The sequence below is a fragment of the Motacilla alba genome, chromosome 7 (assembly GCF_015832195.1).
Source record: "Motacilla alba alba isolate MOTALB_02 chromosome 7, Motacilla_alba_V1.0_pri, whole genome shotgun sequence".
NCBI lineage: Eukaryota > Metazoa > Chordata > Aves > Passeriformes > Motacillidae > Motacilla > Motacilla alba.
Genome location: NC_052022.1, coordinates 31797276 through 31941454, shown reverse-complemented (window position 1 = coordinate 31941454; position 144179 = coordinate 31797276). Strand labels below are relative to the sequence as shown.

At 40.7% G+C, this 144179-nt stretch overlaps 3 protein-coding genes across 3 annotated transcripts in view; all 3 read left to right on the top strand.

Annotated features, from left to right (window-relative positions):
- Positions 1 to 45472: 45472 nt before the first annotated feature.
- ZC3H15 (zinc finger CCCH-type containing 15) lies at positions 45473 to 57877 on the top strand. Its single transcript, XM_038143306.1, has 10 exons — positions 45473 to 45648; positions 47556 to 47657; positions 50262 to 50373; positions 51878 to 52030; positions 52954 to 53045; positions 54120 to 54302; positions 54983 to 55129; positions 55330 to 55434; positions 55665 to 55791; positions 56014 to 57877. Exons 1-10 carry the CDS (start codon positions 45571 to 45573, stop codon positions 56205 to 56207), a joined length of 1293 nt encoding a protein of 430 aa, XP_037999234.1. The 5' UTR covers positions 45473 to 45570; the 3' UTR covers positions 56208 to 57877.
- An 11711-nt stretch (positions 57878 to 69588) lies between these two features.
- ITGAV (integrin subunit alpha V) lies at positions 69589 to 115941 on the top strand. The gene is made up of 30 exons (XM_038142412.1): positions 69589 to 69882; positions 73767 to 73894; positions 86025 to 86116; positions 86635 to 86749; positions 87984 to 88045; positions 89584 to 89629; positions 91084 to 91209; positions 91921 to 91965; positions 92136 to 92179; positions 92270 to 92326; positions 92715 to 92767; positions 93160 to 93362; positions 95910 to 96101; positions 96217 to 96262; positions 96812 to 96913; positions 97602 to 97660; positions 98653 to 98807; positions 100204 to 100341; positions 100835 to 100902; positions 102034 to 102181; positions 102507 to 102599; positions 103591 to 103670; positions 105358 to 105438; positions 106304 to 106409; positions 107030 to 107188; positions 108179 to 108292; positions 108608 to 108721; positions 108815 to 108922; positions 109939 to 110061; positions 110444 to 115941. Exons 1-30 carry the CDS (start codon positions 69728 to 69730, stop codon positions 110537 to 110539), a joined length of 3108 nt encoding a protein of 1035 aa, XP_037998340.1. The 5' UTR covers positions 69589 to 69727; the 3' UTR covers positions 110540 to 115941.
- A 25992-nt stretch (positions 115942 to 141933) lies between these two features.
- Positions 141934 to 144179, top strand: part of FAM171B (family with sequence similarity 171 member B) — a 16205-nt gene continuing 13959 nt past the window's right edge. Inside the window, exons 1-3 of the mRNA XM_038142954.1 lie at positions 141934 to 142303; positions 143024 to 143116; positions 143413 to 143568. Coding sequence (XP_037998882.1) covers positions 141949 to 142303; positions 143024 to 143116; positions 143413 to 143568 — 604 coding nt within the window. The 5' untranslated portion in view covers positions 141934 to 141948. The remainder of the gene's footprint in view (positions 142304 to 143023; positions 143117 to 143412; positions 143569 to 144179) is intronic.

Genomic DNA, 144179 nt, shown 5'->3' with positions numbered 1-144179 from the left:
AATCCATCCAGCCAAGATTTCAAACACAGAAAAACAGTACATAACTGCCATGTGTAACAAGCTTTTAGCATAACAAAGGAATTACTCTGCCCTCTTATCTTGCATTATTTCAGAGTTCGAGAAACGAGAGAAAGGAATAAGAAAAGCAAAACACAAGTTGTCAGAGTAGTTGCCACAGCTTGCTTTCTCCTGCAAAGAGTCTGTGTGGTTCAAGGCCCTCCAGACTGTTTCAGAGCTTTAGATCTCTGCCATTTGTTTGAGACTCACTGACTTTTCTCAGCTGTCTGTTCCATTAGCTGTGACACAATTTATCCCAGGAAGGTTTTCACCTCACAAGGATTTTCTTTCTAAAGAAGATCACATAAATCTGCTTAGGAGCTGAAGTGCCTGTAGTTAGTGGCTACACTGATGATCCAGAGGAAAGCTAGTCATGATTAAGACACATTGGCCAGCTTTAATGTGGTATTCTGTTTCCATGCAAAAATTAAGGGGGTTGGCAAAAAAATCAACAAAAATAAAAGTATCCAAGCAAGGACAGCCCAAACAGGAGATTACACTCAAACTCCAGCTTCTAGGCCAGGTAACTTAGGCCCTTCTCCTCTGACATTACATAAAACATGGCAAATTCTAATAATTATGGGGGAAGGAGAGGAAGCAGGGATAACATTATGGACAGGAAATCCCCACAAAGACAGATCACAGAGTCCAGACCCTATATCCCAGAGAAACAAGAGACAACAGAGCCATGACTTGCTGCCTCATGACATTGCACTGAAGCAGCATTTATGAATCAGAGCAAGAAGAACTGCTCTGTTGGTTGAAGATTTATATTTTCCACACCAAGGTGGCAGGCAGGCACATCGCAACCCCCTCCAGTAGAAAAGCTGTGCTAAGTAGGTAACCCTACATGGTTAATCTCATAAGGGCTCTTTTCTTAGCATCATAACAAGCCACGGTTGATAGGCTGCACGTTGGTGACTTGAATAAAGCATCTTTTCACTACCCAGTCCACCAGCTCTGCAGACAGCAATTCTCAGGTTTCTGGTGAAAACATAATCAAGGATAGCTCAGCCATATGACATTTTAAATCAACCCAGCCTGTGCAATGCAGAAGGAATAGAGTCCCAGCCAATTGCTCTCAGTAAACTCTATCTTGCAAGATATTCATAAAAGCTTAGTCAATTACTTGAAGATAATAATTAGTTCAAGGAAAAAGAAAACACAAAGTTATCCTTTGAACAAGTCAAACAGGAAATATAGGATGTATTCATTAGTCTTTCTATAATGACTTGAACACATTTTTACTTTCTTCATCTAGAGAAAACTGCCAGCTTATTCTCTGAGTTCAGCAGAGCTATTACAAATTTCACCACCTGTCTGAGCCTTCATTATTACTATTCAAGCCTTGTTTCATACATCACGTGGTGATTTTTTTGCTTAACATTTGCTGTTAAGAACTACCTACAAAAAAAGCACGGAAGTCTAAAGGTGAGTTTAAAAGTTCAAGCTTTAACTTATTCGCACATCAAACTAAAATCTCCAAGAAAAAAGAAAAGAGCATTTTTCCCTGGGCCTTTCATTCTTGATGACAGCAAGGGAACTATGAAGGACAAAGTAAAAAGAAAGCAAATAGGACTGCTACTGTTGACTGAATGGAAACTGGCATCTTGATTTCAGTGGCAGCAACCCATCTTTTCAGTTTCACTCCTCTCAGTGAAACATGATGAAAGGTTGCTGCAAACAAGGATAGTTGAGCATCTACTCAAGTAGAATCACTTCCAGTGGCTTTTTCCCTCCTCATGTTTCAAATACAATGCCATTTCTGAAGGAATGGCTTACTGTCCAGCCAGCTGATGAAGCACATTAGCTAAGCAAGACCACAGTGTTCAAACAGAAAGGAAAATTAACACTAGCCACTCAAAATCCAACTGATTTTTTTTTCCACTAGACTCCAACAAAAATCCCTTTTCTGCAAAGTTCTCAGCCAAAAATCCCAATTCTACTTTCAAGTGCCTCCTACTGTTACATTAGTCAACAGTATTTCTGTGATTTCCTCAATACACATAGCTGCTCACCCCTGCACATGACTGTTGAGAGTACACAGTAATTATTTCAGGCCAAGGGAAGCTACTTCAGTTCCAATTTACAAGATCTGGAATAATTATATTTCCCTAAATTAGGGATTTATATAAACACACCCATATAGCAAACTGCTTAAAACTGCCTGATATGGTTATTTCTTGAAGTAGTTTTCATTGGATAAACCCCAATTTACACTGAATTATTGCATTTAACCTATGAAAGTGCAATATATTCAATTACTACATAAGGAAACAAAAACGTAAAACTCATTATTCTTCATGTGTTTTGCTCCAAAATGATGCTTATGTTCCAGAGACAAATTCATATACATTCTATAGTTCTGTATCTCCATACACATTCTGTACACACATTTCCATTCAAGACCAAGAACACATTCAGAGTAGTCCAGCCATTAGAGAGCAAATCTTTCCAAACTGATTGATTCCTGTACATAAACCAATTTTTTAAAAAATTTTGAAAGCTGCCCTGAAAGTGAATATGTTTTGCAATTAGCCCTATTCTCTCCTGTTCCTCTAAAAAACCTAAAACAGACTGTTTCCATAGATAATGTAATTAAGGCCAATCAGACAAGTTTACTGACCAAAGTACAAAGTTAACACTGCAGAATTATACTCAGAATAACTGAATAATAATTGACCAAATTAATGACTTCAGTAAACTCCAAACACAATGACGAGATAGAAAAAAAAAAAAATCTCACCATGAGAAATAAATGAGTGAGAAGTCCTTGTTTGAGATTAAAAAAAAAACTTCTTATTGGAGATTTACTTGGACAAAACTCAACTGTAGTTTATGTAGAGCTGTAATAAAGTGCTACACATTTCTGGCAACGGTGGAAAAACCTCAAATTTATAAGCTCTTGCAGATATTTTTTCTTTCTTTTAAATTCTGAACAATGGGCATATTTCATTTTCCTTACCAATAGCAGTAAAGCATGCACTGAAATTGCAAAATACTTTAAAGAACCTGTCTGACATCACTACCCCGTGAGGTCTCAGCTGTGGCTGGACATTGTCATTTAACAGAGAAGCTCAAAGGTCTAACCAATTAAGTCAAGTCTATACATCTTCCTAATACCAACTTAATTCAGGTTTACCCCACCAGAGAACTCAGCCAGTAGTGGACAAAAATACACCACATGGATTGTGATTAAATGAAAGGTCAGCTCATTTCTTACACCACTTTCACTGGAAAACAAGGATTCCACATGAAGCAACAAGAACTTCAGGCCACGCAGCATCCCTACAGCTCTTTATGGGCAGCACTGAGCCACGAGCCTGGCACAGCTGGTGTGCTTTGGAGAAAAAGCACTTGTTGTGCAGAAATACCAACAATCTCCAGAAATGGAATGAAATCTGTGACAGATATTATACAGAAGGATTTAAATATGGTAGGAGTAAAATCTAGAGGCACCATAACATCCCATTTCAACCAGCAGCAGAACTTGAACAGAACCAACACAAGCACTGCTTCGCTTACTTAAAACAACTGTTGTAACAAGGCACTGACTGACCTTGGGTCACACAGACCTACTTCGTTGTCCTTGTGTCATTTGGAATGAAACAAAGGAGCAATACACCAAATTTGAGGGGAAATGCAATCATTGACACAAAGAGCAAAAAGGTAATTATTACAAAATTGGATAGAATGTAAACCTCTCACATGGAGGCAGCAAATAACAGCAACCTCAACCGGATACGGTCATGTTGGGAAGGAAAAGTTATAGCAAAGAGGATAAAAATCAGGAGAGATCGGTTTCCCACCTCTCCAAAGCTCCTCTGCTCTTGGATGAAAGTTTGTGTTGAAAATAAAGTTCTTCAGAAACTTCAGTTGAGATCCCCCCATCCTCAAGTGACATGCCTTGAATGAAAATGTTACAAATACACCGAGAAAGTGCCTGCAGAGTGCCTAAGAGCCACAATCCACTTTGTTAGTGTTTCATTTTTCCCCTCAACGACTCGGCCATGAGGGCACCCAGCACAAATGTTGTTATCCAACCACGTGGTAGAGATGCTCTAAGAAGGGTCTGACAGTACAAGCACAACACTTCTATAATTCAAGCTCAGCCTGGATTTCACAGCTGGCAACTTGAGGCCATTGCCTTGTATTCAACAGAGAATGAGAGAAGTGAGACAAAAAGGAAACAGAATCATTTATGTCTTGTCCTCTTCTACTTAGCGCTTGTTACTTCTAAATCTTAATTCTGGAGCACTTAAAACGAACTGCAAGAGCTTCTAATTTGAGCTGCATCACAGAGAAGCCAAGGAATCTACTTTCTCTCTCTCTCCTTATTGCAGTTCCCTACTTTAAAATGAATATATTAGCAAATCCCAAGTAAGGGTCTCCCATTTTCCTATAGGGAGGTTAGCCTGTATTTTACTTCATTTCTCATTAGGGCACAGACTCTTTTGTGCCCCCGAGAGATTTTTACTCTCTTTGCCCTCTCTCTCCCTTTCTCCTTCAAAGTCATTGAAACATCAGTCAGTCTAGAGTTGGTTACACATGCAACTAAAGAAAATAAATCTAAATTTTCTGTGATTTTGACAAGACAGCTTTAAAAAAAAAAAAAAAGGCACCCAACAGCCCATGAGTTAAGATGCTCAATTTTCCTTAACACACAATTTTCTCCTTCTCCAGAAGCTAATGCTCACCCACAGTCACTCATGTACATCAAGACAGCAATAGAGAGCACAGGATATCCTCAGTCCTAGTGGTTAATATTCCGAAGTGCCTCTTCATACCATAATGCATTTTTGAAGCTAATGATTGCATAGGTCATAAAATACAGAACCTACTCAACTTGGAGGTCAATAGATGCTTTTGTAGCCACATTTTTGCCATATCACATGGTACACATCCATTTTGTTCATCCTGCCATGCAGTGACAGCCATCCCTCTGAATCTGCCATTACCAGAAAATGTGAAGATCAAAGAGATGAACCACACTGCTGTAAAATGACCTTCAATTTACTATTACATGCATAAAGAGCAGGGTGCATAGGCAGGCATATTTTTCAGGAGGAAGAGAGGTTGCTTTATCCCCAGATGAAGGTTATATTAAGGAATCCTACATTCAGTGGATTACCAAATATTAACATTTTCAGACAGAGTATCATAAAATTATGCTACTTGAGTGATCAAACTCTACTAGTTTCAATATCTCTAACTTTTTAGAGATCCCCCTCCTCACACAAGTGCCAGCTGCTTTCTCACTCAACCTGACAGGGACTCCAAACACAATCTTACCCTCCCCTCCAAGAATTTTACTGGAAGCAGCAAATTCAATACTGAAAATCTAAGTTGTTTGCTGCATGTTTCTGTCTTAGCTTTACGAGAAATTATTAACCAGCTGGAAGTGCTGAGGAGGAATAATTTGCTTTCCCTAAATTACCACTATTAAAAAGGTCACTAGTGGCACACACCAAAGAGATTTTATATCAGATTATTAGCCCACTGCTAGGACCAGACAAGGCTGTTTACCTAGGTATCATGCCAGGAAGTTTGTGTCTTCTGTTTCAAGCAGCACAAATAGGCAGCACTGTGAGCAACACTGAGGCCAATGCCTGGAGTCATTTCCAGTGCCTCAAGACAAAGCTTCATCCAAGTGCTGCCTTTCCCAGAGCAGCAGAAGCAGCTCAGTGGGGTTAGCAGAGAGGCAGCAAAGCTGTGGCAGGGCTACTGCCAGTCTCTTGCATACATTCCATTACACACACAAGGCTGACATCTTCTGGCAAAACGCAGCTTGACTTTTTGGATGCTCCTGATTTGGTTTGGAGCTGGAAGAAAGCCACTTCCAAGACAGCAGAGTGTGCCAGTACTCCAAGAGACACTGACTACTGTAGGTGCCTAGCAGAGACCCAGAAGAAACAGCTGCTGGAAGAAGATAAAATTCAAACTGCTGTGAATTCTTTAGTTAAGCCATCAACAGCACTAGGTGAGGTCAACCCCTTTTTGAGTATCTGGCTGTCCACTCCTACTCACTTTAGTTTACAAGACCACAGAAATAGGGGGTCTAGAGATGGATTTCATTAAGCAGAGCTAGGCACTAGCTTACTGGCACAAACCCCAGCTTTATTCTCACAAAAAGGCCTACCAAATATTGGAAGTTTTACCTGACATGCATACCGCAAGTTTGGGATCTCTGAGAAACGCACTCATTTGCTTAATAAACTATGAACAAGAAATCCATATACAAATATAAGCAGAAAGTCTCTGTACATTCACAGAATTACAGAAGTTCTGTAGATCACCCAGTGCAGGTATCTGCTCAGACTTGAGCACTTAAAGCAGACAATAGCTAAACATTTAAGAGCAGACCATTTCCCTAAAAATCAGTTCAATATCCTTATCCCTTTAAGACTAGGCAATATTTCCTAGCTGGTATGTGCAAGTTTCTTCTTTTCAAATAACTATTTTCTGTTTCAAGTTTAGACCTTAGAAGTTTCAATTGATACATTTTCTGCTTCAAGTTCCACACTGCCAGCAGCATCAATGCAAAAGATGACAATGGCTTCACTCCGGCTGCTGACACTCACAGTGCAATGAAATTATTTGACTAGAATGGAGCTTATAGGGGAAAAAAAAGATCTTAGAATAAAATGAGGCAGAAGAGAAATCTTAGTGAAAAGGCTGCTCACCTAGAACAGCCATGTCCACAAAACTAATCAAAATCAGAACCTCCATGGGCCTCTATGGAGGCATGTACATAGAATGAGTGCTGCCACTAGGATTCAAAACATGCTGGAATAAGGGAAAACCAGCCTTTCCACTGTAATGCATATGAGTCCTACTCAACAACCAGCTGGCCTAGAGACCAGGTAAAGCGTGGAGAGAAGAAAGCTTCCCACTGGATCAAGGTACAAGTTGCCTATGCCAAGTCATGCATCAGTACTCTTTCAATATTTATTTTTATCATAAGCATCCCATTCTCCTTTTTTACAATGCTATCAAGATAGACAGTAAATTATACCAGAAAGATGAGAAGTCAGAAGCTTTTCCTTTCTGTGCTCTGAAATCCTCTCTCTCACAGAGCCCAAATTCTTCTGTTATTGTCTCATTGAGCACAGCACAGCATAATATCACAAGGCCCGCTTTAGAAAGTGATAAAAAATTATCTCTCTAAAAATTACGTTATTTAAACTATAGTCTTAATGAAGGATAGTTGTCCATCCACTAGCTTTTTCCATGGTAAAATTCAATTTACATTCAAAATACCACTGTACCCCTTCAGATCTAGAAAAGCAGCAGGACAGACATTTGTTTTTTTAATAAAAAAAGATCAGATTTCCAGCAACACTCGTAACAAATATGAAATTTTGAAACAATAACAGTAGTACAAGTATGCAAAGCATCCCAAAGAATTAGAAATCTGTAAAAATAGTAGTTTTTTAAAAACACCCCCTTAACTTCTCCACATACCAAATTCAAACAGCAAACCAAATCCAGTTATAGCAACAGACACAAGACCCAGAGAAATAAGAATATGAAACAGTTGATGAAAGCAGAGTCATGTCTTCCAAGAACATGAGCAGTATGATAAGCAAAAAGGTAAAAGCACTTGTAAAATCACTGTATTTGAATCCTGCAGTGGTCTTGCCAGGAGCATATTTAAGGCAGCTGCATTAAAGACTGGAACAGACTCAGCACATCAGGCACAAGGTAAACAGAATACAAGTCTCAACAAGCCAAAAAGCAACTTGTTACACCCTCTAATTCAATTCCTGCTAGTGGCAACTGATCCAGTGCTCCAATTTCCTATCCCTTGGAAACTAATACTAAAATACATTCTAGTATTCCCCATGTCCATCACTGCTTGAAATGGAGTTGCCACTATGCTGAAGAAATTACATTACATTTTAATGTCCTCTCGGAAGTCTCCTTAATCAGGAGCACAAGAGAGTAGTTCTTGTCAGTTTAAACCACTCCTTTCCTTAATTTCTGAGTTTTACTTTGATTTAATTACTCTTGGTGTTCTATATCACCACTGCCCAATTCTTCAGAGATCTTTAGCCACAGAACAAGTGAGGACTAATTTTTAATTCATTAAAAAATAAAATCAACCGACACTCTACTGGTGCTGTTTGCTGGTTTTGGTCTGGGGTGGGGTTTTTCCACTGAACTTTAATTACTAAGGAACCCTAGCAGCATTTATTATTGCATACCAACCCTCTCAAAGAGTTCATGAACAAGTCACAGGAGATGCTGTCATTTTTAGGCACTTAGAAAATTGGAAGTGATTATTGATTAGGCAAAAGCCATGTCTTCCAGGGCTCTAAATAGGACTACATGAACCAGGCTACAGAGAAGAAAAATTAATCTTTCCACAGTGGCATTCTCTGCAAGCAGGAGAAGCATTTAACAGCAGTGCTGGTAAAAACAGAGTAACTCAGGACTGCATGGGAAAGGGTTTTCAGGAGATTGGTAATTGGATGCAAAGCATTAGATCATGAGTGATTCAAACATAATCCAGCACAGCACTGACCTTTGGTGGTTACTGTTCCAAAGCCTAAGAAAATACAGCAATGATCTCACTCCAGTCTTGAGAGAGAAGGTATCAATTGCACAAAAGCACAGACACAGCTGGAGTTAATTGTCACTTGTTGTCAGTCTCCAAGGAGATCATGGATTCTGCCAGGCTTCACTCCACTCAGACATTGTCTAGACTTTTTAAAAAGCACATTTTTCTACTTTCAAACTACAACCTGTGAACCCTGCCTCAGACACAAAGACAGCAAGGCAGAGATACTGCAGTATTTCTTCTGAAGTTAAGAAGAGTCTGTTTACCATATGAACACCCTAATTTGACTCCCAGTTTTATAAACTGGATTATGGAATTAATTTCTGTTCACTTGTTTAAGAAGCTCAGGAAAGCTGAAGGAAATTATTTGACAAACATACCAGCCACTTGTGCTTCCAGTCACAGAGAAAGTCAGAAAAACCAGGAAGAACTCCAGCACATAAGCCTTTAGTACACCAAAATTCACATTATCAGTACAACACTAAGCTGTTATTTTGGAATACAGGGAATTGCTATCCACCCCATTCCTAGTCCTATTCAAAACAGAAGAGCAACTATATCATGACTTTCTGTTGCAGGGGACAGATGTGCCCAAGAACATTTTTGTCCTTTGCTTTTCAATTCTCTGACATTTAACATGTTGTGACTTCTTCCTGGACCTAGGATGGAGACGCAGTGTTCTCCTAAAAGAGAGAAAACCAGGGTCGGGAAATCCAAAGATACAAATCTTTAGCAATTAGAAGGGAGAATCGGCTGCCCAAAAGATTTAATACCCATGTAAAACTTCACACTTCTTATGATATGTTGTTTTAAGGTAGATATTGAAGAAACATTGTTCTAAAACTGCTCATTGAGAACTAGGTCTATCACTAAAAACACAAACCTCATTCACCAGGTAAAACGCACTCTGAATAAATGCATCCTTTGTTATCACACCTAAAGAGAAATGCCACACAAACTTGCTGTGGTTTTTTACACATATTTAAAATATTAAACTCACATCAAATACAATTTGTATGGATTTCTTAAGGCTAACATTATCATTGATATATAGTGTGGACAAACTTATAATCAGTTAAGAAGACTTCTCACAGAAATGACTCATAAATGCAAGATTTACAGAGGTCACAAGCAAGGAGAAGCCTAAGTTTTACAAAGCTTCTGGATTATATTTTAAGGCTACCCAATCAAAGACAAAAGAACCAATTCTGTGTTGCCATAAAGAATTAAGCACAATTTATCTACCAGTCAGAATTAGAATTAATTTAGTGATTATAAATTATGAATCAATATTTCTGTAATTAGTTATAGGGGTTTTTTCTTCTTGACCATGGCTCAGTCAAGAGCAGCTGAACACTTACTAATGCTCTGCTTCTTCAGCCCTAACTCTGAAATCACCTGTACTCATTTCTCCTTAAACCAGATACACAGCCAAAGAAAAGTCTGACTGATTACAAGTTTAGGTTAAACCATTAGTACCAGCTGTATAAATAGCTTGTGTATATGCTTTTAATGATAAGAAGAAAATATTGCTCAGCTTCAAAGACACAGCACATAATGATCTGCATTTCTGGATTCTGTCTACAAACTAATTATTTGTTTGGTGCTCTAAGCAATTAGTTCTTGTTGCTGGAAATGCTATTCTACATGGGGGAATTCTTCATCCTAACATTTTCACCCTTTTGATGGGAGATGTTGATTTATAGGGTTTGGGTTTTTTTTGAAGTACATGGAGTTTGCTTGTTTGGACGGGTTTTGTTACTTTTGGGTACTTAAGAGCAATTTTAAAACATTCCCATCCAAAGAGGTACCATACAACAAAATGGGATTTGAAAATTTAAAGATCACCTGTTCTGACTATTCATTTCTGAAACTATTCCAGTAGTGCTTTCAGCTGGAAGAGCTATTCCAACTTGAATATTTCCTTAGTACTAACAGTGTTCTCATGGCTATGAAAACAAAAATTTTCAGGCATCCATACACAACTCTCAGTTGAAATATGAGTTAAAACACTCTACAAGGAATCAAATGAAAATTTCTCACTCAGCCTAGGAGAATTCTCAAGCATATCATGCATAAAACACACTTTCAAGTCCATTTCTATATTCATATGTAATCTATACTTGCACCAAACTCAGTTGGATCTTGCTTTCAAGTATAGAAAGCACAAAAAGCTGTGGAATTGTGTATATTTACACACAGACTTTGAACAAGATACACACTAATTCCAATTACTGTCAGGAACCCAATTCATCCATATCACCTGTATAATACATACGCACATGACAATTTACATTTAGGCATGCACACATAAAAGCAGCCTGGAAAAAAATGAGGAGGAGGGAAGGGCAGAATAAAGAGGCACATAATCTTTGTATCATTTCTGAGAAAGTGATAGGAAATGCTTGGGCTATGTATTTTCTTTGCCAAAATAGATTCAAAATTTCCCATAGTTGCTTCCTAAAGCACATGTCTGTAAAGCACAGAGCACCTTTATGGGATATTCACTACCTGCTCCAGCTTAGTTTTTGTCTCATTGACTGAAGTTGTAGAGCAATGCGATTGAAAAATCATTAACACCATAACAGCCACATGACTGATGGACCCACAGCCAGCTCTGGTCATTTTGTGGAACTGTAAATTGTGAACTACTTGCTACATTTCAGTTTTATTTTCTCTACACTTCACAGTACATAACGCAGCCGATTTGCCCTCGGTTATCAGTGTCATCTTTGCCCTTCTTCCAAAACATAACAGGACCATGACTCCTGCCCCACCTGAACCCGCTTAAAACAATGCTACTCCTCAGCAGCTTGCTTTGAATTGCTTGCAGATTTATCTCTATTTATCCTGCCTTTAGTCTAAATAAAAGCAAATGCATGGAATTATATCTTTCTAATAGTACATTAATAAGCATTGAAAATCACATAAACCTCAAGAGAAGCCATTGACTACGGCAGCAGCTCCCACCTTGTCTATCTCCCTGCTTGGTTCTTAATAATGGTTGCAGAAACACCATTATTAATTGCACCAAACACCCTCCAGGGAAGGCCACATGACCAACAACAGCTGGCCCAAGCTAGAAATTAGAAATAAAAGCTAAGTTTGGGTCCATGTGTCACAGAACCTGGTCTTCTTGCCAGTGACTTACAGTACTCCACAGTTGTTGCATATCCACAACACCCACCCACCATCATCATACAATTGACCTTATTTAACTGGTTTTTGGTGCAGTCTCCTGTTTAACTACTGGCCAGCAGGAGTATTTAAAGGAATTCAGGCACACTTTCTTCAGCAATCATTTGGAAATAGGAAACCTGGTTTATCAATCACAGGCTACAAAGATGGCACAAATGATCTGGGTCAGCACTCTGCCCTGAAGGCTGTTGCAGGCACAGAGCAGTTCAGCAGCAAGATAATCTCCCTTTCTACATTATCTGCAAATATTTCTTTACCTCGACAGGAGACAACCCACAAAAATCCACATCTCATCGCTTATTTTCAGTGTTTGTCTAACAGTTCTTTTGGTGGCTCTTCCCCAGCACAAGGCTTAACTTCCACAAGTACAGGAATAATATTTCAAGCCACACCCCCTTCTCTTCATACCATATTTCCCTATATTCAGGAGGGCAAATGAAGTTCTGATGTATTTGAAACAAGACCACTGCCTGCAGGAACTGTACTAGGGTACTACTGGTGGCTAAGAGAAGCTAAAATCCCTCAGAATAATGTCACTGCCCAAACACATGTAATACTTGGATTCCACTCAAGTATCCCCTAACATGCTACCTGACATGTTCCAAGCACTACAGGATAAGATGCTACTTAGATGTGAACATTCCAGTGTGTTCCTAATTGCTCAAATTGGGACTGAATTTCCATTACAATTGAATCTCGGTGTTTTTAAGCCTCAATTTCCTCGCTTATATTTCCGTAGAGAAATGTAATTTATGCTGGAATCCACTACATTTTTTCCAAAGGCAGATAGAATACTGGTTCCAACCAACTTGAAGCTGCAGTAAAGAAAAACACTGGAAATACTTTAAGTAACTGCAGCTTGCCTTCAGGATTTGTGTGCAAACATTCCTGGATCATTCAAGGAAGTATATTAATTCAAGACCTCTGGAAAAAGGTACCAGTTAAAACGTCTGCCATCTCTCCTTACAGTCACCAGGTTTATGTTTGGTGACTGCTTGCTTGAGTTCAGCACAAGGAAGAGTTGGAATTTTTAATTTACAAGCTGCAGGTAAACTTTGAAGATGTTCTTGCCATTGGCAGTATTGGCTGTTCAATTTGCTCTCTTCATATCTGCTTCTTTCTTCAGCACCTTTCTCCACACAGGAAAAAAACTACCTAAGTACTCTTCAGAGAGGAGAGACTAAATCACAAACACTTCAGGACAGAAAGTTTGAACAACTTAAGCTCTTCTTTGCAAGTTCTCTAAATAGTATTTCATGCAGCTCAGTGTATTCATCACCCCACCTTCTCCACAGGCCACAGGAAAACACTGCATTGATCTCTCCACCTCTGAAATGCACCAGGGAGGTTCTGGTATCTCTGCCATCATCTTTAGGAGCAACAGACTCTGAAACATTATTTTTAAAAAGACTGACAATTATATCCACAGCATACAATGTTTACCAAGATTTAGCAAGTTATAGCCAAGATTACCATTTTTAACAATAAATTCAAAGAGTGCATTACATTTATATAAGAAGAATATATAAACTAAGAGTGACAGCTGCAGCCCTGCAAAGGCACCAAAAGTTTATTTTGTCTCACAAAACAAAGTAAGCACCTTTCAGAGGCATCACCATTTTTTTCTCTCCTGGATACAGATCCCTTCAGGCAGATTTGGCACACACAGTTGCATTAAGAGGACAAGATGGAGCAATTCTGTCAGTGCAGCAGATTAAAAAAGCCTGCTACCAAGAGGCTTTATCCCAAAGGCAATTCTCCTCTGAGTCACAAAAGGTCTGTCTGCCACATAGCCAAGCAGAGGTTCCCAGATGGTGCTGGCAAAGCAATCTCCACTTTCTCCCAGCAGCACAGCAGCATGTTAATCTCTAGTAAAAAAAACTCCCAGCCCTGATCCCTTTGATATCAGTTCTGTAACATGCACTGCCCTGATTAAATAAATAAAAGCCTATCAACCACCAGCAGTTTCAAGACTTACCTGAAGCTCTCCTACTCTTAGGAAAAAAAAAAAAAAATTACTTCAGCACTTAAAACCAAGGTAAAGTGCTCAGAATAGCACAATGCATGTCTTTCTTAATGACAGTCCCACTATTCCCTAAAGTTTGAGGAAGTTCTTCAAAACAACAACAGGTTTTTGGTCAACTGATCAATAGTTTGCTCTAGTACAGGACAGGACTAACATCGAACCAAATACCTTTAAAAATCACGAAACTGCAGATTGCAGTTGGTCTCTCACACAGACATCTCTCAATAATCTTGGCTCCCAATTCCTGGCTCCCATGACAGGTCCCATCTCATGTACCCTGGGATCCACACATGAATGGACAAAGCAGCATTGCTCAAATCCTGCTGCACTTGCTTAACTACAGCAAGATTTCCCAAGAGAGCTTTACTTTGTGTCAGTTCTGCTCTCCTTCAACCCTGCAGCTCCTCTGCAAGTTTCTGCTCAAGACTCAGCACAGACTACTCAAAAATCACAAAACAGGAACTCAGAAGTATTTCAACAATTAAGCTTTCCTCTGGAGTAGAACCAACCATATAAATCATACAATACAGAATACATCCCCAATTTTGATTTTAAACTTAAACAAAAAACAAGCCCACACTAATAAAAGGACGTTAGTACATTTATTCATTGACCTGGTAAATGCTTTATCAAATGGTTGAGGTTTATCATCTCAAAGGAAAAAATCCAAACAAGTCTAGGTGGCAGATAATAGGCACAGCACCCTGTGTCACATTTCATGTCTTGGAAGAATAAGTAATGGGGATGTTTGGACAAGTATTTACCAAAACAAAGACTACAGTGGCCTGTGAGGATAAAGAGCCACATTTTTGAAATGCCAGCTGGTCAGTAATTCATTGTTCAACTCAAGAACACTGGCAAAAGCAAGATTTGAGGACTGTAGCTATACTCTCAAACTTCTAACACGTGAAACCTATTTTGATGGCCATAACCAGCAAGACACATTCCTTAGTGCATACATTTGTAACACTCAGGTTTGTTACACTGGGTGATTTAAAGTGACCCTGCAGAAAAACCGGTTTGCAAAGACAGTAGAGAAGAAAAACCTAGAGACCACAAACAGTAGAAGCGAGAAAAATGAACAAGCACTTGCTAATAATAACAGTTCAGTTTATGCACTTGTGTATACAGACCCAGCCAAGCCAACAGAAACTGAACGAAAAACTTCAAAGTACAATTGAGCAAGACTTCAAAATATCTGTCACTTAAGAGACCAATTCCATATGCACATGAATTTAGTCCACATGCACTAAAAATTTACAACTGAAATACCTGAATATTGAAACAGGAGGATAAAAGCCCATACCACTGACACAAGATCATTTTTTACCTGTTAAAACAATGAAGAAATATCTTCTATTAAAGCAATTGTTTTCCTTAATACTGCTAAATTGCACTAAATATTAACCTTCCTAAAACTGCACAATGACAAACCCTAATAAAAAAAACTGGGACAAGAAAAAACAGTGAGATTATATATATAGAAACACAGTTGAATAGATCTTTATAGAGACTTTGATGTTTCAGAATTGAGTTCATATTGACTATCCATACAGTTTTATTTGAAATCCCAGCTCAAGTCTTTCATACAAGTTCTTCTACTTCTCAGTATTTTTAAGTGAGGATAATAATAGCCATTCATTTCATTGTATCAGAAATTCCTCTGCCTGCTATACATTTTCTCTGCAGCTGTAGGCATGCCTCATGTGTACATATTTATATTTACACTAGGAGTACTTAAACATCCATCTACAGTTATGTATTTATGTACACAACTAAAACCCCATGCCAGTTCTGAATTGATGTATTTTAATGGAGGCTGAACCATCTTCAGTCCATACTGGGGTTCACTGCAACTTCAGAGAAACAGGATGTGAAGTGGTTGACCTTTTTCTCCAGGAGCAAGATAAAATGTCCCAAATGTCCCAAATTCTTGAATGCATTATTTGTATCTCTGGTAATAACAAGTATCCACGTGCATAAGCGAAGATAACCCAGATCAGGGCTCGTTCACAGGGTTCAAACTCACCCGCCTTACATGGATACCTGACAGACTGGCAGCAAATATTGTCATCTTACCAGCCACTATTAAAAGCAGGCTACTGTATGAGGCTGCCAGAGAGGTTTAGGCAGTACTGTTACATGCACATTTCACACTTGGTTTGCTACAGGAAGCAGCAAAAAATATCAGTGTTGGCTCACCAATATAAGTAGGAAAAGACCAAGTAGTTTCCATAAAGAAGCATTCCCACATGACACCAGGCACCCCCTGAAATCTTAGATACAGTCAAGTTCTATGAAATACACTGCTGATGTACCTTGCAGATCAGATAAAACAGAATTTTACACCAATCTCGGTTTTCCATCTTAATATATTCTCTTTGTTGTGACAGGCAATTATACAGAGCAGGACAGCCCTCTAAATTCCTGTCTTGTGAAACAAAGATCACTTTAATTAACATAACCAGTACAACAAAACATTTTCTAAACTTCCACTCAAGGGAAAAGATTCCCTTCACAAAGACAGCAGCTGGAGGGCATTGAGGATTTTTTGGACTTGGGGGACAGGGACAGAGCAACATTGCTTGTTAGTTTTCAATTTTGTGCAACTCCTCATCAGGTTCACCAGCTATTGAGAACTGACAGAAGTGACACCTATCTTATCTGAACAGTTCTTATCTTGCCTTTTTTGGCTTCTCTTGAGACAGGCAGCAGGACTTGTTATGGCTAAACGAAAAAGTACTGCCTGGTATCTCTGAAAACATAGATTGTCAGAAAGAAAAGAACAGTTTAATACATCAAACACTAACACTTGCTTCCTTCAATAATGCTTAAGTATTCTCACCTTTTTAAAGTTTCCAAGTAAAGCTCAGGAATTAGACGCATTAGTGCTACATTCAAATATTTCTCTCTTCCAACTCAAGCCAGAAAATAATAAATACAAACAAGGAACAAACTTTTTTTTACTAAAAACCTCTCAGTGTTCCATATGAGAAGCCACATTCAAGAGACAGATGACAGACGTGTCAACATTATTGAAGAGGGTTAAAGTGAGCTGTCAAATTACCTTCTCTCCTCTGAGGATATGCTCTACACCCCCAGCATGTATCTAGTTCTCACACCCAGAGTATGAGAGCCATCCATCTGCCAGGCCTAACAAGGTCCACATCCCACCTTGTGATAACGCCTTGCTCATGCCTATCACAGGAGGGGACAGAACACATTCCCTTGGTTTAAGTCCCTTGGATTCCTTGGACTAAGCAAGAAATTGGCAGCCTCCCAGGCTCCCTATGGGCCATTCCATGGGGTGGGACCACCAGACAACCCTCCCTGAGCCAGGCTGTGAACAAAAGCACATAGATATCCTAAAGGGAGATGCTGCCACCACCAACCCTCCTTCCCCCCATGGATAAAGGGGATGAAGAGCAGTGCAGCAGGTACAGGAAGCTCTGCCAAGTTTCCACCATGGCCATGCATTTTTTCTCTACCAAGCACCAGTTTAGTAGTAGGAAGGAAGGCTCACCTAATGGAATCTATTATTTTTATTGCAATGAAGAGGGAGATGGGGAAAAGTAGCTTAAAACTACACCAGCTTCAAGCTTTTATTAACTATCAGGCATATACTGACAGCAAGAGAGATGAGGTGGCAAGAGGACTTTCAACAGACCAAGAGCTCTTTCCACATCTGACCAGCTTAATACAGTGCATTAAAATAAGTGTTAAAATACAAACAAAGCATGTATATCTAGTAACTTGACAAGGAGTATCCAGTTGCAGATTACTTTTTGCATGTGACTAAATTTAATGCATCCTTGCCATGCACAAAAAAAGCCTTGAGACGTGAGAGGTGCTAACAATTTCTGACAAATGGGATGACATTACAGAACAGGATCCTTTTTGTTACTCGTGAAAAGAACATGCTCTTGGTGCAATTGATTTCACACATAAAAGGCAACAGTTTCAAAGACCAACACTGCTATTTTTGGCCAGTTAGCAGAAACCCATTTCTAAAGCTGATAGCAGCTCTGACAATTAATTACAAGCTAAAGATCAAGCATGTCAAATCCTTGTGAAATCCCCAGACATGAATCAGAATGACTCCTGAGGGCCTCCATAGAGTTCAGAGCAAGAATTCCCTCTTTTTGCAGATCATCTTTCAGTGCCTCTGAGCCGCACAGATTACCAGCATGAATATTTTATGGAATAAGATCAAGGTAAATAGAGCCAGGAGGTGTACAATTTCCTGAGTTTATGTACAACAGACTTGCCACGGGTAAATAAATGCTCAGTTAGGCACTGTACGTGTTACAGCCAGGTGAGTAGTGGGGAAAGACTCACAAACAAGACTAAATCATATTGCAGGGCAAACTGCAATTCTACCAGTCCACACATGCAAAATTCACTTTCCAAATCCATGCTAGGCATTCCATAAAGGTTCCTAATGAATTCATGCAGCTGCAGTGCAGTTCTACAAATAAAATATTTTTTAAATGTTCTTGGTGTAACTATTATGCCATAATGTTCTTCGTGCTGATCTAGGTCAGGGTGAGAGCTGAAGGACATTTCCATGTGAGCTCACAGGCCCAAAGAAGTAACCCAGTCAAGACTGTCCCCAAGGACAACAGAGGGGACAGATTACACTCTTCCAAGGAGGTTAGCTCAACATATCTGAACATCCCCTGCAGAATGTGCGTGAGAAATCAGTTGAAACAGTTTCTTGTTATGGATTCATTTCCCAAAAAATAACTGAAACAGGTTGGCACAGTAATGACTTTAAGTTTTTCACAATACCATAAAGTGCTGATTCTCCTGGAAAAACAAAGTGGATTCTGATGTACCATTCAGCCTTCCCAGAAAGAGACCGTGCCAACAACATGAGGTAATGTTGAATTTGGCATCTCCAAGCTTCCTAAGACTGGAGAGAAGGTTTGAAATGTATTTGGACTCTGATTAAATTCAGCAATCAGTGCAGTAAAGAAAATATATTAAAAGAGCTTTTAAGCAGACAAACTGCAACAGTATTTACTTATTTTCTTCCATTTCTCCTCCCTGGACTCCAGCACTTAAAAAAAAAAAATACCTTGGCAAACTTCTCACTTCTACAAAGTGAGATTTTTGGCACTATGATAATTAAAGTCAACATGGGAAATACAAGCCAAAATAGAAAGTCTAGATTCTGAAAGGAATATCAACCAAATCAAATGCAACTTAAAAAAAAAAAAAAAACACCTCAAGAAATGAGCCACCCACCCTACAAAAACATACAACAGGAGAGGCAACTTATTCACTTCAGTTTTGCATTCTCCTCTGCCTATTTTACATGCAAACCCTACTCTATTAGTTACTGCTAATGCAGTGGCATTTTCCAGCCAGCCAGATGAACAAAAATGCAGCTAGCAGGCATTCAGTGCAAGCTCTGTTCTCTTTTCTCTGCTTTACCAAACAGCCCACCTTCTGAAAGGACACCATGTTCACAGCCACAAACCAGGCCACAGCTGAATGTTGCATTTTGAGTCACCTTTGTGATCCTTCAGCACTGGTGGGAGGAGTTAGCACACTCACAGCAATTCAACAGCCATGCTGCCACTCAGGAGGAGGAAAGGGAAAAGGCACAAGAGACCTCCCTTATCCCTGACAGCTTTCAGAAGTGGTATGGAAATTTTGCAGATCAGCAAATTCTTACAGGAGATTGTAAGCATAGTTTTTAAGATTTATTAAAATCATTACATTATTTTAAGCAATTAATCTTCAGATATTGCTTTTAAGAATGAATTATCAAATATATGTTCTTATATTTTTAATTCATTTAAGCGCATTTCTTAAATAACTCTGTCTACAAACATGGGGTTCAGAAGACTTGTGGCATTTCTAGGTGTAGGAGGACTTTAATTTGAAACGAAGCTTTTTCCAATGAGACTGTTTAGTTTTATGTAAATTAAGTTTCAAGAAGAGAGTCCTTTTTAAATTTTACAGTAAGAAGCCTTTTTCATGTAAGCTAAAAAGCTCTGAACCATAAGAAGAAAAAAACTTTGGTCATAAATGTGAGCCCACTTAAGTAAATAGAGACTATAATTTTAAGTGAAAAAACAAACAGAGTAAACAAAGCATAAACACAAACATATCATAAACAGAAACTCTCATTACAAGTGAAAATGAGTCCTGGAGCTTTTTTCACCAGTTGCTGTTTTACTTCCCACACTCTCACAAAACACATACAGAATTTCTCAGCCAAACACCTTCCTGACAGTAACCCACAGAAAAAAGGAGCCATTAAGAAACAAATAGAATTGTATCACTTATATCCGCTTTATAACAGATATACAGGCAATATCAAAGGCCTTCTCCCACTTCGAATATCTATGCACAATGCAGAAGTCTAGCACGTGTTTGTTTGCTAATGGTTGAGACCTGAAGCAGGGAAAACCCCCACAAATAATCTCCAACCGACAGTATAAACCAGCATATAAAAGCTCAGCATTTACTGAGTATCATGGCCATAAAACTGCCCAACAAAGAGAGAGCAAGACAAACCTCATACTTGTACAGCAATCTAAACTGAAAAGCATTAAAATATAACACATGGAATCACTACTGCAACAACAAAGACAAAAAAACCTGTATTATCCATCTTCAGTAGCCAGCTCCCACTTTTTTTGCTCTGTTTTATGAGCCACTTCTTCCTACAGAATCATTTGCAGGCCCTTACTTCAAGCTTACTACATTTGACAGATCAGCTACAATATTTTGTTCCATAAAACAGCAAAAGTCAAACCAAATTTTACTCACCCACAGACTCTGGAAAGCTCAGGTACCATGACTTCACACTCACTCCACCAGGTTCTCCTACCACCAAGACTGAAGGTGGCAAAATGAAGGAGTTCTGGAACTTTCTGCTCTTCTGAAGGCAGTTGGTCCAACAGCAGGTGTTTCCCCTCTCTAATCCAACCCCTTGATTGATCACAGCTGTGCCTCATTCTCTTCTTCACCAGGCTTTCCTGAGGAGTAACACCAACTAGCCAAATTTTATTAAAATATACAATATATATTTATGTTATTTATGAACTTAGATATTTATAACTTCAATAATAAAACTATGCAATTTAGACCTCTAGGGGCTAAAATTAGAGGGAGAACAAATAGAAATACAGGGCAAGCACGGTCTGGCCAAGAAATAAAAAGAACTCAAGGCCCATCAGGAGTCTGAAAGTTTCCCTCAAACAGTAAAGATCACACAAGCAAAGTAGAAGTCTCCAAAACATCTAACAGAAACACTTTGTATAGTTACATCTATAGGGTCCCCATTTAATTTAGAAAGTAACAGGTGTTAAAACCCCTTCTTCATCCTGACGAAGGCTAATCATGGACAGAAAAGAAGAACATATGGAAATGAAATATGGAAATGAAATGTAGTCTTGCAAGATCCAGGGATGTGGGAGACAGACCTTTTAGGGATCCCGAAGGCAGCAGCACAACTACCAAATCACCTCATCAAGAGTCAGCTGCCAAAAACTCCTGGGGGAGCACCAGGGCCCAGAGCTGCCCCTCCCAGGGTAATAGGGGACAGCTGCAGCTTGTTTGGAGGAATAACTAAAGGTGATTTACCCAGGAGAAAAGGGATTCTATTTAAGATTAGTCTTTAGTTCTTAAAGGATTGCCAAAAGTGTACATTTACTTGCATATTGTACACATAACCCTTGCTTGAATACCCCTCCAAAAATCTGTCAATCTGTTGCTAGTCTGATAACTAAGAACATGCCATGAAAATATAAAACTATTTTTCTTTCCAAAATAGTTTTTCTTTCAAACAAATATTCCTTGTTTTACAGAAAAGCAGACTCCTCTTCAAATACATGCTGGGGGGTCTTTTTTATGGTAAACTGAAGCAGTACATAATGATAAATGAAAAAGTGAAAGGTTCTTTTACAAGTATTTTTATCTGTAGTATGCAGAGGTCGGTCTGTTGTACTCAAAAATTATTTTCAACTTCCACAATTCTGTTGACCTTTCACCTCTGCCAAATCTCTAACTCACGTGAAACTGTAATAGCTACACACAATATTTCTTGTGAATAAGTTTGCAATAAATCCTTAGAGCAACAAATCCTACAACTTGGCCCTCAGTAGAGGTGGCAAACACCTGAAGGGAATACACAACACACAATACACACTCCTTGAAAGCGGAGGAAGTTAGATTTGTCCTTCCTCCTCAAAAGATGCATGGGGAGGACCTGGAGAATATCAAGGATTTGTGGATAATGGCAATTTACAACAGCTCCTACTTTTTTGCCAAGAAACGGGGAGTCCCCAGGAACCATTTCAGTACTTCAAAGAATGTCTCACATGCCAAGAAAGGCCCCGACACACTGACTGAAAACACCGGGAGGAGGGAGGACAGGCAACACCAGCCAACACAGGTTTTTGGGTGCCTTGGACACATTCCTTCAGAACAGCCATGCTCCACAATTTTTTCCATGGAGATTCTCCCCAGATACAAGTCCAGGCATGATGGTGAAGGGGCTAATTCTTTCACCTAATTAGATTTACTCAGAGAACTTCATTTTGCTCACGACTGATGTGCTCCCTTTGCTTGAAACAGCTCCCACAAGACCTTGACAGAAAACTTGGTTAAACCACCAGGAGGTCAAACTTGATAAAATGTTCAAATATTGTCCTTTCTAGTGTATTTCCTCATCCTCCTACACTTGTTAGACCTGCCTATACTGCAGTACCAGCTATCTGCCCCAACAACATTGTTATTCCCTCTCTCCCATCTCACAGAGCCCATTCTCACCTCTCTCCATGCTCTGTTGCAAAGTGTGTTCAAATCAAAGCTTCTCATTTTTTTTCCTCTTTTCCTCAATTGTCTCTAATTAGACTATTTTTTTTTTCTTTGAAGTCCTGTTAATTTCAATGAATATTTAGCCTGGCCTTTTCCTTCAAGTGTTCTACCTCACTTCATCTTCAAACACATTGTTCCATAGGGACAAGGATGCATCCAAATAAAGATCAATAAAAAGGCAATTACTGTGGTATTATTAATTGAAGAAACTGGATCCCTTTTTCCAGTGCCAATGAAGTTTGAGACACTAATAAAATTAACAAATATCGAAGTGTTTTGGGTCTGAATAGAAACATTTACGCTAAATCTAAGTAACTTTTCTAAATACTGGGCAAATAGTCATATACACTGAAATACAAAAATATCTCCAGCGCTCCAAGATGAGGCTGAGCAAATTTCACTGACTGAAATAAGAGCAGACGTTATTTGCACCTTGGTGTTTAAAATAAGGCCACTGAAAGGAGAATTTCCACTGTCCCACCTGTCAGTACCTGGGTTTGTGACTTGCCTGCTGGGGAATTAATCATTTCCCATTGCAAATCTGAAATTACTATTCACTTGGACAGACCTGCTCCTGATTGCACCCTGCTGATGTGTCCTCAGTCCAGCTCATGGTACTGGCAAGATAAATGAGTAGAAAGAGAATAGGGGCAAAAAACTAATAAATTTAACTTAGATCCAAGAGATGCAATCACACCCTTTCAGTACTACCTGACATCTTCTTGACAATATTAGGAGGGAATTAATGTCTATAGGTATTGGCTGATGGAGGTGAATTATGGTAAGTTCTGGAAGGCAACTGTCTAAAGCAGGGGAAGTTGATTAATTACCCAGCAATAATTCATTATTAAGACATTTAGGTCCACTTGTACACCACAAAGTCAGAGGGAACAGGAAACAATAAAACCTACAAATACTATTCAGGCTAAACTGTTTGCAGCTATAGCCATAGAGGCACATATACACAGAGACAATAACACCATCTTAGAAAAATTAGGTGCTTGGAAGCAAATAATCAGAATTATCAAATTATCATCTGGAGACAGATGGCTGTGTCCATCCCATGCAATGGATGTATCAGCTCACTGTTTCTCAGGTCTGCCTGTTTTCTGTATGAAACAAGGATCATACAGCCAGGGTACAAACAAGGGTGCGAGATCAAGCCTTGGGCTTTGATCTCACACTGATAAACTGAAGCAAATGGACAGGGAAATATCTGAAGCCTGAATACACCTCTGCAGATAAAGATCTCTATATTGATACTGGTGTTAATTAACTACATAGAATTTAAAGCCGATTTCTGCCTGCGTATAACATACATGTCTTTTTTCAGGTGTGTATAAAGAATGTGTCTATTTCACAGCACTTCTTGCTTTCCTTTTTCTCTACCTGGATCATATACATTTCTTGGCCACCACCAATTTGTAAAAATTCATTACAAATCCATTTCTCACATCACCCCTTACGGGAATTGTTCCCTAAAGAGTTTAATTACTAGAACAAAGGACTGCTGCACAGCACCACATTTCAATTGTGGCTTAACTACTCCACAAAGGGAATTTACTGTAGGGACACTTCCCATGAATACACAATATTTTAAATTTCACTGGCATTTCTCACTAACAAAACAGCACTTCTACCTTAGCAGTGATTCTAAGACATAAAATTTCCATAAAGCCTTTTCTTCCCTCTGGGTGTCAGAGTTGTCCTAAAAGTCCTTCTGTGGTAAAATTATTTGTCTGGTTTTGTCTAACAGACCCAATAAATTAGTTAGAGAGTACACCCACAGTAACATTTCAGAAAGATTACGACCCTCTTCCCCAAAATCTTGCAAGGCAAGTTTGGGTAACACTGAACCTCTCTCCAGCTTTTACTTCAGAACTTCTCCTTTAATCTAATTCACTTCATGTATACTGATAGAATAGTTTTTCTCTTTTTGTAACCTGGTGTCTAAACACCAGAATAACCACAGCAGTGAGCACCTGACCATTTCCATAAAATAACCTTCCTCTGCAAAGGTCTTTGGAAAGAATCTTCTTGTTAAAGCAAGTTTTTCCAAGCAGTTTCCACTGCAGAGTCAAAGGGACCTCTGCTCAGAATTATTTTCCTTAAAAGGATGGGGAGACAGATGGATGATTCCTGTGCCTTGTAAAGGTCCAATGCAATTCACCTCTGGATACCAAACAGTTCTTACATCTAAGAGGGGATGCAGTCACAGAAGATGAGAGGATTTCTCTCTAGCAATGATATCTTGCCCCTTGGCAGACATCAGGCAGTTCAAATAAAATTTAAGGTTTAGCTCACGACACTCAGAGGATGCTGGCAGATGATGGAAGCGCTGTCAGGGCAGCTCTAACTTGACTTTCTGTCTACACTGCTGAACATTTTAAATCATTTTGGAACAAGATCACTCAAAATGGGCAGCAAATCTCTAAATCATCCATGAAAATACAATGGCATCCAACAGGTGTTATCTTGAGTTACCCCCCTAAGTAAGGGAAGGCAGTACTTCAGCAGGCTTATAGAGGACAGCAGGAATAGTTCTGTTCCTAAGAGCTGCCTCCTTCCTGTGCCTCCTCATTTCACATGCACATCTAAGAGGTCAAGACACAAGAGTTTTCTTACAGTCTGTTCTTGAACCCTCTGACTTGTTCTCATCTCAGCATGTCTAGATAACTCAATTTAGAGTTATTGGAGATTTGTTAATTACTTTTATTATTTTCCAAGCTACTCCACTTTTCCAAGGTGGGTTATTCTGTCTAATAAAACCTGTATCTACCTGACCAAAACATGATAGAAATTTACTTCAGGAAATACTGTCAAAAAAGTAGACATGGTCTTCTGGGCAGAGTGGAAATCACATAAAGGTATCAGAGCAAAGCTATGAAAACCAAAACAAGGCAAACAATGCTTGGTCCAGAATTGTTTCCCACATAGTAAAGAATTCAGAACAATTAGGAGGAAGTCCAAGATTACTTAGATGATAAACATGCATCCATGATAACACTGCCCTGGGGAACTCTACAGAATTAGATCAGCTGCCAATATTAGACTTAGGTTTGTAAAGTCACTTCTCATTATAACTCTGTACACAAAACTTTGGTGCCTTTCACTACTCTCCCCAGAGGTGTTGGCTTTGGTATTAGTTTGCTTGGTGCCAGTTTGAATGCCACTGGACTCCTCTTATAATTTATCTTCAGAATATTTATTTAGATCAACTTTGTGCCATATTAGCATGCTTGGGTTTAACTTTTTCCCTTGTTTAAAATTATCAAGTAGATAAAGAATAGGGCCTATACTTGTTTACTTCATATTAGGCACAATTTCTGCATTCTGTGAATGCTTCCTCATTAGTTTTTCTCTTCTTGCTAGACTTAATTTATCTACTCTAAAAACATAACAAGACTGAATTCATAGACATGCTGAATGCTAAACTGGCAGTGAATTACTAAAAGCAGAATTTACAGTCTAATAGTAAAACATAGTTGATACCTAAACTCAGTTAAAAAACAAACTGAGAGAAAAACAGTTATCCCCCAACGGTGCCAGAAGATTATTGAATATATGCACTGCATTTTTCTTACACGTTTGGCTTCAGAAACTTTATGTTTTAAATATCAACCTTAGCAGAAAGCAGTCAACAAGTAAAAAGCTCTTCTTACATTCACATACAGAATCACAGTACAATGATACTTGGCAACAAAGAGCAGTAAGTAATCAGCTCCTAAAGCCACAACAATATCTGTATGGCACCACACTGAGTTTCAGAAAACGCACTTCACTGAAAAGGAGAGCGAGACAAGATTTGACTGTTGCTAAGAACCCACCATTCTTGTTCCCAATGCACATCAAATCTAAAATCTTGTATGTATTTTCACAAAAAGGAAATAAAGTAGATTGGCACTTGACAACCCATATTTCTCTTTTTTTTTGAGCAATCTACATTCTGTTTACTCATGAAAAAAAATAACAGGTAAGATAGAACATGGGGTTCTTTTTGTTTCTACTATTATTTCAACAACTCACTACAGTTCTCATTCCAACTATTTTGCTTCCAAGAGTGAATAAATATATAAGGTATATACATATCATTTCTGCATAAATGCACACACACTCAATATCTTTGTTGGACCAACACCCCTTTACACCCCAGCATGATGCCTGTCAGTGCTGTTCCTACTCGTGCAAGGATCCCAGCTCAACATCAGCACAGCAAGTTTTGAAAGTTATACTGATATGGGCAAGGGAAAGGCTTGAGAGACTGCAAGCAGATTAAGAGCTAGGATTCAATTAAAACTTCATACAGTGCCACACCACCCCTTGTGTACAGATTAAATAGCAATCCCTGGTATTTAATAACTTCTATTTAATAAAATGCAGTCTATGTTCTGGAGCCAGTCTAGTAGCATATTTCACAGGAAGGGAGAAACCCATGTGGGTTCAATGAGATCTACCTAGGAAAAGAGATTTGGGCTCAATTACACTGTGTATTTATTCACCAATTTGGCAACTAGCAAGGCTAAACAATCAAGTGGTAGAGGATCCCCACGTAATATATTTGAGTCTACACACTTAATTCTGTCTACTACACCATCTGGATCTGAACCATAATTTCTCTCAGCTCACTAAAAGGACAGTAATACTACCATGCTTTGCACATAAGTTGTAAAATCAATGTTTACCAGTCAAATTCCAGATGTATTCAAGCATCTGAAAAACATTTTTGTGTGCAAGTATTTTGTAATTTCCAGTACACTTGAAGTTGGTAAGCACATCTATTCTTCTGCCCCATTCTATACCACTGACAAGCAGAAATTATGTACAGAAGGCATTCTGAGCTCTGCATCTACTCCATAACCTGGGCAGTGACTTTAACAAGTCATCCATCAAGACTACAAACTGTAGTCTTGTAGTATCAATGAGAATTTTGCCTACTCTAATCCCTCCCAGTGCACACACGCCTCTTAGGGAATCTAAGAGGCTGAGGTGGATGACACTTCACTTTACATAATTATGTGAGCTTCACAAGCAAAAATACAAGATAAGAACTGAAAAAGAGAACAGTGCACATGGTGTTTCAGCAGCTGCAGCAGCTACCTTGCTCTGGGCAGAGCAATAAAACTGGCAGCAAGTGAGATATTACATTTTCACCACTTCCAGGGATATCCAAGGTAGCTAAGTGGTAGCTTCAATAGGACAAATACCCCTCCTGCAGTAGGTCAGGGAGCTTTTAGTGACTGCAAACAGACAAGACCAAAGCTCTACCCCCACCTAAAATCCAGCTCCATCAGAAGCACTCTGCCTTCCAGTTGGAGGTCCTGAGTCACTGCCACCTACTGTCCCCAATGACCTTGCACACAAGTCAAAGCAGGCCTGACTCTTTAATTTACAAGCTTAATTTACCACCAAATAAACTGGTCAATAGTTTATATAGTCCATACCAACTACAAGGAATTATAGCAAATTACACGCCTGAAACCCTTAGTGCTACAACACTTGAAATCAGTCCCAAATTATGCAGACCCTTCTCCCTCCATTTCAAGAAATACGAGAAATTAGTCACTGTTGCTTCTAAATAAAACAGCAAACAACTTTGTATCTACACAAAGTCTATAATACAGACTATAATACAGAATTACTTACATCCAAAAAGCAAATTACAGTGCAGATCAACAAGGCTCTCATCTCCTTACAATGTCAATTTTCTGGAAAAACACTTTACACTCTATGCCATCAGTTGAGCAGGAAAATGAAAAAGAAAATTACCTAAAAGGCAGAGCTTTTTAAATAGATAGATAGATATATCTAAAACTTTCCATTGTGTTTAACCATGACCCATTTATTTATTCCATGAATGCTTATCACTGCCCAGACAAAACTAATTTGCAGGCCTTCTTTTGATATTTTTAACAGTCTAAAAGGGTTGTTATTCTGGGTAACATCAAATGTGAATTACTGGAATTTTGCAGTTAAATCAAAAAATCATTACAACACAGGTAATCTCAGTTTGCATGAGTTTGACCCTATTTTGCATTCAAAAATGCAGCAGTTAAGATCTATTTATAGCAACAGCAGCTACATGACATGGTTGGTAAAACCTTATATGAAACAACTATTACAGTATTTTCATATGCTTTTCCAGGAGGCTTTCAAGGTATCTTCCTTTATATTAAAAATACTTTCAATTGAGCACGCCAAGAAAACAGTCAACAAATCTCACTTCACACATTGAATTTCTGGATCACTTTTTTTTTTTTTTTGCATATACAGAAAAGCTCCTAAAACACACCCTAATAAAACAGACCAGATTTCTTACTAGTGCAAATTTGGAGGAAGCACCTGAGCCACAGGTAAATGTACTCCTCATTTTCCTCACATTCACGTATTCCTCTGCCAGTTTTATGTTAATTACTGCTTTGATATACCAAGTGACTGATTGGTAGTAAAGGTGTTTTCTTTCTTGTGGTGCCTCACAAGCTCCCTGTCAGTTAAATAACTCACTCACCTCTATGAAATTGCCTCCAGGATTTTTGTTGCCTAGAAGGATTATTGCCCGCTAATAAAGCCTGCTATTCTGACAGCCCTATTTCATGATGCCTCCAATAAAATCACATTGCAGAAACCTCCACTACTTGTGTAATTTATCATTATTTTTTTAATTCCTCACTGTAAACATCTACTGTATATTATTGCTGAGTGAACAGCAAAGTCTAAAATATTTCTTAACCATTATATAAGTATCAAGATGCCTGGTATATTTTCGCAGCAATATTTTGCAAAAGTGAAAGGTTACATATTAATAAATGACGTGTTTCAAAATTTACTTGCTGTACCTCAGAGACAAGTAGAGAAAAATCCCTCATCTGCCTCACTGTTTCCACCACCTTATCAGCAAAGATACAAGCCACACCTAAGAGCCAAGAAGCCACAATGTACAGGAGATGCCACCAAGTCTGCAAACAGCTATTAAATGCTTCCCCTCTCCCCCAGATGCTTTACAACTACAATGGAGTTTCCACCAAAACTGTGGTATTCCACTCAAGTATCAAATCTTAAACAAAAAATGCATAATTATTCTATTCACCTAATAGCCAAGGAAAAAGTCATCCAAAGCATGATTCCATGGATAAATTTCTAAGTTATGCAGCATTTAAAGGTTTAGCCCAAAATCATTATCTACAGAAGTTTGTATACACTTTGAATAATAGGGTACAGTTTCATACCATGAGAACTGTAAGGTTTACCCTGAAGGCATCCAGCTGGGGTTCAAAATAATTCATTCTGTATACATATCTTCTAAAAAGTTATAATCACTAATTCATTTTTTCAACATGAGTAATTTATGAAGTATCCACAGTACAAGTCCAAACTGAATGAAAACATTTTGATTACGAAAATCTCATTATTTTTATAATTGCAATAGGCATGAGATTGTACAGAAGCAAAGCCCTCCAATTTCCACTAACTTCTCTAAATACCACACCTTAACTTCATACAAGATAAAGATAGTTAACTAAGTCTATACTGTTTGATAGTTGTAAGGTCACACTTTTGCTTTTGAAAACTGTACAAAACTGTATTCTAACTGCTGTTTTCAACATCACCTCAAGCTACACAAAATCACAATGCAACCTTTTCATTCCCACTGGATACATGAAATACTATCATTAGTTACTAAAATTAATTGTTGGACACTATCATGCTCTTTAGAAAGGTTAAAAAAAAATCCTTTGTTGCCCTTTAACTGAAATTGTTTGAAGTGCAAAAAAGCCAGAATCAAAGTGCAGCATTAAAGGAGAATAAACAGAAACAACCTTATTAATGAATGAAAAATAGATACTTTGCCATAATGAGAATGGTTCCTATGAATGGTGTTTACTTTATAATTAACAAAATAAATATTAATAGAACTTAGAAAAATAGTGCCTCAGATCAAAGCTTCTAGCATCATACCCTTTCAACAGTATGCTTGTTGGTTTTGTCCTTGTTTTTATTCCTGTCATTGATTCTCCTTTTCCCTAGTCCTCCTTCCACCTCTGATCATCATTCACCACACATGGTCTTATACTGCATATCACCTATCCATGAGAGAAACCAGTGTATTCTTCAGCCAGTGATCAAATTCCAAGTACCCAATGAAGTAAGTCTAAAACAAAAAAGCTTTTTTGGTTCATGTTATAACTTGCCTGCTGTCATTACCCCTCTATCACAGAATTAACTTTTTTCATTTCCACTTCTAGATTACTTATTTTCTAATGTCTTCCATTGCTCTCAAGACATGTTTTAAAGCTGGTTATCCCAGAGTTATCCCAATTTTTTTAGCAAGGCATGACATCAAGACTGAGGTTTACCTAAGTCATTTGCTGAAAGTCAGGAGGAAAAAACAAAAGAAAAAAAAAAAAAATCAACACAGCTTTTTTCTGTAATCAACAGCACGGAAAGCAACCATGCTTTCCTCACTCCCATCTTTACAGTATCTCTGCTCTTAGCATCAAAATCAAGTTGTTCCTTTTGCTCTTTGCTTGCTATTTCTTCCCCCACCAAACATAAAAACCTGCTGCCATCTAGATCAACTTTACAATGAAACTCTGCAGTGCCAGAGAGTGGCTACCTGAGCGTAGAAACACAGAGCTCAATGCCTTAAACCTGTGCTTATCCTTCATGAGAACGGGTCCATTCTTTCAGATGCAAAATGGCAACCTGAACGGCATAAAAAACGATTTGATCTCACCTTGAGTGCACAGCACACAATATTTTGCTCTGCACGTACCTGTTTAAGTAGTGCATCATCAAGGCTTTCTAGCCTTTACTAGAAAGTGTCATTAACATGGGGGCTGGGACGTTAAAGATACACTTTTACCATTAACTCATTTTAAAGGCACATTCTCTTTCCTTTTAAATCTATATTGCACCTTCAGTTTGATTTTGGCAAACAAGACAGAGTCATAAGACAAAAAAAAAAAAAAAAAAAAAATCAACCCAAAACTTCCCAAAGTGAATGTGACCTCTGTAGATTGCATCCTGTTTTACCAGCTGCTTCCTCAACATCTGTACACCTAAGAGTAGCCCAAGACACTGTGGAGGACACACCCACTGCTAATTTTGATTCAACAGTTATAGTAAAAACCCATTAAGAGATTTCAGGGAAAAAAGAGCAGGAAATAAACAGTCCATAAAGGTTCCAGTGGTATCATGATACAGCACATTAATAGCTTTAATGTGAAAAAAAATTACATATGGGCTAATCAAAAACCTTCTTTTAATTCCCTCTAACAACTCCCTATGACTCGACCATCTGTACATTAATATATGAGTAAAAATACCTGAATGTGTGGTGCCAAGGGACTTGTAGATTTATAGTAGCTGACTACAATGGCACCATGGTGAGAACACCCCCTGGACAACCTTCAGCTCTGCACAAGCAGCCAAAGTTAGAATTTCCCCCTTCACCTGCTTCAGAGTCATGCTGACTTCACCAGCCAAAGAGTAATTTCATAAAACATCTGTCTGACCTAAGACAATACTTGAAAAGAAACAAGGGTAGTTTGAAGGTAAGACAACTTGGAATGATCTTTCCTCTGTAAAGATGCTATTGCACACCCACTCAGCTCAAAACACATCAACTCTTTAAGCATTTTTGTTTCATTCCCTAGTATTTTACTTGAAAAAGCTACATGTACTCTTACAAAAATGATATAAAGATTATGGTTGTGTACAGGATATGTATAAAACATTGTTTCTAGCAGAAAACTTCCAGCTTCAGATTCTTTTATAAATTCAAATTCATGGGTAAGAAATTTACTTTGTAGGAAAACCATATGACATTCTCCTCTTAGAACTCAAACTTCCATGGGAAATAAAAGGAGAAAGTACTTGAAGAAGTACTTAGGAACATATTAAATTGCTCTAAACCAGGAACTATGGTAATTTTTTGTTTTCGATTCACAGAAAAATGATTTTACTGGGAAAACAGTTTCTCTGCAAACATGAACTGAGGGTTTCAGCAATGCAAGTAATGAGAGATGGTTACTGTAAGTGAATGTTTCACCTCAGGATGTATTTTGCAATCCAGCAAGCCATAAGCTATCAGGAGCATCTCACCCCAGTAAATTCCCTGAAGAGTCCTCCTTGGATTTCTGACTCAGTCAGAATATGGTTAAGGAGTATGGCCAAGCAGGGAAACCTCTTGGTAATGTTTGGTTTTGAAGGAAAAGCAGAGCAGCATTTTTACATCTTTGCACAGCAGTCCTGTTCTTACTGGGCCTGAGTTACCCTACCTTGCAAAGAATTTCTGACTTTAGGGTAGAAATTAGAACTGCAAAATCCTAAATACAAAGGATGTGGTATGTCCTTACAAGAGGAACATCAAAAGCTTTTTTGCCAAATTAAAGGTTTTGAGTACAAAGATCTAACAACAGTAGAGTTCATACATGCTTATACGAAAAAATATAAAGTGCATCTGCAACCTAGGGGTTGGAAATTATTCAATAAAATAAGAAGGCCCTAGCCCTTAGATACTGTTTTGACTTTCTTCTCTTTTGATCTTAATGTGAAACAATTTATAACATCAAAAACTGTTATATTTCAGATTTTTTTTAATTGTAATGCCAACCTTCATGATAATTATAATTTGCTTTTCAAATCATCTTTGAGAAGAAAGGAATAATAAAATTATCCTACTAAATCCACTAGGGGATTATTGTTGCACTGGAATATCAAAGAACTTAGGATGCACTGAAGATTTATTGTCATACAAAACATTGAAGTGCTAATTATCTTAATCTGAAACTGGGTGTTCTTCCTTTGATTAGATGCTGTGCATCAGCATGACAGTCTTAATGCTTTCTGGTCAGACTGATAAATGAAACTGATTTTGTTACATTCCTCAGTATGTCTGCAAGTTAACATAGAAATAAAATTATTTCCTTATAAATTTTAAACTATAGAGATGCAAGCACAGTACAGCTGTTGCTTTGCAGGGCACGCTGCATTACAAAATGAGTTAAGCAACCTCCCACCTCCCAAACATGAGAAAATTATGGGAGTTTTTCCTCTGAGCTGCTGTTCAGCCTGAGAAATACTTCAGTTCAAAGTGATCAAGGCATTTAACATTTGAATGAGTTTACTAATTTAAGCAAAAGTACTATTCATATGCTTAGAGCCAGGAGCATACACACCTCACCTCACTGATTGAGCATGGGGGACCTGCAAGTCCACAATTATTCTGGAATATTCTCTCTGTGGTTTACAAGCAGCTCCATCTCATGTTTTTTAGCAAGACCCAAGCACAGCAAGAAGATTCACATATTTCCTGAGATAATGAGCCCTTGTTAATTCTTCATTTATCCTTACTAAGAAAACCTAGGAAACCAAGCTTTATACTGTAAATGGCTAAGCAAAAGGAAAGCACAAATTTTTCCTAAGAGCTATATGGGAATAAAATAACTTAATCCATTTCAAATTACTTCATGCATACCAAACCTTGCAAAGCAGGCATGAAAGCATCCATGCCTAGGCACAAAGTATTTATGCTGACAAATGCAATCTTTCACTTGCACATCAGTGTAAGTTAATAAAAAATCTTTCAAAAGCTTCCTCAGTATTTTTCAGTTTTCAAATCCAAATTTAAATAACATCCATCAAGAATTTACATACACAGAAAAAGCACAGCAACAACAAATTTAAAACTGACTCTCTGAAGTAGACAATTTAATTCTTAGTATGCAAGACAATGCAAACAAAACTAAAAGCAATGACTAAAAATAGACATAATTTTCTCTTTTCATCAAAAGCTGATTATAAGAAGCTAGCATGACCTCCACAGGCTCCATTGTCCTATATAAGAAAGATACAGTGGCATTTATTTCTTGGCTTCATGGAGTGGGTTGGTGACCTGCCTGGGCAGGGTGAGGAGGGCAAAGCTGAGCAAGCACAGCAGGTGTCCGCAGCACCTGCTCATTCAAACACACTGCAGGACCACGTTCCAAATACATTTTTCTACAGATGATCTCATGCCATGCAATTTGTAACTAAACTAAGGAAATCTAGGATCAGGTGGCTGCAGAGAATGCTCGCTGATTTACAAGGTTAATTTCCCATAGCAGCATCTAGGCGGGTTAGTGAACTATGAAGCATTTTCCTTTCAGTAATGGAATAGAATAACATGCTGACAGAACTGAGTGAAAATACTTAATTTCTCCTTCCTACAGAAGAATATTTAATGTGACTTCCAAATGACCCAACTGCAAGAGGCATTCTTTCCCTAGATAAAATACACCACGGGGAGAAGAAAAAAATATATTTTTAGAAAAAAACAGTCCTTTAACTATATTTGTTATTTGCCAACAGCCTTTGAAATTCTTCTTCAACAGAGAACTAACATCATGAAAGAAGGCAGGAAATTCCATGGCCAGATTCAAGTTCCAAAGGTTCATGAGGTTGAATTCTCCACCTCACAATGACCACAGTGGTATCAGAGAGAGCATGACAGCAACATCAGCATGGCTGATGTTGGCCAAGAGTCCACAGGAGGCAACTCTGACTGCTGCTGAGTGATGAACACCACAAACCTCTGAACAGAATGACCCTGACAGCATTCCTGACTGCACTATCATGCAGCAGGAAGTCAACCAGGAACCAAAGAAAATTCCCAAACAGCCTCACAGAGAAGTCCTCTAAATGAAAGCAATACAGAGCTGCTGGGATGTCAGACCACAGTTTAAATTACATGCTCTTCACAACAGTACTCCATACATGAAATGTCATGTAAATGGCTGCATGAACAACTTAAACATGCTGGAATTACAGGAGAAATTTCCAGCTACAGTAGAAAATTAGACATTTGATGGAACTGAGCAACTGAAAGTGTTTATGTTATATATAATATTTACAGGTATTTTTATAATGGACCAGTACCACTCTACCCTGCATCTAAGCAAACAAATATTTAGCACATAACCAGCTCAACTCTGCAGCATAACGCTAATGACAAGGTTTCTTTTCAAATTAATTTGTATTATTATCACTCTGATAATAACACATTACTATTACTCTGATAATAACGCATTAACTCCAATGCATGGAAATAAAAATACACTGCTTAACATGAATATTGGTTTAAAGAACACAACTCTGAAGAACTTCACTGCCTCTAAATTAATGTTTAGATGACGTCAATAGATCCTTTTTGCCAGTATGCAGGTATACAACCTCCCCTGGATCATTTAGCAGCAACATATTTCCCTAAATGACACATCTCCGAGTATAGACAGGAACTTGTCTATCTAATTGGACTGTCAAGAACCCATGAGACTTGCAGTGACAACAGGCCTTCTGTGGCTGGGCAAAGCCTGACAGCTGGAGGCTACCAAAAAGCCACAAACAGAGAGGTAGCCTCACCCTAACACAGTGGCTTAGCAACTCAAGGTAATATTACATCAACAGCAGCTCCTCAGCTTCTGGCTCAGACTTCACCCCAAGCCAGACATCTGGAAGCACCATGGGCAGGGGGAAGCAGCACACAGAATACAATTTATCTACGAATATTTCCTGAATTGCTCTAAGAAGATCCAAATAATACAAGCAATATCCATTTCTGGGGCTCTGCATAGTTTGGATGCTGGCTGTGGTACTCTGCTCCAAGACAAGCATACAAGGAACAGACTCAGCACAAAAACCCCCTTTGGTTACATTTTTTAGAAATCACCATTTCCCTGGCCTTGGTCAGAATTTCTTCCACATTCCCTAAATGCCACTAAAATCAAGAGACATTTGCTCTACAATTTGCCTATTGAGGAAGGTATGATGGATTTTCCAGGTAAAACATTCAAGTAGTCTTTGCTGAGTACACTAAGATTTATGATGGCAATTAATAGAAACTGAAAAAAAAAAAAAAAAAAGAAGATGAAATGTTTCAGGTATAGATATTATTGCAAATTCTAGATTTGAGGATCAGAGGTTTTCCAAGAATGCTCAGCCATTGTCCTGAAGCAACAGTCTTCTGAAATGTCAGTCTGAATTGCCCATGGTTCATCTTGAAATTAAAGAAAATCCCTGGCAGCAAAACTGAAGACTCACCCAAAACCTATCTATTTCATTCTGCTGCCAACTTGCTCTCAATCTCTTCATTACGCTCTGGAAGCTCCTCTAACAACTCTTCTTTCTTTTTGAGTATTAAGGGACAGAGGGATGCCTCCTCATCCGTTTGGAGCATCTTCAGAGCAAATTTTAATAGAACTACTCATGTTTTATTGTTACCACAATCTCATAGTATATAACACTATCTAGAACAGCCTCTCCTTTGGAATAAATGTGATGTCACCACTGATTGCTCATTGCACTTTACAACTATCTGAATAGGACCCAATGTTAGATGATCTTGTTTTATTGTTCTAATACTGAGAAGAAAGAAAAGTCAGTTAAAAAGCTTAGTGCTGGAAAATTAATTTCTTATGATGCTAAGTGAAGAGAAAGACAGATTGCAGCTTGCTTATGAAGGAGGTTACTGGGGATGTGGCTTCTGTAATTCACATTCTCAAATAAAGCCATTCTGACAAATGCTCTGAAACACATTTTAAATGGGAGCCTAATGCCTTATCCCACTGTTCATATGCATGTGAAAACCTTTTCTTAGCATTAAATGAAATAAAAAATACATTGGGAGAAAGGAAAAGAAAGTGTGCATATTACCCTATACAAAGACTGTACACAGTACTTGAAGAAACACTTCAAGTGCAGTCATATGTCTATGAAAACTGGATTTACACATTCTCCTATCACTGGAATTTTTTTACTGACAGCACAAAGTACCCAGCAAAGCAGGGTCATCTTGCATTAGCATGCAGCTTCCCCCCCACTTACAGCAAAGGTGTTTGTTTGCTGCCATTTCAGGGGGCCTGTTTGCCCTTACCTACAGCACCCTGTTTTTTATGGCAGGTACAAAGCATAGTGAAAGATGGAGGAAATCAAGTGCCCTCTACCAACAAGCAGAATAAAAGCAAACTTAACTCAGCCAGCTTTTTTTTTGTTGATAATTACACCAGGGTGTAGAGTTGCTGTTACAAAAAAAATAAAATCAATCTTCAAAAAATTGCACCAAAGATCTGAAGAAATCTAAAATAAAAAATTAAACAAATGTTTCCAGCTCACTACAGAGACACTCATTTCTAATACAGTAAAAATACAGGACTGACAGGAATACTGCAAGAAACCATGGACTGCAGTATAGTACTTAAGCCAGCCTGAAATCTCATACAGGTAGAATCACCTTTTTTCAGGACAACAAAGCTTGGAACATGCATGCACAACAAAATCCTTCTCTGCACAATTTGGCAGCAGAAATCATCCACAACGTTGGCCAAAAGAAAATTTTGAACACTTTTTTTTACATACACAGTACAAAACATTCTTGTTGTACTACAGAGAAGCAAATCTTTTAAGAGAGTCACTCATACCATGCAAGGATGCAGTGAAAGATGACTTACATTTTTACCAACTCAGTATTTATCCAGAGGGCAGAATGTCCAGGGAAGGGGAGGAAACAATCATTACTGAATTGCAAGGCATTGCTAACACAGGAGTGGGTTAAGGCAGCAAAAAAACCCAGATGCCAGTAACTTCAGGTGAACAATTGCAACCAGAGACAACTGCCTGAACAATTCCACACGGCTGGAACTCAAATTTGTGGCAGCTCAGAGCTAAAGGAGGCACAGCTTTTGACTAGTTTCTTGCTATGATCAGAACTACTGCAAAAACAGAACCAGAGACACAGATCCTTGTAATGAAGACAATGAGCAACTACAGAGATAATGGATCAGAGTTCCTGGCTGCACTTATCAAAGGGGACACCATGTCAGAAGCCTGATAACCTGGACAGCACAGAGTCTGGCTGCCAGGCTCACAAGAGACAATGTGAGCTTTAGGCTAGAAAACAAAAATCCTTTACCATGACCTTTGCACTACAGGTTATTAGAGTCTGTTCCTATCAGGAATCCAAGTATCTTACACATAAGTAACTCACACTTTTATTATAGGATGCACAATTACCTGGAAAACCATAAATGTATCTCTACCATAAACGTTATGTTTCTCAGAGCTGAAAGATAGTTACAAATGCAGGCTCCAATTCAGCATAAAATTTCCAGTCTTTTCAAAGTACAGCTCCATTTATATTCTAGATTTCCATCTTATATCAATACATAGGATGTAAAAGCAAGTATATAATGCATTCCCTTGAATTTTATCCACAAAATTTAGGAAAAACAACAACACCAAAATAAACCAAACCCAGATTCCTCTTCACTGTTGCAGATTGTTCCTCAGTAGAGCATTTTTCCACCAATTCTATACTGTTTCTTCTCTCCACTTGATACTGCTAACTGCAAAAATTCGTGTTCTATGTCAAGAGGAGAGGCATACTGCAGCTTACTGGAAGGGTGGTTACCCTAATTCACACTCACAAGTAAGCTCTGAATGCTCCAAAAATAAAACACATTTAAAATGCCAGCCCGATAGCTTATTCAAATGTTTAAATGCATCTGAAAAATATTTGCTTGCATTAAGAAAGAGAAGTATAAATACACCAAGAGAAAGGGAAATATGCACAATTTCTTTCCCCATCTGGCTCAGTAGAGGTATATAAACATAGACCTGATACACAAATATCACATTTAATATACACAAGACATATGCCTGGACCAACCTGCGCAAAAACATAAATAAATGTCACTTTCATGTTAGACCTCTCATCTTCTATTTAAACCAACCAGACACCCACACTATTCGACAGGATTTAAAAGTACATCACAGTCAAAGTTTTTACTTCCTTTCTTAAGTCAGCTACAAGCCCTCGAGATTCATTCCAGCTCTGTGCAATGCTGAAGGGACTGCAAAGCACTCAATATCTATGGATGTCTATGCTGTGTAACTGGAGACACTGCTCTTTTGCCTCAAGGAGTCTGCAGCATTATTGGAATCATCCTCAAGTCCAAACCATTTCCCCAATCTTTCCATGTATAAGAATCTGACCTTTCTTAACTGATATTCTTCAGATGAGTTCTGGTTTTTCTTCATTTACAGCTAAAATAATCATCTTCATGTCTATGAAGCTAACATCTATTTCATATACCATTTATTCCTAACTTAAATCCAAATAAAAGCCTATAAATATAAGGCTGATTAATAATGTAAATGTCTATTCAAAGTACCTTATTTATTCTTTAATGTTTAGGGAATTTTAACTTCAAACACACTTTTGAATTAGTAATATTCAACTCTATAGAGAGATTATAACTCTTTAGAATTCTTCCGTAGACACAGAGCGAGCTCCAAGAACCCAAATCCAGATTAATACATAGAGAGAACACTTAGAACACCACATCTTTAATTGGGCAGAGGTACCAAATTCCCAGAGAACAAACCCTTTAAAAGCAGCACCACACATCATAGCATTGCTGAGAAAATCCAGGCTACCACAGGAGAGCTCCCAGAAGAATGTTGGTGCTACCCTCGTGCAAATCCAGGGAAAGCCACACTGTTGTCTCCAAATACAGCTCATCTCCACATCTCCTTGGGGGCAGTCCTGTCGAGATACAGGTAAACGCTGGTGCAAGCATATGACACTTGAAAAAGCCCCTCAGGGAATAAAGTGCAGGTTTACATCCTATTGGCTCTTCCTCATTAAACCTCTTCCCGAATACTGCAGTTGACAAAATTACTCTCTTACACTCTACCTTATTTATATAACCAGAAGCTCTCCACTTTCTTTTTTGTCCCTTGTTCCTCAAGTGGAAAGACCTTTTATGAAGCTTAATTTAATTTTGAAGTTGAGATACACATGTATGGCAGCCATACATTTTTCAGCACCTTGACTTACAACTTGTGAACCCCTGTGAGCACTCTGTAAATAACAGCAGAGTTTGAGTGTATGAATTAGTTTTCTGGGACAGGCACTTGGAACGTGGGGCAATTGTGACACCTTATGGCTGTTCCTGTAATGACCTCGAACATTTTAAGGATAAACCGATGGGAAAACAGAGAAAGTTAGGGGTTTTGAGTTCTGGCTGGGTTACAGGGTATGGGTAACTCACCCACCACCACACTCTTGTTTTCAGGAGAACCTCCTCAGGACAGGCAGTCCCCCCAAAACCAGTTTATGCCTCAAGAGCTTCCTCAGGCCTCCATCTGCCACAAAGATGCTCTGCAGAGTGCCCTGAAAGAGCAGTCACCCCAAACATGCCAGTAAGCCACAGTTACTGTAGCAACAGACTATGACCCCAAACATCCCTAGGAGAGCCAGGGACAGGAATACTCCCACAGCAAGGTAAACGTGTTGGTACCTCCTGGACTCATCACAATAGACTCGAGTAAATCCAGTCCAACCTCTCCGCAGGACGCTTTGCCTACAAACAAAAATATTAAAGAAGAATACACAGAAATTGACACACAAAATACCACAATAATACTCACTTTCTACAGCACTTCCAGCATAGATTTAAGACCTCTACCAGTCCCTGAGAATGCTCCAAATACCCTGCCTTACTCTCAAGATATGGACTTATCCATAATGTTCTTCAGCTGGCTCTCACCATTAGCCAAAATGTCTCCAGCTGACTCAACCAATTAAGTTAAGTTTTCTCCTATAAAACCCTCCACTGGAGACTGGGCTAGCTTGAGAAAAATGTAATGATTTGAACAGGTTGCTCTCCTTTACACAGTTAGTGACTTAGCTTAAAAAGCTACATTTTCTCTCTTGAAAGGAGAAGTGACTTCTTATTGTCTTGTGAGATCTTTTTCTAAGATATTTGAAATTTTGTTTAGTTTCACAGAGTCATTTTTGTTGGAAAAGATATACTTTTCATATATTTTCAGGGAAGGTGACTATCCTGGGAATCCTGGTCCAGTGGGGAAATTCTTTCTAATATTCAGTCTAAACTTTCTATGGCACGTTTTGAGTCTGCCTTCTCTTGTCTGATTGCTTTTTTTGGGGGGGAGGGAGGGAGAAGATATGAGCCCCCCCCCCCGACTGCAACCTCTTCTCATGTAGCAGTAGACAATGATAAGGTTCCTTGAGGGTTTTTTTGGTTTTTTTGTTTTTTTTTCCAGGCCAAACATTCCTAATTTCAAGAATCTGTCAGAGGGCTAAAGCCTGAAAGTGTTGTTTCATCACAAATATGAAAACATGGAGCTGGGGAGATGGAGATGAATGTTCTTGCCTGTATTATTCAAATGCGAAATATGCAGGTGAGTAGGGGTTACACCTCTACAGCTGGTTTGACAGAGAAGGAAGGATCTGGAGACTTTGCTTTTTGTTCCCATTTGGATGCAAGCAGCAGCTTTTTGGCTGTGTTTTTGTAGGTTCATACTTGACTTTCTCACTTGGCAGAAATGCATGGCTTAGTTTTTGTTTGGGGGGAAGAACAGGAAAGTGTATTAAACTGGGGTTATTTTAATTGTGGAAGATGCATGCACCGCTTATTTCACCACATGTTTCACCATAGTGAAACATGATGTTAGTAAAGCTCAATGAGCTCTTGGACTGCCCACTTGTCATTTATTCAACTACTCATAAAGCAATCAATGCTCATAAGAACTAGAGTAACAGTCTTAATTTTTGAGGTATAGGAAAAGAGGTGGAAAAAAAGCCAAGAAGCTCGAGTTCTGTTAAGCCTGATATTTCTATGGTTGCTTAGGATTTTTTAAATGAAATATTGTAGAGAGTACTGACTTGTTTAGGCTCATAATTCTAGCCTCAGCTAGTTCTAAATCTAATGCTGGATGCAAATTAGAACCAAGTTGCATAAATTTCTAGAAACCAGAAATAAAATACTGTTCTTCAGGCTTAGGTGGATTAGTCTTTTAATTATGTGTTGTATTTATGATAATCTTCATGTTCTCTGTTTTTTTCAGATCACAATGAAAGGAGGCAACAACATTGGGAATAATTTTTCCTTTCAATTGGAAGACACAGTGGCTTATGCCACAAATGAAATGAATTTCACAGGCGAAGAAAGCATTATGGCCTGGCTCATCTTACAGTGGAATCACAGTGACATTAGCAAGAGTGTGACTGACAAAAGGCAGCAAGTTGTCCTGACAGCTCTAACAAAATGGGCTCATTTTTAGATTGAACTCCTCCTGTGTCAGGCTGCCACCCCTGTGTGCTGCTGTGTCTTTACTGATGGATCAAGAAATCATTAGTTATTGCAAATCTGACTCAATGTAAACCAGTATGCCTGGCAATCAGGGAACCTCCTAGACCTTCCATCATCTCGTGCTTCTTTGTGACTCTGAGCCTAAAAACAAATTCTGGAATTGTCTCCAGTATCATGCAGACCATGTAGACTGCAAACTGAAGAACCAAAGCATTCTGTCCTTTTTGGGCACACAAGCAGCGATGTGTGCCAAATGGCTCGTATGGCTACTCAGCACTGTGAGCCCCGGAATGTTCTGAGTTGGAAGGGCCCTACAAGGATGACAGGATCACAGGGCTGCTAGGGAATTCAGAACATTACCCAGTCCAACACCCCTGCCAAGACAGGGTCACCTGCAGCAGGCGACACAGGGACACATCCAGCTGGGTTTGGGATGCGTCCAGAGCGGCAGACTCCATGTCCTCCCTGGGCAGCTGTTCCAGAGCTCTGCCACCCTCCTGGAAGAGAAGCTCCTCCTCTTCTTGTGGTAAAACTCCTGGTGTTTGACTTTATGCCGTAAGTATGGTTCATCAGGTCCCAACTCTCAGCCTGAGACAGGACACCTTGAACTCTGCCAGGCTGTGAGCCTTTCCTGGGGAGAGATGCCCATGTGAGCAGCTGAACTGGGATTTATTTATCACCTGATGGAGCCTGGGAGATGCTGTTTGTTCCCTGACATTTGTCTTTTTTGTGTGTCCTTCAGGATGCAGTAGATCCTGTTAAAAATAACCAGATAATATTGGCTTTCGCATTTGTGTTAGCTTTTGCTCATTGTTATTGATTATAAGTATTTAAATACAGTACCAATTATAACTCTTTTAATCTGCTTGTTAATATAATATAATCAGCTTAAGTATTGCTTATAAAAATAGTAGTGTGATGAATATAATAGCTATGTATTGATGAGAGAAATAGTGGTGATGAATGTATTGCACTTTAGTAAAACATAAGATGTGAAAAGGCTTTAGTGTGACCAAGAACAGTGTCAGGCCATCCACTGACTGACCCCTCCAAGTGATAACCATGACACAAACCAGAGCACCGGAGGACAATTAGAGAATACTGTTAATTAATTTTAAGGAGGACACTCTAACTCCTTATCAGAGGATGTGAAAGAGCAGGATGGAGACACAAGAAATAAAATATTATGGACCTGATGCACAGGATCTCATGGGAGCCTGAAGAAGCCAAACGAAGACATTCCCAAAACCCCAGAAAGTTCGAAAGAATGTTCGAATAATGTATGAAACACATGAATATGCATGTGATGCAACCTTCTAAAGATAACACTGTCTGTATGTACTGGCGTGTTCTTTGGCCAGGAGCGGCCCAGCGCTGGATTTTTGTCTCTTACTTTATCCCATAATAAACTTTACAAAAATTCTTTATCCTGAACTCTGTTTCTCACAATCCTAAGTGTGTGGAAAATCGTGCTGCAAAAAGCCAGTGTCCCGGAAGAAGACAGCGGAGTCCTGCAAGAATCAATTTTATTGCAATAAAGGCAGACAGCCCACTGCATCATACCTCTCCGGGGTCTCTGCAGAGTTTCTGGAGCACACATATTCTTTTCATCCCAAACTCCCGGCTGTATGTTGCTTTCTGCCCTTTCCCCAGTGGCCGAGCCACTGTACAGCCTGCTGCATATTCCTACCTCAACGTGGATCCTCCCGCACCGTGCATCGAATGACCACTAAAATTAGCTTTAAGCCCCTCCCTGGACGAAGAAGTTAATACTCGTAAATCTATTAAGCCTACACATTTTTCCTACAGTTCAAAAACTCAGACAGTGCTGCGTTCTGCAACTAACACGACCCGCACGCCCATCCTCCCAGAGCCTGCTGGGCCCGCTCAGACCGAGCCGCTGTGAGGACGCTCGCAGCCCCTTCCCCTCACAGGGAAACCCCCGCCTCTGACCAGCAGAGCAATGTCCCTTTCTCCTCACAATGAAACCCTCGCCTCTGACCAGCAGAGCAGCGTCCATTTCCCCTCACAATGAAACCATCGCCTCTGACAAGCAGAGCAGCGTTCCTTTCCCCTCCCTCACACAGAACCCCCGCCTCTGGCCAGCAGAGCAGTGTCCCTTTCCCTCACAATGACACCACAGCCCCGGCCAGCAGAGCAGTGTCCCTTTCCCCTCACAATGAAACCATCGCGTCTAATCAGCAGAGCAGTGTCCCTTTCCCTCACAATGACACCACAGCCCCGGCCAGCAGAGCAGTGTCCCTCTCCCCTCACAATGACACCACAGCCCCGGCCAGCAGAGCAGTGTCCCTTTCCCCTCACAATGACACCACAGCCCCGGCCAGCAGAGCAGTGTCCCTTTCCCCTCACAATGACACCACAGCCCCGGCCAGCAGAGCAGTGTCCCTTTCCCTCACAATGACACCACAGCCCCGGCCAGCAGAGCAGCGCTCGCCCCCTCACGCGCTCCCCGCCGCTATACACCCCGCACCCTCCCGTGACGTCACGCGCCCCGCCCCGCCCCACCCGTGACGCGCCGCGGGCCCCGCTCCCGTGACGTCTCGCGGCGCGCGCCGCCCGCCGGGAGGCGATTGGCCGGCCGGGCGGCGCGTTCCCATCGTGCCCCGCGGGACCCGTTGCGCCTCCCCCCGCGGCGGCGGCGCGGCCCGAGCCCTTCCCGGCGCTGCCCGGCCCTGCCCGGCCCGAGCCCCGCGGGAGCCGCCCCGGCCCGCCCCGCCATGCCCCCCAAGAAGCAGCAGCAGCCGGCGGGGGGCAGCAAGAAGGCGGACCAGAAGAAGAAGGAGAAGATCATCGAGGTGAGGAGGCCCAGGCCGCCGCTCCCCCGCCGCGGCCTCTCGCTGGGCCCTGCCGCTCCCTGCGGCCTCGGCCCCTCGGAGGATCACGGGGCCGGAACCTCTCTGTTCCCGGGGTAGCACTGGCTTCTGTACACTGCTCTGGCCGGGGCATTGCAGGGCCCGAGCCGTGTTGGGCCTGAGCGTGATGTGACAGCCCTGCTGTGCTGGCTTTTCCCTCGGCCTTTCTCGTGTGCAGCCTGCCGTGCTGTGTGTCCGTGTGTGCCCAGAGTCCCGCTGGCTGGGCTGTAGGTTTGTGCTTTTGGGGGTAGGGCCAGATGGTCTCCAGAGATGGCTTCACACCTTAGTGGTTCCTCGGTGCCCCACTCAGATTTGCGGTGGGTTCTGTTACAATTTGACCCGTCTGACCAGATTGGAAAAAAAAAAACAAAAAACCCAAAAAACCTGCTCGACGGGTGACTGTGTATGTTTGTGCTGTGTGTGTGAATTTATGCTGGGAGTAAAACCAGATAATATTAAATATTTGCCTGAATTATTGGCATGAGGGTTGCTGCTCAGGTGAAATACCCGTGTAATGAGTGTGTTCCTTTAAATCTGGGGTTGTGGGTTGTTGTTCCTGTGGTTTTTGGAAAGGTCAGGTTAGAGCAATTGGTCTGTGTTCTCCTGACATTGGCGTTCCTGAGGTTCTTGCTGAATGCAGCTACTCTGGAAAAATTCTGCTTTTTATTGCAAGGAAACGTAGCTGAAAGGGGAAAGGCTGGCGTTAATTGTTACCAATAGGTTCTTATATAAATCAAAAGGACAGGGATTATATTTTCCATGCTGTACTTACAGTGGAAGTCAAGTGTATAAATGATAAATTTTCTTTCCTAAGTAATTGTTTTGACTTCTCCAGTCAGCACCAAGTAACAGAGAAGCTGCTGTTTGTAGGGAGCATGTTGTAAGTGAAACCAGAGTGAGTCTGGAAACTTGGACCTGTTTGTTTTGTAATTAATTTGTAATATGCTTTTGGATTGTTAGACTTCCAAAACCATATTTGCACTGAGCTGTTTTCACTGGATGAACATCTGTTCCTTTTTCCTTCAAGGAGGAAAATGTTGGTATCACATCAAAGGCATGGATAATTTTTTAAGGCAGGTATTTCAGTTACCAAAAATAATTTCTGCCTCAGCTACTCATGTGAAAATAAGCTGGGTTTTGGGGTTTTTTTTGTGAATTTTTTTTCATAGGTTTGGTATAGAAACTTTTCCTTAACAGTAAAGCTGAAGATACAGAGGAAGAATTGATTTAGGCAGTGAACAGAAACTTCCAGCAGTGGATTTTGGGAAGTAGAGACACCTGTCCAGACCTGATGTAGGATAAAGACTTAACTTCAAATAAGTAGAGTTGGAAAAGAAAAAGCTTCCAGTACTTGAAAATAAAAAGTGTCACATGTGGTAATAGAGAAGTGATGTGTGTTATGTAGATCTGAACAGTGGAAGGTAGCAGTAATGAGTGATTTCAGGCAGATAGAACAGAAACCAGCAGTAGTTATGGCTAATCAGTTGTCCTGTTGTCCTCAGCTGTTCCTTGGGCAGTCTCCAGTGACATCTTGTCCTGCTGCCTTGAGAGGCCTGAGAGTTCTGTGTGTCCTCTCTCACACTGACACCAGGCACGAGGAGCTCTGCTGATAAAAACCAGAGCTCACACAAGGGCCACCTTCAGGAGGTCCTGTTGAAAAGCCACTTCTGAAGATGATACACGAGGAGTCTAATTTTTGTCCTTACTGGTTGCAGTGCTTTTGTTGCTTGAGGAAATCATCTGTGTTTTACTGAAAGCCTGAGAGGAGTGGCAGGGGTGGTGTTTCTGTTGTTTCGGTGGTTTGGGTTTTTTATTTTAATTAGTATGGCTGTGTTTATCTCTTGATTTAGGACAAAACATTTGGCCTAAAGAATAAAAAAGGTGCAAAGCAGCAGAAGTTTATCAAGGCCGTGACTCACCAGGTGAAGTTTGGCCAGCAGAATCCACGTCAGGTAAGCATTTATTGTGGAATGTTTTCCCACTGCATAGTCAAATCCTCTTTCACTCTGTGCACAGATGGTCAGGAACTGAGGGAGAAGACAGTTGAGCTGTTCCTTGCCTCCTGTGACTGGCACAGATCTTGCTAACAGTTGTCATGCTGTAAATGATGTAGCTGTGTGAAGGTAGTACAGAGTTTGGGGGTTTGTTGGTTTTTAGTTTGTTGTTTGGTTGGCTTTTGTTGTGAAAAAAGACCTGCATCCCATCTAAACTCAGCTAGTCAGGGCGAGCATTTGTCCCCACAGTATTCTGATAGTAGCATAATTCAGTTTAAGGTGTAACTGAAATGAAGTTGTAGATACTGGCTGTCAGCAAAGTACAGTTGCACCTTCTTTCTCTTTTTTTTCTTCAATTCCCGCCTTATTTGAGAAATAGTGAGCTATAAAAATTAACAAGAGTTGTTACTAGAACTGGAGTTGAAAGAAGATAGAAGTATAAACCTATATGTTCTCATTCTTCTACTTACAGAAGTATTTATTACACTTTTAAGTGGACACAAGTCTGTCAAGTCTCCACCTATTTGGTGAACTCTTTGGTCAAAAAACCTGAAATTTTCAGCTGCTGTGTGCAACTTGGCTCTTCTGTAGGATGAAATAGAATGAGATTCAATATTTACATTATACTCAGTCAGAAAGCGTGGATTTAATGGAAATGATCCAGTGTTAGGCAAGCTAACTGTTACATATTTACACAGCTTTCTGTCCTATAAATAAGCCTGTAAAATAACAGCATTTGCATTAGCTCAGTTCATGATGCCATGGTACATTTCTTGCATAACAAGGATGAGCTAGCATGAAGAGCCCAACTTGTAAAGTAAAGTTGGTATTTGGGTCATTAAAACTAATAATCTTTTTTTTTTGCTGTGGATAAGATTCCTTGATGTCACTTCAAAAACATTGGTGTTATTCAAACAGTTCTGAAACCTGTGTATGAAATCCCCTGATCTGTGGCATGTATACAAATACCAATATGGAAAATAGCCAGCATAAAATAATGGGATTTCTCAAATGCTGTTTGGATGTTGCATGTCAGGACCAAATTTTAAACCTGATTATATCTCTCTTACCTTATAGAATAGCTTTCAGTTAGGATTGTCCCTGAGAAAGAACTTTTTAAAGCAATTTTCCTCACGTCATGAGATTAAAATGGAAATGCTGTCAGAGTTTTAGCTTTGGTGGTGGGTCCTTTTGGGTTTTGGTGGGGGTTTTTTTGCTCCTTTTTTGATTTCTTGTTGTTTCTTTGGTTTTTTAGCTTCTTTGATTTGGGGGATTTTGTTTTTTCTTGGTTTGTTGGGGTTTTTTAAGACAAGCTTCATCTCCAAGCTTTTAGAGCTCTGAAGATAAACAAAAGCATTCTTAAAGTACAGATTTCTGTAGTTGACATGTGTGGGTCCGTGTGTTATTTAAAATAGCATTTGTGAGCTTTTAGTAGGAAAACTAGCCAAGCTGCTAAGTCCTTTCTAAAACAATTAGGTGTATTTTTGCCAAATTCACCATAAGAACAAAGCTCCTTTTTTAATATTACACTGTATTTTAGAAAGTAGTACCCACATCCTTGTTTGTGGTGTTAGTCTCACTGGCTTCCCATGAGGACCAGAGTCAAATAAACACAGAATCCTTAAGGGTAGAGAAGACCTCTAAGATCATTGAGTCCAGCCATTAACCCAGCACTGCCTGTTCACCACTGAAACATGTTCCCAAGTGCCACATCTGCACACTTTGTACACTTACAGGGATGGCGAGTCCACCAGTCCTTGACCCACCCTTTCAGTGATGAAGCGTTTCCTAAAATCTCATGTAAACATTGTCTGGGGTAACTTGAGACCATTGCCTCTTATCCTGTCACTTGTTACCTTGAAAAAGAGATGGAGCCCCACCTTGCTAAATCTAACTCCTCCTTTTGTATCTGATCTAAGAATGTTTCTCCCATGTCCTCTTCCATGTGTTTTTATCCCACTTTAGTATAGCTACACACCTGCTCTGGGTCATCCAAAGAAGGATGAGGCAGAGTAAGGTAGTTTTTTTGTTATACATGCAGTTTTCCTTCCCTGGATGAGCTTGTTTTCTTCTCTTTGGTCCTTAGTTAAGCAATGAAACATTCATATGTTGAGTCGATCCAAGTTGAAATAATGTTCTAAAAGCACTTCCAACTTCTATGGACAGATTTCCTGGAATTTCTACCTGTTGTATGGATCAGAAGAAAGAGCAAAGCAGCATGTAGGGGACTCAGGAGAGGCTTTTTTTTGTGCAGATCTGGAAGTGTTTGCACTGCAAAAGAAGGAGAAGTTTCAGTGCCTCTCATTGGCTTTCCTACCTGTGAAGGTGCAGTAGGGGTCACTGTGACACCAAAGGTACCTGCCAGCACCTCTCCTCTCTGGGAGATTTGCTGTCCCTCCTCTGGGACAGGTCAGTGCCAGTAAAGGGCACCAGCTGAGAATTAGCAATTCTGAGCCTTGCAGGCATCAAAGGTTGCTTCATTCCTGCCCTTGTAAATTGATTTTGAATGATTGGCTGTTTTCATGTGAAGTGAGTCCTGGCATCCCGGTCTTATGTTTATAGGTTGCTCAATCAGAAAGCGAGAAGAAATTAAAGAAAGAAGATAAGAAAAAGGAGTTACAAGAATTAAATGAGCTCTTCAAGCCTGTGGTTGCTGCACAGAAAATCAGCAAAGGTATGACTAACAGATTTCTCCTAATTTATGTTTTCTTATTCTTGTCGGTACTTAAGGTATAATAACCCTTCCATAACCAGTTGCTGTTTTAGTGAAATAGATGTGACTGTTCCCTCCTCTGTCTAGTGTGCCAAGTATTTTGTCAGTCATGACTTGACATTGTTTTGAGAAGTCCTCTGAGGTCAGTAGATCATCAGAACATCAAAAGCTACATTGATGTTGTCAGCACAGCTGGAGATACTTGGCTGTGTTCTGATTCATCAGTTAGATGCTTCTGGATGTGTGGCATGATTTTTGTGTGTTTGTGATGGTATTTGTTTAAAACAGCCTGTCTCCCCAGGAAAGTGGGAACGTTCAAAGAAAAAATGTAGATCATAACTTTTGTCTTAACAGAAGACTTGTACTCAAATCAGAACAGGAAATGCTTTCCAGGTACTTGTGTCTGACCTCAAAATTAGCAGTAGCATTTGGTTTGGGTTTCTCTTGAGGTTGGTTATTGAACAAACAAATTTTGTGATGTTACCAAGTTTCTACTGACCTATCTTCTGGAGTTTATGTGCGATAATTTTTGACAAAAGTGTGATTTTCATATACTTAAGGCAAGCCTGATATTTACTCATTTTGGCACTGATCAGCAACAAAGGACACTGTTCCGTTTGTGACCCACAGCTTTCTATATCAGTTTTCTCTCAATCAAGCAGTTTTTGACTTTGAATTATTTTAGAAAACTAATATTACCCAGATTTTTAGATTACATTTTAAACAGATGTTGCTGTGCATACTGAAATCACTTTCAGTCAAACCAGAAGTGAAGCACCATGTGAAAAACTCAACCCTAAAATCTTCCATGAGAACTTAATACTACAAGTAAAGTATTTCTGATTTAGTCATGTCTCATATATACACTTAGACTTGCTTCTTTCATTGCTAATGACCTCCTGATGGTCAAATGATTCTTTAGTAGGATGATTTTTGCTTTAACTGTGATGAGGATGATTGGATAGTTCATACTAGAACAACAGTTGCTTGTTTTGGGGTCTCTAGTCAGCTGTTTTCTTTCCATTATTAAAGAGGAAAGTGGTTTGAGTGAGTGTGGGTTAAATTACTATAATTTATTGTAGTGTGGTGTTGATCTGTTGGGAAAAGGCTGACATCCAGGAGATGCTTTACTGTGTATTGGGGGCAAGAATAGCTTCATGTGTAGGGAAGAAGTTGCACAGAATGATCTCTCTGATGTATTGTAATACACAAATGAATAATTTGCTCAGGCACACCATATTTCTTTAAACAGTTTAGTGGCAGCTCTGATACTTGATGTAAATACCATGCAGTAACAGTAAATTTGGCATGTTCAGGACATGAATTATGTACTTACCATAAGCACTTTAAATTTTATTTTTAAATCATATTTTCATTCTCTACTTATCCTTGATATTCTCAGAATTTCTAATATGTAACTTTTGCTTAAAACCAGTATTAAAATATAAAAACTTCCTTCACTCAGGTGCTGACCCAAAATCTGTAGTTTGTGCTTTCTTCAAGCAAGGCCAGTGCACTAAAGGGGACAAGTGCAAGTTTTCTCATGATTTGTCCTTGGAAAGGAAGTGTGAAAAACGAAGTGTCTACATTGATGCAAGAGATGAAGACCTTGAGAAAGGTATAATAATTGTAGAAAGTTACTGCTAAGCTATTCTCATTCTGAAACTGGAATTTTAAGATTGTCTTCTGTACTGTGGCTGTGATCCTGCAGAACAGTGACTATGGCAGTGTTGTGTATTCTGTCATACAAGTTGCAAGTTAAGCAGTATTTGACTTTTCTTGCAGTTGTTGTTTCCCTCTTAAGCTCTGTAGAAGGGAAAGGGGGAAGTGCAATGAGCAACCAGAGTTGCCTTCCAGAGCTGCTACTAGTGTTTGGCCAAATGTGCACAGTTCTACATTTAGGGGTACTTGGGAATTTTTTTCTGTGACTTTCTCTCCCCAAATGACTTGTTGGCAAAGTACTCTGGAGTTTACTTTTATTTAGTAGGGATTAGAGAATTTACAGAACTTAGTTTTTTCACATTGCCTCAGTCTTTATTTGAATTTTAGCCTCTGTCATTCTAAATGTGTCTGATGGGAGCCCACAGATTCACTGCTGATGTTGTCATTGGTGATTTGCTTGTTTTGGTGGAAGTTTCTTTTAACTTTAAGACAGATATTTTGGTATTATCTCTTTCAAGCCTCCAGTTAGATTAGCTGTATTTCTGGATATTACCATCTTTTGTTCAGTTGTCTTGTTTTTCTTCTTTTCCCTTGTACACACTCAATCCTGTACAGATGAGATGACACATTGAGTGTTTAACTGAAACACACTTTGGCATTTCAAAATTAAAATTTCTAGGGCTTTTGAGGTAATTGTTTTTTGAGTGGCATAAGAGAGTTTAAAAACAGTATTTTAAGAACCTAAATTTATTTTCCCTGGTATAAGCTACTTAAAATGTAAGAATTGCATATTAAAACTGTTGCTGGGCAGAAAAGCAGCTTGCTGGCAATGTTCAGTATTTGGATTTTTCTGTGAAACCATCTGTTGTCTTTTTCTAGATACAATGGACAACTGGGATGAGAAGAAACTGGAAGAAGTGGTGAACAAGAAGCATGGTGAGGCGGAAAAGAAAAAACCCAAAACCCAAATAGTATGTCTTCTTTTCTTTTTTTTTTTTTATTACTTTGGGTTTTTTTCTAATTGAGCTATACTAGAAGGAATTAAGTGCAGTGCAGTCTGGCATTAGATGTGTTTTATCATGATGTAAAAATTTAGAATGGAATATTATAATGATAATGTTCTGAGTAGACAGCTGGCCTGATAGTATTTTTGTAATATCTTTAAAAATTAAAAAACAGAAACCACAAAAAACCACAACCCAACAGCATTTTTCAGTCCATGAAAAGTTTTGTCGTGTACATTACAGATGGATAGTAGGTGAAGTGCTTTATAGAGATGCTCAGGGTTTCAGCAGTATATCCAATACATCCTAATTGCTTAGAAAATCCAAGAATGGTGCTTAGTGAAATCTGTTACTGCAGTGACTGTGATATGTATTGATTTATCTATGTACTGCGTGACACACAAGCATTATAAGCTTTTAAATTTTCACCTAATTTATAAATTGAGAGTGATTTGTAATTCCTGGTCTCTAAGTTCAATAATATTTTTTAGTTCTGCACTAAATGGCATAATGAATTAATCCATTTTTTCATTCTTTGGGACTATTTTACCTCATTTTCAATACCAAGTAATTAAATAATCTGTTGGTACAGCCTAACTTTGCAAAAGTTAAACATTGCTCTGGCTAAATATAATCTATGAATTGCTTGTTAAAGGTCCTAGAATGGCATCTTTACCTCAGGATCCAGAGCTGGAAGGTTTAACAACATGTGAGGCAGATGCAATTGATGTTTAAAACTGCACCAATGTTGGTGAGCAGAAAGAGATGTGCTGCTGGTTTTACAGGAGCGCAGAGTTGCCAGTCTTCTGTCATCTTGTCTCTTTTAATTGGGCTCATATTGAGGGACAAAAAGCTGTAGACCACATGAGTTTTAGATACTCAGTTGCACTACTTTGTCTACTGTTTTTAGTAGCAATGCATTTCACATGTTCCTTCTGTTCTGAGCACGGCTGAATTGGACTGACTGAACTTGTGACACGGAGTGCAAAATGCTGGGGATGGCAAGAGGACACAGTGCTAACAGCCCCTGTTTTTATACAGGTCTGCAAATACTTCCTTGATGCTATCGAAAACAACAAATACGGATGGTTTTGGGTCTGTCCAGGTGGAGGAGACAACTGTATGTATCGCCATGCCCTCCCTCCAGGCTTTGTATTAAAAAAAGACAAAAAGAAGGAAGAAAAGCAAGATGAAATCTCGTTAGAAGATCTAATAGAAAAAGAGGTAAAGTTGTTAGGTATCTTTTGGTGGTGGTTGTTTTCATCACTCTAAAGAGACATGTAAAAAATTTGCTGATTTATAGTAAAAATCTATTTGATGTTTTTAGAGCTGTATGAGCTGGGGCAAAGGATGCACAGCATTGATTCATGGTTTTGTGTAGAAACTATTACTTGGTGAATAGAATTAACTATAGCTGCATACTTAGTACAGCTGTTGCTTACCCTTTTTTAGGAGGCTTCTATTTCTTAACTGCTGTTTCTCATTTATCCATTGCAGCTGCTTCTGTGGCTTCTCTCATGCCCAGTTCAGTGTCTTCTTAGTTCTCCTTTAACTCTCTAATGAGGCAGCAGCACCAAGAGCACAAGGCCTTCTGAAGGTGTTGCTGCTCTGCCTCTTTCTGTCACCATTGCTTAGCAGTATAACTTGAGCAGGGCTGAGCTCCTGTCTTTATTTTCTCCTCCACTTTTCCTATTGATTTTCATTCCAACTCATCTCACTAACTGGAAAATCCCACGTTGAGTCAAATGTTAAGAAGGTGATGCATGTTTAAGAGTGTAAGAATCTCAAGAGGGACTTGGAAAGAAATGTTTTCAATTAGTTTCTAGAAAAGAGTAATTAAATATCCAATTTGTTATAGCCTTTAGAAAGAGTTTCTAGCATTAATCAGTCTCTTTTCTGGACAGCGTGCTGCCTTAGGACCAAATGTTACCAAAATTACTCTAGAGTGTTTTATTGCATGGAAGAGAAGAAAAAGACAAGAAAAAATTGATAAGGCTGAGCAAGATATGGAGAGGAGGAAAGCAGATTTTAAAGCTGGCAAAGCATTGGTGGTAAGTTTTACAGTCCAAGTCTTCATGTAAGAAAAGTAAGTAAATAAAGTTTTGTGAAGAGGTAGCTGGCCTGAAATTGTTTTGCTTATTATTATTGTTTGTCATTTTTGTTTCCTTTTCTGTGGTTTGTGTGTGGTTTTTTTTGTAAGCAGCATATATTGCGTGAAGTGATAACTGAAGGTTTCTTTTGCTGTGAATAGATTAGTGGACGTGAGGTATTTGAGTTCCGGCCAGAGTTGGTTGATGCAGATGATGAAGAAGCGGATGACACCCGTTATGTTCAAGGAGCAGGAGATGATGATGAGGTAAAGGAAACAGGATTAAATCAAGGAATATTATAATTGCATTCAAGTTTGAAAAATGTCAGTTTGAAAGCCCTTACAGTGAAATTAATAGGCTTGGTTTTTAATACTGCCACAGAGGATATTTTATCAAGAGGTTCCTGTTGAAGGTGACAAATGTTGTAGAAATCTTGCAGAAGTGAGGGTTTTTGTGGAAAAGTAGTTCATGGAGAGCATCTCGGTTTATTTTCCAGACAGAAGACCCTGTGTGCATAAATGATGTAGATTTGAACCTGTATGTCCCCAAGGCAGTAGAGGAGACTGGTATTACAGTGGCTAGTCCAGAGCGATTCAGCACATACACTTCAGTAGAAAAAGATGGTAAGTTGTTATTTTTTCCAACCTGTTTCCATAGTTGGTTATCCAGATTTGCCTATTAACCAGGTTCATGCAATTTGACCAGTGCAAATCTGTGTGAATTTCAAATGAAGTAGCTTCTTCATAGTTTCAAAATTTGAAAGCATGTTTAGCAGGATTGTGAATTCAGTTGGTGATTAAGAAACTTGTGATACTGAAATGCCTAAGAATTATGTTTATTTTCAGATAATAAATTAAATGAAGCTTCTGGTGGTGATATAAACAACAGCGAGCAAAATGATTTAGACGAAGATAATGATGGAGATGGAGAATTGGAAAATGGAGTCATTGATGCAGTTCCAGTTGATGAAAATCTCTTTACTGGAGAGGACTTGGATGAACTAGAAGAAGAACTAAACACTCTTGATTTAGAAGAATGAACTAAAAAGCTCCAGTGAGGAATTAAACCTATGTGAAAACTGACTACATTTTTTTCTCCTTTTTGAATAGAATTCTTAAACAAGATGTTTATGGTTATGCAGCTGAATATGATGGGCACGTGATATACCGAGAATGTTTTCCTTGAATCTCATCTACTCCAGTCTTGGCTATGCTCACAGTAAAACGTTCAGAGTAGTTCAGAATTACCCGACAGCTGAATTTGCAGACAGCGAGATTAAAACTTCCAGCTAAGAGTAGAGAGTGTAACTGCTTTGCCAGTATGCAAGTGGGCAGTTTGACATCAGGTGCAAGTACAAAAATCCAAGTACGCATTCTTCACAAAAACCGCATTTTTATTAGTGATTGTGTTGATTTAGAAACTGCCTGAAGTGGTTTTTAGGCAGGGTACTCTAATGGAGCTGATGCAGATTATGCTTCTTTAAGTGGTGGTTAGCTTTATTTGATCAGCTGGATACTGAAGATTGTGAACTGATATTTCATACAATACCAGTATGGTGCCCTCTCTTTAAAATGTTTTAAACTTTCCCACCACCTTTTGCCAATAAATCTGTAAATAAAAATCATCAACTTTAAAATACCTGTGTTGATTTTTCTCTGCTAAGTAAGGATATCATACCAAACTGTTAAGAGCTGGATTTTCCAATAGAGTGGTAGATGTTTTTCTCTGCAGTCTTGATACAGAAGTGATGATGTTGGCTTCAGTTGCATTTGGGCTACCTGCCATTACAATTTTTTTGTCTACTCTTGATGCAGTGTAAAATTCAGCAGCCAGCTTTTCTCCCTTGCTGTTCTTACTCCCTGCCCACCCATTAACTGATGTAATACCTGCTGTACATCACTGACTGCTATTCCAGTCTCATTCTCTCCCCACTGTCTTTTGTAGAGTAGTGAAGACCTCAGGCTCTGCAGAGCAGGGATGTTACAGTCCCAAACATGCCTGTCATCCCTTTGGTGTCCTCTAGATAACAGGAGGTTGTACAGGGGTAAGTTGCCTCAGGTGCTGCACCCTGCAGACTGCACTTCATTCAAGTCAGTGTGTCCTTTTCCAGTGGATTGAGTGTCTGCCAGCAAGATTTCTCAGCAGTGGTGCTTTTCCAGGGGGCTGCTCCTCCTTGCCATACTCCTGCTGTACTGATGATACCCTTTGTACTGATTTTTCTAAAGCTCTTCAATCACTACTTCCAGACCAGTAAGAGTAATGGCATTGTTAGTGAGCTTTCCCAAACTACTTTTGGGTGGTAATATTAGCTTTACTGGTTATTTCTGGCACTGCTGAATTCACTCTTGTATCTTGAATGCTGTTTCTGAAATAGCAGACTTAAAATTGTTGGCCTTTTTTGGGATCTTTGTGGAATTGTTTTTTTCCTGTAGGAACAAGAAGCAGTGCTTGGGAGAAAGAGGCCTACTGAAACTGACTTCTAAATGTAAGTGTCTAAGGAAAAGGTGCACTATCAGATAGAAATATTTATTTATGCAGATTTTTCTCCTGTGGCCATAAATAAACAGTTGATGGATTATTGTATTATAGTGGCCAGCAATAGAATACCTGGCTATCAGGACACTTAAGAATGCAATTCATTTGAATGTATGTTGCATAATTTTTCAAAGTTGTATATTTTAAATGGGAATAAAAGTAATTTAATCATTATCAAGGAAGAAAATGGCTATGTTTTGTGTCTTAGGGGTTGGTTTATTGTATACAATACTCATTTGATAACACTTATCTGTTTCACTGATGTAAATAGCTTAAATCTTTGCCAACATTTTGTTTATGTTACTTGAGTTTTACAGTGGAGGAATGTCAGGGTGACTCATTAATTTCAGCTAATAAAACCCTGATGGATAGGCAGAGAGCGCCTGTCTGCCCTTTTGGGTCTAAAAGAATGGTTGTGGTGCACAGCTCCTTTGTACAGATATTTAAACATTCAGACAGTCACCTGGCATAACACTGAAACCCACTGAACATCTGTAGGCTAGCTGAAGAAAACCTGATTTTCCTGGGCAGTAGCTGTTGACAGTTGACTTCAGGAGGGCAGGGAGCAATAGCTGGCTGTCCCTGTTCGGATTTCACTGTTTTTTCCTCTCCACTTACTCTGGCACAGCTCCTGGCTGGGCTTCCTCTGCCCGGATTGCCACCATGAAAGCAGGGTGACTGCTCTTCAGGAGCCCTTTGTCAGGGGAGCACTCAGACTTCTGAGGATGGGAGCCCTGTGCTGCTGCACGTTCCTTCTGCTTTCACAGGGGCTGCTAGAAGTTCTTCTTCATTTAAAGAACCTTGGATTTGTAGCTAATGGGGTTTCAGTCAATAAATGCTCAGTCGAAAATGAGTGCCAAGCATTGCTTGGGGTAGATGAATTATAGATGTTCAGGAAATGAGCAGTGTGATGGAAGGGAGTTCACTTGGGTGTGACGTCACTAAGTTGTTCTTACTGATGCACATTTCCTGAAATTACTCTGATAAAAGTCAGTGAGTCACTTCTGGAAGAATGAGATATATTCTCAATGCAAAAGTAATGGTGTCTTCATTTCAGTGGCTGCCCAGTCTGGGTCAAAAATGCAGTACCTCAGTGTTAAAAGAGCAGGCAGGCTCAGTGCAGGACACTTGCTGTGTCGACATCAGGCTGTAAAGCACCATGAGCCAGGTGAGAAATGCCTTTGCACTAAACTTGGTTTCTAGCCCTTGCAGCCTGGGCCAGTGTTTGTATCGCCCTGTGCTGCTCCTAACTCACATGAGCGCTAGGTGAGAAATGCAGCTGTGGAAATCTGAGGGAATCTTGAGGGAGCACACTGCCTTGAAAGCACCCTTGGTACTGGCCGTGTGTGTGGACAAAACCAGTTAAAGGTGCTGCAGTAAACCCATGCCTTTGCTTCCTGCTGTTTGCTGCTGTGGGAGTGGAGTGTTGGTTGGTTTTCAGTGTGGGTGTGTATTAAAATCCCATTTCAGTCATGCACACAGGCTGCTTGGACTGCTGAAACTGGCTAGCTTTAAATTCATCCAAGGGCTGGGAGTTTTTTAAAGCCTGTGTGATTAAATTTTATGCTTGCCACTGCTTTGTTACTCACAGCTCCCAACTTTTTTTTTTTTTTTTTTTTTTTTTTGTAATGAGCACTGTTCACAAAGGCCTGGAAAAATATTTAGAATTAACTACCAAAACTGACCTTAAATATTACATTATCTGTGAGTTGTTTGTAATAGAAGTGTTGCCATTTCTTAATGGAAAGTGCTACCCAACTGTTTTTATCAAGAGGAGGTTTTATTATTGATAAACTTGGGACCAAGCAGTGGTACTTAACTTGGCAATTTAGTATTCTCATAATAGATTGTGTTTGCTTTGTGTGCTGGTTACAGAAAGAATGTACACATTCAAACCAGTATGTTTTTATTAATGTTTTCTTTCACACTTTAGTTGGATGTGGAATAACAGCTGTCAAAAACTGTGTTCTGAATGCTAAATTCTAATTCTTTTGTAATGCTAATGCCCCTTTTAAAAATTACCTGGATAGGGTAAGTAATGCAGGCTTAATTTTGGTAAGCTTGTATATCTTGCAAATAACATGCTTGGAGGTTTCATAAACATCAGTTGTTATTCCTGTTCCATGTGCTGCTTTGTAAAAACCTGCTAAAACTGCAGAGTGCTTAAGCAGCTAAACTAAAAATCTTACAAGGCTGGGTCTTTGTTTTCCTCACAGTGAAATTATTACAGCCCTAAGCTGAGAGGAAGGGATTGTTCTCCTATGCAAATATCACACACATATTCACCTGAAGTGTCTCAGGAGCAATTACCCCCTGAATAATATGAATAAGAATTGGAAGAGAATTGCAAAAATGAGATGTGGGAAGGCCAGAGGAGCTGCAAAAACCCATGTGACAGACAGCAGCTGTGCTGCATCAGACCAAGGGACTGTTTATGGCACTCCCAAAACGAGACACCTGAGGAACAAAGAGGTGGGAGAAGGGCAAGCCTGCCCACTGCTCAGGAGCACTTCTTTTACAGAGCTTCCAACAATTCCCAATCTGGAACATTTCCTCTGCTAGATGGAGCCTATGGTATCTTTCTCTTCAGAGCTCATTCCCTCTTTCTCCCTTGAATCCCTTCACTTTCTGACCAACTTTTGGATACTCAGGAGTTCCACACCTCTGCTGCACCTTGTTTGGAACGTGGCTCCTGCTAGCTTGGGTTCTTCCAGGAAGTCATATCCTGTGCTTTGCTTTGACTTAGTGCCAAATAGAGAAAGAGGGTGTAAAAAGAGGAGCTGATGTATTTTACTTAAACACATTATCTTGATGTACTTCAGTGCTAGAAACAGGCTTTTTTCAAAATTAAAAGCTTTCTCTTGACATACTTGAGTTTCTGCTATAAATGGGCTTCTAATAAGCAGAATCTTTTGTGAAGCAAATGCTTCATGAGTGAAGTCTTTCCTTCTGGTTAGGTACCTGGTGTATTTTTTGGAGCTGTGATCACCTGAAGGGCTTTTACTGTGATATGTGCACATGAGCCTTTTCTTTTTTCCCCACACTGGCATTGCAGGCTTGGAAGTGACCTTGGCTTTGCCTGTCACACTTACTTCTTCCTTTCAATGGGTGATCTGTCTTTTTACAGAGAGCAGCTGTTGCTGGTGTTAGCAATAAGGCCAAGATGTTTTATTCATTTATGATGTTAGAGCCCTAATATGCGACCACAATAGGCTCCTTCATAGCACATTATTGAAATGAATGCCAAAAATAATCAGTTCTTTCAATCATAAAATAGCAGCAGCAGCATCTCATATGTGTTTAGGGAAAGAGACCTTAGAGATCATCTCTTTATCTTACATTTGTGGTTCAAAATGTAGTGTTGTGATACATTTGGACCTAAATTTGAGCAAGGCTGTCTTAAAACTTAGAGGCATTCCCTGAGTTACCCCATCAGACTTCAGAAATGAGACAGACTCCTAAACTGAAGAAAGAAACCATAAAAAAAAAAAAAAAAAAGGCATCACAGCTTTCCTTTAGAAAAGGAAAAAAAGCAGAAGCAATCCTGAAGGAGAGAGATGAGCAAAGATTACTACAGAAGGTTCCCAAGGCAAAAGAATGTTCTTTGTAGCATCAGCCATTAGGGAAATATGTTCTGTGGAGGCTGCATCCTTGGGCCTGTGCTTGAATCAAGCTGTCTGTCAGCACATGATAGGGATGTAGCACATCTCCTGCAGGAAATCAGCTTATAACTTAGATTTCTCAGGCCTCTGCAATACATTTTGACAGGATTGCTCTTTTAGGAGAACTTTTGTCCTCTTCATGTTCCACCTCCATTTCTGTTTCATTCCTTGGTTTCCCTTCTTGTGCTCTGAACACAAGGCAGGCAGAGATGGGATCAAAGAGGATGCAGTAGTTTGGTCACTGTTTTCTATCAATCTTAGTGATCTCTGATGTGACAGGTAGTTTAGTTCTTTCATTTGGGAGCAGTAGACTGCTTCAAAAAAAAATTGGCTTCCACTTCAAAAATTCCATAGTCGCAACTTAATGCCTCCTTAAATCAGATAACAGCCAAGTTTCTAGGTAAGAAACCTTTAATCTTCATTCTTCATCACTTTCTTTTGCTGTCTTCTCCCTCTGCTGAGTATAAGCACAGGGGAAGGGAGGCTCTTCTGGCTGACCTCTCTAATCCAGCCAGCCCAGCAGTCCTTGTGGAGGCAGCTGCTGCATTCTCCCTGTGAGCCCCCTGCACAGCCCTGGAGCAAGGCACGGTGTCCTCAGCAGTGTGCTTCCCTAACGTGACTCCAGACACTTCAGGGGTTTGTTTGTCAGATGGAGACAAAGAGGATTAGGAAAGCTGGTCAGAAGGAATAGAGCAAAAATGATTTCTTCAAATGTCTGGAAGATTGGAGTCAAAATTAGAGGGAGCTATAAACTGTAAGGGTCTCGCTGTTGTGAGCTATTTCCTTGAATAAGCACCTGGGAGATGGCAGAGCTGCACTTGGGCAGCACTGTCAGCCTACACCATGAGCTCTTCAGTCGTTTTCTTGTCAATGGAAGTCTGTGTTCTGTACATGGCAGTTCCCACACAGTGCCTTCCACACAGAAATACCAAGTTCCAGTTCTGCACAGCGGTTGCAGTACGTGAATAATTGCCCATTCTTTGTATGTATGGGCAGCCAGGACGAGTGGAATGAGGAATCTTCCCCCAAGAGGGCAAAAAGGGAAAAGCTTAAATGTGCTCTTTATTCAGGGCATGGAAGTGGCTGTAGTTTCCACCACTGATAACTGTTGTCAGCGTTAAGTTCTGTTTGATAGATGCAAAAACAGTTCTTTCACCAGCACTGCCCAGCTGGGACTCTACTGGAGTGAGCCCTGGCAATGGCAGGCTGATGGCTTAGAAGCAAATAGTACCAATTTGAAAACAAACCAAACACCCCCAGCCCTCACTGCCCTGGCCAAACCCTCTGTTAGAATGGATAAAGGTCTGATTATGTCTTGGTCTGCGTTTAGTTTTATTCCTTGAGGGAAGTTTTTGTTATGTTACTCAGCAATGGCATAGTCACCAATGTACAGTGTTTCATAGATAAGGACATGCTTTGGTTTAATATTAAAGCCAGACAGGACAGTATTCCTTGGACACAGTGGATCAAAATATCATGGCTTCGAGGTGAGGGGAAGCTGGGCTTCTTTGGGGAGAAGAGGGCATTTCTGCTTAGGGAAGAGGGAGGAAGTTTGGGGCATTCTGTAAGGTGGAGGCTGGAGATGATTTCTGAGCTGGCATATCAATGTGGACAATGCCTGGGCTCAAACACTTCAAATGCCTCTTGAAGGACAAGGGGAAGGAAATATCTCTCTCAGTCTCAGTTCATGTTATTAGCATCTTTTAGTGCTTTTGTATTTGAGTAAAATATTCAGAGTATTGGATACAAAGGAACTTGTCTCTATTCCTCCGCTGCCTTTCAATCCTACTTGCTCTGCATCCTGTTATTATTTTGTTATCTAAGTCTCCAACACGTTTAAAGTCTGAGTTTGTTACTAAGCACAGAGCAGCCTAAAGAACTATTCCTTTCCCTGGGAATTTGAAAGTTTTAAACTTGTTTTTGTTCCAAATCCTTCAGCAGGAACGAGGCAGCATTACTGTAATACAGGAGCACTGGAGGACAGATGCTTCAAGGCAGATGTGGCATTATGTGCCTGGAATGATCAATTAAAAAGCCAACAGACTGCTCTGTGAGTCTGAGCCTTGTTAGATTCCTTTGAAAATGCATGATGAACAGCACCATAGGAAGAATCAGAAAGTTAATACAAGAAAGATAGAAAACATTAGAAAGTTTGGGGGAAAGATTCTAAAGTTGTACATAAGAAGCTGTCATTTGTACTAAATGGGAGATGATTTGCACTAAAGACAGGGATAAGAATATCTCAGGCATACAACAGGAAGCAGTGGTCTCTGGTATTTCTGTGTAACCAGAAGCAGTCAAGAATGTAAGAAACCTAGGAAATGCCTCTTGTCGTCTGGAAATTTTCCATAAATGGAAATAAACTAGAAAGTGACCTGTCCTCTGTGCCTATAGAGCCTGTGTGAGGGGAAGTGCTCTGTTTCACTCTGTCCCAGCAGAATACTGCTCCACAAGATCTTCTGCCAGGCTTAGGCACTTCCACTTTCTAAATAAAACCTGGGTGCACCCTTGCCATGGATGATGGACTCAGCAGAAATTTTAGACAGTACCTAAAATAGTATGAAAACAGCGGAGGCAAAAGAAGAAAAAGTTTTTTAGGAAGGAGGTTAAGATGTAACTAAGAATAAGATGATGGCAAAATAAATAAATCTCTTCCTCACCCTCAGGGAACTCATGTTCTAGAGGGTCCTTGTGAATGTAAAAAGGTAGAGTTAAATTTCATGGCATCCAGCAAGCAATGCGCCTTCCTTCCAGGAAAGGAAGCAAGAAGTGGAGGAGAGAGTGATGAAGAGATGGGAGGGATGATTCTTTGTTTAATCAAGGACTGTTAGCACTCCAGTATTCATTGTGACTGTTGTGTGTTTACAAGCTTTGCTGGATACAGGCAGAAGGGTGGATTAGGAAGAAGTGCAGCTCCAGGTGTAGTTCTGTGTGATGGAATTGGCCTGTAAAGGAGCAATCACTGCAGGGGAAACTCACGTGGGAGCTGGAGCTTTCCATCTCATGGGCTGCACAGCTGCTGTGCCAGGTCAGACATTTCAGTGGAATGGAGAAGCAGAAGTTCAGAACTGTCATTCACAGTACACACATCCCATGTGAGACAAGTGCACAGCCTGTTGATTTCAGTGCTTTATCTCTTTTCCCACTCTAGGAGCACAAAGCCAGTTCCATCACACTCTCTAGATCAGCAAATTCTCCTCATGTCCTTCTGAGAAGCTTTTCTGAGACCTTTCCCACCCGAGGACCCAGAGCTCCATATCTCCACGGCTCTGTCCTGAGAGTTTCATCACTGTGATTACCCAAGAGCACTGCACTCCTTCTGGGATAGGTGTGGTGACTTCCCAGGCTTTTCCTTCTGGGCTGGTGTGTTCCCACACCCTCTTCCTCAACAGAGCAGGGTGGTACTTAGCTTTTTGTGTCTGTTACATCTTCTATATTCACACATATTATGAAAACATTTTCAGAGAGACGGTGCAGAGAATATTATGGAGCTTGTGGTTTGGGTTTTTTCCTGATCCATTTCTCCCTTATTGCATTATTTCCTGTCAAAGTTTTTTTTCCTGGGGGGGAAGTACTCTTTAAAAATATCTTTTAAAAATATCTAAGTCTTTGGGGGTGTTACTCAGCAGCGTCTGGATTTGTTTGGTAGTCTGCAGAAGTGCTTTGTGAAGCAAAAACTGAGTCACATGTGATTTATAATGACCAACTTTGTCAGACTGAAGAAATATGAATCCTTGGGTAAATCAAGCAGTGCTGTCCCTGAATGTGGTGCTATGAAATCCTAATGTTAAAAAAAAAGGCCTGGTGAGTAATGAGCACTCTGTAAAACACAAAAAGGGTATTGCAGAAAGACTTTGACTAACGCTGCAGTAATACAGCTATCAGCATTGAGCAAATCAGAAAAAAACCTGGTACAGCTCACTTCCTTTTGATCTGGGAGATCTCAGACTCTGTGCTTGGAGCTGGTTCAACAAAGGTAGCCATACCCTTGTTGTGAAAACATTGCCCCATAGCCCTGGGCTAAGGACAGCTTTTGCTAACAATCAAATGAGATCTGGCTGATGTGAATTGCTCATACAGCAAATCAAGCCTAAACATCTCCAGTGGTTTCCTCATGTTTCACCACTTAATGCTTCCACAGTTTTCAGAGGTAATGTTTGATTTTTCTCAACGGATAGCAAAGATATTATTATTAAACTAAATAGAAATAAAAAGGCACAAACCGACCAAAGCAAAGTAATATGTGAAGTCCATCTTTTACTTTGTTTTCTACTGCCTTGTTAGAAACTGAGTTACTTCTTGAGAGGTCTGTTCAGGGCAGCTGAGCCTCTTGGAAAGTCCAAATGTCTGGATGGCAGGAGAGCAAAACATTTACTAAAACTCTCACATCGATGTGGGCACTGAATCCACTTAGAGGCTGAAGTTTATTGCTTACATACAGGACCCCTTGCTGACCCTTTGAAGTAGGACCACAGTGGTTTGCAGGTTTGCAGTTTCTACTGAATTCTGACGCTTTGTCCATTTCTTGCTGCTGCCTTTCATGTCATGAGGTGGAGACTCAAAGGAAAAACATCCTGAAAGACTCTGTTACAGGCTGGGCACTCTGGAATAGCAAAAAAAAACCCAACAAAACTGTCTACCAAAAGTGCTTTGCATCTTGCAAAGTTTAATTCAACGGCGTTAACAGCTTGTTGTCTGAATAAAAACTAACAAGACCAGTAACTTGTACCAGAAATATGAGTTTGATCTGTTGGATAGAGTTGGAATCTTTAGACTCTAATCAATTCCAAAATAATTGCATTCTGTTTTGAATACAAAAAGTTTGGTGGCTTAGAAGGAATCTGGGTCCTGCCTGCTTCTCAGTTGTTGGTTTTCACCACTGGATATCTTAGCCTGAGAACTGAAAGCTACAGGTATTACCGTGGGTCTTCTGGGCAGTCTGGACTTGGTGAAGGGAAGGAGAGATCTTGACTCCATTTCAGAAGGCTGGTTTATTATATTATGATATATATTACATTAAAGAAGACCACACTATAACTATACTACAAAGAACAGAGAGAAAGAAGCATCAGAAGGCGAGACAGGAATAGAAAGGAATGAATAACAAAGTTCTGTGACTCCCAGAGAGTCCGAGAGCTGCTGCCTCCTCGATTGGCCACCAAGTAGAAACATCCCACACTGACCATCGAGGAAGCACCTGCTGCATTCCACAGCAGCAGATAACAAATTGTTCACACTTGAAGCTGAGGCCCTTCAGCTTCTCAGGAGAAGAAAATCCTAGCAAAGGGATTTTCACAAAATATCACAACCACATACAGGTAACAAGTAAATATGGAAACACATAATTAACTTGTTTACATCCTGCAATGTGATCTCATTGGCTGTTCCTTATCTATTTGTTGGTCATGCTGAGAACTAAAACAACTAGGGAAGAAAATCACATCCTCACTGGAAGGGTGCTTGCTGCTCTACACAAACAGGAAAGTCTCAAAGGGTTTGACTTTCACTCCGGTGTCCAGGATTCTGTCAGACAGGTGCCTCAATGCCTCTCTCGGGTACCCTATCGACCAGGGGAGCTCGATGCAAGCAATGGAATCAATCCCTCAGCCTCTCCTGCAACAGAGAGCACTTTCCCTCATTTCCAGTAAGATTGGCTTTGATCAGAAGTGTATCCCGAGCCTGAACACTTCCTTTTCTTTTCCCAGTGGAGGCTGGGGGCTGTGCTGCCATATAGGGAGCTGTGGCTCGGCTCTGGGGCTGTCTAGACTGCTTTGACTGGGATGGTGCTGGGAATTAGGGCCAGACAGCGGCGCCGGCGCCGCTTCCGCCGGCAGCCCGTGAGTCAGAGCCGGGAGCGGAGCGCCGTGCCCGCCGCGGAGCCACGGAGCGGGACGGGACCTCGGCTGGGACAGCCCCGAGGGACACGGAACGGGCACGGGACAGCTGCGGAAGAGCAGCCCTCTCAAAGGGAGGAAAGCCTTTGGGGCGAGGGATGAGTACCCCTGACTCTGAGTCGCTCCTGTGGACTGGCTTTGCAATTTCCGACAAGAAGAAGTGCTGCACAGCCAGTCCCTAGGAAGCCAAAATTGATCATTTGTTAAAAAAAAAAAAAAAAATCAAGTCTCTTAAAGATAACTTATCCTCCAGTGCTTGTGTGATGTTGTGAGGTTATATTGTCCCTAGGAAGCCAAAACTGATCATTTGGGTAAAAAAAATTCTAGTGTTTTAAAGATAATTCACCCTTCACTGCTTGTGTGATGTTGTGAGGTTATACAGTCCCTAGGAAGCCAAAACTGATCATTTGTTTAAAAAAAAAATAAAAAAATCTAGTGTCTTAAAGATAACTTATCCTCCAGTGCTTGTGTGTTGTGAGGTTATACAGTCCCTAGGAAGCCAAAACTGATCATCTGGTAAAAAATAATTCTAGCATCTTAAAAATAATGTATCCTTTGCTGATTGTGTGATGTTGGGAGGTTATACAGTCCCTAGGAAGCCAAAATCGATAATTTGGTTAAAAATAATTCAAGCATCTTAAAAATAATGTATCCTTCCCTGATTGTGTGATGTTGTGAGGTTATACAGTCCCTAGGAAGCCAAAACTGATCATTTGGTAAAAAAAAAATAAAATTCTAGTATCTTAAAGATAACTTATCCTTCGCTGCTTGGGTGATGGGTTGAGGTTATGCAATCAAGTAGAGAAAATCAATCCTCCTTTTCCCTAAGTTACTTGCTGATCAAAGTACTCACAAACCATTCTTTTGGTTTATTGCCCTATTTACTGGAGTTTGGAAACTTATTAACTCATCTGCAGTTTTGCTTTGATCAGGTCTGTAGCGCAAAAGCTCTGAGATAAGTCAGTAAATAACAATAAAAGTAATGGGGAGTTTTTGTTTGGTTGGTTGGTTGGGTGGTGTTTGGTTTTTTTTTAACCCGTTGAGGCAGCAAAGTTAGAAAAATTAGCAACAAGTATCACGTTTATGTATAGGAACTCCCCTTCTTGATAGATTTTTTTAAGAGGCTTTCTGAAGAAATGATAATGAATAGCAGGAACAAGTGAAGGGGACACAGGAGTAGCTGGTGCTTCTTTGGACTTTCTTCTGCTTATTCTGGAAATGTTTTTCTTTTGGGATTCCTGTTAAACTATATCAGCCCCTTGGTGAATATGCATGGGGTATTTTTAACTTTTATTTAGGGCTTGAAACATCATTATTTGTTCTGTCACCTTTTTATCATGCTCACAATGAGGAAAGCAAAAAGTTTAGACTGTTGGTGGCAATAAACTCCAGTCCTGTTATGTTGTACAAATTAATACTCTGAATTAATAGACATCATTTGCTCATTGTAGGTGTTCATGTTTTCTTTCCCCCAGACGCTGCTGTACTCGGCAGATGTTGAACTCTCACATGGGCTGAGGAGGACAAGGCTGCAGCTGACTGAGCCAGGATGACAGTGCTAAAGTGTTATTAGTGAGAGAGGATACAGGAGCTACAAAGTGCACCTGAAGAGATTGGAGCTGCACCGGGAGGTTCCTCCCCCGGGGAGCAGTGCAGGGGTGCAACAGTAACAGAAACCTCCATCAGGGAGGATTTGTGGATTCCCTCTTCCCAGCCTTGCGCCTGCTGCTCGGCATTCCTGTGGCTGGGGAGACGCTGGCGCCCTGGAATGTAAAATTACTTCATTTAATAGCCTATGTGTTTGAGAATCAGGATTTTCCTCCACGGCTAGGTCCACAGTGGCACTCCCTTCACTCTTTGCTTAGCCGCTTTCCTGGAAGACTTGTTCAGAAAGGCTTCACCAAACAGATTTAATAAGACCAGGCACGGACGTGTCCCCCTCTTCAAATTTCTAGCATTGCTTCATAGGATGGTACAATGGTTTGGGTTGGAAGGGACCTTAAAGACCATTTCGGGCTGGGACACCTTCTACTATCCCAGGCTGCTCCAAGCCCCATCCAACCCGGCCCTGAACACTTCCAGGGATGGGGCAGCCGCAGCTTCTCTGGGCAGCCTGTGCCAGGGCTTCACCAGCGTCACGAGAAAGAATTTCCTTGACCTTTTTCCAGCCTCGGCTCGGGCAGAGATAAGAGCGGGACGCCTGGGGCGAGGGCAGCTCCGGGGCCGTTCCGCGGCGGCCGCTCCGCGCCGGTGCCGGGCGGTGCCGGGCGCTCCCGGCGGAAGGGAGCCGCGGCCCGGGCGCGGAGCGGCCAGGGCCCGCCCCCGGCACCACATGATGCCGCCTCTCCTTCCTGCCGCCCCCGTCCCGGCAGAAAGGGGAAGTGCCCGCGCCGCGCTCCCGCCCCGCCGCGGGAAACGCGCGGCCCCTCCGCCCCCTCGGCGCGGGGCCGGCGCGTCCCGGCAGAGCCATGGCGCGCCTGGGCTCCGTGCTGCTCCTGCTGGGCGCCGCGCTGGCCCCGGGCAGCGCCTTCAACCTGGACGTGGAGCGCCCGGCCGTCTACTCGGGCCCGGCGGGCAGCTACTTCGGCTTCGCCGTGGACTTCTTCGCGCCCGACCCCTTCTCGTAAGTGCGCGTCCCGCCCCGCCGAGCCGCTCCCCGCCGCGCCGAGCCCCGAGCCGCGCTGTCCCGGAGCCGGGCGGGGGACGCGGAGCTGCCCCCGCTCCCTCGGCAGCCGAGCCGCTGCCGGGCGGGCCGGGGCGGCTCTCGGGGGGGACGCGGCTTTGCTCAGGCCCCGGAGCGGGGATGGAGCCGGTGCCGGCCCCCGGCGGCGCCCAGCGGGGACCGCCCCGCATCCCTGCCCCGCCGGGGCGGCTCCGGCGGCCGAGACGCCCTGGCCGGGGAGCCAAAGCCGATCCCGAGCGGCCGGCGGCTCCGGAGGGACGTGAACCTTGTGCCGCGGGATTCTCTGCATAGCCTGGTCTCATGCAAACGATGGTGGTGCCAAATACAGTGTAGGAAGATGTAGTTTTGGTGTTTTGGTTCGTGAAGCTGTGTCCCGTGGCATTTCAGAAGATCTGCCGTTCTCTCCCTGAGTGTGTTTTGCGGGAGTGCTGTGTTTGAGTTGTGGTGAGTCTGTGCGAGTCACCAAGCAGCCTAGAGAAGGAAAAGTTCTGTGTAAGCACTCTCCACGTCTGCTTCCTGAATATGTTCCCGTTTCATGTTAAAGATTAGGCAGTGTGTAGTCGCTGTTGCGTTTCAGACCTTTGAATCCTCTCGTCGCTAACTGCACAGCCTCGGTGTTGCCAGAATGAATCAGGCTCTGGCTCTGAAATGCGGGCTACAGTAACATCCCGCTCTTGTCGCGTTTCCCCCACTCCTCTCCTGCCTTAAGAAAGGGTTGTAAGATTGGAAAAGCTGTAAGATTGGAAAAGCTGCTGGCTTTCATCCTGCTGAAGGGATATTCTCACTCCCCCCTTAATCTTTAGCTTGTGAAACTTTATAAGCAAATTGTACAGCGATTGAGCAAGCCTTTCTGCAGTACATCATCCAGCTTTGTGTGCGTTTTTTTATTGCCTACATATATTAGAAGCCATCCTGTCTTAACTTGCACATGTTGCACCATCTTTCTCTGCTATCTTAAGTCTTGGTTCTAAAAGAAAAAAAGCTTCTATTTTTGTCCCGCCCTTTATTTTCAAGTCCACATGTGTGGCTGCAGAGTTATCAAGAGACTGGTAAATGGATGTAATAAACTTTCTTCCTTGCTTTCTGATAAGGAATTATGTGACAGAGCTCTCCATGAAATCACTACTTGGAACCTTTCCATTATTTTTATAAGAACTATTGACCTCCCAGTGCACTGCTGTTAAAGAAAACAGTGTGGTTGTCAGGCAGCATGAAAAGCTTCTGTATATTTCAAAGGGAATTCTCTCCTCGTTGGTTTTTTTTTTTTTTTTTTTTTTTTGTCATCACTAAAATTTTGTTTGTTACCTGCTAAGCTAAACACTTTATTTTACATCAAAGTTTGTAACTGAACCAAGTCGCTCTGCAACTTTCACAGGAACAGGCTCTCGTGGTGTTCAATTTTCAGTTTATGCCTATGGACATAAATATTGGACTGATATTTGGCCTCCTGAAATAGCCAGAAATACTTGTATGCAGTGTCCAGGCATATGGGGTGTCACGTGGCTGCTATGCCTTTCTTTTTGCAGTGGTGAGCTTTTATTCATCACCTGTTTCAGAGCTTTTATTCATCACCTGTTTTATACATCAGTACCAGAGATTAAGTCAGTTTCGTTGGGCTGAAGCTATTTGGGTTGTCTAGCCTGACAACAAAGGCATGCTGTTAGTTCCTGAATGCTCAAGCTGCTGTTTCACAGTCTATTTTAACCTGCTGGATGCCAAACTAAAGCGTATTTCGAAGTCCAGGATGAAAGTCCCATTGCAGGAGTGGAAGTGGTGGTGTTGTGTCAGGGTGCCTGACAGTGGGCACAGCTCCTTAACAAACTAAACAGATTTCTCACCCTCTGCTTCAGAGGAGCAGCACTGGATAGTCCAGAATGCACCTCCACGGAAGCCCCAGTTCCTTTGTTGCCCATGGAAAGCCCTGGAAAGGCACACCAGAGGTGTCAGAACACTCCTAGTGTTGCCCAGCGTCGGGATGGGGTGGATGGTTCAGGAACATGATTCAGGAAATTGGCAGTATCAAAGCATAGCTGGTGCATTCCCATGGAAATACAATTGTCCCTCTATTCCCTCTTTCCCAAAGTATGTGGATTAGAGACTTCTAAGTATTTGGGTAATTTGCATATTATTATAAGAGCTGTGACAAAATCTGCTTGCTTGGTCTCTGATGATAAAAATGCTTTTTTTTTTTTTATTTGGGGAAAAGACCTTTGTGGAGCCACATAAGGGTTCCTTAATTTGTAGTCTTTTTAATAAACTTCACAAATATTAGCCTAATAAAAATAAAAAATATATCATTAGGATGAGAATGAATAAATCTTTTAAGCAAGTGTTTCATTTGGGGGGGACTTCTCAAAAGTCAGTGGTACAGGAGTAAAATGGGAGGTAAGCTACCACTTGTTTAATAGTTTGTAATTACAATAATTAATATGTTTCTTTACTTGGCATTATAATGTTTATTTTTAAGCATTTCTGTTCTGCCCAGAGAGCTGATTTTAAGTTGATTAAAGTGTTTCAAATTCCTTTTCTAGAAATCTAGACAGTCTAAGAATGGCAACTAAGGAAAACAAATGGATTGCCAGCTAGCCTGGATTTTCTATCAGGGTCCATGCCAGGACATTTTTAAGGTTCTGAAAATTCACACAGGTTTAAAACTGATAGGTCTTCACGCAGACTGAGCTTTGATGAGGTGCTACATGTTTATACCTATGCTTATCTCTTTACTGAAAAGGAGCCTGGAGATGCCTCTGAAAACCAGAGCGAGTTTGATAAGCCCGGATTTGCCTGCCTGTAGACATTCTCTCCAACCAGTCCTGCAGCTTGTTCAGCTAACCCAATTTCCAAACTAGAGAACGTAGTGCCTGACAAGACTTGCTCCTGCAAGCTGCGTTCCCTCTTCAGCAGTCCAAAGGGAAGAGACAGAGCAGACTGATTCTGGTGAAAGGAAGCACTTGATCTTGTCTTCTGAGCATGACTTCATGCTTCACATTGACTTTCTCAGTCAAGTGCTGATGTGTCAAGTGGGTCTCAGAGGTGCTGGGGCTCCTGGAAGGTCCTGGAAGACACCAAGAGCCTTGTTCAGTCTGTTTGTTACTTGGACACTTGTGGATTTTGCCACCTGTGCAGGAGCAGTCTGGAGGCAGCTCCTGCTCGGGGGGCACCGAACAAGTGTCTGTAGAAGCAGAGAAGCAGAAAAGCATAGAAAAGATCCTAATAGGAAAGTGATGACTGTGCAATGAGTGTGGGTAAGGGTTCATTAACATGCAGATCTGTGGCTCAGAGTGGCTGGCACTTGGAGATTGTTTTTACAAGAGCACTTGCTCAGGCAGGGCTGACTCATCACGTTCAGTACATGCTGAGCTCCCAGCGCGCTGCTGCTTTGTTTATACATTGTTTCCATTTTTAAATGACTTCCTTGAATTGCCCTTACTCACAAAATTAACAGAAATTATGCTACCTCACGGCTTTCGTAAGGTACAGAAGTACACAATTTCCTGTTCTGCTCTACACGTACATATTTTTGAAAGGAAAAAGGAATAATATGAAAGGTGTTCCTCTCATTTAAAATATAATCCTGAGGAGGCCAGGATACTTCAAATTTGTCATATCTTTTTTTTTCTTTTTTTGGTAAATGGGTTTGTTAATTTTTTGCATGCAGAAAAGAGAACCTCATATGAATTTCTCTGTAACTGAGAGTAGTTGGAGTTGGATTTAGATTAGGGCAGGCAAGACTTCTGCTTTATTAACTCTTCAGACGTCATAAAGTTATAACAGCTGTGCCTTAGGTGCTGAAACCTTTGCTTTGCTTCTTCTTTTTCCTGCAGGACATATCTTCTGGTGGGAGCTCCCAAAGCAAACACTACCCAGCACAACATCATAGAGGGAGGGCAGGTGCTCAAATGTAACTGGAACTCGAACAGGAACTGCCAGCCCATTGTGTTTGATGCCACAGGTAAGGCGTGGGTCCCTCTGGGGGTGTGGGGAAGCAGGAAGGTTTCAGGTCCCTGTGGGATTTTTTTCATGGTCAGTGTGAATGCAGCTGGTTTTTGACTGGCAGCTAGTCAAGGCTTGCTTGTGCTCTCCTTTTCCTCTCCTCTCTTTTAGAATCGTTGTCCCTGGTATGTGCTGAAAGCCTGAGTGAGCAAGCATTATTCTTCTTGTGTTTTAACCTATTTATATTTCTCCTCTCTACTTTCCAGCAATCCTAAAACATTTGGCAACCTAATTCCCAATGAACCCCGAGGGGTTTTCTTCCTATTAAGACTGTGTCATATGAGGAAAGATGCCTTTCAATATCAGCAAAGGCGGTTTAGGCAGAAATACCCAGAATTTTAACCTGAAACCAGGAATATGGCCTAAAAACTGTGGGAAAATGTATTTTTATTTTTTTTTTCCTTCAGATATAGCTCCACAGTGTTTGTGGCTTTTATGATTGCAGCACTCAGGTCATAGGCATTCCTTACCCATTGCCGAAGCACAGAGGAGCTGAGCAGCAGCAGTGTGGACATGAAACATTTCAGTGATTCTTCATGCTCTGGTGCACGCAGTGATTTCCACAGGCTGTGGCAGGTCATGAGAACGCTCTGCATGTGCTTTTCTGCTCCAGCCACTCGGTGCTGAATCCTGTTTTCCACAGCATGTTTCAGGGCAGCGGAAAAACCTCCCCATGGCATGGGAGGGGATTAGCAAGACCCATGTGGTAGGGCAGGGGAAACACCTGTGCCTTGAAGGTCTGGTTGGTTGTAATTCATTCTTGCCTCTGCCAGTATTTTGACTCGGCAGCCTAAAAGTTGCCAGATTGATGCACCCTTTTTCAATAGCGTTCAGGAGAGTGGAGGAGCCCTTCTTCCAATTTCAGTGTCAAGGTACGCCACAAAACGCTGTTGCTGTTCAGATTTCTGAAATCTTCATATCTTTTTTTGTGAAAACCACTATGTCACCAGTTTCCTTGCAAAAAAACCACAAAAAGGAAAAAAGCATGCAATGGCACCCACAAATCTCAAGTCATTATCACTCCTTCACTCATTTATCATTCTCTCATATCATTCTAAGGGAGCACGTCTGTCAGATTACTAAACATCTCTAATAAGCTGCAAAGTCTGACTTTTTTTTTCCTCATCAGTGTCAAGGCAGCAAAAGCAGATTATAACTATTTTCTTTTTGTTGTTGCTCTCTGGGCTTATTGTTTACTAGAATCCAAGTGGGCTTTTTGTTAGTTTGGGTACTTTTAAGAAAGCATCTCGATGTCCCTCGTTAATAATCATCATTAATATCACAGCCAAAAACTTCTAGAGGGATAAGATGAGCCACATGTGCAGGTTCTAGACACATCTTCTGATGGGAATTTCAGTGCATTTGTGAGTTTATACCGTGATCATTTGCAGTAGGCTTTTCCATGTGCCAGGTGGAGTTGATCGAGACCACACTGCTTTCCTGCATGCCTGTGTTCAAGGGATGTGCTCCTGGGCAAACAGGCAGTGTTTTGCTCCTCATTTTCCTTTAAGGAACAGGCATGTTAATTGCTTGAAATTTAACAGTAAAAATAGCAGATCATAAGGGCTTAAGAGGATTTCTTTCAGGCAGGCTTTAACTCACTCCAGTTTTGAGGCAATGAATGGGGGAACAATGCATTTGTCAATTATTATCCTGGTGAAAAGGGGCATTGTATTTCAGCTTGATAAAATAATGAATACCCTGAGACAAAAAAAAAGAAAATGTCTTTTTCTTTGTGCATAACACAATGCTCGATTCCCTGCGTTCTGGTGACAAAGTCACTGCCAGCACTGGGAGCTGCTGCTCCTGCCTGCCCCTGCCTCGTTAGGGAGCAGGGCTTAGGGAAGACTCCTGATCCGCTTTGGGAAGCAGGAAGTGGAAGATCTGACCACTAACTTGTGGTGCTGATGTGCAGGGGCTTTTTGTCGATGACTAAATGCAGCCTCTGCAGGAATCCAGGCTCATCTATCACTGCTCATCATTTGTGCAACACCATCTCTAACTCCAGAGGTATTGCTTAGCCCTGCCATACAAGGCAGATTTTTTATTCCCTCCCAGATTTACTGGAAAAACCCAGTTCTGCATCATTACTTAGATGTGTTTCTTCAGAGTCATTTTCTAATTGCTTGCAGCCAGTGAGAAATCTGACCTGTGAAAATAATGAGTGCTTGTACTTGTGGCTTTCCTCTGTTTGCCTGACGATGCCAAACTCTGTATGTGGAGCTGGATGCCCTGTAATTACCAGGAGTCATGACCCTGTTCCTGCTCCTGCTCCCTTCTGCCAGGTAGCACAGCTGGAAATGCCAGAGCAGGCCAGAGGGAACGTGGCAAGGGAATGGAGGGAAGAGCAAGCCTTGTTCTGATTGTGTAGGGTTGTGTTTGTCCCTTTGTTTTGTATCACAAATAAATATGAGACCAGGGGTTTACAGAGGTCCAGCAAGCAAGATTTTTTCCTCTAAATGTTGTTCTATTACCATTAATTAGGACAATTTCTCCTTAAACATTCCTTATTTCTTATTTAAGCTTTCCTGCCGCTTTTTGGGTCCATTTCTCTTCCCCATCTGTACAAAGGCCATGCTGAGCTCACTGGCTGGACAGGGCTGGCTTTTATTTTCTAGCTCTTGCTTTCAGCTTTAACATCAAGTACACATCATGTGTATTTGCACAGCAGCGTGGTCATTTATGTGATCAAATGCCACGGCTCTTCTGCAGCCCAGGAGGGAAGGTGCCAGCTGCTGGAGGACAACCTTTGGAAGAGTTGTTCCAGCCCTGAAGCTCAGCAGCATTGCTTGCTTACTTGCACTTGCCCTCACCCCAGCTGCCCTGGAGGAAGGCGATAAGTCAGTGAGCTGATAGTTCCTGAACTACAGAATTTACTGCTTCGTGTATTCCTTCCTGTGGGTGACCACTCAGCTCTGTCAGGATGGGAGCTGGGCAGCAGGAGTCCATTTGTGCAGTGTCATTTATGCAGCTCTCATGCTAAAATTACGTGTATTTCCCTCTTTTTCGTGCCCTTCCCATCTGCCTGTAACATAAAAACCAAAATCAGACAAAAGCAGTTGCTGTAATTTTTAAACCTCTGCCTAAAAAAAGTAATGCTCTTTCACAGCATATTTTCTCATTTGAAACAGCAATGCATTTCATGGAATCACAGAATGGTTTGTTTGGAGTGAAAGGGGCCTTAAACATGATTTAGTTCCCACCCCCTGCCATGAGCAGGGAGAATTTGGGGAAGGGAATCTCCCCGTGTCCTGGATCTCTCAGCACAGTGGTTATACTCCCTGAACATTCACTGGAGAATATTCTGTCCCTGTGTGTCTGTGTGTTTCTGTGCACATCACACTAATTGCTTTTGACGTTCTGGTATAGATGGGTGGCTTTGCAAGGCAAAATGTTTATATGGCACATTAACACTTCCCAAATGTAAGGATGCTTTGCTGTGGGGCTGCTCAGCCTTCTAGCAGTGACATCAGTTGGCTTTGATTTAACACAGTTGTGCCTCTGTCAAAGTGGCATAACAGATGTGTGTGGTAGAGTCTGCCCTGAAGTTCAGGGGTGCACTTGGCTGTGCTGCATGTGCTTGTGTCACAGGGCTAGAAATTGAATACTTTTTTTAAAAAAGACTTTCTGAGGCCATCAGGCAAGTGTTTCAGGCTGGCTTCTGCTCTTGGGAGCACATAAGGTAGTAGGTTAAGAAGGACCCCAGCACCACAGCAAAGCATCTGCTGTTACTTTAACAGGTTACCCTGCAAGTCTACTTAGAAACAGCTCTGATTCAAATGCTTATTTAACCTATTCCTGTTTACCTTGTTAATTCAGCAGTGAGCATGCCTCTGTCACAAAACTAAAATTTCTGGCACTGGTTTTCTTCTATATCTTGACTTCTTTCTACAAGTGACAAAGCATGACCACAATTTCAATTCCATTGCTATGTAAAATACTTGGAATTTTTCCCCTCTGTCCCAGTTAACTTTCAGACTTTCAGAATGTGTAGGAGGCCCTATTTTTTTCAGGACAAGCACTGAAGGGAAATTTATATTCTCAAGATAGCATATTCTTCAAAACTTTCATAAACACAAGCAACGATAATAAATCCTTTCCCCTCTGCAAGATGTTTTACATTCAAATGAACCAAAATCACAGGTTGTAGTTCAAGGTAAATATTTATCTTCATTCATTCTTATCTGTTCTCCACACTGGATAATGTTGTGCCTGAAAATTTAGGTTTTTTTTTTTTTTTTGTTTAAATCCATCAAAATAGGAGAATTCTCTGAATTTTGTGAATAAGGAAGTATCTGGGAAAGCAAATAGTGGAAAGACTGCTTTTACACCTGGCTGAGCCCTTTCTACCAGACTGACCAGAGATGCAGTTCCTCTCTTCAAGAGCTTAACACTTGGCTTTCTCTGCCAGCTGCTTAGCAGCTTTTTCCAGGAAAAACATATTTCTTGTGGGTAAGCCCTGAAGGGAATGCACTTAATAAGCAGCCTGTTTTCTGTTTCTGATCAGTTCTGAGACCAAGGTCCAAACCCACTTTTTTTTTTAAAGACATATCAGTCTCCATCTCCTTTTTTCCTCTCCACAGCCTTCACAGACTGGCACAGCAAATTTTTTTGTGGACAGTACCAGATATTGCCAATAGTGTTTCTATAATCTTCCTCAGGAAAAAAAAAATCCTGGAAGGTTCAAGGGTGTTGCACAAGTTAAATTTACTTGTGTAGTCATCCATTTTCTATGTATAAATGCAATCTTTTTTTTTTTTTTTTCCGTGCAAGAGGAGCATCAAAAATTCACTGAGCTAGACAAAAAAAGCAGTGAGCAGAGGGGTGGCCAAATGTGCTTTTTAGGAAACTCAACACATCTTTGTGTTTTTACTTCTGTGTTTTACAGTTAGGCATGCCTGGAATGGCAGGGTTGATGCACTTAGCTAACTGTCTAGATAAATACCTCCATTATTTGCCCCTGGAATTTTAGAGGATCATTCTGAGTTTTCATTTCAACAGACAAAAAATTATTCAGAGACCCATATAACCAGTTGGAGTTAATCAGGCTACACATGTGGCAAATTAATATAAATCAAAAGTTTCCTATGTGCTTACTTTCCAAAAAGAAACAATCTTCATAATTATTTACATTCTTTTATTTTTCTTATTGGGGTCCTAGCTCGTCATCAGTCAAGAATAGTGGGACATGACTTGCTAGAAACAGTGTTTCCTTATTTGTCTATGGCTTTTCATAAAAGTTTGACCAAATTATTTTATTACCTGCTGCTTTTTTTTAAAGAAAACTTTAATTGAGAAATGTATGTGCTGCAGTAGAAGATGCTTGAAACTGTAGCTCTTTATGTCAGCACCAGAAAGTGCAGTCCTGAGACTGCCCCGAGAGCTGCTGCATTTAGAATCAGCTGATGAAATGCAGACAGCTCTACAAACTGTTACAAAGGAAAATATGCTCATAAAAACCAATTTGAACTTCTATGCTAATGAATTGCAGATTTCTCCAGCATATTTCGTGTTTAGCCCAGGAAGATTTGCTTGTTCAGACAATGGATTGTTTTGCTTTCCTGAGACCTGTGGTAAACCAGGGATGCATGGCTGAGTGGCCATTCCTTCTCCTGGGGGAAGCTCTCCCTGCTGCTTTCATTCTCTGCAGCAGATCTCAATATTCGAGACTGGGGAGCCTTGCAGAAGCTGTTGAATACTAGAATCTAGGAGCATCTCCAATGTTTTCAGCTCAATGTGGTGTGTTTTTGCTGCTTTGGGAAAAGAATTCAGTGTGGCCTCTGCCTGGAGAAAGTTTTATCACTGACCCTTGTACTCTCCCTCCTCTTCCCCCTTCCCATGTTTTGATGCAACAAAGTAATTTTAGAGAAATTGTTTGTTCTAAAATGCTTTTGGATACAATTCTTTGGAGACTGGATATTGTCTTTTGTGCTAAAAGAGGAGAAGGAGGCTTTTCAAAGGAAATGCCCTTGTAAAGAACTCTCCTGATTACTCCTTAGGTTTGCAGATTTGTTTTTTTTCTATCCCCCAAGTGGGTGATCCTAGACAATAGGAGGCTTTGTTTGGAAGCCTAAACCACCAGTTTGGCATGGCTGGATCTATCTGTGACCTATTTAGCTTGAAGTGGATATTTTAACTGCCTCGGGCAGCTTTGAGCTGTAGCACTGCACCGGGTAAGATCTGCTGATGCTGAAGTTAAGGCCGGAGTGGGTGCCATGGGCTTACATTTCCCTTCTGGAGATTTTGATCATTTGTGCAAAACAGTCGTTTGTTCAAAACTCCATCATTTCCACTTAGAAAACAAGGAAGTGTGGGATAGGTCAGTATTCTTTGAAAATAGCTTGTTCTAACAGAGTGCTTCTTTATTTTTGGCTGATTGCTTTATTGGTATCACCGCAGAATCCACAGGGGAATGTCAATCTCAGAGGCCATTGATTTCATCAACAATAAAGCAGTAAATCTTGTGAAGACCATCCATTGATTGGGAGTGAAACTGATTGGTTTTTATCTGGCTGAACCTCTCATTAGCTCAGTCCCCCTGAAGTTTGTTATCCTTATCCTTGTGCTGGGGGACTGCAGCGTGCCTTGGCATCCCGGTGCTGCTCTGAATGCAGAAGAGAGCAGCAGAAATGTATGGAAACTCCTCCCCATGCTGTTAGAGCTGACAGCAGAGCGCTGCTCATGCTTTAGTGATTAGGTAGAGTCCTGCATGAACACTGTTGGCTCTGTGTGGATGTGGCTGGCTCGCAGGGGGATGACGGGTTGGAAAAAAAAAAAAAAAGGCGGCTTAACTTCTGTTAGGCAAGGGAAAAGATGCTTTTGTTCCAGCACTGCCCGGGGGAAAACGTGGGATTCATACCTCAGGAGAGGCAAGGGGAGTAGTGGGAAGGTCTGTATTCCCCTCTCCCTGAGTCACTGCAAAACACTGTGGCTAAACCAAGGCTGCTAAAGCATCGGCTCCCTCCCAGCATGGGGAGTTTCAAGCGAAGATGAGCTCGTGTTCGCTTGCTGCTGCTCCTGCTGAGGTTGAAATCGCTCAGATTTTGGTTGTAATGATAGATGAAAGCTACTTGACACTGCATAGAGTTCCCCCGTTATGGAAAGGGGGCTCTGGCATATTTTATGGCTTTGTCTTTCTTTTGGCTAGCTGCATAGTTTCCTTTTACCCAGAAGGGCAAAAAGAATTCATTTCCGTGGAATCGGCAGAGTCACAAAGAGGTTTATTTTAGGTCTGTGAATTGGGTGACTATTTACATTTTACAGCTTCTTAAGTGTTTTTGGTATGATGACGCTGAGCCAGGTGGCATCAGTTCAGTGCCTCTTGACTCATGATCATCTCTGTTAAGTCTGTCTGAAGACGGGGTAGATGTTTTAGTTCAGTTTGTTCATTACCATTAAAACAGGCGGGCTGCAAGTTACAACTGGATCCACTTACTCAACAGCAGGACTTTCCTGGTAACTCCTTTGTTCCTGCCACTGATAGCATTCACCTTGGGAAACGAAGGAGCCAACTATCCAAAGGTGGTAGTTAAAAGAAATCCATCACTGAAAAAAAAATCATCTTTTTATTGTATTTGGAAGATGGATTTCTTTTCTTTTTCTGCAATTTCTACCCAGCATCTCTCCCCATCAATTTTCACTTTTCAATTCAAATCCTATGGAATGTGGTGAAGAGACAGTGCTCCATTGGTCCACCAGCAACACACCTTTTGTTTTTGTTTTTGTTTTAATTTTAATTCTGTTCTTGCCCTGACTACCCCATCCCTCCACCTACAAAGTACCTTGTGAGACACAGCACTGTTGACTTGACATGTCAGCCCTTTTTCCTTATGGAAAGAATCTTGTAAAATCATCATGTGATGCCTGCTATAATCAGAAGGAGCAAAGGAAAGACCAGGGCAGAAGCTGCCTTTACAAATAGGAAATAATACCCCATGGTCATATGACATAATCCTGGAATTAATGACCCATCGAGTACAAGTCCCTGTAGCAGTCGCATTTTAGTCTGACAAATGGCGTTGTATAAAAACTCTGAATGTTTTCTTGAATAAATCTAGTCAGAATGTAGTTTGTCCTGCCTAGATATATTTGTTTGGATGCCTTTTTAAAGGCTTTTTCGAGGCAAGGTTGGATGGAGCTCTGAGCAACCTGGTCTAATGGAAGGTGTCCCTGCCCATGGCAGAGAGGTTGGAATGAGATGAGCTTTAAGGTCCCTTCAAACTCAAACCATTCTGTGATTAAAATGTACATCATTGGCTTAAAGGCATGTGTAGGGTATTTTTGGAATACTCTGAAACTTTAGGAATACAAGAAAAGGCTACAATAAATACAATAAGGCTACAGGAACCCGTATAGTACTAAAGCTGATTATAATACATCAAAGCATTGGGCTGGATTTGTAAATCCCTGGGTGCTTAAATCTAAACTGTAATACAGTTTGATTCATTTCACGTAGGCACTGATTTTCAAAGGGTATGGGGGAAGGCTTGTTCTTTTTTTAATTTTTAAAAAATATATGTATATATAACTACCACTAAAAATTATACAAAGATAAAATAATAATCAAGTCAGGCTCCTTGCAATAAAACACAGAAATGCTGAAGTCAGTCCTGTACCTTCCCACGACACTTTAGCTACTTTATGGTATAGCTCAATATTTAACTGTGGTTAAAACTGCTTCAGCAAGGTCTTACATTTATGTGTTTTAATGTTTGTTTTTCCCAGCCATGAAGAAAAACTCAAATGGTTTCTTGTTCAAAGTGAGGGGATTTTTGTTGAGTGGGTGTTTTCCAGAATTCCTCATAAAATTAGTTTCTCTTTGGATCTGAGAGAAAAGCTTATAATTTATTTGCACAGTTTTTCCTGGGGAGAATTCTGAGTGAGTATAGGTCAAAAAAAAGTTTCCTTTTCTTCTCTAATGGAGAGTTAACATCAGATTTGGCCTGTATCAGTTTTTTACCTGAGACATCTGTCAGTATTTCCAATGTACATACTTTCCACTTGATCTAGACCTTCTGCTCTCATGCACTTTCCAGTGTCGCAGCCATTCTCAAGCTGAACTCAAGGCCCCCTCCCTAAGACCCCCTCCCTTAGAACCTAAAGAAGCTTTGAATACAAGAAAAGCTCAGTCTAAGGCATCTTAGCCTCGTAGCACATCTCGGTTTGTTATGTGTGTCTGCACTGACACGGGGCAACTTGACTGAGATGTTTGCAGTATGTTTCTACAATAAAGGTGCTATAAATAAATAAAATCCATCTTGCCAAATTGCCTAATGGAACACATTTTTCTGTGGGGCGGTGGGGTTTTTGTAAGAGTTCTTCATTTGTTGTTCAGGCCTTCAGAAATGACGATGCTGGCTTCTGAAGTCATGACATCTGGCACGTAAACTCCATTTGGCACATCGTTCTCTTTGTGGTCATGTTCGTTTGCTTTCCGCTTTGGAGGTTTGGGGTTTTTATGTGCCAGCTTCTGGTTTTATCTGAAAGCATAGAGATTTCTAATATTATCCTCAATTTAGAGCTGAATCAGGGCTTTTTAGTACTGTAGAAAAATATTTTTGTTCCCTAAACATGAAGGGAGATGCTGTCCTGGCCACTGATCCTTCTTGGCAGCTGAAGGGTGCACAGGGAACAGGCAGGGAGAAGCTGTTTTGGCAGCCTGTGCTGGCTGCCCTCTTCTCCAGAGCAGTCAGCATAGACCATGGGCAGGTGGCACCAGTAACCAGGACTTGGCTTTCTTTTTATTGTGTTTTTTATTCTTATTATTCAGCCCAGACTTCAAGGAGCTAATTTCCTTGCTAATGCAGAATGGTTGCTTACTCCCTATTACAACGCAGCCTCTCCTTCTACTTCCTGCCTGTTGTTTTCAAGTTAAATGGGAGGTTTGCATCCTAGACTCCTTTATAGTACCTAGGACAATAGGATTCTGCATTACACTGTGGAACTGCTATACCAGCTTTCATTTTTGCCATGCATGTATAGTGCTGTATAATTATCCAACAGAAAAGTATAAAATGCCGCTCTGCAACTATCTCCAAGTTTAACATTGTTTAAAGCTGTGTTTGGCAAGTAGAGCTAAGACATTTCTTTGCATTCAAGAGTAGCTGGACAAGCAGAGGACAGAGGCCAAATCTGTCTTTCCAGGCTACGTAACCCTGGGTGTGGTTAAAAGATGAATTAACCACTTTTAAATCCCTGTTGGTGTCAAAAAAGGATACAGTTCCCAGCCTTGTGTTGCTGTCTTCTCCCCAGCAGCTTAGCACTGCTTCCCTCCCCATGCAGCCAGCTGGGTTAGAACCTCATCCTGCTGAATGCTTTTTTAGGAGGGTTCATTCTTAGGTGGTTCATGATGTGACCAGGGGAGCAGTGCCAAGAGAGACACGGACAGCAGGAATGAACCTGGGGACAGGAGCAAATGGGAACTGCTGCCCCTTTGGGTGGCAGCTTCATCTGAAACTCACCCAGTCATGCCTTTGAGCAAAACTATCTGTGGGTGGATGTCCATAGTTAAAGACAAGGAACAGAAAAAATGTGTTTGTCAAAGATAGTTCCCTCTTAGGAAAGCATCTTGATCTGGGTTTGTTTTTCTGTACCATTAAAAGGTGGCATGTAGGTCTCCAAGCTACATTTTAGCCTGTGCAGGAGTGAGAGTATAAAGGTTCGATGTGCATGAATCTGTGCAGATGTGCTGACCCTCAGCAACGATTTGTGTTCAATGTGCATGAACCTGTGCAGATGTGCTGACCCTCAGCAATTATTTGTGTTCAATGTACATGAACCTGTGCAGATGTGCTGACCCTCAGCAATGATGTGTGTTCAATGTACACGAGCCTGTGCAGATGTGCTGACCCTCAGCAATGATTTGTGTTCAATGTACCTGAATCTGTGCAGATGTGCTGACCCTCCAAGCCTTTAGCACCAGCCCTGTAAGAGGTAGAGGGGAGGTGACGGAGGGAGGTGGGGTTTGAGTCCCCTTTGATGACATTTGAAAAAACCACAATAGTTCTCTGTGTTGCAATGCGCTTGGCATTGGTTTCTGTATAGTTCTAATCTGAGAGCAAAAATAGTCCAGATACTTGCTTGTTTTGGCTGACTCGGCAGATTAAAATCTCTTTTGTCTTTTCCATGGGACTTTCCTAAAGGAAGTAACACAATCTCTGCAGACAAAGCATTCTTTACAAGGTGTAAAACAAGCAGGGAAATTCTGGTTCAAGTGGCCACAGTCACTGATTCATAGCAGGGCTGGGTTTGGGGATCCCCTGGCACTCTGCAAGTGATGTGTGGCTGCTGCCTCTTGGATTCCTGTAGTTTTAGGCTCTCTAAACCAGCCAGTTAGAGAACTTTTAGCAAAGATATGTTTTTCGAAGTGTTACATCGATTTTCTCATTATGTTGGCAAAGTTTCCCTCATTTTGCCAGCGAAAGTATTCGAGAAACACCAAATAATTCTATGACTTTTAGCATTCACACCTGCAGAAGTGCTGCTTGTTTCTACCAGCCAGCATCACGGGACAGACACCAGTGCAAACCACTCAGCCTTTGCCTTGCTCTCTTTCCCCATATCCTTTAAACTTGCAAAGAGCTGCTTTGTGCATTGCAGTGACACTCAGAATAGAGATGTTACCACTTGGTGGAATTAGGAGAAGGATCCCATCCCTGATTCTAGCCAAAGCTCGCATGATTTAATGGAGGCAATATTTATTTTAGAAGTATTAGTCCTAACAGGGCTTTGGCTCTGCTCCTTGAGCAGTGCTGTAATCTTCTTGGAAGTCAAATATCTCAGCTATGAGGTATTTACTGTGTGGCTGTCAAACATGCTATAAACTTTGAGCTCTTACAACTGATCAGCATTGTACCAATGCTCTGTGTGCAAAAATAGCTGCTTTGGGCCCTTGATATTAAAAAATACTAATAAATCATTTTTAAAGCCTGTTTCTATCAAAGTGTGATATTCTCCAATGTTGCTGTTCCTAGTTTTCTCTGTATGCATCAAAACCAATGGCTTAGTGTGGTTTGTTTTTTATTTTTTTTTTTTCATTTTTACTGCACAGGTTCCTGTGAAACTCTGTTTCTTTTTTCTTTTCTTTGTAGGTAACAGAGACTTTGCTCCTGATGATCCGCTGGAATTTAAGTCTCATCAGTGGTTTGGAGCCTCTGTGAGATCCCAAAATGATAAAATTCTGGTAGGTTTTTGATGCCCTTCAGATGCATCAGTACTGAGATATTGCAGTGGAAGAAAATGTGAAGAGATCCAGATAACTTAGAACTTAAACAAAATCCCACAAAATCAGCATGAATTGTCTTTTCTTCAGAATTTCTTAGCTAGGCTTTGCTTAACTCCATATAAACAAAGGTAGGAGCATTTTTTCCTAGTTTTAAGGAAAGTAGCAAAATTAGTTTGACTAAGTTAGAATGTGTTATAAATTCTTGATAAACACTTCACAGCTGTTGCTTTAAGAGAATATTATTTCTAAAATTCTTGATATAAAATACAAACTGATGGTAATTCTGCCCCACTGCTGATAGTATAAATCTCCTCTAATAACACGAGATACATCTGCTAGGTTGTTTGTTTTTTTTTTTTTGCTTTTCTGTAGAAAATTGGAATTTCATTGTATTACTTGATACCTGCCAGTAATTTTGAAGAGGAGTTTGTTTCCTCACTGTTGTGTGTTCTTCCCTGTTGTGTGTTCTTCCCTAGGCCTGTGCCCCACTGTACCACTGGAGAACTGAAACAAAACAAGAGAGAGAGCCTGTAGGAACTTGTTACCTGCTTGCTGGGTCAAAATTTGTGGAATATGCTCCCTGCAGGTCAAGTGAGTATAGGGCTCTTAGGTTGCTTTTCTCTTTGGAATTCCTCTTGTGTCACATTTTGTGTACATTTTGGAGCAGGATGTTTTTACAGGTGTTTCTCCCTTTCACGTATAGCAATTAGAACAAAACTTAAAAACAAGATCCAGACGTCTGAATTCTCCTCCAGATGAGGTTCATGATGCAGACTTTGTTTCCTTCACTATAGGCCAGAGGAAAATCTTAGGTCCAAGAATCATTGGACTTGAGGACTTCTGCTGTTGAAGGGACGAATTCTGTAGTAATCACTCAAGCAAAATTATGTAGCAAGTGCTTTTTCAAAGACCAACTCTGGAATTCTTATGAATCTCAAGTATTTTATCATTATTCAAGTACATTAAGGTGCAAGCTCATTTTAGAAGGTTTTGCAAAAATAGTTTCTGATATCCCTGTGTGCATACATGTGTAGTGATGCATTGTTTAAATTACATTAACTGTTAAACATTTGAAGTCTTATTTTCCAAATACTTTGCATTCATTTCCTCTAGTTGGGCTGATAGATTATTTAGAAGTTTATAACCTAAAACTTGAATGTTAAAGTTAGGATTGACTTTTTATTTGCTGAAAATCATTTGTGAACAGCAGGAATAAAATCCAGCCTGGTCCAGCATAACAAGAAGTTAAACAATAAGTATTAAATTAAATCATGCTAGTTAAGCCATCAGACTTTCAGATAAGGAGCTCCCAGCATTTCTGTTCTGAAGCTGTATAATCCTCAAATTGATTCAGCCATAACAATTCTTGCTGGGATGACTCTCAGTATGGAGATATTTTTTTCAGCCAGGTATTTTTGTTTTAAGCCAATTCAGCTTTCTTTTCCATACAAAAAAAAAAACTTATCCTCTCTTTTCTAGATATCTTATTTCCTGAATAAAAATTGCAAATGTATTTCCCCCAAGACTCCTGAAGATCAAATACAAAGGACTGTGGGGTTGCTGTTTGCTTTGAGTGTGCTAGGCTAGAACACATGCTAATGGTACATGTCTGTTAGGCCAGCCCTAAAGTTGTTTCAGCATTTGGCTGGGAGCTGTTGATAAAGAGAAAATACAGATTAAAAAGTATTGCAAGGTTCAAGTTTAGGAGTGCAAGTTTACACAGAGATGCACTGTAAAGTATCTGCAGTACTGCAACTGATGGAGTACTGATAAAGAGGAGAAAAAGAAATTAAGTATTCTTTTCTATCCTGTTTTTCTTTGGTAGCAACTATCGATGCAGATGGGCAGGGATTTTGTCAAGGTGGATTTAGCATCGACTTCACAAAGGTATGTGATTTTTTTTTTGTCATTTCTGTGGGTCAGCTGACAGCTGCGAGTTAGCAAACCCTCCTGACACAGAGCACTTAGAATCACAGCCATTATGAAACCAAATGTTGCTGTTCCTGGTGGGGAGCTAACCCACAACCAAACAAAATTAATAAATAAACCAAAAAATAACTTGAAACCACTTAAAGAGCTTTTATAAACCTGTTTCTCCCAACATCTTCACAGCAGCAGACTTTCACCTCTTGTAGGAACCACGTCCTGAACACATGATCTGCTTTCCCAGCTGCCTGCCATCCCCCTCTGCTGCCGCTGGTCCTCAAGTGAATTCAGTGCGATAGTCAGGATTTTTGAGACATGGGATTGGTGCATAGCTATTGCTACTTCTTGAGGAATAACAACTCAGGGGCTGGTGAACAATGTGCTTGTGAATCATGTTTGATTTTCTCATCAGCCGGCAGAAGTACAGGAGTGTTTTTACTGACTTGTGTTTCTTCTGTGTTCTCCCTGCCTGTTCCCGTTCTTTTTGTTTTTTCAAATTCACAATTGCTTTTGAAATCCAAGCACAGTAAAACTGTGCACAGATCTGAGAAGGTACTATGGTGTTTTATACAGTACAGTGAAATTGCTGGGCAGAGTCAGGACGTGTTAAGACCACACAAGCCCTGTTTGTGATGTGGCTCTTTTTTTGGGTTCTCACATCTCAGGATGAGGTCATATCCCGTCACTCTTTGCCCAGGGCCACTCTTGGTTTTCCTCCAGAGGAAACTGCCAAGAGCAGGAGAGGACTGTGAGTGTTTGGGTGATTTTGCACACACCCTCAGGGTCATTGTGCAGATTCCAGGCCTGGTTAAAACCAACTTTGGGCTCTTACCCAAAACCTTAGAGTAGGCAAGCCAGGGTGTATCTCCAAATGTCTGACCTAGATTTTTCTGAGGGGTGAATATAGGAGTTTTTAGGATTAAAACCTGAATAAGGGGTTTAATTGTGCAACAAAACCTATGGCCTAAGTCAATACTTACAGAGCAAATTCCCAACCCTGGGGTAGCTAATGTGGTTAAAGTTTCATAAAATGGTTTTGTGAATTGCGGTTGTGCCAAGAAATATGGAGTGGGGGAATTACATCACAGTTATTCTGAGTTAAGCTTTTCTGATGATAAGTCACAGAAAATGGCAGAGGCAGAGGATGCCTTGTGTACTGACCCAAAACCATGATGTAACACTGTGAGTTTTCTCCTAATTGTGTGCCCGTTGCCATACATTTATGGGGGAAGAAGAGTCTATTAAAATAAAAGCAGAATTCTGCCTAGAATTCTAAATGGGTGAAATACTCACTGAAGGTTTTTGTTAGCATTTTGCAAGATGCATTTCTACTTAATCACTCCTTCAGAAAGGAAAATGTGTGGTGGTCAGCAGAGCTACAGTGATGTACATGCCTGGGATTTCTTCCCACAAACATAGGATGTGCTGTCTGGCTTTAGATGTGCTTCACGTGTTTTTAATTTTTCTTTCTGTCTTCCTTTTTTTTCTTCCCTTCCAAGGGAGACAGGGTGCTGCTGGGAGGACCTGGAAGTTTTTACTGGCAAGGTGAGACATATCATTAAAGTCACAGGGGAGATGACCTTTATGATTTTTCTCTTCATCCCCTTTAGTCATTTTCAGCCACAGTCTTCGAGCTGCTGTCAGAGTCTTTGCCAGTAAGAAAACTGACAGAAATGTTCCTTTGTCCTTAAGAATATCTCCTGAATAATCGAGGCAACCGCAGATAATGGCTGTAATAATAATAGCATAGATGTCCTTTGTGTTTTAAATAATTCCATGATCCTTATACAGGCATTTTCCTGGAACCTGGGATTTGTTTTCATCAGCAGGAAAAGTTTCCTTTATCATATTTTGTTTTGCTGTGTACATGTTTCATAATTTGACACACAGAGTGCATTTTCAATGAGAAATATCCCCTCTAAAGAGAATTTCATTGTTTTCCTCTGATGGCAAAGATGTTTTGCATTTGTCTTAATAGGTTTGTGCTGTGGGGCACGTTTTACCTCCACCTGGCATTACCTGTGTACTTTGCTCATGTGGGATTCAGGATTATTCAGCCTTTAACTGCAGCTCTCTGTTTTAAAGAGGGTGCTGCTGTGATCAGGACACAGCTGCCAAACTCTGCTGCCTGCTTTTTAATGGAGCTTCTAACATTTATTAATAGATTTTCTCTATCATGCCAGCCTACATGTAGGTGCAGCAGCACAGGAGGCTTGTTCCAGTCCTGTGTTTTAAATTACAAACAAAATTGGATGATTGAAGCTAAACTGCAGATACAATATCATATAAATTAGCCTCCTGTATTCATTTTATTGCTTTTTGGCAAAAGTGACACTTCATCTGCCAAAACAACCTTATCCTCTTCTGCTACTACTAAAAAAGCCCACTTGGCTCTGAATAGAAGACAATAGCATTCTTCTGAGAACAAGACTTTTCATCCTAAACTTATTCCACGTGTGCTGAGTTGCTGGAGGAGGAGTTTTCCCTTCACACATGTGTGAATATGTATGTGAAGTAAGTGCCATTCTGAATGGGTTTTTTTGCTGATTCAAGCTTTAATTTAGACTCGAAGAAAAGAATGTAAAGGAGTCACCACCTAGTGGCTGATGAAGTGAAAATGGAGAGAGCATGGTAATACAATGTGCTCATCTCATTTTTGTTCATTTTATTGGCTTCTTGTCTGCCAAAACAGGCTCTCCTGTTGTGGTATTTGAGCAAGGAGCACCCAGAGGGCTCAGTTCTGCACAACCATGAGTGTATGATATCTCAGCCCTGCCTTTTAAGTCCTGCTTTAGATTGGCCTCTGCAGTGAGAACTCTGTGTGTGCCTTTGATTCAATATATGAACATGTTTTTGTTGGAGTAGGATCCATATTTTCACTTGTGTCCTTCCTGGTGCTGCTGCATTTGGCTCCTCTCTGGTCGGTGTTGTGGAAGAGCTGCTCCTTTTGAGGGCAGTGAATTCTGGTTTTGGTTTTCAGCTCTTTTCTCTCTCTTTAGGCCAGCTGATTTCTGATAGAGTGACAGAGATTGTGGCAAAGTACGACTCCAAAGTCTACAGCACCAAGTATGACGAGCAGTTAGCAACCAGGCCTGCCAGTGCAGCTTTTGATGACAGCTACTTGGGTACGTGGTGGGAAACGGGAAACCTCCCTGCTTACATCTAAATCACACAACCAGCAATTCCACATCGAACAGATAACAAGGCAGTGACATTCCTGAAAACGCACTCATTTATGTATGATGGAGCTGTAGTTCTTTATTGTAGTTATTTTGCCATAGGCTTGATTCAAAAAGCACCTGATGGCAAAATAAATGGAAGCATTTTCATGATTTTACACGCTCTGTGATTCAGGCTGAATATGGGAATGGCAAAGGTATGATTTTCATATGAGAGGTTAGTCACGTAGGTGGTTGTTTGTTCTTTTGTTATTTAAAAGCAGCTGTTTCTAAATAATCTACTAAAACAATATAAAAATGTTAAAGAATTATGTTTTGGAAGAAAAACAATGAGGAATGGGAAATCATCATTTTGCTTCATGAATATCTAGCCTGGCTCAGGAAAAAAGCAAGGATATACCAGGACAATTCCCAGGATGACAATTTTAAAATTTTCATCTTCTGATCTCAAATTCCTGGATACTGATGAGTCACAGCCACTCCTGGAGCTCTTCATAGTCTGAGCTGCTTCAAGGCAATATTCTTACCAGTGCGTTTTAAGATGAAGAAAGGAGGACTGTGCACAGAAACACTTGTGAAAAATGTAAAGAGAGATGAAAGGTTTTTAAATATAGGTTTTAAGTATAAGGTTTTTAAAGCCTCATCTTGTCTCTGCAGGTTATTCAGTGGCTGTTGGAGACTTCAATGGTGATGGCATTGAAGGTAAGCCCCTTGCTTCAGTAAGAACATCATGTTAATAGGCTGGGCAGGTCTTTCCAATCAGTGATACTGTGCACAGGGAAATGCATCAAGGGCTAGGAATGAGCTGTTCTGTTCAGCAGTCACTGTGCCTTGAGACCTGACTGTTACCTGTGTCTTGCTTTATGTTTCAGACTTTGTGTCAGGAGTCCCACGGGCAGCAAGGACTCTGGGCATGGTAAACAATTTGAAACATTAAACTTTACAACAAATAAAGAAAGGTGACTATTGCTGGTATGCTGTAATGTGTATTTCTTCATTTCTTCAGGTGTCCATTTACAATGGGAAAAACATGTCCTCCATGTACAACTTCACCGGAGAGCAGGTGGGTGGCTCTGCTGAGTGTGGGGTGTGACCAGGAAGCCTTTCCTATGTTGCAACAGTATTTAGGGTACTAGAAAATAGTCTGTATATTACTGACTTGATTGCCAAAGCAACATTTTATGAAGTCTGAGGGAATTCTAATCTTATTTAAATAAAGAAAATGCTGCCTTTTTTGAGAGTTGGGAAAGAGACTGGATCATGAAAGGGGAAATGGGGAAAGTAATCGATGGGTTTACTTTCTGACAGAATATGGAAGAGAAACAAAAAAGAAAGGAACAAAAAAATTGTGGAATATATTATTATCTCCCTGCTGTATTTTGTGTACAGATTTGTGTAGAGTTGTTTGTATCACTACAACTCATAGGTTTGGTTTGAATTTTGTTTTCCAGATGGCCGCCTATTTTGGGTATTCGGTGGCTGCCACAGACATTGACGGGGACAAGTAAGTGTCATCTTCTCACCAATGCCACCCAACTTGTTTCTAGAAAAAAAAAATAGCTTTTATTAAAAAGTCTTTCCCACAATCTAGATTTCTGTCTTCATTGCTGGTTTAACACATCTGTACTAGTCTTCTGCTAACACTCCACATTTTTTTTAACATTTGTAGGTTTGTTTTTGCATTTATCTACATAAATACATGTGTATATTCACATGCTTAAGGTCCATTAAATTTCTGTATATTTGTGCTTACTTGGTCAATAAATATTTGCCTTCAGTTGAATTTAAAGACAGTGAACTTTCCTCAGAGTATTGACATCAGTGCTGAGCTAACAGGTGCTGAAGAGAATGAATTTTCATGCTGCTGCTGAAGAGCTCTGTCCTGTTCTGGTCCAGTTACACAGATCTGTTTATTGGAGCCCCTCTTTTTATGGATCGAAGCTCAGATGGGAAGCTTCAGGAGGTTGGCCAAGTAACCATCTGCCTTCAGCGAGCTTCAGGAGGGTTTCAGACGGCAAAGCTGAACGGCTTTGAGATCTTTGCGCGGTTTGGCAGCTCCATCGCACCCCTGGGGGACCTGGATCAGGATGGCTTCAATGGTAGGATATGGATTCTTGGTCAGGATCTCCTGGTTGTGGAGGGTGATGCCGCAGGTTTTAGCTTTTGTATTTTTCAGATTCTGTGCTGCTTTAGTGTGTGAGTGTGGGCTTCATATTAGGGGATGGTGAGCTCTCTGCACAGAGCAGGGAGACAAAACAATTCCTTCTCTAGCTGGAGACCAAGAACAAATGATGAAAATCTCAGGCCCAAGAGCATAAACAATGTGGACTGAAGAGAGAAAAACCAGAAGGATGGGATTTCATGTGCTAAAGCTGTAATTGGACAATGAACTCTGATATGCAAATGGAGCAAACTTACAAAAGTGAGAGACCCAATGACCGGTTGTCCATTTTGTGACCATTTTGGTTCCTCTTGGGTGTAGCCCTGGCTGGGCTCTTGTGCTGCCCAAGGTGGATCCATTGAGGCCTCCTAATAAATCCCTGCTTTATTCTTTAGCTCAGTCTAGTCTCTGTTCTAGGTCAGCCTGCACAAGGCCTCAGGGGAGCCCAGGCAGCACAGAGAATGTGGATCCTGCACACAAACACTCGGCGCTGTAGCCGTGAGCGTGTGGGACTACGCTGAGGTCTAGACTCCCTTCGATGCTTGTATGCTACTCCCAGGAATGCTAACAGGAGTTCCATGGATGCATCGAGCAGAGACTATACCACTGACACAACAGCATGGACTGCTCTAGCTCTTACACTGAACTCCTGATTGCTTTCTAAGCCATGACCACAATAGAACTTCAATAAGATACCTGATTCTCCACTGAGACCTGTTAGGACACCTTCAATTTTCCTCTTTCCGTTGTTTAAAGACCATTTTCCTCTCTAGAAACACAATGATGACAGAAAAGAAGGTTTGACTTCAGATTGCTGCTTAAAAACGTTCATATAAAAAAGATCTTCCTGAGAAAAGAGTAGGGTTTGGTTTTATTAATTTATTATTCAAAATGGAAGAGTTTGGTGGAAATACTGCATAGCAGCTGCATCCAGATGTACCAAGAGCTGACTGTCTTGAGTGAGTAATTGGAAGAGAAGTTTGAGTCTGACACAACTGGAACTGAGACTCTCAAACCCCTTGCCCAAGTTTCTTGACATGTTACTTTCTGATAGGAAGGAAAAACAATAAAGCAGACAAGAATCACGTGGTGTTGGGATGGAGATTTCCAGGAATCCTAGGGAGAATGCTCTTTAATGCCCATTATACTCCAGTGTTGCCTAAAGAGTAGTGGGAATTTGAGTTCCACCAAAGATCTTCATTATTTCCATTCTTCTTGCAAGCTAAGTATTTTCTGTAAGATTAAAAATTACAATAGATGGTTACTTCAAATTCCCAGGTAGCTGTAATTGATTTTGATGAAGTCACAAATTCACAGTGTAGTTGAAATTGGAAGGGACTTTTTTAGTTGCTAACTGGATGTAGAATCAGTGTGAAGATGCAATATCACTGCAACTATTTACAGAAGACATTGGAGAGCTGACAGCCAAAATTCCAGCCACTTGATGAGATTATCCCAAACATTATTTCATTCCACCATACTTACATTTGAAACACACTGCAGGAAATAGAATCATAGCAAAAGCTGCCTCTTTCAAATGGCTTTGCTGCTATTTAGTCTGTTTGCTTTGGGTTTCATTGCTCTGCCTCATTTTGGGAGTGTTAATTAAAATGCCTTCCATCACAAGATAGGAATTTTAACTCTCTTCGTAAGTTTGTAAACAGGAGTTTAAAATACAAAACTGTAAACTTTTGAGTCCTTTTTCTTTTCATCAAACTTTCCCAAATTTCAGAAAGGAGGAAGGAGATAGGCAGTTATTCCAAGTAGTGCTTCATGTTTGGTCCTTGAACTGTCTGTGGAAATGTTGAAATTAGATCATGTGTGCACTTCCAAAGCTGTCCTTACAGACAGTTTAATTAGCATTTTGTTTCCTACTGTTTATTAATCATTAACAGTGAGTACTTTTAAATTTAAGAGATAGAATAACTGCACTAACTGGAAGCTCTCCATAAAGCATGCTGCCAAGCTGTGACTGGGATAGTCTGGATTTCAATATTTACCATTGGTTTAGGATGATTAAAATTTTCCAAAATTATTAACATGTCCCACCCTTTGGAGGAACATGATCATGTAAATGAAATGGGAAGAGAGTCACACTTAGTTTTGTAGTTTGGTGCCCACAATGACTAATTCTGCTTGTTTTAATAATCTCAAAAGCATCCCAAATCCATATGATTTCACTGCAAAAAAAGTCACCCAAGTGGAGAAGTTTTTGAAGAACTGTTTCTCCCCTTCCTCTCCCCATGAAAGGCTGTGACATTTATACTTTGTAGAAAAAACAGCATCCAATAATAAAAGAAAAAACAGAACAAATAAAAAGGGGTTATAAACAAACAAATGTTGATGAGCATTTTAAAGGCTGGTTGTGCTTTCTCCCTACTGACACACATTGAAACTGTAATATCAGAAATTATTGATTGATGTAAGCACAAATATGTTCTACTTTGTGTCTGGAGACGTTGATGATTCTTCTTTTGGTTTTCAGACATTGCAGTTGCTGCACCATATGGTGGAGAGGACAAGAGAGGACTTGTGTATATCTACAATGGAGGAGCAAGTGGTTTGAATGCCATCCCATCCCAGGTCCTGGAAGGGCAGTGGGCTGCTCGTACAATGCCCCCCAGCTTTGGGTACTCGCTGAAAGGAGCCACAGATGTGGACAAAAATGGATATCCAGGTCCTCTGCTCCAAATGGCACTTTACAATAACTCAGTAGCAGCCCCACCCTTGAGAAACAGCATTCTTCACTAAGCAAGTTGTAATGTGCAATGTGTCTCCTCCTCTCTTTCTAGACTTGATTGTTGGAGCCTTTGGTGTTGACACAGCTGTTCTGTACAGGTAAGGGTCCCTCTGTGCTTGTACCTGAGTGAAAGCTCAGTGGGGTTCTGGAGCTACAAAAGAAAGCAGGATCAGGGAAGTCTGAAAATCTGCACTCCACTGTCCAAACCTCTGGAGGTGAAAAATCACTATACTGCTTTTCTTACTGAGTAAACCTATCTGCTGTCTAAAATTCATCTTTCTCAATAATATGTACTCAAGAGAAAACATAAATAAGCTGTCTTCAAGGCTTTATGAGTGACAGTTTTCTAGATTCTGACACAACAGCTGCAATCTATTACACTGCAACCCCAATATTCTCATCCCAGCTTGCTTATTTTGGGAGAACATATGGGTCTGTGCTGTAAGTAGATAGGACTTCCTCTTTACACAGTTGTCCATGTTGTGGCTGATGGAAATGAAAGGGCACAGAAAAGCTTCATCTAGTCAATGGTTACTTGTTTTTCTTGTGGTTTCACTAAATACTGTTTGTGTGTATAGCACAATTTGATGGGGGGGCATTGTCAAACATGGTGTTGAGTGCTCTTCAAGAGGATGTTTTCTTTGCAGGGCTAGACCAGTTATTAGAGTAAATGCTGCCCTGGAAGTTAATCCAACCATTCTAAACCCAGAAAACAAAGCCTGTTCACTGGGAGATGTAAAAGTTTCTTGGTAAGCAGAGAATCTATATTTTCCTTTGAGGGGAGGGATTTCTTGGGTTCTAACTTTGTAAGCTTCCAATTTTGAAAGGTCTCTGGAAGTCTAGTCAGCTAATTAGGAAAAAAAAAAGACAAACACAGATTTTTCTGAAAGAGCAGGCAATACAAAATAAGAACTCTCTGACAGCACTTGGAGGACCAGCACTGTCTTTAGTAGATGCCAGACTGAGTCCCAAAACCTGCAGAGACTGCCAGGTGTCCCTGTTGAGCAGAGTAAGGTCTTCCCAAGACATCAGCACCCCCATGGTATTTGCAGAGTTTTTACCCACTAACATAAACACTGGGGCAACGATCTGCTTTGTAAACTGATTTTGCTTCTGCTTGCAAACCCCTCCTACTGCTTTCTTTTCAGGATCAGTATGATAGGTTTAAAAATCAGACTCATTTGATTACAGAAAAAAATATTCCAGTCCACAGGTGATTGTCCCTAGATGAATCAAGACTCCAAAGCTTTGCAGTGCCTGCAATTCTGCCTACTTATTAACAGATTATAGTTTCTCCTCCATCAGTAGAAAATAGCTTTTGGGAATGAGCTAGAGTCTCAAAAAGAGGATGCATCTGAACAGAAATAAATAGTGAGGAATTTTAGAAGAAAATGAGGGGAAAAGTGTGTGAAATTATTTTTTTTTCCTTCCGAACAGCTTCAAAGTAAAGTTCTGCTTAAAGGCGGATGGCAAAGGAAAGCTCCCCAACTCACTCAGTAAGTTCTGCTCATTTAAAAATTTGAATTCTTGTATTGTTTGCAGACATGAGCACTGGTCATTGTTATTTTCATGACAAGCAGCTGGGTGCCCTTTGCAGCCACTGCTGCCACTTGGGTGGCATGTACATCTGTGGGACTCATCAGCAGGCTTTTTTGGCTGTAGCGGTGTAGAAGTCATTTGACCATATCTGAGACTTTAAACATATGTTCAACTATGGGGTTAACCAGTCTTGGAAAGCCCTTTGCATTTTACAGAATTTACAGGAACTCTCATTGAGGGGAGTTTCAGACAAGAATATTCAAGTATGTGCATTGCTCGGCCTGAGAGACACAGACAGGCCACAGGGAACTTGTCACATCCTGTTGAGATCATGACTCTCTGACTGATATCACTGACTTTTTATCAGACTCTCAGATCAGAATCAGGGAAAGATTGTTTCAAACAAGTGTTTAAGTTGCCTCTGAGAGATTTTTTAGTGTGGCAAGGAGCCTGCTGCAATCAGATTTTGTCTGCCCATTGCAAAATCTTTTCCTTATTTTCCGTGGCACGTACAGAGGTGGTGTGATCTTGGCAGGCTCACATGAATATCTGTTATGTATTATACATTTTATTATCTATATCAAATATTTCAAGTAATTAGATTAGCAATAGTACTTTAAAATGCAAATGTTATGTGCAACATTGCTTTACATTTTCTAGTGGAAAAAAATTCTAACTTTACTTCTTGCTGTTCTACAGCAATTACAAATGATTAATGTATCTGTGTTCTTAGATATTTTCAATCCTTAAGGAAAAAGCAGAATTCAATTTAGGACAGCAGCAGTGCTTGAGAACTAATGTAGTGACAGAAAGAACTGAAGTTTTAAGAAGGGCAAGCACTAGGTTTGTGTTGTAGCTGAAATCAGCGTTCAGCTCAATTTTTGAGGGAATTCTGCTCTGTGTTCAATGGAATGAAATATCCCTAACCCAAACCCTTTGGCTTGGCCAGATTTCCAGGTGGAGCTGCTGCTGGACAAGCTGAAGCAGAAAGGAGCTATCAGGAGAGCTTTGTTTCTGCACAGCAAGCAGCCCAGCCACTCTAAGAACATGACAATTACAAAGGGGGGCAAAATGAACTGCGAGGAACTCGATGCCTTCTTGAGGGTAAGCAGCCATTCATGTTCTAGGCAAATAATTTTTGGTGCTTTGTCTATTATGAGGTCATTGTGTTAGGTGTTAAAAAAGAAAAAAAACAACAAGAAAAAATGCTAGAAAAACTTTGTTTTCAGTGGATGGACCTGAAATTACTAAAAGCATACATCTGTCCTGAATTACTGCTGCTGTCACAGCATGAAGGATGAATCTTCTTGTGGCTAAGGCCCTGGTCCCTAAATGCATTGGAAATTCAATTCAGAACTTTGTTCTGGACTTCTTGGATAAGTCATCCAGGCACCAAATTAGTTATAATTTCCAAGGAACATGAAAGTCAATAAGCAGAGGTTGTCCCCTCTGCTTTAGAGGTTAAAAATTGAAGAAAAAGATGGACCTGCAACTGACAAGCCAAAAGAAGCAAATGGCAGAGGAGATGGAGACAGTTGAAGTACTAAATTTGCTCTTTCTCAGTCTTTCTGTTTTCATCCCCACAAATATGAACAGATGGTAACACAATTTAAAAGTTTTACTCAGTAGAAGAAACATTGTGTGTAGCTATGTAAGTTCTATGCAGCTCAGATTTATCTCTGAGCACTTATAAATCAAACATAAACAATACTTGCTTCCCACTAAAAAAAAACCAAATAAAAGTGCTGGCAGTCATTAAGGAATCATGAAGGGTAGGTAATATTTTCTTTGACCTGACTTTTTTGAGTGGGTTATATATGGAATTAGACATCTCAGATCTCAGGGTTAGTAAAGATTTAGCACATTTCCACCTGATATTTTCATAAAGAAAGTAATGACACATGACCTATATGAAGTGATCATAAACGGGGTGCAAAGCCAGTTTAAAACTATAGGTAATCAATAAGTTTCTGCCCATAGAAGGCATCTTCTGAAATAAGATCCTGAAGTGAGCTGCGCTAGTCAGGAGTTTTCATTACTCTCGGAAATGAAGCAGAGTTTACACTGAGCAAATCTGTGGATTTGAGAGATGGTTTGTAAGTTCCCTGAAAGGCAGGATCAACATTTGATAAGCAGAATGATTTTAAATGAAACGGCATGAAAGTCAGCAACTTCCAAGTGCCAAGTAATAATTTTAGGAAGGAAAAATTGTAAGTCCAAAGATTAATATCTCTGAGGGATCTTAGAAGCAGACTGAGGTTGGTCTGACAAGAAAGAGCAGAGCTATGAAGCCTTTAGGCTCCTTGTAACTGGATTTCCATGACTTAATATTTCTGGATGCTCCAGTTTCCCATGTTTTAAACAGGCATGCTACTGCTGAAATTGTGCAGGTTTTCTGACAAGAGATTTTCTGCTTTGAAAAGAGCTCAGAAGTTTTAATGTTTTGGCCTCTCCATTTCTGCTGCATTTGAATTGTGATTGAAATGTTTGCTTTCCTCAGGATGAATCTGAGTTCAGAGACAAGCTGACTCCCATCACTATTTTCATGGAATATCGCCTGGACTACAGAACAGCTGCAGATGCAACAGGATTGCACCCCATCCTCAACCAGTTCACTCCTGCTAACATGAGCAGACAGGTACCCTGCTTCTCTCTGGGATGAGAGAACTCAGAGCATTGGCTCATTTTAGGGAGAAAATCAGTCAGACTAGTCCTGCAAGTGTTAATATTCAAGGCTTTCATCCATTCTCATACTATGCTGCTCTATGTAGGTTATATTTTCCCCTATAATTATATCAAGGTAATATAAATAGTTTTTCTATTTCTGCCCTTTTTTACAAATTTTTGCAATTGTTTGTAAAGAGCATTAATCCCTCAATATGAAGGGATTATTCAAAGTATGGAAAGATGGTTAAGGTTAAGTCCTGGAATTGCAGTAGGGCAGGACGAGGCAGAGTGTCTCCCACAAATAAAAACTCATTTGTTCTCTTTGAGACTAATGACTTGAAAAAATTTCATAACCAGCTCTGTAGATTTTTTTTTTAATGTGGTGGTGAAACAGTATTATTGAAGATGTATGTCAGAACAGATGAAGGAATTATTACAACAGTATGTGTTTGATTTTTGCATAGGCCCATATCCTGCTGGATTGTGGGGATGATAATATCTGCAAACCAAAGCTGGAGGTGTCAGTAGAAAGGTAAATATGTGACAAAAATACCACGAAAAGCAATTTCCCTACTTGAAGTCTAACATTCAGTAGCTGGTAATACTTTTGCTTAAGGGATGTGTTGAAATAAGCAGGACTCATTGTATGCAATCTAAACTCAGGCTTATATGCTTTAATGAAAAGCTATTTTCTGCTTTGGAACCTCCTAATGTCTTTAGCATGTCATGCACCACTCCCACCCCAGCCTGCACTCTAAGTAGGACATATTTATTTATTTATTTGCTGAGCTGGACATGTGTAGTGAGATGAAACCACTGCTAGCTGCCATGGTATCTCTGTTGTGTTGTTTAATATTAGATAGACACATGAAGATGTGATTTTATCCAGCAAGGGGAGGAGTAGGGCTCTCTTATCACATGTATGAAAAAAAAAATGTGTTGGTATTGGCAGTACCTTTTATCAAACCTGGAAAAAACAAACAAGTTTTCAGTGGTAATTTGTTAATGACTCTGAGCTTTTTTTTAAACTTTGCATGGCCTAAACCCTTCCTTACTGTATTATCTCATAATCCGTTTTTTAATGCAATATAGCCACGTGCACATTGTAGATAGGGCACTTCACAAGCACTAATTGATGCAAACCCCTCAGTAATATTTGACACCAGTGCAGATACCCTGATGTCTGCTTGTAGTTGGTCAAATGAAAATACATTGTGTGCTAAGATAGTCTCTTTGTGTCTGAACCAAAGGCATTGCAGAGGTCTTGGCTCTATTCTGTGGAGTGAGCCTTCCCTTGAGTTTTGTTATAAATGTGTGCTTGTACCTCTGCAAAGAGGACCTGTAATTCAAAATGTGCACAGGGATTTAGCTGCCCATAATGGTTTGTTCCTGGTGAGAAAGAGGTGTTTTGTTTTCTTGTTTTGTGGCACATTTTGTAGGCAAGATTCTTACAAAAGAACATGTAATACATGTGATTGTAGACACAGGATTTTTTAAAAATACCTCAGAGCTCTCCTGACACTCCTGAAACAAAGGCACTGCCTCCAGATTTCTCCAACATCTTTCTGAGATTTCAGAATGTCTCCTGTTTCTCTGAGTTCAGCCACTCCCATGCAATCTGAAACCCAAATGCAGAGCTCGTTTTCACACTGTTTTCTTGCAGCGATCAGAAGCGGATCTACATTGGTGATGACAATCCCCTGACCCTGATTGTCAGTGCCCAGAACCAGGGCGAGGGAGCCTATGAAGCAGAACTCTTCGTCGTCGTTCCACCCCAGGCGGATTTCATTGGCGTCGTTCGCAACAACGAGGTAAAATTCCAGCTGCTTTTGAGGACTCAGATTTCAGCTGCTGCTCTGCAAATCATTTCAGTCTTAGAGAAAAGCACTGAAAAAGTGATCAGTTTTTTTTCAAAGCCCCTCTCTTTTATAACCTTGAAAACAGGGGTCCGTCTTGTATCAGAAACATTTGTCTCCTTGGAGACTTCCATACTCAGATTTTATTTCATTTTATTACTTGGCTGAGAAACGATATTAAAATTAATACAGCATATCTAGGACTTCTCTCCAGACTTTCATCCAGGTGCTCAGATGCAAAGAACGGCATTCCTTAGTGTTTCTTTCTGGTTTATTGCAGGCTTTGGCCAGACTGTCGTGTGCTTTTAAAACAGAGAATCAGACTCGCATGGTAGTGTGTGACCTGGGCAATCCCATGAAAGCAGGAACTAAGGTAAGGCTTGGTCCAACAGCTGTCTGGTAGCTCACCCACGGGGCAGGGGGCATTTTCCTTAATCACAGCAGTGTTTGGATCTCCCAGGAAAACTGACATTTAGCTGCCCACATTTGGTTAGTACAGAGGTAGCTGGTTTCAACTTTTCAGCTAAATTAAAGGCTGGAAGGAGTGTTCATGAGTTTTATGATGCAACTCAAAATGAGTCATTCATTAAATAGTAGAATTAATGGACTTTGGTCCCTCATGAATTTTTTGTATTTATTTGATATGTATTTTTTAGGTCATAATCAAGAGCTAGCTCACAACATTTCTTTCTCTTAGTTGTCTTTTCTGCCTACTTTCATGAGGAAGGACAGAGTTTTGTCTAGTTGAAACCTCTACAGTTCCACCAAATGTAGCTGAAATTGGAAGAATTAAAAAAATTATTAGTGAGACAGATTTTAAGGTAATATGACATAGTAAGCCATACTTTCTGAGGAAATGAAGTGAAAATCAGTCACAATTATAACAATTTCATGATGCTTTTCTTCCAAGAGCCATCTTGTATAGATGAGTAAATAGTATTTCCAAAGTCTTTTGAAGTGGATCAAGCTGAACTGCACAGATGTTAAGGCAAATACGAATTGACTTAGAGCAAACCTTGGGAATTAACTTTGAATCATCAATGTGTTCCCTGCTCTTTAGATTACAATACTTTTTGCAGCACCTGGGGAGGCTCAGTTACGTGTAGAAATGGCTGAAGTAAGGGTGGGGAGCAAGATGCAATCCCTATTTTTTATTTCATGGCAGTGATGCCTTGGCTGTACATACAAGAGGGCAGTATATTTCCAGCCTGGATGAACTGGACAACTTTAATTTGCCAGTTCTGTGTGTTCTCTCATCACCAGGAGTCTCAAGCAATTTCGCTGTAGTCTAATAGCATTGAGAAGCTTTTATGGTGTGTTTTATTTTGCTTCCAACTGAAACACAGTGGTTTTTTTTTCCCCAGCTCTTAGCTGGCCTGCGTTTCAGCGTGCACCAGCAGTCTGAGATGGACACCTCTGTCAAGTTTGACTTGCAAATCCGGAGGTATGGAAATCTCTGAGGATGAACCCCACCCTTGGGAGAGGACACACACAGTAAATACACTGCAAAGCACACAGTACCACTCTGGTGTAATTCTCTTGTCTTTGCCTTGTAATGGCTTGGAAAATAACCACACTGAGTTAGGTTTCCTGAAATACAGGAAAAAACGTAGGAATATTTGTATGTGTGTATCATTGTGGTCTGCTGACACTTGTGGTGCCACAGAATGGCTTTGGGTTTATAGCCCTCTTTTAAAACTGATGCTTGAACTCTGAATTCCTTCTGCTGTAAAACCAGAATTTTATGTATTTAGAGGAGGAGAGTCTTTCAGGGCAGGGAGCGTATGGGGTAGTCCAAGCAGAAGAAACACGCAGTGAATCATCACAGCAGCCAGCCTAAAAGAGCCTGAAAATTAAACGGAACAAACCAGGTGTGTTCCTGTTAATTATCAGATGAGCACTGTCATATAAATCTGATATATAAATCTGAATTTGTAACTTCTGGAGCTGATATTTAAGGTTGGAGATGTGATCATTAGGAGTATCTTTACCCAATGCAGTTTTATGTTGCTTTTTATGGACAGTACGAATACAGCTATTTTGTTTTTTCCCCATGGTGGGCAAAAAGCACTTTTTTTTTTTTTTCTTCCATTCAAGGGCTTTATTTTTTTTAATGTAGTGAATAAATTAATCTCATCCACATATGCATTTGTCATCTACGGGAGTTAGGAAAGTTAGGCCATTCTATTTTAATGATGGAGTGTTTTGCCATACCAACCAAAGGCCTTGGCACATGAAATATCTCTTTGATCTCCCTTTGCTCTCTGTTGAATTTTCCCAGCTGGTAAGGTGTGCCAGTGGCATGGGACTGTACTTTGCAGGAACTGATCTGCTCTGGGGTGTCTGTCACCTTCTTTAGGCTAACAGCAGTCACATGCTGCTGTCACAGGGTCAGAAACAGTCAGGGAGGTTGCTCAAGCCATGCTTGTCTCCTGATGGAACAGAAGGGAGGTTCCTGTAGTGTTTCAGGCCTTTTATGGAAGAAAATTCCTTCCGTGACTCGTGGGTGCAAGAAGGATGAGCAGTGGTGCCATGGAACACAGTAATCACAGTTCACAGTGACAGGCATCACCGGGGGATTATCTGGGACAGGTTTTAAGGATCACACTGCTTGTCGTAAACTCACAAAGCTAGATCTCTAATGCTGGCTCAGTTCCTAGCAGAGCAGGTCTAGTCCCTAAAAGAGTGAGGTATTTACAGGTCAGGAGGCAAGCACTGCTGCAGGGCTTTGTTGATTACAGCAGCAGTGAAGAACAATTAGAAGATTCAGGATCCTTTGTAAAGGAAAGTGTTTGGTTAGGGGGACAGAATAATCAGAGGTGTTGAAGGAGATCCAGATTCTGCTCCCAGCACCACTTTGAGGGGGAACTGTCCCCTGTACTTTCTGATGTGACAGCTGTAGAACAGTCAGCATTAACTCTGTGTCCTTCACCAACCTCTCCCTGCTGGGGCTCCCTGCATTTAGGTGAGAGCTTGCTGGACTCTGGGCCTTAGTTTTTAGCAACTGTGCTTTCCTACAAGGGCTCAGGAGTCATCCTATGTTACATACAATTACTTTCAAGTGTGGAGGGTTTTTTAATTAAATACTCTGCTTACTTCATGTAAGAATTTACCTTTTATTTTCCCTGCAGTTCCAACCTGTATGACAACCTGAGCCCAGTAGCATACTATCAGGCTGACCTTGCTATTTCAGCAGCTGTTGAAATCAGAGGGTAAGCAATACTATTTTAATAAACACTTCTAAGGAGCTTTGCACATTTGCTTCTTTAAATTCACTGAACTTCCTTTCAGGTCTGCATAAGTTTTCAGGAAGGCTTAGGGAATTTTTAATCAGCCTTTGGACTTTTGGATCTTAAATAATTCTAAATAACTACAAAATTTATTCCAAAAAGGAATATTGTGCCTCCATTACTAGAGATATTTTTAGAAGAAGAAAAAAATCACCCCTCTTGTTTGCAGTTTTACATTTCTGCAGGTCACTTTTCTCCTCCACAAACTGACTGGGGTTTCATCTGAAAACCCCTGAAACCAAAGTTGAAGATTCTATGGAATTTAAGTTTGTAATGTCCTCACCTTCTTCAGTCTTAAGCACAGTATTAGTATTGCAATGACTTGGTTACTTCATCACCTCTACTTCCCACCTAGAAGTCCTCTTGCTTAACCAGTTAACTTGGATTCCTGAGTCATAATTTTTAAAATTTTCATTATTGTGAGAAATTTGTTCAGTATCTGAGAGGCGGGGGATGGCACACTGGAAAAGCATGATTGGTATCTTCACTGCTTTCAGGGCTGAATTACTCTTAGGACTGTACTGCTAAGGCTCTACATCACCAATATTTCTCATTATCACAATATTTCACACTGGTTTTGTTTGGATGACGTGTGTGTCTTTTTTTTTAACATAGAGAACAGAACAGAACATTTAATATTCAAACCACTTCTTTCAGGTTTTATATAGAGGATGAAGAAGGGGAGATTGTATTTTAAGCATGTTGATTTTTTCCTTTTAGATGTCCTAGAGAATCACATTTATTTTTTCGTGCTTGCTAATAACACCTCCTTTGCTCTGCTGTTTAGTGTGTCGTCCCCTGACCACATATTCCTTCCTATTGCAAACTGGCAGCCAAAGGAGAATCCTGAAACAGAAGATGACATTGGGCCTCTAGTTCAGCACATCTATGAGGTGTGGAATTACTGCTGATTTCTGTGCCATGGTTCTGTGATAAATGAAAATAAATCTTTTGGTGTAGCTTTTCTCTGGAGTAAATTAGGATTTTTTTTCCCTTTTATCTTGTATATAAGGAGAGATTTTATTTTTTTAATGCTGGGCCAATAACTGGTATATCCAAGAAGGGTTGGAATGCCTGCAAATAGAGTAACAGGGCTGGATTACCTACATAACTGCACATATTTTGTTTTCTTGCCTTTTGAAATCTAGATAAAACATTTGAAGTAATGTGAGCTGAGGAAATGGCTCATGGCTGTAAATTATTGTACTCTGAGTTCTGAATCACTACTCTGAAGTCTTTAAAATTGCCTTTAAGGAATTATCACAGATTTAATCTAGATTGTTTAATTAAGCAAAACTTACTGAGAAAACTGTGTGTGTGAATATTAATAGTTAAGAGTTTTACCACTTTTAGGTAAAGTTTTGATGTTGTTGCCATAAGTGGTTGGAGATGGGGGTAGTGGCTGTATCACATTTGTGGCTCAAATATAAAGTAACAACTATATGCACATTAACAGAGAAAGTTTTGCAGAGCATTATTTTTTTACATCTGTAAATTTTATTTTCATAATCAGCTGAGAAACAATGGTCCAAGTGCATTCAGCAAGGTGATGATGACTCTGCAGTGGCCTTACAAATACAAAAACAACACGCTGTTGTACATTGTGCAGTATGAAATTGATGGTCCCATGAACTGCACTTCTGACATGGAAATCAACCCACTGAAAATTAAGGTAAGCAGGACTTTCCCTTTGAGTGGAATGAAGTATGTTTGGTTGTTTTGTAAGTTCTCAAAATAGCCAAATCCCTGAGAATATGACAAACTGAGATAGATAGTTTTTTATCTGAGGCTGATGAATAAGTCTGCACTTTTCCACAGTACATGTCAATGTATATAGCAGGTGAAATAAAAGGTAAACAGCAGCTGAAAATTATCAACTCAAAGATCTTGTCTTGTCTGTTTTTATTGTGGGGTTTTCTTGCCTTTTATTTTTTTTTTTTTTCTTCAAGGCTGTTCTATATGAGTTCTAAGTCCAAAGCAATAGAATTATAATGAATGTGGTCATGAACTAAAACCAGATGCTTCTGGACTGTTTATGTAAATTTTCTGGGTATTGTTTCTTGGGAAAAAAGGTATTTTTTTATATGACATTATCTGTTTATCAAATTGGATAAATTCATCCAATATGGATGAATTTTTCTATTCATCCAAAGGTCACAAAGGTCAATAGGGCTTAGCTATCACTGCCAGCAAAACATGGGATTTACAGAGCAGAAGAAACTCCTTTTTCCTGGGCTGGACTAGGCAAAGAAACACCAGCTAAAACTCAGCAAGTTTAATTGAGTGTAAGGAGTTGATTTCTAGGATAGTTTAGAACAAGCAATAAAAGTCGGTGTGTTAGTTCAAGAAGAAGTCAGGATGTTAGTTCAGGAAAACGTCAGTATGTTAGTTCAAGAGCAAAAAAAGGACTGAGGGAAGATATTCAGTGTATAGAACAACAAAGAATGCTTGTGTATCTTTGATAACCAAAAAGCAACTTCAGTGAATATATAAATACAAAGTTCCTGTGCTTCTTCTCCATGATCTGCAGTGATTTATTTTCAGACAGAGTCTGAAGAATAGCTAGGATAGAAAGAAACTTGCAGTTAGGTATTTTCTTGGCCTTAAGCTTGAAGTCTGCAAAATACTGAGTCTTTGTTTGTGTTCCCTTGGTGTGTGCCAGATTTCTGCTTCCAAGGATGATGACAGGAATGACACCCTTGGCAGGGAGGACCACCGTGAGCACCGCGTCAGCCGGAGGGACTTGGCTGCCGTGGAGGGCGATGTGCACACTCTGGTGAGCTCTCAGCACTCAGGTGCTGGCACCACACCTACAGTCCTGGGCTGCTAGGAGTCCTTAAAAGCAAATGGAAGGAAGATTTTTCCTCCCTAAACATGTTTGGAAAAAAATCTCTAATAGGAAATGAACATATTACCATATCACTGTCTTTGTAACTGCAAGCTATAAGTCATTATCCAATACTGGAGGTTATTGAATGTATTTTAGTAGTTTGTGGTGCTTTGCTGGTGTAGGTATATGGGTAAAGTAATGCCATTAAGGATTTTTCAAATATTTTCATACTTGGAACATATTTCCTATTTTTATACACAGGGCTGTGGAACTGCTGACTGTTTAAAGATTGTCTGTCAAGTTGGCCACCTGGAGAGGGGAAAGAGTGCAATATTGTATTTAAAATCACGCCTTTGGACCCAAACTTTCATGAATGTGAGTGACTGGGAATGTTCTGTCGCTGTTTCTGAAACGTTTAAAGTGATTTTTGTACCCATATGCAACACTAATTTTGTTTTTCTTACACAGAAAGAAAATCAGAATCATTCCTACTCTCTCAAATCATCTGCTTCCTTCAGTGTTATAGAGTTCCCTTATAAGAACCTTTCCTTTGAAGATATTCACAATTCTACAGTTGTAAGTCATTTGCATCCGGCTTGAGTTACCATATACAATCCCTTCAAAATTAGTGCAAAGACAGCTATTGAGTAACATGTTGAGTAACATTGTTATGGCTTGATATAATTTTAATTTTAACAGCTATTTGTTTCATGTATCTATTTCAGTTGTGCACATACAGTTGAGGGTAAAACAGACTGGAGATGACAATATTTGTGGCTTGAAAGACTGAATTGAAAATGAAAAAAATGATGGTGAACAGTCCTCATGTTCCTGTTAATGCCATTGCAGTTAGAGAAATATTTTACTTGAAATTTCAACTGTAGTAGCACTTACAGTTTGAATAATGAACTTTCATTATATTATATGAAGCACTATACATGAACTTTACATGTGAGGGTGGAACAAAAAGTCCTCCTATGCCTCAAAGTGGGGGTTTCAAAGGGAAAGGAGATACAGGCCACTTGTTTGGGCTGGCAAATTAAAAGTTTTTGGTAAGCATTATAGAATTAAGAGATCTTAAGGAAAAGGTAGAAAATGATTTTGATTAACTCATTTTTGAGTATGGTTTCTAATGCCTGTTAGTAGCTGGGGCTTTTTCCTCTCACACCTTGTGGATTGATTTCTTGTTTCAAAGTATACTGCCTTTTAAGAAAAAAAAAAAAAGAAAAAAAAAAAAGAAAGAAAAGCCCTTAATTATTTTCCTCTAATTCCAAAATATTTCCAGAAAATCATCGAGAATAACAGAAGACTTGTTGCCATGTTACCACTGATTGCAAAAAAGCAAACCTGGGCAAAACAATCCCCAACCCCCTATTACAATTTAACTTAGAAATCCTATTAAATTTGGGTCAGTGAAGTCTTTATGTCACCAAGAATCCATGGCTTTTCATTCATTCTGGAGTGAAAAAGCAATTTATACTGGATTAAGATTATAATCATGATGGGATAAAGGTATACAAGATCTAAACTGCATGGAAGAACTCAGCATGTCACTGTGGTGCAAAATGTGATTTATTGTGTTTTTCTATCAGGTTGCTACAAATATCACGTGGGGCATTCAGCCACAGCCCATGCCTGTGCCAGTGTGGGTTATCATTTTGGCTGTCCTAGCAGGGTTACTGCTCCTGGCTGTTCTAGTGTTTGTCATGTACAGGGTAAGTTCTGTGTCTGGGGGGTTTTTTGGGTATCATTTGCTTTTCCCTACTAGTGATGTGTTATTTCATATAATACTGGCACTTTGCAGAAATGCCTTGCTCCCCTAATCACCTGAATCAGTTACGTTTTTGGAATAACTGTAAAAGCTTGTCAGCTTTGTCAGGAAGAAGCTGAATAAAAGAGCATGTCTGTGATGGTGCTGAACTCAGTTTAATTTTTTTAATATTTTAAAAATATTTACTGTCTTTGGAGGTCAAAAATGAGGGAAGAGAGTGAAAAGGCAGCTTAATCAGTTAAGATCTGATCATAAAGGAAAGAGAAAGGATGTGTGTATATTTTGCAAACCACAATGCAATTTCTTCATTGTTCTCTGAATCACAGATGGGCTTTTTCAAACGTGTGAGGCCACCGCAGGAAGAACAAGAAAGAGAACAACTGCAGCCACATGAGAACGGGGAGGGAACATCAGAAGCTTAAGCAGAGTTTTATCTGTAAGACATTCTGAAGTGTACACTTGCCTACATCTTGGTTACAAATATTGGCTTCCCCCGTCATGAGCAAACACTCACCACTGCAGAGCTGCTGGTCTCAGAAGGCATCAGCACAAGCAAAACAAGGGCAAAACACTGAAACCTGCCTCCTGCATTAATGCCCTTCCTGCCTGCCACTAACACATCTGCACTGACCCCCTGGACAAACTCCAGTGACAGCAGTGCTGGGATTCTGCTTGCTGGGACACAGGACACATCGTCTTTTCTGGTTCATCACTGATTTGATTCTCCAAGAATTGCTGTGCAGATGCTGCATTTGCCCTTGGAGCCAGCAGCCCCCAGAGGTGCTGGCTGGATTCCGTGGTTGGTTTTGGTTGGAGTACACTACATTTCATTGCCTAGCTCTTCAAAGTCTGTTGCACAAAAAAAAAAAAAAAAAAAAAAAAAAAAAAAAGAATGTAGCTTGTTTTACAGTACTGAAGAATGTTCTTTACCCATTAGCTCTGATGATGATTTTTTTTCTCCTGCTCAAGAAATAGGAAACATTTAGTGGAATCAGTCACAGCTGATACCTGTTCTGCACACCTGTTCCCTGCCTGCTCAGTCATCTGTCTTGTGGTTTCCCTCTAGACCTTACAAATACTGTTCTCCAGGTCCTGGGTCTCTTACTGTAGGGATTGAGCCTGCAAGCACCAAGTGAGGGAGAGAAGTCTGGGGCTGATGCACTTTCTGTGGGACTTGGGGAAAAGATTCATGGCAAGATCCCAAGACTCTGCTGTGTATTTCCACAGTGCAGATCCAGGTGTTCCACAGAATTCTTGGCTCTATGGATGCATTTGTGCACTGCCAGGGACAAGGTGCTGGGCTGTGTCTGCCAACAGATATGTCTGAGAAAACCCTTGATGTCCACAAGTCAAACCTGTGCAGGGTTTGAGGTGAAGGCTGTAAATGACTTGGGTTGTATTTTGGTTTCTAGCAGAACACTGGAGGGACAGTGTGTGACACAGGTGACCTGGTGCACTGTAGGGAAGCTGTTAATCCTCACTTTCCCTGCTTGACCGTGCCCAGGTGCAGGATGGAGTGACACGGGGGCTGTTCAGACCAGGCTCTGCCAGCCACATCCACAGATCTGGATTACACCTGCACTTTAGCCACACTCACAGCTCCCTCGCCTCCTGCCCTCAGGGAACAGTGACTCAAATGAAGCAGGGAAGAGCTGGCAGGTGCACAAGGGTTCAAAAAGTAAAGGCTAATTTGGCTTGTTTCATTTCACTCATTCATTGTTTCATTGGCCTGTTTCATTGGATTCATTCATTGTTTCAGTCCCTGCATGTTTCATTGCACAAGACATTTCATTATGTTCAATGCATTTCACTACCAGAAAAGACACTAAGTATTTTGATTCATTGCTGTTTTTCGAACATACCAAAAGGTCAGTGGTTTAAAGCCATGAGTTTACAGCACTCTCAGCTTATTTCCCTCACCACTGGTGTAGTAAAAGGAAGCTTCTCACACCGATTGACACAAGAGCATTGTCTGTGCATTTCAGTAGACAAGGAACTGCAGAGCAGGAGGTTGTTCAGCTTGCAACCACAGGCTGCACAGATCTTACAGGGGATATACCTGAACCATTAGTAAGATGACTTCCATGAGATGTGTTTGTTCTCTTTTCCAAAAAGAGAATAAATTGCACTATGAACTCCCTGTGTGCAGCCAGATACACAAAGGAAGATTTCTACTGTTCTTACACCTGTGAGATTTCTATGTAGACAAGCTCTTGAAAGGGCAAAAACTCTGGTTTGGTTTTGTACCTTGGGGTTTTTGTTCATAGCTGCATCTCCCCCATAAATACAGCAGTGCCCACTAAACCCAGAATTTTCTGAAATGAGTAGTTTGTTTCAACTCTGATTTCTGCATCCTTTCAGACGTTTAAAATCCACCAATGGCTTTTGTTGTTAAGTCCAGTCTTAGTTGCTGATCCATGATGGCATCTGAATCCTTAAAGGAGAGAGCACTGAGTCTGGGGGGGGCCAGTATGTTCACCAGATATAGGCTTGCATATTTATCCATTTACATGGGTTGGGTTTAGACAGTTTGCTTAGATAAAATTAGTTTATATGAAAGGGTATAGGGCATGATTCAGCTTTCACTGAACTTTCAAGGTCTTAAGTGTGGCCAATGTTTTATTTCTGTCTTTATTTTTAGTATTGTTACTAGTAATGTAGTAGAGAATCGGGAGTCAGGCTTTGATCCTGGCCTCAAAATGTGACTTTGGTAGAGGAGCATTTCCAGTTCCTTACATGTAGGGCTTGTGGTTCTCACGCTGTGCCAGCTGATTATCTGTGTGCAAGGAGATTGGTTTTACTCAGTCTTAATCTCAGTAGGGTAAGAGGTTTAAGAGACTGCCAGACAGATTATAGCTCTAATTCCTACGTGTGTGCTTTCATTACATGTACACTCCATGGTGACTTGAAATTTATTAGACTACTTGTATGTGTAGGCTTTATTAGGAGGTGAAAAAGAGTATTTAAAAAAGAGCATGGTCAAGATCCCTCCTGCTCACATGGATGGGATGCCATAGCATTGCTAATGTCAGTGCTAACTGCATCCTAATTTTACTGGAAACTCTCTTTTTGCTGATTTTCAGGATAAGAAGGTACATTCTATTGGTACAACTACTGTAGCTATAGAAAGTATCTTCCATTTTTGAAGTTACATGAAGTGAGACTTATTTAAGTGATTTTTATTTCTTGCCTTCTGCTGAAGGATGAAAACAAATAGTTGCTTTTTCCACGTCCGTTAATTTCCAGTTAGGTTATAAAGACCACAGTAGCATATGTAATGGAGTATACAGGTTACTTAGTGAGCATAGATGTAACACCTCAAATTCAATTTAAAGTAGCATTTGTGTTTCAGGGAGATTCCAAACTGGAAATTTTCCTGAATGGGGGTGCAGGAAACTTTGATAGTGTGTTCTAGATTCAGCAATAAGATTCCAGATTATGTACGTACTTGTGTCAATATAAATTTTATACTGACTTACAGGCATTGATGTATTCTTACAGCAAGTACTGTAGAATGATGTTAAAGCTTTTAAAGAAACTTTAGAAAAGGTATTTTAGAATGAAATTTATGCCTTTGAGTCAAAATTGGTATGCACATGGTGCATACTGGAAGCATTTAAAAAATACAAGTACAGTAACAGAGAATTAGCCTTCTTTTGAGAGCTATGTTTCAGGAGCAGATTTTTTATGAATACAAAATCAACAGCTATGTAATTATTTAGACAAGAAAAACATTTTAAAAGAGCTATATCTTTTATAATGAAGTATGAAATTATGTAAGTACTCCAGTTTGCAATTGATGCAGCATCTCATGATCAATATTGAAAAGTGATTTATATTACAGAATGCATATTATCTATTACTATATTTGACAATATTTAGAAAATGTAAAGCAAGGAACCTAATTTATAGGTTTACATTTCTATCAAGAAACTATGAAATTGTGGAAATAGCTTTTGTGTAAGCATGACTGTAAAGACAAATATGGGCTATATTTATCAAAGTAACTTGAAATCTTTGAGTAAGTTTGCCAACATTGTTTGCCAAGTTATCAGAGTTTTCTTCTGTTTTAAATCTTGATCTACACATTGATCTCCAATTCACATAATGCTTGTGGAAACTTTCTGAAGTTTCCTACGTGTGCTCTTTCTTTATAAAACATTTATTCCAAGTAAAGGTATTAAATATTTAGTTGTTTCTAAACTTGAGTCCACGCTTAAATAGTCTTAAAGAGTATTTTGAAAATACTTCAGCTATAATCAGCATGCTCTTGGTGATTTGAAGGAATCATGCTGTACTTAGACTTTTGCAGCATTTGGGTTTGTTGTTGGTTACCCTGACAGAGCCCTGCAGTATTTTTTCCTCCACCCTCCCAAACAGTCTCAGAGCAGCATTACACTGGTGAAAACCAGTTTTTGTCTTTGGTCCAGACTAACGTGACCCTTTTTGAACGTGATTCTTTGTGCTCAATGCTGCTGGCTGTTAATGAGTTGGGGAAAAAAAAAAAAAAAGTATTTTATTACAGAAAAACATGAATCCAAAAAATAAAAAAGGTGATGGCAGGGCCCAGATGGGATGATTTTGGTTTGTTTCTGAGGCGTGCAGAGCTGTTAGTGCTCTGTTGGCAGTGGCCCTGTCACAGCCGGATGCCACAGCTGGGATCATGGGTATTGCTGAGCTCTGCTGACTCCTGTGGGATCTGAACTCCTTGGTACTGAGTCTTCAGCCTCCAACCCCCAGGTGCAATATGCCATGGTCTGACCTGCTTCACTGCCAAGTCCTCTGCCCAGTTTTGCTGGCCCAAGAAGGGCCGTGGTGTTTCTTTGTGAGGACATTCCAGAGCCAGTGTGCTCACTGGAGGTGATGAATTAATGCTATTGGAAGTCTTTGATCGCCCACATTGGGTGAAGCTTGATGTATATTCTAAAGTGTGTCCACTACTAACTCATGAGTTCTTCAGAACTGGTACCACCTTCTTTAAGGCCATTGTGGAAAATTTGACTAGAGGCTATAGAATAATGGGGTTGAGTCTGTAGTACTACTGCTGTTTCATGTGATTGTGGTATTTAGGTCTGTTTTTTCCCAATGTGTAGAATTCCAACATAACACAGGAAATCTAACCTTTCATGCAATGACTTTCTCCAGATATGCTGCATTAAAGGTGAATAACTTGACCCTTGGCTTTTGCAAAGTAATGGAAGATTTCATGTAGCATTTGCATCTTAAAAAAATCCTTGTACAGGTTTTGCTTTTCTAGTCCATGAAGGAAACCTGTACTTGCTATGACACAAATATGCTGAAAATGTAACATTTTATTTCTTCATAATGGATTTTTTTTGCCTTTTTTTTGTGTTTGCTTGTGCATTAAATCGGTAGAGCATTATTTGCACAAGCAGAAAATTAACATACTAATGAGAGTGCTGCGTTTTATGTTTTCTTTGTCATGCAATAAATACTTGCAGCATAAATGGGAATATTTTCAGTTACTATGAACTTGTTTCAAAGGTCTTCGGTACATTTAAGGAGAGCAATATACAATTGAAGTCACCTTATTTTGTATTAAATTATAAATTGTGCAAAGAAGTGGGTATTGTGGCACAGTAATTTTGTACTGATATGAAATATATAGCTATTAAAGCTATGGTTTGCTTTTTAACTCATTCTTTTCATCCTAATGCAAATTTGAGTGTTTTTATTAGGTTGTATTTTTCTATGTATATATACAATTTCAAAATACTATGATTGGGTAAACTGAAAAATGTAATTATTGATTTGATTCTGATATTTAGAATTTTGGAATAAAATACCTCTTAATCAACAGAAATTCTGTTATGGGTTTGTTTTTAGTTTTTTTCCTTAGGTATAATTTAAAATGCATTTCAGTCACCAGAAAATATTTCATAGTATATGTTTGTACTGCACAATTATGTACTAAATTCAAAAACCTTACATTTACACAGCTTTTATATTTGCACTTCAAGTGGCACCTTGAGTCAAAAAATCTTGTAATCACAAGCAAGAAAAAAGATCTAGTGACAGACTATATTCTATCACCATAAAACTGATTTCCAACAGTAATTTCCACATACCAGAATAAATATTTTACACTTTATAGGTGCCACATTGCTGTAGAAAATGGTGACATCTTGTCCTGAGGTCAGGAAAATTCTCAGAGAGCTGGAGTTTCTTTCCTTGTTGTATTATTAGTCTCATTTAATCTCAGTGTTACATTTTTTTCTGATTACCAGTCATACTCACCCGTGTGAGTGGGGTGACAATAATATTTTGTGCCACAATAAAGGCATACATGAGGGTGTTTTATTGATAAAACAAAGTGAGAAGTAAATGTGATTGTGAACACTTCAGAAAAACTCCAAACTAGTGAGTTCCTTGGCTTGCTGGAAGAGAATTTGTTAACCTAAAGAGAAGAGTAATAAAGGAGACAGAAAAGATGAAAATCTGATATTTGTGGTTTAATTAACAGCTTCCACTGATGGCACAGCAGCTGCACCTGATGTGAGAAAAACAACAGCAGCAGTCCAAACATGGCTTTTAACCTTTGTTCAAAACACCCTGCAGCCAGCACAGGCCTAGTTCCTGTTCCTGTTAAATAAGATACCTGCAGCTGGACAGCAGCACAGGGATCTAGCACAGCTGCCTAGCAGCTCCAAATGAATATATTGTTATGGAGACATTAGTGACAGCAGCTGTCTTGTTACAGGAACAAGGCAAGAGGGGGGTTTTTCAAATTCCCACCTTTCAGTGTAGCCACCTCAGGTAAGATGGTGGCCCATGACTCGAGGTAATTTGCATTTACACTGCTCCACTGGAGCTGTGCTGCTGTACTTCCACTCTTTGCACACCCGAATGATGCTTCACTGTGTGCTTTGATCATTAGTTAGTTTGTAAATGAATTGCTAATACATTCATACTTTACTGCCTATCAATACATTGATATTTTTAAATTGCTGGTTCAGGCATTCTCAAGAACATGGTGAACAATTGGAAACACTTTGAAAAAATATTTACAGGAACTTCTCATCAATAGATTATCTGATCTACATAAAGAATTGAGGTTAGTGCTGTCAGCTGCCCAACTTCTCACAAGGTATTTCACCTAGAATCAATCTGCTCCACTGCATCTTCCTGATAAACCTCCCGAAAGTCTGGTGCTGAACTATTCCCCCTCAGGACAAACACACAGGACATGCTAAGACTAGGTTTACAGGACACAAAAGCACAAAACAGACCTTGAAAATGTGAGGAGAATATTGCCAGTAAAATGCCCCATTGTAATTTACGTTATTTGTAATTTTGCATGCAGACCAGGCCTGCGTGGTACTGCTTTTGAGAGTTTTGCAGAGTCCACATAGATTAACATTTCTGTGTCATTTGTGCGCACGTTTTCAGCCCTGGCAGAACAGCAGATGCCTGATGGCAATGGTTGTAACTTGTTTACAGTTTGAAGAGTGTGTAGCAACATTTAAAGACTGCAGGAGTTACTGCTGGACACAATTCCTCAAGAGAATACTCAGGTAGTTGAAATAAATTACTGCAAACCTTCACTTCTTCAAAGAAAATTTGTTTAAGAAGAAAATCCTGATTGTGATTACATTTTTGCTGAAATGAATGTTATTGTGTACCCTAATTTTTCTTGGTAATTTTTCTAAATGTAGTACAGACAAATATTTTCCACGTTATTCCCCATTTGGAGCTATTTTCAAGAAAGCTTTTATCACACATTTAACAGATTTATTTTCCCCCCAGAACTTTAAAAATGAATAATTGTGCATATTCATATCATCAACATTCATTTAAAATGTTCCAGCTGCCAAGCTGGTTCAACTATTCCTCTGCAAATAATTTATATCTTGTTAAAAGCTCATGTCTGCAAACATTTGGGAATGAATTTGTGATCCGCCACACCCTCAGTCACCAGACAAATTCCTGAACAAAGGAAGCTCAGAGCACCAGCAAGTTTTCTGTAGGTCCCTTTCTTCTACCTGGGACCACACACAGTTGCAGAAAATCCAAAATTCATTCAGCTCTAAGAGTGGCTGTGCAGAAACAGCCACTTTTCTTTTGCAATGTCCACAAAAAAGGTTGAAATAGGAAACTGGGTGAGAGGATGTTAATTAAGCAAATAAGCACCGAGCATGTCTGCTAAACTGAAAGGAGATTTTTTTTTCTTTATGAGCTCCTGGAGGAGTTTCACATCAAACAAATGATTGTTTTATTTGTCTGGTTTTTGTGGTCCTTTGCTTCCTTTCAAAAAAGATCCTATCAAATGAAATCAGGCTTTCATGGCAAAGGGTTTTTTTTTGGTGCTGATGAAGAAAAAAGAGATTGACAATAAAGAATAATACTGAGAAGTACCTGAGGAGGATGTGCATTTCCCACTACCCTGCAAGCAGTGACTGTTCCAGAATGGTGCCAATGGACTGTCAGCAACTGCAGTAGAAGCAAGGTGTATTTTCTACGTCAATCCCAAATCTATTTCAAGCCATTGTTAATGGCAGTGAAATAATTACATTTGACTGTATAGAATGACATGGAAGCATAAGAAAAATATATTAGATTTTTTTCAGATTTTATAAGAGATATGTTGAAAATATGCACAGTAACCTGTCAGTTCTTCCTTTCAGTATGGGCAAATTTATACCCTGCTATAGTTTGTGACTCTACTCCCCTGTTTCTCTTTCAATGAAGAAATTTTCTGTGATCTGAAAATGACAGGATTTGGCCTAATATGTTATACTGTCTAAAATAAACCTTTTATTTGACTGATCTTTCTTTGTTAAGAGGCAATTCAAGCAATTTTATACTTTTCAAAGAAGTTTCTATTCACTATTTCAACATCCACTGAAGATTTAGTGATAACCTGGTCTGTAAGTGCTTCCAGAGAATGGGATGTTTGCCTCCCTGAGATCATGGCATGGACCGGCTCATCCCCACCAGTGTGAGACCACTGTGGGGTGATCCCAGTGTGTGCTCAGCTCCCAGGCTGGCTGCCTCCTCTGGTTTGTCTGGATGTGCTGCCTTTCCTCGGGTTTTGGGGTTTTTCCCAGCCTTATCTGCTGTGAGCACTGCAGAGGTTTTTCCATTTCCCCGCCCTGGGCTGTGTGGATACACCCAGCTCCCCCAGCCTCTCCTCATCAGGCTGTGCTCCAGTCACTGTGACAGCCTTGAAAATGACATTACATCTCCTAAAGCCTTGATCCTACACACGGCCATCTCTCCGCCCCATGTGCGTGTTTATTCCTATCAGCAGTTCCTGACATCCAACGCTGCACCGATCAGCAATGTAGAGAATAAACATTTTTAGCTCTCCTGAACGTATTTTTCAGAATTAAGGATGCACTTGAGTAAAATTGGAAGGTGTGTACACGTTGTTTGTGAGGCCAGGGAAGGGCAGCAGAGCCGGGGGAAGGGTCTGGAGCTCAAGTGAGATGAGGAGCAGCTGAGGGAGCCGGGCGCGTTTATTCGGGCCCAGGGGAGGCCTCGCCGCTCCCTCCAGCTCCCCGAAAGCAAGGAGCAGCCAGATGGGCTCTGCTCCCAGGCCACCAGCGACAGCACGAGAGGACACAGCCTTCAGCTGCGCCAGGGGAGGCTTAGGCTGGACATCAGGCAGAGTTTCTCCACAGAAAGGGTGATCAGACATCGGAACGGGCTGCCCGGAGAGGTGGCGGGGTCACCATCCCTGAGGGCGTCGAAGGAAAGCCCGGAGGTGGCACTCAGTGCCGGGATCTGCCTGACACGGTGCTCCTGCGTCTCAGGCAGGACTCGGTGACCTCGAAGGTCTTTCCCAGCCCAGTGGATTCCGTGCCTCTGTGTGGGTCACCGATTCCATCGGCCATGCTGCGGCTGACCCGGGCACCGCCGCCAACAAGTGCGGGGGGCGATGCGAGCGCCGCCGCCTCAGAGCGGCGACATCCCCGGCCCCTGAGGGAGGTGGCCCCGCTCCGCCCCGCCCCGGCACCGCCCCGGTACGGCCCCGGCACGTCCGTGGGCGGGCGGGGAGCGCTGCCGCCGCCGCAGAGCCGCCGCCGGGGCCGCGGGTGCGGAGCGCTGCGCCGGCCTCCCTCCCGCAATATGCCTCCGCTGCCCGCGGGCTGCTCGCCATGCCGGGCACCTGCGGGCGCCTCTCCGCGCTGCTCCCGGGGCTGGCGGCCGCGCTGCTGCCCGTGCTGCTGATGCTGATGATGGGGCGGCCGCCCCCCGCCGCCGCCGCCGCCAGCCGCCCGCAGCAGCAGCGAGCGGCGCTGCCCGGGGGCGCCCCCGCCGCGGCATCAGGTACCGAACCCTCCCCTGCGTCCGGTACCGACCCCTTCCCTGCGTCAGGTACCGAACCTTTCCCTGAATCCTTTACCGACCCCATCCCGGCGTCAGGTACCGACCCCATCTCGGCATCCGGTACCGACCCCTTCCCTGCATCCACCTTCCTCCCCTGCGGGAGGCTGCTCCCCCCCGGGGAACGGGCACTGACCCGCACCTCGGGCCACCCAAGCCTGGCCTTGGCTAGCGGGGCTCCAGGGATTCCTGCTGGCTGGCAGGAACCGCCACAGGGAGATAGCCGAGCGTCCGTGGAATAGAAATATATATATGTTTGTCTCCCAGACCGGTATTTATTTCCGTGTATATTTCTGTGTCACTTTAAAAATAAACCAGCTGATCCGTGTGCGAGCATCTTGAGCCTGTCAAATGAGTGATGGGGCTGCTGAGCTCGTTAGTTTTTGCAGCCCCTCTGCAGATGCTTACCCAAGACCACAAAAATAATGTGCATGTTTCAGCTTCAGGCCTTAGTTTTACAGTCAAATATTCGGGGGTACCCCTTTGCAGAACCAGAGCCAATGATGAGGTGTCTGTACTGTCATCTGGTTTAAAAAATATATGTATAATATGAAGTTCAGTGGCTCAAATGAAGATAAACCCAGTATTTTTCTTGCCATACTGCCTTTCACCAAAGAATTTCAAGATGGTTTCAAGCATGAATTAAGACCTTTTAACACCAAGGCTCCATTTCGGCATATCACTGGAACATATGTTTCATTTTTAGCATATAGGCATGCATGCTTCTGTTTCCAGTTGACTTCAGGAAGGTATAAAATGTGCTTAGTTTTAGGCAGATGGTTAATATTTTCCTGAATTGAAGCCAATTTGCAAAGCTGCCGAAGTATATTTGTTAATTAGGAAATACAAGCAGAGATATTAAATTGCAGAATTTGCTTGCAACTTCTTTAAGATGTAGGACAAGTAACTAGATTTGATAGAAAATGAACAGAGTCTTAAATTTTTCGTTATACACTCTTAAAATGCCTTGATTTTATCTTCAGGTCTTTTTTTGTGTGGGTTTGGGTTTATTTTTATTATTGTTTTCCAAACATTAAAACCATAGAATTTTGAAGAAGGGCATTTGATGAACATCTTGGTTCTTGTTGTTTTTTTTCATTTCCACTGATGCTTTTTCATTAGTTTGCTTCTTATCATACTTTTAGTAGAATATACCATTAATCACCAGCAAACACCTCTTAAAAGGCATTGGCAGCCTTTCTGACTTGGGCAGTGAACATTTTGCTCATTAAAAATTGAGTGCCCAAAAAAAAAAAAAAAAAGACAGTTTTTCTATTCAATGATCCTCTTTGGTTTCAGGTATTGATTTCATTTCAAGAAGCTCTGTTACCTTATCTCCTTCAGCCCTGGCCAAGGTCTTTGTTGGTATCTAACATTTTGATGCCTGTTCTGTTGGGTTGCTGTTGTTGTTGCAGGGCCACGTGCCTAGCTCTTGCTGCTTTCTTTTATTTGCTTATTTGGCATCATAGGTTCTGAGGTATGAGAGTCCAGAAAGTGTCTTCTAGTCCACAGCTTTCATGTTCCCTCTCAATTTATGAATTATTATGAGTTATCATTTGAGTTGGTTGTCAGCATTTGTTTAAGTTAGGCTTAAATATAGTTAAAGGTTTATTTCTCTTGTTGGCTGGATTTCTATATGATCTTGATTAATTTTTTTTCTTTCATAAAAGCTGAAAAAAGCCAATGGTAGATTTTGAAAACGATAAGCTAATGGCTGCTTTGAAACTTTTATTGCTCTGAAGAAGCTACCCAGCACCTTTTGGTTTTTGTGTGGCATTTCAGCAAAGCACGTCAGCAATTTTTGCTTTCTTGACATTTCGGACATTTTTAGAAGGGGAACGGGACTCCAAACGTATATACAATGGACACTAACGTCTTTTTGTATTAAATGATCATCGGACGGTTCACAGCTGCCAGGTGGGAGGGATAAAGGGCTGTTGCCTTTCCAGCAGAGCCATCCCTCAGGGCAAGGGGCCACTGCTGCAGCTGCAGGGGCTGCCAGGCAGGCTGTGCCTTGTGCCAGCGAGGAGCAGCCTGCCTGAATTCGGCTTTATTTGAAAATAATCACCTGTGCGGGGTGATGGTGAGCCCAGGGCTGCCCCAGCACAGGAGGCTGATCCTGCCTGGCTGGGAGGGCGCAGAGCAGGGCTGCAGCTCACAGCCTGCTGCTGCCTTTGACGCGGCTTCCCCTATCGATGGCCCTGTTCTGTCGAAGCTCATTACAGCGTTTTACAGATCAATTCCCTCCCGGATTAAGCGACTCCTGCCGCTGGGATTGCTGTGCTGTCTGAGGAGGGATGCTGGAGTCAGCACAGCTGTGTGGAGTGTCTGGGGTGCACACTGTGTGCTGACAGCAGGGACAAGGTAGTGGCACATCATGAATGAGAAGGGTTTTTTGTTCATATTCTTTTCCCCTAAAAACAGCAGCAAACTTGCCACTGCCAAGAGAAACAAATAAATTCTGTAACAGGGCAGAGAACACAAGAGAAATAAGTAAATTCTGTAACAAGGCAGAGAACACACCCAAGAGGGACCCAGCCCATGGAGTTATTCTGACTCGTCTCATCTCACAGATACAGGCATTCTTCCAAATTACATAAGAAAATAAAAAATTTGGAGAGCAAGAGATACTGGCCTCTCTGGTTACGGTGGTGATTGCTGGAGGGGAGAACCTGCCTTGGTTCTTCCTTATTCATACTGATATTTTGCATTTTCCTTGTGGTAGTTTGGAAATCCGGGCTCTGGTGTGCAGGAGCAATTGAAGAGAAGCCTCTGGGAGCTTCAGATATTCATCATTGAGGCCAGCAGGCTTGAGCACAGAATTCAGTGAATTATAGTCCTGGCTCTGATCCAGCCAATCTGGTTTTGTTTTCCGTGTTCCCTTTTCTTTATCTTTATTGAGGTGCATTCTCTACAGGAGCTGAGAGTTACATTCTTTAAACCGTTCATGAGACTTGGGCTGTCCTGATGTGGGGCATTATTATTCCCTTTCTAATGCAGATATTGCTCTATAAATAGAGCAGAGACCACTAATTGAATAAGTGATAGTTATCTGTATCAGCTCTGTGGCAGGTCTGACATGCACTGAATGAACAACATGCTCCTGCAGGAAAAGCAGCTGTGTCAGTGGCAACTGTCACTTTACACAGGGTGACATACAGCATCTTCATGCTGGAGGTTTTTTTACCATGTTGAGACTTGAATGATGTTTTAAAATATTTTTTTTGTTCAAGTGTGGGTAGTCCCTGTACCTTTTGTACTACCAGCATGAACAGGAAAAATCATGACCTGTTATTTGTTATAGACCGTGCCCAATCTGCCTCTCATTCAAGAATTCAGGGATAAAGGAGTTTGTGTTTGGTGTATTTTTATTTATTTTAAGCAGATGGCTTTGCATGCAATGGGGAGATTAGCTTGGTTCTGGGGGGTGAAATTCAAAAGCTGCAGCAGCTAACAGCAGTGCTGAACAAAGGAGAGGGGGATTTGGGATTGCTGTGTGTATTTATTTGTTAATACACAAACCCCTGTTTGTTGAGACAGATGAGATAAACATGTGATTGTTGATAAACTCAGAAGAAAATTAGAGATGACTTTTTTACCTGCTGGAGACAAGTTCACTGCCTGGATGCTGCCTGTGGAATTTGGTTCTGAGCCCATGTCTCAGCACTGTGTGCCTGCCTGTGATGATCAGTGGCTGCCTAATGTGAAGCTGTGCTATAGACAAGTCATTTCTGGTTCAGAGTTTTCTAAACTCTTTCGTATGTTGTCTTATTCTTCCTCATCATTCCAGTAGGAGGAAACTTTCTCATGCTTCCTCTTTATTTGAGATACCAAAAGAAAAACATTTCTCCAAAGCAACAACGTGTTTGTGTGACTTACTGCTTTTTAAATTGTGGTGTTCCCTGTTTCTTGCTGTAGAATATTTTTCCTAATGCCTTGTGTATTGGTGTGTAGCTGATACTAATACTCAGGTGTTTAGAGGAACATTTGGTTCTGATATCTTGTTACGTTTGTCTGGGTTTGAATTAGAGCAGTAACACATAATAATGCATTTAGCCCCATGGTGTAGTGTGACTGTCTTCTTTGTCACTTGATGGAACAATCTCTATGGTTTGCTGTCCCCAAAGTCACTGGATTGGGGATTAGTAGGGCAGCAATAAATCCAGTTTTGTTTTAGAGCTTTTGTTGCAGTCAGATACCACAAGAAAATGAGTGAGGAATTAAAAAGCTGTGTGGGAGATTCTTTAGCATTCCAGCAAGGAAGGAAATTCAGTCGTTTTCATGGCTCAGCAGTTATGTGGGATACAGTTCCTGCTCAAGAAGCCAGGGCTGTCTGAGTAGAGGCTTCTGATCAGAGCTGCCATTATTTGTTTTATGCAAGCAGCAACACAACCCTCTTATCCTGTAGATACTGGAATAAACTGGTGTCAGGGAAAAGGTTCATTTTCAAATTAGAAGTGTTACATGCACACCCCAGCCAAATGGTTTAGTGGTTTAAGCTAACTCCATCTATAGAAATCAGCTCAGGAAATGGCCTTTGGTCTGCTGTTCGTTTTTGTCAGGATTCCCAGCCTGTGGTATTTCCAGGGATGGCTTCTCAGCTAGGTGAGAAAGAATGCAAGACTTGGACATGTCCTGATATGTTGGAGATGATGTTCTTAAGTGTCTGAGCTTTCTGTGCTGTTCTAGGACTTCATAATAAAACAAAGTATCAGGGAGGGCATTAGGACACAGAGGGGATAAAGCATCTGCAGCTGGAAATGGGGATGAATAAGGAAAAAGCAATATTCATAGATGCACGTGCTCCAGGATGTAGGTCACTCAGTTGCTAATACAAGAAAAAGAGGAATTTAGGGTTTTTCATGGTAAAGCACACATGAAAAAAATATGTGCTACTTTTTTTGGTGTTTTTTTTTTAGGGAGAGAATCTGCATAAACACAGGGGTACTGATGAGCTCTGGAGAGTGAGACATGTCTCCTGAGCTGAGAGCTTGCTTTCACTGAAGCCTGTAATACATTATACAGCATCATGCTCTACACTTGAGGAAGCTTGATTTCAGGAAACTTGCCTTGATAGTAGCTTTCGTTGTAAAGAGCTGAGAGAGACAATGTCTTTCAGCATTCATGTAATCAGGGCCCATGGATACGTGGTCAGAAGTGGCAGGAAACAAGGGATTAATGATGGCAGGAAGCTACCAGCTATTGCAAGGTGGTAGTTTTTGCAGTTCTTGTTTGTTTTGCTAAAGTTTGCTTCTTGTCAATCTGTTGGCAGAAAGTACACCATCAAAGGGCAATTGCTATGTAAAAACATTCACAGAATTACTGTCAGGCTGAGGAAAAGGCAGGTTGAGAATTTGGAATGAAGCAGCTATCTGGGTCACTGGGGATCTGTAGCAAGCTTTCTCTGTGAACTAGCTCAGTAGATGAAGTCTTTGAAGACACAGGCAAAGATCTGAGAGGAAAGTTTATTCAAAATAAACTCAATTCTTGGTGTGTCAAACTTAGCAAAACAGCACAGATTACTTTGTTGTCTTGAAAGCTGCATACTTTTACATCACTGTATCTATCTCTAATGAATGGGGACTTGAGGCACAATGTGACAGAGCAAATGTGTCCTCTTTATTATTCCTGATAATGTGTTTCATTCCTAATTCATAGGTTTTACATCTGGGGTGCTGTAGGAGCACCCAGGTTCTGTGATCAACCATTCTCCTTGAACCATCAGAGTTAGTTTATTCCCAAATAACTCTGTTCAGCAGATTGAAACCACCAGGTCTGGTTCCTCTTGCTTAATTCTGGCTTGCCAGGGGTGTTGAAACCATCAGGTCTAGCTCCTCCTGCCTAGTCCTGGCTTTGCCAGGGGTGTTCCAGCACAGCTCCTGCATGCTCCTGAACTGTCACCTTCCACACATGGCTGCAAGAAGTTGCATTCAGCAGGCTGCAAAGCAGCTGTTGCCATTTCCTGCCTTGCTTCTCTGGTTGTAGCAGAAAACATGAAGTTTGAGAACGCTTTTCCTGCTAGCACAGGTTTGAGGGGAGGATGTGAGTGTGCACAGCTTTGCAGCCAGCAGTAGGGAAGTGTATTTGCTGGGAGAAGCTGTGCTAGGGGTTGGAAAAGTTGAAGAGAATGGATTCATCTTGCAGAGCTCCCTAAGCCTGGTGTTTAGTAGGGCAGGTTTCACTCAAGATGTGCTCAGTTGGAGGAGGCATTCCAGATCCCTTCAGCAGAGCTGTGTTCCTGGGAAAGGGCATCCTTCCAAACTCTGAGCCTGCAGCACAGAGCATGTGCTGGTACAGCCCCAGCACATCTCCCTTTCACATCTACACCAGCCTGTAACCTTTGGGCAGCTTGCTGCCCTGGCATTTGGGGGGATTTAGGTCAGGAAGGGAGGACTCTTAGATCTTCCATACAGGAGAGCACTCATGGGCTGCAGTGTGAGCAGGTTCTTGCTCTAGACCAGTCCTGTGTGTGGAGGACCCTCCAAAGCACCACTTACCTTAGCCCAGCTTCTCAGCCAGAGTGCAGGGTTGCTGTGTGCCACCAGCATTTCTGTCCAGTAAAAAAATCATGTGCTGTGGGCTTCACAAGCAGCTGTGAGTTGTTTGTAGAGGATGTGGATAAAGTCTCCTCCAGTCTCAGCTGGACCTACCTTTCCAAAGGACCCTGCGTGCCCTCTGGCTGTAAGCACGTTGTGCATTCTTGTAAGCACCACAGTGACAGGTCTGCAGCTCCTGGCACTTTCATGGCACCACCCTGGTGATGTGTGGCCGTGTCTGATGCAGCTCCTGGAAGCCATCTGTGTGCCCTGCTGGGGTGGACAGGCCAGGCAGTGATGTTCTTGCCTGTCTTTGTATGCATAATTTCCCCAAGTCTCATCATGAACCCTTATTCTTTCCCCTCGGTTTCTTGTCCTTCTTTCTCTTCCTGGTTATGCTTCACCCTCTGGACTCAAAGAGAGCCTCTGCTGTCTGAAAGAAGTCAGGCTTCAGGGCACAGTTGTCACAATGTGGAAATGAGGCAGTTGCAGGTCAGTTCCTCCTGCTGCACTTCCACATCACCCTTTCTCCAGCATTTACTGTTGACAGGGCATAAGAAACTGCAGTTCCACCAAGGGGAGAGGCAAGAGGTGGCCTCCTGTTGAGATTATGTGAAATAAATTGTGGCTTGTTGTGGGTTAGAGAGCAAAAACCAGTTTTGTCCCTCTACCTTGTGATTTTTCCTTGTCCCATTTTGAAAAATGTGCTGGTTTTGGTGTGGGCCTTACCTGAACCACTGGCAGCTGTACAAGCTAAGCTGCATGCCAGCTGTGGTGGGGAATGTTGGGGGTTTTTGTGTGTGTTGAACACGATGCAGTGCTTATAGGTATGAGTGTGAGGCATGCATTGAGCCATGTGCATGAGGAGGTCATGAAACAGAAGAATAGAGAGAATCTCAGAGCTGCTTCAACATGCCCTCAGCAGACTGCAGTTGAAAGCCATTATTGATGTGAGCACTGCACCCCAAAAGTGCTCTGAGGTCTGTGGAATGTCGTGGGATTGATGAGGGCTCCAGCCTGTGCCTCTGAGTGTTGGCTTGGGTGCTTTTACTAAACACAGTGTGGCTGTAGGCAGGTCAGTTGGAGCACTGACTCATTATGGTGCAGCTTATTTTGGAGGAAAGAGCTGAATTGAGGTGAGTTTTGTTTGTTTCCTTCAGTGTGGTCCTTAACAGTACCTCTGCCTCTTCTGAAATTTTTCCTAGTATTTCACATACTTTTATTTTCTTAATTTCTCATTAATCTTTTACCTGTATTTAATGCTTGAAACTTCCCACTGGTGTGTGCATGTAACTTTCAGGGTTTGTGTTGCAGGTTGTTTTAGTTTCAGGTCTGAGCAACCCTTCCATTACTCAAACTGATTTTACTTTCAGAATCGTTGCTATTACTGTTTTCACTTACTGCAAGATTTATCAAGTAATGCCATGCAAGACAAAGTATATCTTTTCACCCTATTTTCCATAATGAAGCATGGAATTTGCATCAGATTGTGAGCCCCAAATTACCATAGGGTAGTGTACTCCAGGTAAAACTTTCAGACAGATTTGCTAAATGTATTAAAATTAGCAGCTGAAATAAGTGAAGATGATACCTGTTGGTTTTATTGTCTGTGATTTGAGAGTAACTGAGGATCTGGGGGTGTGTTTAGGCTGGAAAAGCCATCAGGGGCATTCTTAAAGCAGGGCTGGCACTGAACTCACAGTTGGGAGCTCTTTCCCGTCAGGCCACGTAAGGCTGCAGGATTGGGGACCTCTCTGGACAACCTATTCCCATGGCTGTTATCCTTAGAGAGAGAAACAAATCCCTTGTCCAGTCAGATCCTTGCCTGCAGCTGGGGACTGTTGCCCTGCCATGCATCTCGACAGAGCTCTTGGCCCTTTTTCAGCCTGGGAGAGGGAAGGCTGTTGTTTAGGGCCCCCAAAACCTTCCCTGTGCAAGATCAAACAAGGCTCATGTCCTTCACGTGCCTTCCCCTAATGCATGCAAAGTGGGACAAAGCAGAGTTACATCCTCTGCTGCAGATTTGGGGCTGTTTCATAAATATGATGCATGCAGTTGGCTCAGTCTGCTGAAATAGATGCTGGTGTGTAGCATGGTTATGAATCTTGGCAAAACACCAAATCTATTTATTATTAATGACTCCGCATGAGCAAGGCTCCCCAATGAAACCGATTGGAACATTCTCAGGGAAGTCATTTTCTGTGAGGTAGCAAATCTGGTTGATAATTTCTATGTGCTGATCTGAGCTATACTGGAGAAAAGGTCAGTGATGTCAAGTGGTTTGAAAATATTGTCAGTTTTGCTGGGATGAAGAAGGATGTGCTTGCCCTCTCCACCTATTATAGACTCTAATGGAGTTAAGGAAAGCTTTTTCATGTAATTGTGGAAAATATTTTTCCTCTGTTTTGAAGCATTTCATTAAGTGACTGAACAAGAGAAATGAGTAGTTTTATGTTGGGTAAATGCAGGATTTTGGTAGATTGTGTGTTTAGAACAATAAAAACTGTTAATGACATGAATTATGGCTTGTGGTAAATATCACAGAAGCTTATTCTATTGTTTCTGGGAGCAAAGGAGAAAACTTACTCTCACTGGGCTGCAGTAGAGAATTTCTTTGGATTGGGGACCAGTGAGGTTGAGAAAATCCTCTAATTAAATTCAGCATGAGACCCAGTGAAACATTTGTGAGACCCTGCATAGTTTGAGTGCAGTCTTGGGCAAAAGAATCTGTCATGGCTGTTTGCCTCTTAATTAGCTATCAGCTTCCTCCTCCCCCTCTTGTGGCTTTTTTTGGGGTGTTTCCTCTTAAGCACAGTAGAGAAAACCTTGACAAGTCTGTCTGCTGGATTCTTCAGTGTCCCATGGAACAGATTGTCCCAGAAATACTGAAGTGGATTTGTTTCCCCCAGTCCAGCTGGCACAATCTCAGAGGTGCTGAATGAATCTTGAGTATTTGGGGGCGGAGAAGAAATTGCTTACTGCCCTCTTCTTAGCCTCGGTGTCTACAAAACCATTTCTATCCTTCCAGAAAGGTTTCCATGGTGCTAAGTCATTTTCCTGTTACTCCCTACAGCACTTGGGGCACCTGCTGGCAAGGGAGAACTTGTGTTTGTGCAGGAGACAACACAGCTGGGGCCTTCAGCTGGCTGCTGGAGCACTCGGTGTGGTGATGAGCTGCAGGCAGGCAGCAAGGGTTGCGCTCAGCAGTGGCTGGGTCATTCATGAACCCAGCAGTGCCGCTTACCTGCATGGCATCCTTGGCCCAGAGCGCTTGTGTTCTTGTGCTGCAGGCCTGGTGCCATTGTTATGCTTTAGCCTGTGAGCTGATGTGACAGAACTTTCTCTTCTTTTAACCCTTTTAAAACTCTGGGCAATAATACTTTTTTAAAACGAGTAGGAATCTGCAATCATTTTTCTAATGCCCGGTGCTGTGTTCTTTGTGGTTTTGTGGTTTTTGGTCATTCACTTTATGAAACTCAACTTTAATGAAAATTTCTATATGAAAGAGACTGTAGCTTGTTGGGTGCTCTTGCTTTGTTGCTGCAATAAGGATTTCCTAACTCTTGCAATAAAAAAATTCCCATTCCACGTGTACAGAGCTACCCTTAGGGAATGTTGTCCTGCAAACTTTAAATTCTATTTTCTCCATATATGCCTTTATACGTTGGCCATCTTCCAAGGGATTAGAGGATCTTTTCCTGCAGGTGAAAGACAGACATTGCAGCAGCATTACATATATCTTTCTTGAAGGAGTAGTATGAGATTTTACAGCTTTAGGGGAAGAAAAGTATTCTCAGACAAGAGTAGTGACCAGGTTGTTACTGAAAAACATCTCTGAATGCAACAGTAGTTGTCCTCTGCAATTAGTGAGTAACCTGCACTGATGTTTGAATTTCTGGTTTGTGGGATGTATTATGCCACAGAGTCTGTGGATGCATGTCTGTCTTACGGTTTCACAGCATTAAATGTCATGTTTGAACAGGTGCTGCTTTGTTTTTCTGTGATTTTTTTTCCCCCTCCTTCTGTCAAATTGAGGGTATGTTTAAAATTGCACAGTTTTTCAGCTAATTCCACTCACAAGCCACCACTAGGAATTCCACAAGAAAAATGCTGTACCTGACCCATTAGGATTAAAAAAAAAAAAAAAAAGATGATTCATGTTGCAAGGGTACTGGAATATTCTTTCTGTCCAAGTATATTGACTGTTAGAGGGTAGGTTTGACAAATAATTCAAAATTCTCTACAAGAAATGATCACATTTTGTCAAGATGCTGCTGCTGACTGATTTATTTTTGCTGTGTAAATATTGAAGGTTTAATTGTGAAGTTCATCAGTGGGAAATCCACGTTGTTGGCTTACCCTCTAATAGGCACTTGCCCGTTTTTCTTGAAGATGTATAATATATTGTGAGATTTATATTAAAACCCCATATTTAAAATAGAGTATTATGAAGATTTTATAATATTCCCCTTTGTACTTTTCCCCCCAATATTCTGTAATAAACTGAATATTTAATATTTTCATTCCCTCAGCTCTGATGCAAGGTAAAATGATACTGGTAGTGATTAAAAAAAAATGAAAGAGCAGCATTACAGGTTTAATATTAGCCAGTGAGTAAACTGAAATGAAAAAATAAATAACCTTATAATGGCCTCTGAAATGCCTGGGCAAAGCTGTTTTATTTTGTAGGTTTTGGGAGCTCTTTCCACCATTTACTTGCTCATTTTAATCTCTTTCACTTGCAAATTTATCTTAATTTGAAAGGTAAATTTCATTTTAGATTTTATTCTTGTAATATTAATAATTTATCTCACTTATCTCAACTTACAGAAGATGATATGTAAAATAAATTGCTCCTAAATAAGTGAAGCTCTGCAGACTGCAGCATTTCATCTTGTCTGCTGTCTGTCTCCCTTGCCCCAGGAAGGTGAATTTCTGCTTCAGTCTTCCATAGTAACCACAGCTCTGAGAGCCAGGCTGGCTGATTCAACGAAATAGCAGCAAATCAAAATGCAGAGTTGCTATGGTAATTTTAATTCTCATAGGTTTATTGTGTCCTGTGAATTCCCATGGTCTGGCTCGGGTGATGACACAGTCTGATTTTCATTTGTGAAGAAGGCACAAATGGTGAAAAAACATCTTGCAACTCCTTACCAAATGAGTACCTTGCAGCAGTACATGCTATGCACTTAAAATTATTCCAGTGGATTTTTAAATGACATAAATGCCATGCAGTGTTGAAGGAATACGGGGGGGGGGAATCCCATCTAACCTTCATGGCTGCTTTCCTGTCTGAATTTCATGGCTCTTGCTTAGGTAGCCCATAAAAATATATCAAGGGGAATTTTCCTTCTATTTTCTATTTCTTACCAGGAGCACTTCAAAGTGCTTGGGGGGGTGTTCCCACTGGATAGGAGAGTGAGTGGTTAGCAGCTTTATGGATTAGCCTGATGCCATTCTGCTGCACTTCTCACAAGCAGGATCCTTCCAGGAAGGTGCTCATTGATTATGCAGCAGTAATCATCAGGGATACTGCCTATGATCATCTGGTTTATTTTATTGATTTTGCAGGACCTTAATTTCATCAATATTTGGTTCCTGTCAACATTTGTGGAATTATTATGTAGTTTGTTTCTGCAGCTGGTCTGAGACCTTGGGTGGAAGTGTAACCACTTCTAATGGCAGAACACATCTGGTGTAGAAAATGGCTATTTTTGTTTATTTATTCAAATAAGTCATCAGATCAGTCCCCTCATGTATACAGCAGATCTTCAATATGAAAAAGCTATATATGCCTATGCAATCATACAGATTTTAAATACTGAGGCCATCCAGATTATAAAGTAATCCAAATCCATTAAAATAATTGCAAGCGTTAAAAGTTTGCATTTTTAAAATGTTTTATGTCTTTTTTTTTTCTTTTTAATTTGAACTCGAGGTAGTGCTGCAATCAGTACCTGTACCAGTGCGTCATGGAATGAGATGGATGGGAATTTAATGTCTGTTGGGAAGTACAGACATCATTAGACTGGGCAAATATCACATCAAAGTGTGGCAGCTCAAGTTTGCCAGAGTTCAGTATTGGCCATATTTAGTCCAGATTAAATTTCATCTTGCCTTTCAGTTGCTTCTTAATTGGAGGAACTGATAGCAGAAGCTGTGGGGAGAGCAGTTTATTGGTTTACACTCACCTAATGCCTATTGGCTACTTTGGAAATTCTTTCAGTGCATAAGTACTAATGAGGCATAAATTAATATTTTTCAACAAGTATTCGAGGACAAGATTTCCAGTAAGAATGTTTTACAGTTTTCTTTACCTCTCTCTTCAAAAAACAGATCTCCTTTTCCTCTTGTTGTTTGCTTAAGATTTGTATTTACGTATGCACACAACTGCATACAAAATACAAACCCCTGAATATAAAAGAAAAATAATTCTGTTAAAGTGAAAAAAAAATTATTCTGCTGAAGTGAAACAAAGTTGTTGTCAGTAAATAAATGCAACCAATAAATTTTTTTTGTGAAAACATCAGTAAAATGAACTGTTAATTTCATGTCAAAGTGGTGATATGTCTATGAATACTTTTGTTGGGAAAAAATGGACAAAGTGACTCAGATAAACATTCTATTTCACTGGTGTGTTGGGGTTTTTTCCTTGTTTATTTACTTTTTTTTTCCCATCAAAATCCCTTTAAGAAGGGAAAAAAGCTTTGTTCTTTTTTGTAAAATATGTAACACTTGCTCCAGTGTGTTGGTAGGCAGTCAGCTTCTTCATACTGTCTGATACAGTTTTGTTATCATATGAACCTGTATTTGGGGTCTGTTTTGAATGAAATAAATAGCTAGTCTTAGACCTACTAATTTGCTTTAGAACCTTGAAGTTTTCTGTGGATCATGCTAATTTCCCAGAGGCAAATCCCTGGCAGTTTTTCAGGCTGCTAGATTACAAGTGTCCCTTTCGAGTGCTCACCCTGACGGGTTTGAGTCCATGCATTTAATTTCATGTAATAAATTCACCACTCTTTTTAGTGTGAGGCTTGCAGCAAACCTCATCTTTAGAAAAGTCTCTTTTCATAACCAGTGATCTCACTGGCTAAAATATTACAGGGACTCCTCATCACAGAGATGACTCCAGGATGGATTGAATTGTGGAGGAAGGAGACCGAGCAGAGCTCTGCAAAGGAAGGAGGGCACCATGAAAGGCAAGGGGAAATAGGAGGTGGGACAGGGATTTTTTCAGAGCACAGTGAATGAGCAGAAAGCAGGTGTATTTTTGTTTGAGATAACAGCAGACTGTTGGGTTTACATCTCTTCCTGCTTTGTTTTGTTCAGCTCTTAAGAGCAAAAGCATCCAGTTATTCCAAGAGATGCAGCCCCTCCTTGGTGTGGCACTGAGTCAGAATAGTGTGTGAAAGGTGTTCTTATGCTCTATTTTTAATTTTCCCAGTAAGGTGGGAGGAAGGGCCACCTCAGTGCTGTAGTGTGTGCTGAAATGATGCATGTATTGACATGAATGAGCCTCTAGTAAATAATTTCCATTTCCTCCTAACCCATGTACAGATTCCTGACAGTTCTGGCTCTGTGGGCTGCACGTGCCCATCACAGAATAGCTGTGATATTCCCATCAGAGAAATAAAGTGAAATAAGGAAGTGTTTCTCTGTATCTGAAATAAAGGAATATTTGAAGCAAATATAAAATAATTTGTTTGAAAAACTCTCAGAGTTAGAATACAATTGGTTTTTTGGGTTTTTTTTCAGCAAAAGCTCACTTGAGTGTCCTGATGTGTGACAAAGCTTAGGCAACAGTGTGCTTTTTTTTTTAATTTCTAAATCTGTTACAACTTTTCTTGACTGTGAAGCAGGAGCTTGGTGGAAGCACCTAGATCTGACAAGATTGGGTTAAACTACAGCAAAAATGACTGTAACAGCCTTTCTCTGTGTAAAAGGGACTGCCTGTTCCCCCCAGGATTTACCTTTTGCTCCCTCGTAATTGAGATTTTGTAGATTCCTTCTGTGGAAATTGGTTGACCAGAAATAGGGCAGTGGGAATACTGTGGTGTCCTACTTTCCCAGACCCTGTTTTGCTGCTTTGTCCTTGGAAATTGGTAATGTGCTCTGTGTCACTGCAAAGATGGTTTCCAAAGCTTCTCTTACATATGCATCCTAAAGTTTGATTTTGCATTAAAATATTTTAAGGAAGTGCAGAGCTACAGAACTGTTCTGTATAAACAATGTGGATTGGCTGTTCATATTCAAATTCAGCAAATGCTGATCACCTCTGTGCTTCAGTTTATATAAAAAAATTGTTTTACACTACCTTTTATGGCATCTGTATTGTGTAAAAGCAGTAAAACATCAATGTCTTTTCTCCAAAGGGCCTTTCAAGGTGCAGCCTCTACTTGCTTTAAAATTAGACCCATAATGCTGCCACTTCGCCTAAAGATCCAGCTAAATAAGACATTTTTTAGCAATTGCTGCAGTCTGTGTCTGTCTTTATGTACCCCTGTTCTTCACCCATCACTTTGGGGTTAGTGCTGAGTCCCTGGCTGATAAGTTTTAACTCCCAGAGTGATTCTGGAGAGGGGCGGTGCAAACTTAACCTCCTGCTAAGTGCAAGAGTGAGGCTGTCAGTAGTTGTCAACGTGCAAGTATTTTCTTTTTGCAGCCAGGTGGAATGATTGTATTTGTTGTCCTAAGTATGTGTTGTTCTTATCTAAATGTAAGGTTTTCTTCACCTGATTTTTACAGCTGGTTAGGTATTTGCTGAATTTTCTCAGACCTTTTGTGAACAGTGTCAGCTTCTTTGCTTCAGTCATAAGTTGTTGAAAATGAAATATGCAGATTGTACTTACAACTAATTAACAAAGTGAAAATTGCACAGACCAAAACACTTGCAGTGTATTTTTTTATCTCAGCAGTGTTCCTGTTCCATTTTAGGGAGGAAAAATAATGTTCTGCTATTTATTTTCTGCTTCTGTTTTAAATCAGAGGAGTGGCACATAAAACATCCTTCTAAAGAATCACGTAATTAGTTTCTAAATGAGATAGTCTGATATCAATTTGGAACAGAGAGAATGATTTGTGCAGAGTTAGAAGGATCTTTATACATGTATATGCCCATTTGTACTAGGGTCTATAAATTACTGCATGGACTATGACAGGATAAAAGAGCACTGATAGCTAACAAATGAAGCCTACATTTGGCTGTAGTGGTTATTAATTAGATTTACAGGTTATTAGGTAGCTATGAGAAGCATAATTGAAAACCAGCCAGAGAGCTCACCCCAGCCTGACGATAACTCTCACAATGCATCCATAAAATACTTATGGGACTTTAGGGGTCACCTATTATGTCATTTTCATGCACTGTGCAAGGCAGCAAGCTCAGTCCTGTGCCAGTGCTTTGTGCCTGACTCCAGAACAAAGGTACCCATGGATGGATGGTGCCTGTGGGAGGGGGCTTGGCCCTGCACTCAGTCACCCCCAGCCCTCAGGTGCTGCCACAACTGCCCCCAGGTACCGGGATTTTTAATGAACTCAAGGTGGCTTCTACTCTTTCCATCTTTTTTTCCCCCCATCTATCTTTTTTTCCCCCCATCTATCTTTTTTTCCCCCCATCTATCTTTTTTTCCCCCCATCTATCTTTTTTCCCCCATCTATCTTTTTTCCCCCATCTATCTTTTTTCCCCCATCTATCTTTTTTCCCCCCATCTATCTTTTTTCCCCCCCATCTATCTTTTTTCCCCCATCTATCTTTTTTCCCCCCATCTATCTTTTTTCCCCCCATCTATCTTTTTTCCCCCCCATCTATCTTTTTTCCCCCCATCTATCTTTTTTCCCCCCCATCTATCTTTTTTCCCCCCCATCTATCTTTTTTCCCCCCCCATCTATCTTTTTTCCCCCCATCTATCTTTTTTCCCCCCATCTATCTTTTTTCCCCCATCTATCTTTTTTCCCCCATCTATCTTTTTTCCCCCATCTATCTTTTTTCCCCCATCTATCTTTTTTCCCCCATCTATCTTTTTTTCCCCCCATCTATCTTTTTTCCCCCCCATCTATCTTTTTTCCCCCCCATCTATCTTTTTTCCCCCCCATCTATCTTTTTTCCCCCCCATCTATCTTTTTTCCCCCCCATCTATCTTTTTTCCCCCCCATCTATCTTTTTTTCCCCCATCTATCTTTTTTTTCCCCCATCTATCTTTTTTTTCCCCCATCTATCTTTTTTTTCCCCCATCTATCTTTTTTTTCCCCCATCTATCTTTTTTTTCCCCCATCTATCTTTTTTTTCCCCCATCTATCTTTTTTTTCCCCCCATCTTTTTTCCCCATCTTTTTTCCCATCTTTTGTAGTTTGTCACTGCTATTACTTTTAGCACTTCTAAGGGAATTTTATTAGTTGTAAGGGAATTTTAAGAAGTAGCAATTGGTGTTTGTGGGCAGGAGGATGGCTTTGACATGACCTTTTTTTTTACTGGAGCCAGATGTGTGTTGGCTGTCTGGATGATGTGTTTCATTGATTTCCACCCCCCATAGCAATATCCACTGCAATACTGGATGTGTAGTAAAACCCCTTGTTCTTATTACACATTGTTCCTTTACAGATCAGTGCACCTTTCATATCCCTAATTGTGCTAAGCCAAAAAATCTGGTGTTTTATGGATGTGAAAGTTGGAATAAGGGTTCTTCAGTCAGCTCAGACCAAGGAAATGGCTCAGCCTGGGTTTTCTCGGCCACAGGGCTCATACAGTGTGTGCCTTTTCTGCCATGGGTTTAAACACCTCTGGACAGGGGTCAGAGGAGTCCCCTCTGGAGGGAGGAACTAAGGAAGAACTGGATTTTATTTACTGCTCATCCCACAAGATTATTGTTAGCTGGGTAGCTGTCTGTGAGTTTGAGAAGAGTAACTGCCTCCTTCCAGGGGCAGAACCTCTCTGGCTAGGAACTTGGTGATTAGTGGGGAAAAGGGTTTAGGGCTGGCAGAATGTGTAAGAATTCCCCCTGGCAGTGCCCTGTGTATGGGTTTTCACCCCCATACTTCAGTTAATGATATGTGGAGTTTGGAACATATTGGTGCCTGTGAAGGCTCTGGCCTTGGGCATGTTAATTAAATCTCACATAAATGGTAAGCAGAAGACATGCTCGTCTGCAGAATTAAGAACAAATTACATGCACCATAATTGAGATTTTTTTTAATGTTACATTTGTACCCAGCTTGCAATTCCAAGCAGTTCTTTGGCTTAATTCTGTGATAGGATTTCCGAGTTAGGACAGTGATACGAAGCCAAATTCCAGGCATTAAGATATTTCTTCTCAAAGAAATGAGGTGTCATTAGTTTTACTGACCAGGACATTTCTGAAGTAGCTAAATGTGGTAGAAGGCCTTTTTTTCCCCTCTGTCTGAATAACTGCTGCATTTGTATGAACCTTTATTAGAAACATTTTAATGCTGTAGGAGCTGGCATTTCCAGTGGACCTGCCAAGAGAGGAATCCCCTTCCTCTGAGGCAGCACAAATCAAATTAGCAAGGACTGAGTTCTTTCTTCTAATTGTAGGAGTTCTGTCAAATCTGTTTAATACTGAGATACAGCTGACCCACTTGTGTTTGGCATGTGTCAGTGACCAGAAAAAAGCACAAGATTCATCCATTGTTTAAGTTTTCAGCTTTGGTTTTGCTAAAAAGCTAGCCAAGTGTTCATTATTTTTACGTGAACTGGTTTTTCGGTGTATTTATATATACTGAAAGGATAAATAAAGAGGTTAAGTCCTATATGAAAGGAAAGGGGTTGAGTCTCCTTTTATATATTTATATGTGATTAAAACATCCTACCGCAGTTTCCATCAGAGTTGAGACTTAAAGTTGTTGTTAAAGGCTTGTAAATTAAGGTATTTATAAAAAGAAAAGCAGTATTTCCTTTGTAAATTAGGTGTCTTGGATGTTACTGTGACACTGTCAATAACTGGGTGTCATTAAATTTGTAATAAATTTGCACATTAAGTGGATGTGAGGCTCGTGAGGAGGGAGCTGGTCTGGGGGTGTCAAGGTTGGGAAGCAATGATCAGTGTGCTGTAGGACCAGAACTGGACACCAAGTCTGAGCTTTGGGGCCCTGGGAATGTCCTGCCTTTAACTGGGCTGCAACAACTGGTCTGAAACACTGTAGTGAATGTGGCTTTGTGAGTGGAGAATTGTTACTGTGGGATGCTGGCTTTTTTTCACGTGGATTTTTCACGTGTTATCATTTCACAAGCACTTGGGTAGAGGCATAATGAACTGTCCTCATGTCTCCTGTGCTGTTACTCTTGAGGAGTGCAAAGAATAATTCTTTTAAAAAGTCTCTCCCGAACCATTGTGTGGGAGTTTAAAGTGGCTTGTTGGCAGAGTTGATATTAGCAAATCTGAGTGCAGGCGGGGCACAAACTCCCTCTTGTCAGGGAGACTCTTGTGTTAGCACAAAAGATAAGGCCAAAGGCACCCAGAGCAGGGATTGGGTCATCTTTTTTCTGTGTCTGGATGTTCAGGGGCATGAAGTGAGCGTTCCTGTGTGTGACAGTCACACAGCTGGGGACTCTTCAGAGCTGCCACTGGAGAGCTTTGTCTCAGCAACCCGCAGGATTTCAATCCCTTGGATTTCAATTCTCATTTCCAGCCTGTTGTCTGCATCTCCTCAATGCCCCTCCAGGCAGAGCACCACTTTGGGGAAATGCTGTGGCAATTTCTGTGCCCATGGGAGAAAGAACTAATTAAAGTTCAGCATGACTAAAACCAGCCAATATTCTTCAGCTCACCATCAGAGAGTGAAAGCAGCGCAGCTTTCTACAGTTTTACAGTCTTTTTTTTTTTTTTGGACCCCCAAGGTTCTAAGAAATTGGGGTTTAATCTGGTTATAACTGAAGGGGATGAGAGGAAGAAGGAATATTTTTGCACATAACAACCTCTGAGTTTACCAACAGCTGCAGGAGGGCTGTGGCATTTACCCTCTCTCCTGTGTTTTCTTGTTAGGCTTTTTGTCAGCAGGAAATGGAAAATGCTCATTAAAAGTATGAAATTATTGAGAGAATGTGTCTTTCTCAGTTAATTTTAGGTTTTAATTTTTTATGACTGATTTCTGCTGTTAAAACTAGGCTCTTTTTCTCCTAACTTGACTCCAGCAGTTAAAATACCAGTTTATAACAGGAATTTCTGGTCTCCTTACTGCCATGAGCTTGAATTTTATTCCACTGTACTTCTTACTTTTAAATACCATTTCATGATAGACTGCTGACTTCCAAATGATTACTGGATAATAATATTGTACACAGCCTTTTTCCTCTCCTCTGTAGCCTTTTAACTAGTCATTGGCCAGGGGCAAATGACCTGTTTTTCAAGTTTTGGCAGCCACTGGAATGATGCTGGTATCTGTGTAACTGGATCAATGCCTGGAGGAGCTGTTTGGAGCCTGTAATTTGCTGACATGACATATTTTTTTCCCCCATTATCACATGATTTAAAACCCCTCTAGCGCAGCAATTTAAAACAGTTTTATTCTCGAAATATCTTACATAAGGAAAAGAAAAAAACAGATGACATTGTTACAAGATTATTGTGCATTTTAAAATTATTTCTGTCAAATACATTTGAGTGCCACTGGGTTTTTAATTTTTTTTTCCTGAAAATATGTATCAATTTGCAAAATGAGATGTAGTTTTTTTTTTAATAACATTGCAGAAAATCCATCTGGCACAGCTGGTAAGTTTTTGCTGTGTGTGTAGTAAACATAAATGAGGCCAGTGTAGCTTTTGTTATGTGCAGGTCATTTTTTTGCATGAATATACAATATATTACATGCATACAACAGATCTAAATAAATACTTATTTCAGAGAGGCCCATCTTGGAGGGCATCTCCACCACATACTGGTTTTTTTGATGGATTACACTGGGCTCCTCAAGACCTATTCATTTCAATCAAGGTCAGTGGCAGTAATCTCTTGGTGCAATGTCAATCTCAATTACAGTGGGGATAACACAGTGAAATTGAAGTATGATTTTTAGGTAGATACATGTCAAATAACTTAACTTGACATTTGACCTAAATAGAAATACATATTCATGATGAATGGATGTGAAAGTGTTAGGATACAAAGTAGTGCAGTGATATTGAACAGTAGTAGTAGATCTGTAATCAAAATACTGGAAAATCTGTTATTGAAACTATTTTTAAAAGTAATATTTTAGGTATTTTAATTTCTAAAATCAAATTATTCTGGAAATAATGTGGAATTCTGTCCCTTTTCACATACTGTGAAAAGGCTCCCTAATAGTTTATTTGCCATCAGGGTGAGAGAGAAGCTGTGATTCAGAGCCCCTCGAGATTGTTGTTCAAGTGGTTTGATTATTTTCAGCAAGCTTTTTAGTCACTGTAATTATGATCTCTGCAAGACACTGGGTATGGTATGAACGATCAGATCCTCTAATTAGAGTAGGGAAATACTGTTGAGAAGTTGCAATGTAGGAAGGTGAAAAGTAGCCAGTGCAAGTCTGGTGGGAGATGGTAGCTTAAAATAATGTCTGGATGCATTTATAATAATGTTACACATGTAAATATAAATGTGCTGTCCCGCTGTCTGTAGACATCAGGTTCTCTGCCTTTACAAACTCAGGGTGCACCTTGAAATGTGTGTCCCAAGCCAAGGGCTGGGTAAGAAGACCATCTGTATTATCAGTGTGATATTGCAGAGCACAGTAAATCTCACGTTGTCACAGATGCATTGTGCAAGCTTAAACAAAAAGGGGAAGAGTGCTTTCTAATTTGGTTTAGAATGTTGCTGGGTTTTGGGGTTTTTTTAACTGGTTGTTTATTATATTTGCTGAGTTTGAGAAACTTTTTGACACCTTTGTGCCTCATCTTAAGGCTTTTTGTTTCCCCCTTCTCCGGGGTATAAATTGCATGATTACCCCTGCCTTTTTCAGAGATGGGGATCCACTGTGCAGTGCATGAACAGCAAAGACCTGAGCTCCAGGACTTCTTTACAAAACTCTGGTCCTTAGCTGTGATGTATCATCATGACCTCCTGTTTTTCTTTTTGTCAACAGGATCTGTTTTCACCCTAAAAGTTCAAGTGAATGACATCATCAGCCATCAGTACCTGCGCCAAGCCGTGGTAGAGGTGTTTGTTAACTACACCCTGACAAATTCTACTCTTACTGGGAACAATGGAGCAGTGTTGATAAAAGTCCCCTACAAACTGGGAGTAAGCTTAACTATTGTCTCATACAAGGATGGTTACCTGCTGACACCTTTGCCTTGGAAGACTGCGAGAATGCCAAGTACGTAAGCGTCTTACAGTCCTATTATTAAACTCTACCTGGCAGTCATTAAATTTCTCTCCTAAGCTGTCTGGGTGGTTGCTGTCAGCTGAACACAACTCAGAGAAGTCAGTCAAGGGAGATGGTGCCTGTCAATGCAGATCTAAGGGTGAACGGTCTGTTAAACTTGTCAAAATTCTGATTACTCTAAAGCAGAAAATAGCCCTTTTAAAATCTAAGTGGGTTATGTTGTGACACACAGTGAATTCTTAGATTTTTTTCTTGCCTAGAGTTAGCAAAGAGCTGCTAATGTGTTCTGACAAAAATCCTGTTGACCTGAGTAATTCTTGGAATGCCAATGTTTTTTGTCCTCTAAGCAGATATAACCTGTTACAGCTCTGCTTCAGCAGTGTTTCCTCACAGGTTTTCTTGTTTAACTACTGCATGATCCTAAAAAGGCACATGATTTTTTTTTTTTTAAAAGAGACTTTTAAGTCACTTTCTAGCGACTTTCTAGTCACTTGTTTATCCATAGAAGGTATAAAACAGTAGCAAACATTCAACAGAGGTCTTTCTGCCTAAACACTAAAATATCTGCTCTGGATAACAGGAGTAATTTATTGAGTCTTCATATGCTCTCTGGTTTATTAACTGCTCTGTTCAATAGATCTTTAGATTTGGAGGCCTTGGAGGATTATTTTGGTTGCACAGTGTAATAACAGATATTATCATTTTCCACAGTCTACTCGTCCGTGACGCTCTCATTATTCCCACAAAGTCAAGCCAATATATGGCTGTTTGAAGATACTGTCTTAATTACTGGAAAACTGTCTGGTAAGTTCTGTGCGTGTAGACTGTAACTAAACATTTTGTGGTAGCCATCTGCACCCACACAGAAAAAAAAATTAAGCAACATCTTATTCTCATGTAATACCTATCTACTTAAAGCCAGATTTTCTGTTAATTACGTAGCTGTACGAGGGGCTGTGACAAGTGCTAGACTGGAAATACACAAATCATGGAGAAAATGGGTGAAAACGGGTTGTTATGCTAAGTGGATTTCTGAAGGGTAATAAAAACACTGTTTGTCTGTTTTACTATGGTTAAGGCAAAATATTACTCTTTTACAGATGCCAAATCTCAACCGAGTGTTCAGTTTCCAAAATCTTTAATGAAGCTTCCAACAAATCACATTGCAAATGTTACGGCCTATCTGACAGTGCCAGAGCAATTTTTGAAAGTGGACAGCTTTCTCTATACAACAGGAATTATTCTAAATAAATCAGGTATGTGAATGTGATGGTTAGGAATTCTTACAAAGAAAGATTATAATATTATAATGCATATGTTTCAGAAAAACATATGCTTAATTTAAGAGGGCCTGAACCTGCTTCCATTGTATTAGATCAGAAAGCTTTGTTGCACGGGAGTGAGCTATGAACACATCAGGTGAGTAATCAGTGTTACTCTGTTTTGGTCCATACAGCATGAGAACATGTCTTGCTGCACTGAAACACAACTTCAGAATCTGCTTTTTATATTTATATGTATGTAAATGTATTTATGCTCAGGATTTCATGAGACTGTGGAACTGGTTTAGTAAACACTTTAAAAATGCAATTATAGCCAGACTGTACAGCAGGTGAAGCTGAAGAAATCAGTGAAACAGCAGCAATTAACTTTAGCTGTGCAGTTGCTGCATTTTCACTGGAGTGATTGGTTCTAGGGGTTACCCCCAGCACAAAGATGGCATGGAAGCCCCTGCTTGGCTCACAGTCAGTCAGGCTGGGCAAGCCTGGGACAAGTGGTCCCTGTGTGTACAGAGCACAGCCGTAATAATGTTTTCTGTGCATCTGTTTCACTGGAGAAGCACTAAGTGGTTTCATGAGTCCTAACT

Excerpts from the sequence above, each read along its gene's own strand:
- ZC3H15 (XM_038143306.1), top strand. The coding sequence starts at position 45,571 with ATGCCCCCCAAGAAGCAGCAGCAGCCGGCGGGGGGCAGCAAGAAGGCG. Across the intron at positions 50,374-51,877 it reads TGCACAGAAAATCAGCAAAG|GTGCTGACCCAAAATCTGTA; the intron begins GTATGACTAACA and ends TCCTTCACTCAG. Across the intron at positions 54,303-54,982 it reads AAGATCTAATAGAAAAAGAG|CGTGCTGCCTTAGGACCAAA; the intron begins GTAAAGTTGTTA and ends TTTTCTGGACAG.
- ITGAV (XM_038142412.1), top strand. The coding sequence starts at position 69,728 with ATGGCGCGCCTGGGCTCCGTGCTGCTCCTGCTGGGCGCCGCGCTGGCC. Across the intron at positions 97,661-98,652 it reads AAAGCTCCCCAACTCACTCA|ATTTCCAGGTGGAGCTGCTG; the intron begins GTAAGTTCTGCT and ends TGGCTTGGCCAG. Across the intron at positions 103,671-105,357 it reads TTTGACTTGCAAATCCGGAG|TTCCAACCTGTATGACAACC; the intron begins GTATGGAAATCT and ends TTTTCCCTGCAG.